This window comes from Ipomoea nil, unplaced genomic scaffold (genome assembly GCF_001879475.1).
Source record: "Ipomoea nil cultivar Tokyo-kokei standard unplaced genomic scaffold, Asagao_1.1 scaffold3100, whole genome shotgun sequence".
NCBI lineage: Eukaryota > Viridiplantae > Streptophyta > Magnoliopsida > Solanales > Convolvulaceae > Ipomoea > Ipomoea nil.
Window position 1 is genome coordinate 1,606,046 of NW_017619528.1, and position 144,179 is coordinate 1,750,224.

The following is a 144,179-nucleotide window of genomic DNA, read 5'->3' on the forward strand; positions in this document are numbered from 1 at the left end:
TTTGGACACTCTCCAAATATATCTCTGATTGTAGATGGTAGGACTTTTTGTGAAGAAAGAGATCTTTAAGATTCGGTCAATACCTTTCACGCTGATATTCTTTCCAAAACTGTCATCTCATAACCGCGTCCCAGCTTTTTACAAAACTTTCCTTTATTAGATCTTCAGAGGCTTGATCTAGCAGTGCGTCTATTGATTGTACTGATCAGACAGTCTTCTTTAAGGACAAACAAACACCAAGCTATACCCTATCTTAATTTGTCATAATAATATTGCCAATTATATGTTGGGGTTTTTCTACACAAATAAAACACTAACACTCTATATCATCTTATACTCTGTTTGCAACATAGCAATTTCTATACATTTCTATCAACAAAACATGCTCCAATTCTCTTTGATCAAATATCACATTTTAGTCATGCTTTCATAATAATTCATATTCTCAAATGATCATGCTTCTTTACTCAATACAAAAATAACATCAGATCACTTGGCCAAGCATTTCTCATACACAGTGAACTCAAAATATATATACTGCATTACAATTCATTCAATAAATTCACCATAACATACTCATTTTTTATCCAAATTCAGCGAGGTCAAAGCCAAAACGTGCGTCGAAACGATCCCGAGGTACCAAACCACAAGGGCCCGTGACACTGACCCGAAACGACACGTAGCTGACCCACAAGGGTCCAGCCACTACACAAAAACTTCTCAGATTAATACTCCGGGACCTGGGGCGGGACTCCTCATGAGCCGCCCCATGGGTCCTGTTACATTTTCGGGCCTAGGAAACAGCCCTCTCCTACGGCCATGCTCTAGGCCCAGGATGTAACACCCCAGATTTTCGAAACTTTTAAAACTTAAGAGCAATACTAAACATCACATAGTTCATCTTTTAACATCAAGAAACATCAAGATTTATCAAGAACATCACATAATTATCAAGAACATCTTATCATCATCAGGATCACGCATAAAATCATCTCACCAATTATCAAGATCATATCATCAATATCATCAACGATTCATCATGACACAAGTGTAGAGAAGAAGCCAAAGAAGATAATTATAGCAAAGAAAATAGGTTTTGTTAAGAAATGGGTTACCTCTTAGCCTTAATTAATTTCCTTGGCTATGAAGGGTCTTTCATTAAGATTCCTTCTTTCTTGATTTCTACTAAGGGAATTCTTGGAACTTCTTGTGTGGTGAGAGATTATTGTGGTGTGGGGTCTAGGTGCCACCTAGACCCCCTATTTATATACATCAGAGTCCCAATTAGGATCCAAATACTATCTATTCCTTATAGGACTAAGGAGTTGGTTATAGGGATGAGGGTCCATGGGTTATGGTGGACCCTTTCTTCGTTGATTAATGGGTTTTAATTCTCTTTTTGGGATAAGTGATTAAATAATTGGTTAGGGTTAGGGGTCGTAACACGGGGTGTTACACAGGTAACCCCGGCTCTAGCCGGCGGCCCTCATGATGGGCCGCAGCTAGGGCCGCTGGTTTGATCTGGTGCACACCGTGTGTTAACCAAGTGGGAATTTCATCTGCAAAATTAATCCAAACATGTCCAAAGCATTCTCAACAACTCAAGGAAATACTAGATCACTTCCAAACATAAACACAACAAAATCTCATAATTTCTACACATTTCTACTCAATATCAAATGGTTCACAGAGCCAAAATCAAAGTGGGAGTCCATGGGGTTATACCTTTTAAGCTTCATCTTCTTACTTGGATCTCTTCTTCCACGCAACCTAGCTAGCACCTCCTTCATCACTATTGTTTTTCTCTCTTCTCTTGGCAGACAAAAATGTTGGGTGAGGCAAAGAAAAAGATCAGCAGACAACAATGGTATAGTGAGGCTTTTATAAAGTCCAAAACCCTAGGTAGATCACCAGTGATTGGTTGAGGGCAAAGTGGTAATTTCCACAGGCTAGAAAATGAATCAGGAAAGGAATTTTGGATGTCTAGTGGTCCACCATGCTCCATGGACCAAGGGCTAGAATTGCAATTTAAAATACTTTGGGGTTGAAAAGGAATTTTCTCAAAAAGTTTTTTAGATGAACACTTGTTTAAGGCTTCTCAGAATTCTCCCAGTCTCACTCAGATTGGTTTCTCAGTTTAAAACTTGGTACGCGAGTCACCCAAAAATTTAGGATTTTGGAATAAAAATAAGTTTTGGTGTTGAATTAATTTAAAATGTAGCTTAAAATAATTTATTCAAACACCAATTTATCGCAAAAAATTTTAATGGAGTGAAAATGATTATTTTGGAATTTTCTTAAAATTGGATTTATAAAATTAAATCTTGGGTTGTTAAGGGTACTACCTCATTACCCACTGCTAGGAAACATGATTTGTTAGTTAAAATGCCTTACCAATTTACTTCCTTTGTGCCTTCTATTAGTTTATGTGCTCCTTCTTTGCCTTTACCCGGTAATCCATATGATCCGGCTACTCATAATCTGTCAAAATCGATGTTGTCTGATAATGTGTCTAGTGTGCCAAATCTGGTAGCTTTAACTGATTTCATACACTCCATGCCTTTGAATTTTGCCATTCGTAATGTTGCTCATTTTGTCAATGTGCGAAATGTACCCGTTACTTTTGCGGCTTTCAGTATACATGTGTCGATTTCTAGCCTTCCTGTTCAGTCTGGGCATGCTCCCATTCTAGTTGTTCATTCTCACGAGTCAGTCCTCGTCATACCTGTCCCGCTGGCCAAGCCTTCCCAAAAAGGGAAAGAAGAAACAATTTTTTCAGGTACAACTAAGAAGAAGAAATTTGATGCACTAGATGAAGTTGTGTTCATATCTGAAACCAAGCAACAAAAACGGGATGCGGTATCTCTTTCAGAGCGAATGACAAGGTCTCGTATTGGATATGTCCCTACGATTACTTCTTGTCTAATGGGGTCAAAACAGAAAATTTACAAACTTAAGTTGTTGACTCCAACTCTAAAAGATGACTTGGAAATTCACGCACGAAGAGAGTTAATTCTTGAGAAAACCATAAATATTGAAGAGATGGAAGCAAAATGTAACATCATTCCCTCTTGAAGGACCAACACTTGTTCCACAGCCTCACAACTGTCGGGTCATGCTCTACTTCGGTGACAACCAAGTTCTATAGAAACCTGACCACGGAAACATTCACTTTTGGATCTTCTCACTTTCATAAGATTTTTCTCCGGGATAAGGGGCATCCATTTGGGCCAAAAGAAATCAATGAATACCTGCATCTACCAATACAATCCAATTCTGTTGATTCAAATCTCAATCTTGTGGCTGCCACGCTGACTCACAACCGTAAAATTTCCTGGCCAAACACTAGATTACTGACTAAAGAGCTCACTACCGTTTATTCAGTACTCTTTCGGATTGCCTCGGCCAACTGGATTCCAGCGGTTTGTCCCCATTATGTTTCTGAGCAGGTTGGAAAATTGCTTTTCAAGATTTGCAATCGGCAGTCATTTAATCTTGGTGAAGTCAGTTTTTCCCACATTATCTCATTTGTGAAAAAGAAAGATGCCAAGATTCATCTTCCCTTCCCTTGCCTAATCTATGGGGTGTTTCACAATCAAGGTTTTAAACCTCACAAAGACGAAGCGGTTGTTAAAAATGAACATCCGTATATATTTGATGATAGGCTTACTCAAAGTTTCCATTATGATGACCGGGCCGCGCTCAATGTACTGCAAGTTCCACTGGCTCCTACACCACCGGTCTCGACTCCAGCGTCATTCTCCAAAATCGGGTTTGCCGCAGTACCTAAGGAGCCTCCCATGCTCCTAGCCCGTAGATAGATTATTGCCACTGTTCAAGCTTCTATTGCCCAGCTTCGCAGGTCCGTTACTTAGTTGCAAGCTACAATTTCTGGTTTAGAAACACTTATGGAATACCAGCATCAAGAGATTTCCCGCCTCGAGGTTTTTCATGCTCGCATTCTTGCTGCGCGCATCGGCGAGAATGATGATTATGATGCAGATTCCCTTGGTTCTTCCTGCTTGGGCACCCCGTCAGCACGATGATCCGTTCCACGTTGATGTTCACCATTCCTTTTTGTCACTTAGTTGGCAAAAAAAAGGGGGAGTTTTTTGAATGCATTTTGGAAAACTATTAGTTGTGTTTGGTAGTTTTTTTATTGACATAATGGGGAATTATGATAGGGGGAGTAGTAGTCAATACATGGTTTAATGAACTGGTGTTTTGGTGTTTGTGACTGGTGTTGATTGTGTAACACCCCAGATTTTCGAAACTTTTAAAACTTATATAATAAAGGTAAATTCTCATTAAATTCCAAACAGAGCAATACTAAACATAAGAATACGGGGTGTTATGCCACATCTGAGCTAGAGAACTCAGATGCACAGGCTAAACTATCTAATTATCCTTAAATAACATCATTACATCATTATGGCACGCAGGCCGAATATGAGACTATCTATTTAAGCCTTGGGTCCTCTAGCGCGCTCCGGAGCTAATCATCTATGCCTGAAAGCCAAATATATCTGTTCAGCGAACAATGCTGGTAACCCACTCTAACGCATTGAAATACTGTATAAGTATATATATATATATATATATATATATATATATATATATATATATATATATATATATATATATATATAAACATATATAGATATAAGAAAAGCCATTTTGAAGCAGGAAGATATATCCTAGGAAACTCTAGTTTCAAAACCTGAATAGACTCGACAGATCAGGATAAGCACATTCAACAGTTATAACCAAGCATATAAAGATACTAGCATATATCCTACGGTCACAGATTCACTTTATCTCATTTATATCATCATTCATCTCATCACACAAGCACACTTTGGTGGCGCCACAGGACCAATTGCATGCCCATATATGAGGGTCAGCGCATATAGCTCTGACACGGCCCGGCAGCACCCTGCCTCGTATCGCAACACGAAAGGGTTGATCGCAACCGACCGATGAACCGCAGCTCATCATAATGTTTGATCGCAACCAAACACTGGACCACAGCTCAAGGGTGATCATCTGACCGCAGCCAGGAATATGAACCGCAGCTCATGTAAAACGTTTGATCGCAACCAAACGGTGGACCGCGGCCCGAGAATGTAATTCTCACCGCAGCCAGCTTCTGAACTGCAGCTCAGGAACAACCAATTTGATAGCAACCAAATTGGGTTATCATGCACACATAACACACCGCTAGCACATGCAACCCACATTAACACATTGGGAAGGGGGAGAAAACGTATAACGAAACCTATGCGCGCTCATCCACATATTAGGAATAATCCTAAGGGGTTCATAATTCTTTTACCTAGGCCAACGGGATACAAATTCAACTAGCATGCGATACATAAGACTCATTTGACCTACGAATGGTACCCGAAACATCATACTAGACTTAGGCACGATAAACGGAGTCCGTTGGGACACCACGAGGGTCGAGGAAACATCAAACAGGGATGCCGAAGACCCAAGTTGGGCAAGTTCCAGCGGGTAGCCGGTGGGTGGAGGATCACCCGCCGGCTGCCCGCTGCTGGCGGCGTCACTTTCGGGCAGCGTGTAGGTGGCGGGTCCCCCTACCCCCCACTGACTCATTATCAAAATAAACGTCCCGGGATCCCTTGTGGAACCCGAAACCATGCTTAGACACTTTTAAACGCATTTGATGACACCACGTAGACAATTAACGGATCAAAAGCAAGAATCATATAGCATATATCCTATCATGACTTCTAAGCATAATCAACACCCGAACATGCGAATTCCCACCCAAATATATCAATAATATCACAATATGAGTTTCACGATTCATCCTAGGGCTCTAATCCTAATTAAATCATTACGATCACAGTTCATCTTTTAACATCAAGAAACATCAAGATTTATCAAAAACATCACATAATCATCAAGAACGTCTTATCATCATCAAGATCATCAAGATCACACATAAAATCGAAAATAGGTTTTGTTAAGACATGGGTTATCTCTTAGCCTTAATTAATTTCCTTGGCTATGAAGGGTTTTTCTTTAAGATTCCTTCTGTCTTGATTTCTCCTAAGGGAATTCTTGGAACTTCTTGTGTGGTGAGAGATTATTGTGGTGTGGGTTCTAGGTGCCTCCTAGACCCCCTATTTATATACCTAAGATTCCCAATTAGGGTCCAAATACTATGGGCTTTCTAATTCTATTCCTTATAGGACTAAGGAGTTGGTTATAGGGATGAGGGTCCAAGGGTTATGGTGGACCCTTTCTTAGTTGATTAATGGGTTTTAATTCTCTTTTTAGGGTAAGTGATTAAATAATTGGTTAGGATTAGGGGTCGTAACACGGGGTGTTACACTCTCCCCCCCCCCCCCTTACAAGAGGCTTCGTCCCCGAAGCCGGTGCATTAATCCATTCTTTCACCCCTGGACATTCCGTATTTTGGCCTCCTGGTTAGGAATGTGGCCCCACGCGTTGTCCTTGTTGGGGTAGACTGGATTTCTAGTGACGTGGTGATTTGGAAAGTTCGGGTCTACCTTGGTTTCCTGCTCCAGAACTGGACGCCCCGCGAATGCCCAGGATGGTCTCGATTGCTGCCACCCTCTGATCTATAGCGCGTGTCGTGTGGATTAAGGACGAGAACCCTTCATCCATGATTTGGTTTTGCCGGGTGAGCTGTGCGAAGATGCGCTCATTGACAGATTCCTCATTTTGTCCCCTTGGGTTTCCTCCCGCTTGTGTAGGTGCCGGTGGGTTAGGTTCGCTATCCCCTTCCTGTTCCTCATTTCCCTCTAGTCCCCCACAATCTTGCATTGCCCGTTTAAGCTTTTTGTTGGAGATGTCCAATCGGTCAACCAATTCTCTTCGCTCTTCCTCGGGTTTAAGGCAAATCTCCTCGAGGGTGATATGCTGTCCCCCTTCGGTGTAGTAGATATCATTGCGACGGAGGTTCTGGGCATTGAAAATCATGCCGCTTGCGGGCTTGACCTCTGTGTGGCTCAGGTCCACTCCGTTCTTCTCCATTATCCAACTCAGGATCATTCCGTAAGGTAGACTAAGCCGGTTGCTACTCTTGCAAAACTCCATGTGTTTCAACATAAGGGCCGGTAGGTTGAACTTGATTTTGTGTTTTAGAAGCTAAGCAAAAGTACACTCCAAACTTCCCACATCCTTGCTCTTGTTATTTGTAGGCAACACGCTATCAGTTATAATCAAGACTAAGATCTTTTGTTCTGCAGTTAGCCATTTCCTGTTTGGCCGTGTGGCCGAGGTGAAGCCTTCTCCCTCTCCAAGTAGGTACCCGAGGTAGTTCTTGTACCCCGTGTTTTGGGTACTAATCCACCCCTTCCGGTCGTAGTCTGACACACCTGTGGTGGTCAGTCTCAAGAGCTTGGCCAAGCGGCCTTCGGAAAGTATGATTTCCTTGCCTCGGACCTTAGCGGTGATTTCCAATTTATCACCTCGCTTGACAGCCACCAAGTGATGATAGAACTCTTTCACCAATTCGGGGTATGTTTCCCCTTTAATGGTGAGATACGTATCCAAGAACCCTTGGTAGTTAAGCATATCGACCAACTCCGGAGAGAATTGATCGGGTTCAAGGGCTTTACCTTCGATTACCGTGTAATCGGCGTCGTTCCACTCCGGGGTTCGGATACCAACGGGCTTTTTCGACATTGTGAGGTCCCTCTAGGTGGTGGTGATTCCTTTTTTTTTGGTGATGACTCTTTTCCGGCGAGTTTCCGGCGAAGCTCCGGCGCGACTCCGGCGAGCTTCCGGCGACACGGTCCTCTCGATGGCAAAAAGGGGCGGCGGCGTGGCTTGGCTTTGGCAATGGCTCAGTGAGGTGGCGGCCGTCCTCGGTGGAGCTGGGGTAGCAGCGGGGGGCGTCCGGGCAAGCGACGGGCGGTGGCGGCGTCACGGGCTACTTCCGAGGCGGCGACGGTGGGCGTACAGTGGGGCGTCGCCTGTGTGGCCGTCGGCGACTCGGTTGGTGGTGGTGGCTGGCGGGATGGTTTTTGTGGTGTTGGGTGGTGTTGGGTCGGTGGAGAGGCGAGAGGGAGAGGAAGAGAGAGAGAGAGAGAGAGAGGGAGTGTGGAAGAAGAAGGGTTTTTGATTTGGGGATTTTGTGGGTTTTAGGGATTTGTAGGGGTTTAAGAAGGGAGTGTTCCCTTAAGGTTTTAAGAAACACTCATAACTTAGTGGTTAAGGTTTTGGTTTTATAAGTGGAAGGTCAAGGGTTCAATTCCCATTGGTAACATTAGTCTTCTTTTGTTGTGTACTCCTTGGCTTTTTCATTCTCTCGTCTTCTAGTGGTAGAAGATTTGGTTGGTCCTTCATGTTATTGATGCGGGTTTTCGGGGGATTCTAGTCCTCTTTCTTTATGCTAAATTATTTTGATTTTGCTTCTTTATTTATAATAATTCCGAAGTAGTTAATCTAAACAAGTAATTCTACTACGAGGGTGGTTACAAGGGATTTTCCAGTTATCCTAAACATAATTCATCTCCTTGGTTTTCTTCTGGTGGGTTTGCGTGGTCCTCGTCCCCTGGAGCCATGTTTCCTTCATCGAGGTTGCTTTCATTCTCGAGTTCGGCCTGGGTGCGGCTTATGACGAACACCTTTCCAGGAGCACCGTAGTTTACTTGATGGTTCGTGCCCCAGTGTTGGCCCATGGTTGTGGGGTTGAGTGCATTGGAAGCAACCTCGATGAAGGCCTTGTGCCCTTCTCCTCCCCAGTTGAAGCATCACCAGGGGTTGTCCATGCAATCTTTGCCTCTATGGTCCTTGTTGCATTTTGGGCAAGGGAGGCTCCTTGTATTAGCTTCGTGGTTTCCCAGGGGTGGACTTTGGCCAGCCGGGTTGCTTGGCCTCGCGTTGGTGTCATTTCTTGCCCTTTTCATAGGTGGTGCCCCACCTCCCGTGTTCCTTTTACGGATCTGTTCCTTGACCCCACGTTGTAGTAGTTGGATTCGATGAAGATTGGCGGCACTGGCGTAAGCCTCGTTGAGGGTTCGGGGTCCGCTTACGACTAGTGCCTTCCGGGCTTCGAAGTTGAGACCGGATATAAATCTTTCTATGTTGGTTGCTTCTGTGGGGACTAGTTCTGGTGTGAAGAGCGCCAGCTCGAGGAACCGCTTATGGTATTCCACGACGGTAGTCATTCCCTATTTTAGATGGAGGAACTCTTCGTGCATAGATACTCTTACGTGTGCAGGGTAGAACCGTTCTCGTAGTCGTGTTTTTAGGTGTTCCCAGTTGAATCTTGGTTCCTGCCTGTAAGTGGGTCCCTCGTGGATCCACCAAAGGTCTGCCTCGTGTCCGAAGTAGAACGAGGCTATCTCTACACGACGTTCTTCTGGGAATTCTGCAAATCCCAGAATCATGTCGAAGGTCCGAATCCATTCTTCAAGGATTGCAGGATCCTCTTCTCCTGAGAAAGTGGGTGGTCGATGATTTGAAACTTGTCGGGCGGTTTCTGAGTTCATGTTTGATGGAGGTGGTGGGGGTCTGTTGTTGCGGAGAGCTACGTCGCTCAGTGTCTGGGCGACATGTGTTAGTTGGTGTAGAGTTTGAGCCAGGGGATCGTGTGTGGTGGGTTCCGGAGTCCTTGATTGTCTCCTGTTTGGTGCCATGCTGCTGGTTTACTGGGCCAATGTTTATGGTAATGTTTAGTTAGAGTGTTGTACCCTTACCTTGTTGTGATAAGCGAAGGGGAGGGTTTCTTTTAAATTAAACAAGAGTGAAGGGGGTTTATGTGATGATGGGTATACTCACAATCTCACCACGCGTCTTAAGTTTCCTAAGTCCTATGTACTTAAATACCTAGAGTTCAAGCTTAATGTCCTAAAGTCTGGTCTTAAAGGTCTTATCCTAGGGTCGAACATAGGCTCTGATACCAACTGTAACACCCCAGATTTTCGAAACTTTTAAAACTTATATCATAAAGGTAAATTCTCATTAAATCCCAAACAGAGCAATACTAAACATAAGAATACAGGGTGTTATGCCACATCTGAGCTAGAAAACTCAGATGCACAGGCTAAACTATCTAATTATCCTTAAATAACATCATTACATCATAAGTATATATATATATATATATATATATATATATATATATATATATATATATATATATATATATATATGTGTATATATATATATATACACACACACATATATATATATATATATATATATATATATATATATATATATATATATATATATATATATATATATATAGATATAAGAAAAGCCATTTTGAAGCAGGAAGATATATCCTAGAAAACTCTAGTTTCAAAACCGGAATAGACTCGACAGATCAGGATAAGCACATTCAACAGTTATAACCAAGCATATAAAGATACTAGCATATATCCTACGGTCACAGATTCACTTTATCTCATTTATATCATCATTCATCTCATCACACAAGCACACTTTGGTGGCGCCACAGGACCAATCGCATGCCCATACATGAGGTCAGCGCATATAGCTCTGACACGGCCCCGCAGCACACTGCCTCGTATCGCAACACGAAGGGGTCGATCGCAACCGACCGATGAACCGCAGCTCATCATAATGTTTGATCGCAACCAAACAGTGGACCGCTGCCTAAGAGTGATCTTCTGACCGCAGCCAGGAATATGAACCGCAGCTCATGTAAAACGTTTGATCGCAACCAAATGGTGGACCGCAGCCAAAGAGTGTAATTCTGACAGCAGCCAGCTTCTGAACCGCAGCTCAGGAATAACCAATTTGATCGCAACAAAATTAGGGTATCATGCATACAAAACACACCGCAAGCACATGCAACCCACATTAACACATTGGGAAGGGGGTTCATACTTCTTTTACCTAGGCCAACGGGATACCATTTCAACTAGCATGCGATATATAAGACTCATTTGACCTATGAATAGTACCCGAAACATCAGACTACACTTAAGCACGATAAGCGGAGTCCGTTGGGACACCACGAGGGTCGAGGAAACATCAAACGGCGAAGCCGAAGACCCAAGTTGGGCAAGTTCTAGCGGCTAGCGGGTGGGTGGAGGATCACCCGCCGGCTGCCCACCGGAGACAAACCTCCGGGCAACGGCTGCCCGGCGGGCATCGTCTGCCCGCCGGCTACCCGCTGCCGGCGGCGTCACTTTCGGGCAGCGGGTAGGTGGCGGGTCCCCCTACCCCCCACTGAATCTTTATCAAGATAAACGTCTCGGGATCCCTTGTGGAACCCGAAACCATGCTTAGACACTTTTGAACGCAATTGATGACACCACGTAGACAATTAACGGATCAAAAGCAAGAATCATATAGCATATATCCTATCATGACTTCTAAGCATAATCAACACCCTAACATGCGAATTCCCACCCAAATATATGAAGAATATCACAATATGAGTTTCACAATTCATCCTAGGGCTCTAGTCGTATTTAAATCATCAAGATCATAGTTCATCTTTTAACATCAAGAAATATCCAGATTTATCAAGAACATCACATAATTATTAAGAACCTCTTATCATCATCAAGATCATTAGGATCACGCATAAAATCATCTCACTAATTTTCAAGATCATATCATCAATATCATCAACGATTCATCACGACACAAGTGTAGAGAAGAAGCCAAAGAAGATAATTATAGCAAAGAAAATATGTTTTGTTAAGACATGGGTTGTTGAGGATATCGATGGTGATGAGAGTAGAGATCCACTACACGTTTTGGATGGTCCTACAACGCGCTAGAGCTAGGAGGTTGCAAGATTCTGTGAGTGCGCTCATACAAGCCAATTTTGAGATTGGACACTCGGATGGGTATGATGGTCGTGTGATCAATTTAATTTAATTAAATTGTCTCATATTTGTCACCAATTTTCACCCCAAATGTCTACAATGGGGCTAGGTTGCAATTAGACATTCAATGTCAATTTACAAAGTTGCTGAAAATCTGGCGCAACAATAATTTAAGGCCCGTGCGCGTCAACCCACTCATTTCCGCGTCACAAGCCTTATATGGGCTGAAAGGAGACTCTCTAAAAATTAATACAGTGGTTGAGCCGAGCTTGGTTACGGAAGGTGGTCCGAGCTGCACTCGCGAGAAGTTAGATAAAGAGTCCTGGCAGTTTAGGGCTCCTCCTTTTTAGGCTAAACATGATCATCTTTTATGTTTCCTATTCAACTTTGTATTCCCTAGTCTTTTGCTAATTGTTAGGCCTAATTTCTTGGCACAACATGTGATAGCTTAAAATAATGTAACTTTTAGGGGAAATCAGATTAAGTTGAAATTATTTTGGCAACAAGATTGCTCTCCTCCTTTTGTTCTTCAAGGTTCTTCTGACTTATCAAAGGTTTTCCCTTTGTGGGGTCTAAAACTTCCTCGTATCACCATAAACCAGGTGTGGCCGAGGCTATCTTAAAAACCAACAAAAAGAAACCCCGCAAACCCTCATAACCTTTCTAGAACACCCATTCAACCCAACATACAAGCACTGTGTGTGGAGCTCGGCTTGCTACTGCAAAACTCGAAGGCTTACAACGACAAAGCTTGCACCACGGATCACATCAAATTTGGTATCAGAGCCAAGTTCCTCTCACACTTCAAGAGGTTACAAAATTTCTTCTCAAATTTTAGTTTAAAACACAAACTGCCTGAAATTTGCAGATTTGCGCAGTCAACTTCGAAAATACGAAACAAATACTTTCTAGTGTCCTTTTTGTTTGAATTTTTTCCTACATTTCATAATCTTGTTGAAATTGAAAACTGGAAAAAATGAGTGAAAATTCGTTACCATTTGTTCCCAGAAAATTCTCAAAGTTTTGTCAAGTTTACTAAAATTCGCAGTTTTGCGCAATCAACTTTGAAAATCTGAAAAAAAAGAGTTTCCTGTGTCTTTTATATCTGAATTTTTTTCTGCATTTAGTAAACTTGTTGAACTTCAAGTCTGAAAAAAAAATTGAATGAATATTCGTTACCATCTGTTCCCAGAAAATTCTCAAAGTTTCATCCCGTTTTTAGCTTTTTCTGTCCAGATTATGCCAATTCTTGTGTAGCTTGAACTTTTGTTTATTCTTGCTGTTTCCTTGTTTTCCTATCGATTTGAAGTGATATTTGCAAAAAAAAAAAAAAAAAAAAAAAAAAAAGAGAGAACGAAATCAAAAAAAAAAAAAAGAATACAAAAAAAAGTGTTGGATTCTTGTCATTACTTGTTTCATCCTTATATTTATCATCTATCAATCAGTAATTCTTGTTTGGAAGTATTGCCTTATTTGTTTTTCCTTTTGAGCCACACTTGAACAACACATTCCAGCCTAAATTGACCATACCCTAGCTTTTCACCTTTATCCAAATTGTTATGTTTTAGTCCCATTTAGAGTACTTTTGGTTAGACTTGAGGAACCTGTCAAGAACTCGAAGGACGAAGCCTTGTTTGTCATCTTGTGTGAACTTTAGTGAGATTAATAGAGAGTCAGATACACGAGTGGTAAGAAACTGAGTGATCACCCCTTCCAAAAGAGTGCAAGTGAGGGAATGCTGAGAGGTCCTTGAATTACTCTATTTTTTTTTCTAACAAGTTTTGTGCAGGTTAAATATGTCGGGACCTAGTGAAATGGATGACCAACAAGTAAGCCCCGACGTGAGGTTCATGATGCGGGCTATGAGGGGAGAGTTTGAGAGGGTTAATAGAAGGTTTGATGGGTTGACAGAACAAATTGAGATAATTGAGGGAGAAGTGAATGGAAATCAAAATGGTGTACGAGCTCAAAATAGAGGGCAAAATGGGAGGGAGAATGATAGTGAGGGAGGTAGTGATGGGGATAATGAGGAAGAAGTTGGGAGGAATCCGGAGAGAGGGAGACATAGAGGAGGAAATAGAGCTATAGAGGGTAGTGATGATGACATGGGAAAAATTAAGATGTCTATTCCTAAATTTCAAGGAAAAAATGATCCTGAAGCTTACTTAGAGTGGGTGAATAAGGTGGAGAGAGTGTTTGAGTGTCACAGATATTCTGAACGAAAGAAATTGAAATTAGCCGTTCTTGAGTTTTCTGATTATGCTACCATTTGGTGGGAAAAAGTTGTGGCTGACAGAATGAGGAATGGAGAAGATCCTATTGCATCTTGGCAGCAACTTAAGGCTATGATGAGAAGGCGATTTGTGCCTTCATGGTATCAACGAGAGCTGTACCAACAACTTGAGGGGTTGGTACAAGGATCACGCAGTGTACCCGAGTACGTTCAAGAAATGAATAAGCTCATGACCAGACTTAATATTGATGAGAGTTCAGAGCAATCCATGGCATGTTTCCATAGAGGACTGAATTGGGAGATCAAAGACGAGGTTGACAAGCAACACTATGTGGATTACGAGGAGTTGGTCCAATTGGCCATCAAGATTGAACGAACACTTAAGAGGAGAAGAATTCGGACTCAATCAAGTTCTTCGTGGCGACACAATGATAGAAACAAACTGGATGCTAAAGTTGAATCTAGCAAGCCAAAAGAGTCCCGAGAGCAAAGAGATAAAGGTAAAGAAGAAATTACAAAGCCTAGTACTATTAAGTGTTTTAAATGTCAGGGAAGATGACATATTGCTAAGGAATGTCCAAACATGTTCAATATGACGGTCAAGAAAGGAATAATTGTGACTGATTCCGAGCATGAACAGAGTGATCCTAAAGACAATATAGAAGCAGAATCTGCTAGTGAAAAGGAGTCCAATTCAGAAAGCGATGAGGGATACGTGGGGCCGGTAGATGGAGAAGCTTTGATGGTAAGGAGATTACTTAACATTTAGGCCAACGGGGAAGAGGAGAAACGTGAGAACATCTTCCATTCTAAGTGCTTAGTTCATGGAAAGGTTTGTAACTTAATCATTGACGGAGGAAGCTGTGCGAATGTAGCAAGTGCTGAATTGGTTACCAAATTGGGGTTAGATATGCAAAAACATCCATTTCCATATTCATTGCAATGGTTGAAGAAGACAGAGGACATCAAAGTGGATCAACAAGTGCTAGTTCCAATCAAGATGGGGAAGTATGAAGATGAGATCTTATGTGATGTTGTTCCTATGCAGGCTGCACATGTGCTATTAGGGAGGCCTTGGCAGTATGATAGAAAAGTCGTGCACGATGGTTTCCACAATAGATACTCCTCTGAACACCGCGGCAGAAAAATCACTCTTACTCCAATGACACCGCAACAAATTTATGAGGTCCAAAAGAAAGCAATTGAGAAAGAAAAAGAAGAGAGGAAAAAAAGTGAGAAAAAGGAAAATTTGAGTGCAAAAGAAATGAGTGAAAAGAAAAAAGAAAAACAAAATTTCTTTTGTAAAAAAAGAGTAGTGGAAAATGCCATTAGAGTGGGAAGGCCTATATATTTAATGCTTTATAACGGGCCTAGTGCCCAAACAACTAATTTCGAGCATTTGCCCAATGCTGTTTCTTCTTTGTTGCAAGAGTATGGAGATATTTTCCCTGAAGAAATGTCTGAGGGATTACCACCCGTGAGGGGTATAGAGCACCAAATTGACTTGGTGCCAGGGGCACCATTGCCAAACAGACCAGCTTACCGGTGTAATCCGGAAGAAATTAAAGAGATTCAAAAACAGGTGGATGAGTTGTTAGCTAAAGGGCATATAAGGGAAAGCTTAAGCCCTTGTGCAGTTCCAGTTCTTCTGGTACCCAAAAAAGATGGGTCGTGGTGTATGTGCGTTGATTGTAGAGCAATCAACAAAATTACTATTAAATATCGTTTTCCTATTCCACGCCTTGATGATATGTTAGATGAACTATATGGTGCATGTTTTTTTTCCAAAATTGATTTGAAATCTGGATATCACCAAATACGAATTCAAGAAGGGGATGAATGGAAAACAGCCTTCAAGACCAAGCAAGGTCTATATGAATGGCTTGTTATGCTATTTGGCCTTACCAATGCACCTAGTACCTTCATGAGGCTCATGAACCACGTGCTTCGAGACTTCATAGGGAAAAGTGTGGTGGTCTATTTTGACGATATCCTAATTTATAGTAAGAGCCTTAAAGAGCATGTTAGGCATCTGAAAGAGGTTTTTTATGTGTTGAGAGTGCATAAACTGTATGTTAACTTGAAGAAGTGTGAATTCTGCACCTCGTCTGTACATTTCCTTGGCTATATTATCAATGCCAATGGGATTGTGGCAGATAGTGATAAAATTGAGGCTATTCGTGATTGGCCAACACCGAGGAATGTTGGTGAAGTACGTAGTTTTCACGGCCTTGCGAGCTTTTATCGCCGCTTTGTGAAAAATTTCAGTACTATTGCTGCACCACTAACTGAGGTGATTAAAAAGGATGTAGGATTTCAATGGGGCGATAAGCAGGAACGTGCCTTTAGCGTACTGAAAGAAAAGTTGTGCACAGCACCAGTACTTGCTTTACCCAACTTTGAGACCACATTTGAGATAGATTGTGATGCCTCCGGGGTGGGTATAGGGGCTGTCCTCATGCAAGGGGGAAAACCAGTTGCTTATTTTAGTGAGAAATTGAACGGGGCTAGTTTGAATTACCCTACTTATGACAATGAGCTTTTTGCCCTTGTTAGAGCTTTAGAGCATTGGGAGCACTATCTCCAACCCAAAGAATTTGTTATTCACACTGATCACGAAGCTCTTAAATACTTGCGTGGTTAAGGTAAGCTCAATAGGCGTCATGCCAAGTGGGTAGAGTACATTGAGTCTTTCTTGTATGTAATTCAATACAAGCAAGGTAAGGAAAATGTAGTGGCTGATGCGCTTCTAGGAGACATATCATGTTAACTGCCTTGCATGCACGGTTTTTGGGTTTTGAACATATCAAAGATTTGTATGGGAATGATGTTGTTTTTGGTGAAATATATTCTGCTTGTGTGAAAGGAACATTTGGGAAATACTCATTGAATGATGGATTTCTGTTTAAAGATAATAAACAGTGTATCCCTACATGTTCTTTACGAGAGCTTTTGCTTAAGGAAGCACATGGGGGTGGATTGATGGGCCATTTTGGCATTCAAAAAACACTAGAAATTCTTAAAGAACATTTTTATTGGCCTAGAATGAAGCATGATGTTCATAGAATCTGTGATAGGTGCTTAGTGTGCAAGCAGGCTAAGTCAAAGAGCATGCCTCATGGGTTGTATATGCCCTTGCCAGTAGCTACTCAACCATGGGTTGATCTCTCCATGGACTTTGTCTTGGGTTTGCCTAGAACTAATAAAGGTCATGATTCTATCTTTGTTGTGGTGGACAGGTTTTCCAAGATGGCACATTTTGTTCTGTGTCACAAGACGGATGACGCAAGTAATGTAGCAAACTTGTTCTTCAGGGAGGTGGTTCGGCTTCATGGAATGCCAAAGACTATAGTGTCAGACCGTGATGTTAAATTTTTAAGCTACTTTTGGAAAACTTTGTGGGGCAAATTGGGGACTAAACTGCTATTTTCTACCACTTGTCATCCTCAAACGGATGGTCAAATTGAGGTTGTGAACTAGACTTTGGGGGCTTTACTTAGGGCATGTGTTAAGAAAAATTTAAAATCTTGGGAGGGAAATATTCCTCATGTTGAATTTGCTTACAATAGACATATGCATAGCACTACAGGTTTTTCACCCTTTGAAGTGGTGTATGGGTTTAATCCAATTACACCTCTCGATCTAATCCCTTTTGCAGTTAAAGATTATTGCAATGTAGATGGAGCGAAAAAGGCTAAATGGGTCCAATCCATTTATGAGCAAGTTAGCCGACGGATCACTAAAAGGAATGAGCAAACTGCCACACGAGTTAATAAAGGACGAAAACAAGTTGTCTTCCAACCAGGCGATTGGGTTTGGGTGCATATGAGGAAGGGGCGTTTCCCTGCCCAAAGGAGGTCAAAGTTACTACCAAGGGGCGATTGGCCATTCCAAGTGGTGTCTCGGATCAATGACAATGCTTACAAGTTAGCTCTCCCAGGGGAGTATGGTGTTAGCAATACTTTTAATGTTGCTGATCTTTCATCCTTTAATGCTGATCCTGAAGATTTGTGGACGAATCCTCCTGAGGAGGGGGGAAATGTTGAGGACATCGATGGTGACGAGAGTAGAGATCCACTACACGTTTTGGATGGTCCTACAACGCGGGATAGAGCTAGGAGGTTGGAAGATTCTGTGAGTGCGCTCATACAAGCCAATTTTGAGGTTGGACATTCGGATGGGTATGATGGCCGTGTGATCAATTTAATTGGTGTCCAATTTAATTAAATTGTCTCATATTTCTCACCAATTGTCACCCCAAATTTCTACAATGGGGCTAGGTTGCAATTAGACATTCTTGTGAGCCTTCTTTCCCCTGAGATACCTTTCTCCTTTGTTACCGTTCCTGTTTTGAACCTTTCATCCGGACCGAAGTTTTGAAGTTTCAAGCGTTGCTTTGTAGAGAGTTGGAGGTGGTGTGCTAATGCAAGTGTTAAGTAGGTAGCCAACATCAAGTTAGCCCAAGAGCCGAAGAGAAGGACATCCAACTCGTGTTTTGGATCTAGCGGTTGAAGCTTTTGTCAGAAGTGACGGATCAAGTTCAAGTAGATGCCGAGCTCAAGTTAAGTAGTGGGAGTACCTTGTTTCCCTTGGTTGAAGAAGTCAGCAGAGAGCAGTTGAAGATGCAACCCTAGTTCCGTGATCTCGAGTGATCTAGCTTAGAGTTTTTGTGGTGTCAGTTTCTGTTGTGGCTTGTTCCTTTGCTGAGCCATCTCGTTTTGAGTAGATCGTTGGCTAGTTTTTAGCAGGAGTTAGGCTCGGTGTGAAGTTAGCTTTCCTTTCCGGTAAAGCTTTTATCTATCACCTTATCTTTCTTTCTTTTCTTACCTTTGTGAACCTTCAACCTATCTCTAAGTCTTGTCTCTCATTTTGTTAATCAACGGTTTTGGTGTTGAACTTCGTTGTGACCAAACCTGTCTATCATACTTGGTTAGTGGCGAACACCTTTATTTCTTAAAACCTCATTTGCAACCCATCTCTTAAGCTTTGTCATTCATTTTGCAAGCCGACCGTTTTCGTTGTGGAACCTTGTTGCATCCCTTGATTGTTTTGTTAGTAGGTTCGTCGGTAGTTGTTTCCTCAGTTGTGCGTTCAGTCGTTCTCTCTTGTTTGCCGTAGTTGTTAGGTTGTAGCTTGTGTAGTTGGTTTAGTTAGTTCGCCTTCATGAAGATGCAGTTTGTTGCTATGCACCAAAGGCTATACCAGATCAAAGCCAGCTCGAGTCGTAGAGGAGAAGCCGAGGAAGAGTCCGAGGAGTCGGAGAGCGAGTCCTTCTTACAGTTGTGGTTACCTTGTGCGGCTCTTTCCTTGTAGTAGATTTTCTTTAGGCATTGTCGTCGTTGTTTGGTTGCTTGTTGTTGCTTTTGAGCTTGTTTTGTTTGTAGCCTTGTGGCTTAGTTAGCTTCGTAGTAGTAGTGGTGTTTTGTGTTGGTCGTCTTGTTCTTAGTGTTTGGTAGAAATAGATGTTGGAGTTAAGCATAGAGTTTGTGATGCTCAATCTACTTCTTGCTAAATTCTTGACAATTCTTGAATTGTTATGCCTCCTTTCTTGTTTGAAATCCTTGTAGAACCTTTTGAGTTTTGACCAAAAGGATTCATTCTTGAACCCCTTGTCACAATGTTGTTCCCTATCACCGTTTGATTCTAATTCGTCGTACCCAAGCTTCGGGGACGAAGCTTCTTTGAAGGGGGAGAGGATGTGACACCCCGAAAATCCACATTCAATCCATGGATTAATTGAATAATTAATCCTATTTCATTTGAGGAATTAATTCCTAAAATCCCGATTTTTAATACTCAAGGACTAGTATTTGACTAGTCAACCTTAAAGTTGTGTTGTACCTTGAGCTTTGCGGGGAATTCCCTTGTTCCTTACACTTTCTAAGATTTAGTAAGGGTATTCTTGACTTTTCACCAAGAGTTAGTATTGTAACCTAACCTAGAAGACTTCTTCATTTCATTCCTTATATTTCCTAAAAATTAGCTCTACCTTCTCTCTAGAAAGAAGTGTAGCTTATTCTCCAAGCTAAGTTGAAACCCTTGTCAAGATTCCAAGATTTGCTTCCAGGATTCAACCTTTCACCTATTTGGGCATCTAGTAGGGCATCTAGTTGTCTTTTTCTTAAAGGTAGGATCTTTATGATCTTTTGGTTTAATCTTGAATTGGGTTTGGAAGGTAAGCCTTGTGGGGAGCTTGTTGTGGTGTAAAGTGAAGTCTTTTGGTCTACAAGAGGTAACCCATGCTCTACCAAAACCTATTTTGCTTACCTATCAGTGATTTCTTGGATTCTACTTGTTCTTTGATATGAAATGTGAGTGTTTATGCATTTGTCTTGTGAAAATGCATATCTAGAGCTTGTGTTTAGGGTTCCTTTGTGCCATTGCTTGGCATTTTCCATGATTCAAGTGATTTTGTTGTATTGGGCGAGATTTGGCATGTTTTGGACTTGAATTTGTGTTTGGAGAAGAAAATTGTAACACCCCGTGTTACGGCCCTCAATCCCGAATTAGTTATTTAATTAATTCCATTAATAATAATTAAAATGGATTTAATCTGATTATAAATCCCTTTAATTAATTAATATGGTCCACCGCGGATCGTGGACCCTTGCCTAAACTAGAGTCATAAGCCTATTAGAAATAAAGAAAATGTACCTTTACTATTCAGATTATGATTAGGATTCTCTTTAATTAATTAATATGGTCCACCATGGACCATGGACCCTTATCCCTAAAAGAAGCCCTTAATCCTATAAGGAATGGAATTAGTAAACCCATACCATTCAGACCCTAATTAGGACTCCTAAATATATATATAAGGACATAGGAGGCACCTAGAAGTCACACCACAATAATTATCAACACACAAGAATTCCCAAGGGACTCCCCACCACAAAGCCTAGGGAGATCAAAACGGATGGAATTTTTAGGGAAGAACCTTAATAGCCAAGGGATGATTAATTAAGGCTAAGAGGTAACCCATGTCTCAACAAAACCTACTTTCTTCGCTATAATCTCCTTCCATGGCCTCCCTGTAACACCCCAGATTTTCAGGATATTTAAAACTTATAAAATAAAGGTGAAATCTCATTAAATCCCAAAACATAATACAAGAGTATGGGGTGCTATGCCACACCTGAGCTAGAGAACTCAGGTGCACAGGCTAACTAACTAATATCCTCAAATAGTATCAATACTAAATCATGGCATGCAAGCCGGAAGGGAAAAACTATCTAAGCTACGTCCAAGCTTCTAGCGCGCTCCAGTGATCTACTCGTCTGTGCCTGAAAGCCAAATATATCTGTTCAGCGAGAGATGCTGGTAACCCACTCCAACGCGTTGAAATACAGTACATATAGATATATATATATATATATAGATATATGAAAAGTCATTTTGAACATGAGGATATCTCCTACGAACTCTAGCTTTTAAAACAGGGATAGACTCTACAGATAGGGCTAAGCACAGACAGCAGTTATACCGCGCATATACAGTTTACAACAGGCAAGACAGATAAGATAAGCACAATTAATAATTACGCGCTCGTCTAAACATCACTTGAAAGATACAAAGATAAACATTGGGACGACGCCCGGTCAGCGAATAATGCTGGTAACCCACCAATACCATTAAGTATCATAAATAAATAAATATAAGTCTTAAAAACCATTTTCGAAACGGAATACATATATATATAAGTCAAAACCAAGATCAACTGTCAACACAAGACTCATCACTCTCAAGGATAACACGGGAACACATCCCAAACCACAAAGGTTAACCACACACAAGGATAAAGAGTCACCCAACGACAACACATGCCAAAACAACACAAGCCTCCGTGACTACACATGTCACGAGAGAAGATCACACAACGCCGGCTTTACAAGACCTCGCAACATCACCCATCACGAGTTGGTATGTCTTCCTTATGCCCTGTTCCAACCTTATGGCTACCCCCAACCTTGTATCTTCTTTCCAACCATTACCTCCAGGACCCCTGTACTTCTTAGTCCAACCTTATTCTCCCGGGACCGTCGTCCCCCACCAACAACCACCAACGAAAACCACCAATCACGGCAACACATGCCCGAATAACACATGTTATCCCCCAAAAACGTGGACCCATCACTCAGGCCACAACTCCATAATCACGTCACGGCCACCACGAGGACCGCTGCAATACCTTGGTGACTAGTGTCCCATGCCACTAATCGTGCAATCCAGGTAGAGCCACACATGCACCACAACTCAACAAGAGTCAAACAACGGATCACAACGAAGGTATGAAACATACTCAATCAAGGAACGGGTCACAGCCCAACGACAACAACGATGGATAACACAAGTTATCATCAACCAATCGGAAGGAACAAACCACACACACGCTAGCATTTAGACAACATACTAGCATTCTTATCAACGGGGAAACTCAAGATAGTTCCGAGGAACACACAAGACACCTCTTGGTCCAACGAAACACAATGTTGAACACTTAGCACGATTCAAGACACCAAAGTCCTCATGGATACCTACCATATTGTTCTAGACATACAAAACATCAAAAAGACGCTCAAATAGTTTCACAAAAGAACAACGGGAAGCCAAAAGACCAAATACCGAGTCAAACAAATCACGGGGAACAAATCCCGAACGAACGACACCGTGTTCCCCGCGGGTGCACCCACGGGTAGTGCCCCACCCGTGGTCCCGCCCGCGGGAAGACATCCCAATAGGCCTATGTACCCGCGGGTAGGCCGGCGGGTGGTGCCCCGCCCGCGGGAACATCCCTGTTCCACAACAAATCCCTTCGGGGATTTTCTTCTCCAAACACAAATTCAAGTCCAAAACATGCCAAATCTTACCAAACACAAAAAAATGAATTGAACCATGGAAAATTCCAAGCAATGGCACAAAGGAACCCTAAACACAAGATCTAGATATGCAATATCACAAGACAATGCATAAACCCTCACATTTCATAACAAAACACATGTAGAATCCAAGAAATCACATATAGGTAAGCAAAATAGGTTTTGTAGAGCATGGGTTACCTCTTGAAGACCAAAAGACTTCACTTTACACCACAACAAGCTCTCCACAAGGCTTACTTTCCAAACCCACTTCAAGATTAAACCAAAAGATCATAAAGATCCTACCTTTAAGAAAAAGACAACTAAGATGGAACCAAAAACACAATATGAACTTAGATCTTACCCTCCTAGATGCCCAAATAGGTGAAAGGTTGAATCTTGGAAGCAAATCTTGGAATCTTGACAAGGGTCTCAACTTGGCTTGGAGAATAAGCTACACTTCTTTTCTAGAGAGAAGGTAGAACTAATTTTTAAGAACTGTAGAGAATGAAATGAAGAAGTCTTCTAGGTTAGGTTACAATACTAACTCTTGGTGAAAATACAAGAATACCCTTACTAACCCTTAGAAAGTGTAAGGAACAAGGGAACTCCCCTCAAAGCTCAAGGTACAACACAACTTTAAGGTTGACTAGTCAAATACTAGTCCTTGAGTATTAAAAATCAGGATTTTAGGAATTAATTCCTCAAATAAAAATATGATTAATTACTCAATTAATCCATGGATTGAATGTGGATTTTTGGGGTGTCACATCCTCTCCCCCTTCAAAGAAGCTTCGTCCCCGAAGCTTGAGTCCGACGAATTAAAAGCGAACGGTGAAAAGGAAACGACATTGTGACAAGAAGTTCAAGAATAACTCTTTTGGTCAAAGACTCCAAAAGAGCTCACAAGGATTCCAAAGCAAAGAATTTTTGCAAAGAAAGAAAGAAGACATTTCATATTCAAGGGTTGGCAAGAGGTCAACAAACGGATAGATTGAGCATCAAGAACTATAACTTCAACACAACCACCAACTTCTAGACAACAACCAAGAACTAAACTACTAACTCCAAACACCACTATCAAACTAGCTAAACAACAAGGCAACAAACAAAACAAGCAAGCACACAAAGCACACAAAGCACACAACAACCTATCACCAAGCTAACAACGCTAAGAAAGAAACAACAAGGAAAAAGCGAACGGGATTACCGCAACACAAACTAAAACTCCTCGCTCTCGGACTCCTCGGCCTCTTCGGACTCCTCTTCGTCTTCGTCTCTGTGGCTAGAACTGGCTTCAATCTGGTCCAGCCTCTGATGCACTGCGACGAACTGCGCATTCATAAACACAAAGCCTTCGGCGATCATGCTGTTCTGCTGACGAAGCAAGGCGACGACGTCATGTTCCCTCTTTGTGCGAGCTTCTTTCCTTCTCCGGCTTCCCTCACTGTCCGAATCACTTTCTTCAGCTTCGGCGGTCTCCGGTGCTCCTACCTCTTCTTCTTGGTCAGCTCTCTCCTCAACTTCCTCGTCATCTCCCAAACTCTGGACTGCGAGGCTCAACTTCCCAGCATGGATTCCAAGCTCAGCAGCTAACTCCGCCCTCTCATCAGGTGCTTTCCTTGCAACTTCTTCAAGCGTGATGTACTCACCATCATCCAACCGAAACAGATTACAACTCCGGAGATTGGTGGTATCCAACACCATCTTTCCCACGGCATTCGGGAGGCAACCGTCCACACTAACACCTTTCTTAACCAAGATCCAACTCAGCACCATCCCATACAGCAAGCTCTTCCGATTATGATCCCGGCAAAACACCATGTGTTGCATCATCAAAGCAGGCAGGTTGAACTTAACCATGTTCTTCAGACAGAAAGCAAAGGTGCACTCCAACTTACCCAACAAACTGCTCTTGTTGTTATTAGGCAACAAACAATCTGACACCAACATCACCAAGATCCTTTGCTCCGTAGACAACCACTTCCTTTCCGGCCTAGAGGCTTGAGTGAAACCACTCGTACGGCCCAACAGATAGCTCAAATAGTCACAGTACCCCATGGTATCCGTACTAACCCAAGAATGACCACTGTACTGAGCCACTCCGGTAGCAGACAAACTCAACAACTGAGCCAACCTCTTCTCAGACAACACAACGTTCACACCTCTCACCTTAGAGGTGATCTCCAACTTATCGCCCTCCTTTGTCACAACCATGTGACGATAAAACTCTTTCACCAAACTCGGGTAAGTCTCGGCCCTTATGGCGAGAAACCCATCCAACAAACTGTTGGTCCCGATAGGGTGGTGAAAGTCTAGAGGGGGGGGGGGGTGAATAGACTTTCAACCTTTTTTAAATTAAATTACTCTTTGGTAACTTCAACTCTAAGTCACAAGTAAATAGAGCAAGTTTGTACTGCACAGCGGAATAATAGTAAAGAGTTATGCTCAACTTAGTAAATTAAGTGTGCAGGTATAAATAAGTTAGGTACAAATGATATGTAAAGTGACAGAGATATCTTGAATATATAAAGGAGATGGTTCACTCAATATATAATGACAATATTCAAGATTGTAAATAAATATCGGTTGATAGGGTTTTTAGATCCCTATGATCTCTCATGGCTGTGACCTTCATGTCCCATGTAGATAGTAGACCACGTAGAATTTTGAGTGAGATTTCTTTTTGATTAATATCTTTTCCAAGATCATTAATCTCTCCTAAGATTTTGGCAAATCTCGTTTCCATATCGGTAATATTCTCGCCGTTTAGCATTTTGAAATCCTCGAATTTCTTTAATGCTATAGTGAGCTTATTATCCTTTTCTTGTTCGTCTCCTTCACCAATTTGAATGAGCGTTTCCCAAACTTCCTTCGCGGATTGACACTTTCGAACTTTTGGAAATATCGTGTCATCGATAGATTTAAACAAAATGTCCTTGGCAATATTGTCCAAGTTATTTCTTGTTCTATCTTCACGAGACCATTCCACTTTCGGTTTTGGAATGTATTGCGGAGTCTCACATGTTTGTTCAGATGAAGTGTTGACTTGCAAAATCTCAATAGGACCACTCGTAACCACTTCCCACATTTCATCATGTAATGCGGATAAATGTACCTGCATGCGAATTTTCCAATCGTCAAATTTTTCTTGGGAAAATAATAAATTTTGAGCAAGAGCATTATCTCTTTTCATCATCTTGATTTTTCGAGATCTGTCTAGCAGTCAAAATTGACTCAAATAGACAACTGCTCTGATACCAATTGTTGGTCCCGATAGGGTGGTGAAAGTCTAGGGGGGGGGTGAATAGACTTTCAACCTTTTTTAAATTAAATTACTCTTTGGTAACTTCAACTCTAAGTCACAAGTAAATAGAGCAAGTTTGTACTGCACAGCGGAATAATAGTAAAGAGTTATGCTCAACTTAGTAAATTAAGTGTGCAGGTTTAAGTAAGTTAGGTACAAATGATATGTAAAGTGACAGAGATATCTTAAATATATAAAGGAGATGGTTCACTCAATATATAATGACAATATTTAAGATTGTAAATAAATATCGTATCACTTCGACCGTGTGACGAATGTTACATGCAACACGTCAAACTTGCTTAGAATAAATCACTATTTAAGCTCGAGAAGTTTGAGTCACATGCATACGTGAGAACACACTAAACCCGGATGATTAAGATTAACTGTGAATAGTAAACGGGTTAGTCGGATGAGATAGATAAATGTAGCAAATAATGTAAGTGCGGTATGTAAATGAGAGAGGCAATTTATAGTGGTTCGGAAGTGGCGTAATCTTCCTAGTCCACTTTTCTCCTTTCACTTCTAGGAGAAATTCACTATTTTTCACACACAGTTACAATAGTGAACAAGTGCTACACAGGCACTTCCTCCGGATGTCTTGCACACAGCTACACCCAACTCTGAGTGTCTCGCACACAGCTACACTCAACTCCCGAGTATTTCGCACACAGCTATACTCAACGCCAACTAAGTGTCTTGCACACAGCTACACTTAGCAACTACGAGTGTTTTGCACACAGCTACACTCACTAGAGTATTTTGCACACAGCTATACTCTTTCTACAATTTACTAATACAAGGATTTGTATTTCTCTCTCCAACTAGATTTTGAGACTATTCAGACTAAGTCTCTTTGAATATTTGAGCACTAGCACTTTTGAATTTTGCACTTGTATTCTATCTCGTTTTTCTCTGTTCTTCTCACGCCCTTTGTCTTCAAGTCTTCATGGCTTTTTATACTCAATCAAATATATCCGTTGGAGTGGGATAATTTGATATTTGAATTTTGAATCTTCATAGCCTGATATTGTTGACAGTAGATCTTCAATTTTGATTTGATTTGTCAACTTGCCTGACAAAGTAATTATTTCTAGCACAACTTTGATTTTCTAGTTGTTTCTAAAAATATTACTTTAATTGTCAATTTGAATATCCAACGAATCTTTGAAATAAATTCATCAGATAGAATTTATTTCTAGGATAAGTTTTTATATTCATGCCTTCATAAATATTTTTTCCGTTCTGATCAAATGTCTTTCAGGCAATTTTGGAGTCTTGTGGCATGTGGGAGGACTTGGAGTAAATTCCTTCGAATTTATCCAATTTATGATCATCTTGCTCTTTTGCCACATTGTGCTCCTTTGACTTGAACATCGTGCTCCTTGACTTTGAACATTGTGCTTCTTTACATTGTGCTTTTCTGACAACATTGTGCTTCTTAGACAACATTGTGCTTCTTAGGTGGCATTGTGCTCCTTATCAGCATTGTGCTTCTTAGCAGAATTGGTCACATTGTGCTCCTTTGGTAAGCATCGCGCTCCTTCAGACACATTGTGCTCCTTTAGCACACATTGTGCTCTTTTGGTGAGCATCGTGCTCCTTCGGACACATTGTGCTCCTTTAGCACACATTGTGCTCTTTTGGTGAGCATCGTGCTCCTTCGGACACATTGTGCTCTTTTGAGCACACATCGAGCTCCTTCAAAAATCTGCCTTATTAAAAACATAGGTCCTTGGGGGAATCGATCTCGGGTGTGATCGTTTAGAGTAAGGACTTCTACCATTTCGCCGTTAGGCTCATCCGGTTATTCCTTGCAACGCCATTGCTTTATGCTTCTTTCATGGATGAATACTCGTAGGACCAAAATTAATTTCTCAAATTAATTTTGTTCTTCCTATGGTAGATTCCTTCTGATTTCAATATTCTGATTTATGATGCTTGTACTAAAGACATAAAAACTAAGGGGATCTAAAGATACATTTGGCTCATAAAAACTTACAAAAAATATTCCTATCAATTTTCCCCCTTTTTGATGACGCCAAAACCTATACTCAGTCATTTGGCTTGTCTTTTAAAACAATTATTTTTCAAAAGATTTTATTTCCATTGACATAGCCAAGATGAGTTTAACAAATGATTTTGACTCTAGGAAAGGTATTTTTAGCCACTATATTCCTATTTCGCATTTTTGGAATTTTAATGATAATGAATTTTTGCATTTTTCCAATTTATGCGATTTGATACACTCTAAGCTAAAAATATAACCTTTCAAGACAAATAATAAAATTAAGAAACAACTTAATGGCATCATAAACAGATAATTCAAATCATTTCAAATTGTTTCATGGGTTCTTGTACCCGTGGACCACAAAAATTGTACCAATCATACAAATCATCTAATCACTTTGTTTCTCTTTTCCTTGAGCACATTGTTAATATGGTTCTGAACATCAACGAAATTGTCACTAATGGCAAAGTTGTTGCATACCTGCCCAATTGAATAGTAGTTGAAAGCTTCAGTGATGTTGCTCCCGGGCAGTATACCTTCCTCATACCATATGATGCACTCTTCTAGACTTTTTCCATCTTGTAGTTCGGCATCATTGACTTTGATGTAGTCCCTTAGAACCATAATCATCAAGGCTCTAGCATAGCTTTGAATTCTTCTGAAATTTTCACTTGAAACCCACATGTTTTGATCACTAGGACCACTTTTCTTCTTTCGTTTTGGTAGATCATTCAAAGTCACCAACTTTGGCATTTCAACTCTACCATCTCTCCGTGTGGATTCCAAATAAAGAGCTGCACGGTTGTACCAATTTATTTGCTCAATGTTTCCTCCTGCACAAACAATATCACGAAAAGAACGGTTAGTGGTATTTGCACTGCTTGATCCTCCTGGACTGCCAGCTTCACCACCACCGAACCAATACTCCAATCCTCCTTTTCTTGGTGCATTTCTTCCAGCAGATCTGCCTCCTCCACCTCTACTACTGCTTGTGCCAACATTTCTGCTAGCCATGGCAGTCATCATCATCTCAATCATGCTCTCCAAATGACTGAATCTCTCTTCCCCCTTTTTGGCGTAATCAAGAAGTATATGAACCGATTCACGAAGAGATGAAATGGATTCGGAAATATTCTCATAAGAACCCCGAAGACAGCCCACTTTGGTGTTAACTGAGATGAGATCCGTGTGGACATCACTAATCTGCTTTTCATGTTGATGAACAACATTAAGAATACCTTGGCTTTGGTTCACGGCAATTGCTTCATTTGCCTTTCCAGAATTCTTGAGGATTTCTGAAAGTTAAATATAGAACTCATTGAGTTGCCCTTTGACATTGTTATTCAAACTTCCAACTTATCTTTCAAGTGCTTGGTGGGTATCAATCAAATGTTGTTGACTTCTCCGATTTTCATCAAAAGATGCTTCGAATTTTCCACCTTGAATATTGACAACTTGATCCACATGAGTGTAGATCCCTTGAAACATGTTCTCCATTCGGTCAACAAGGCTTAAGACAACTTTCTCCAGATTTTCAAATTTCTCATTTGTAGGTGTGCCATCAAGTACTTGCTCTTCTCGGGATGAGGGAAAACACCTTGCTCCTTCTTGAGCAAAATCGGCTTCAAGCATGTGAGATTGAGCTTGATTTTCCACTATATTTCCTTCCCTTTCTGGAGTATGTAACACGTGAGTGTCACCATGTGCACTTTCTGCATTAATAGATTGAATTTCCTCCGTATGTTGACTAGCTTGCATGGCATTTTGGTCTTGACTTATTTCAGTGAGATTTAACACACTCACATCATATAAGCCACTATCCATCAAGTGTACACCATACGTGACATTTTCTTCAACATCCCTTGTCACAAATTCGGCCATATCAACTAAGAAATTTTCTTCAGTAGGCAAATCACCTTGAACAGTGCAGTCAACAGTATCTTCGGCCAATTTGGCTTTCAATTTGTTCACAAATGCTCCATTTACCGTAGACAACAAGGTTGCATGGCAAACATCAAAATTGCCAATCCAATTTAGTGAAAACAATTCTTCTTCATGCATACTTGGTCCCTTAGTCATCAACTCATCATAAGGACCAAGTCTCCATTTTCTCCAATTTAGGACTCTACGGTATTCATTCACTAATACAACGTCTAATCCTTCAACTTGATGAATCTCCTCATTCAACATTGTTTCTAATTCGGCAATTTGGGAAAAAGGATTTAAGAGACTTTGGCTTGCATTTGGGTTAAGACATGTGGTAGGATTTTGACTTGTGGTAGGGTTAAGGCTTGAGGTAGGGTTATGGCTTGTGTTTGGATTTTGTCTTGATGTAGGGTTTTCATGGGATTGAGAGGGTAGACCAAGAATTTCTGCAACTGGTCTTTTTCTAGCTGGGATACCTCTCGGCTTCCTCTTTCTTTTGGAATTTAGATCACTAATCACTTCATGATCTTTAAACAGGATTCTATTACTCCCAAAAGGCTTCTTTGACCTCATAGTCAACCCTTTTCTTTTGATAATCTCTCTAATGAGCAAACCGAACCCTAATATACGGTTGAACTTCCCATTCCTTATTTTTTGCACCTTTCACAAATTGTGCAATTCGGCTCAAGACAAGCTTACTCCAATCACCCCTAACAACATTCATGATAGCATGTACATAACCAATTCTTACGGGTGAAATATCTTCCATGCTATTTAATTTGCACAACACACATTTGTAGAGAATTTTAACAAGCATTTCATACTCCAACTTCAACTCAGATTTTTGACCGAAAAGATTTGGTTCGAGAGAAGTATTCTCATTCCGAATTTCTGTCCAAATTTCCGTATGATCATATAAATGAACATCTAAGTCCAACAGTGGTTGTTCTGGACTAGATATGGGCAGCCCAAAGGTTGTGTGTAACTCGTGTTCATCAATGGTGATGAGAGTTCCATTCACGGTGGACTCAATGGTCCATCCAACAACCTTGGCATTCATATAAAACTCTGCTACATCTTCATCATAAAATCCAGAATATGAGTAAGAACATAACCTCATTAGATTGCTTTGTTGAAGTGCATTGATGATTCTTTGTGCAAGAGGAGAGTTCTCGGCTTCTTTGAGAAATCCTTGAGGGTCAAAACTTCCTCCGGCCTTGATTCCCACTGCTAGCTTTGCAAGGTTGAGTTGTGTGGTGTGTTCTTCATTCGGTTGTGAGCTTGTATCTCCAATGGTGGCCATAATGCGATTGATATTTTTAGGAGATTTGAGGGATTGAGAATTTTTGGAAGAAGAGGTTTGTATTTCGGCTATGGAAGATGAAAAGCTTTTGAAAATTTGAGTGTAATGGTGGCTTCTCCAACCGATTGGGTAGAAAGGAGGTGTCTTTACACAAATATCCTCACAATTAAACGTTGACTTTTAATAAGTGAGGGGTATTTTTGATATTCCAATAGCTTCCAACCTTTGACCTAACTGATAGTTAGTTTAGGTTATATATTCTCCATCCAATTTGTCTGCTGATGTGGCGCCAAAAATTTAGATACTCGGACTGATTTTACCTGAAATAAAATTCAAAGAGCACTAAATCTGTTCGAAAATAATATGTATGTATCTACACGTTTTTATGTAGATGGAAGGGAGAGAAATCTATTCTTTCTAGACTATTTATTGTGCACAACTACCATAAAAAGGTGTGCTCATTTAAGACATTCTATCATCACACCATCTTATCACTCTTAAATGGTAAGATTTGGCATATCTAGATAATTTCTACTTGTACATATGTATGTAGATATACGGTTAGAAAGATATATAAGCACTATGTGCTTTAACACCATTTAATAGATATAGGTGGACATTAAAAAGATGTGACATTTTTTGCATGAGTGACACATAGGCACGAAAATTTAAATCAGATAAAGTGTCGAAATATCAGATGAAAAATTGAGCTTATAAATAGAATAGAGTTTAGAAACTTAGCTCAATTCAATCATGCCCATTTCGTGTCTCAATTTCGAAAATCTTGATTCACACAGAGGCTTTGTGAGAATATCAGCAAATATATTCTCGGTCGGGATATATTCGATTGATAATTCCTTCTTTTCAACATGATCCCGGATAAAATGATGTCTCACATCAATGTGTTTTGTTCTTGAATGTAACACGGGATTATGTGTTATGGCAATAGCACTTGTATTGTCACACAATATATTGACATTTTCACAATTCACGCCATAATCTTTCAGCTGTTGTTTCATCCAAAGAATTTGCGCACAACAACTTCCAGCAGCTATATATTCAGCTTCGGCTGTACTTGTAGCTATGGAGTTTTGCTTTTTGCTGAACCATGAAACCAACCTTCCTCCTAAGAACTGGCACGTTCCTGAGGTACTTTTGCGATCGATTTTACATCTTGCAAAATCTGCATCTGAGAAACCAGTTAGTGTAAAGTTACCTTCTTTGGGATACCATAATCCCACATTGGACTGTTCCTTTTAAGTATCGGATGATTTTCTTGGGTAGGCAAGAAGATGACTCTCTTTTGGCTTTGACTGGAACCTGGCACATACTCCCACTGAGTAAGATATATCTGGTCGACTTGCAGTGAGGTATAGTAATGATCCAATCATTCCTCGATATTTTGTTTCGTCAACATCCTTGTCTTCATCATCTTTATCTAATCGTAAAGATGTGCTCATCGGGATCTTGATTGAGGATTTTCCATCTTGACCAAATTTCCTTATAAGATCCTTTGTGTACTTGGCCTGATTGATGAATATTCCTTCGTTGAGTTGCTTTACTTGTAGTCCAAGAAAGTAATTCAATTCTCCCATCATGCTCATCTCAAACTTATTCTGCATAAGCTTAGAAAATTTCTCACAAAGAATTTTATTAGTACTTCCCAAAGATAATATCATCAACATAAATTTGTACCAATAGAATGTGATCATTTTCTTGAATTCTAAATAAGTTTTATCAACAAGGCCTTTTTGAAACCACAGTTAATTAGGAACATTGATAGGGTGTCCATACCAAGCTCTCGGTGCTTGTTTTAACCCATATAACGCCTTCTTTAACCTGTAGACCTTATTAATATCACCTTTTACCTCAAAAACCGGGAGGTTGCTCAACGTAGACTTCCTCTTCAAGTAATCCGTTTAAAAATGCACTTTTCACGTCCATTTGATAGACAGTGAAATTCTTGCATGCGGCATAAGCTAGAAATATTCTGATGGCTTCTAGTCTTGCAACCGGGTGCAAACGTTTCATCGAAATCTATGCCTTCTTCTTGTGAATATCCTTTTGCCACTAAACGTGCTTTATTTCGAATGACGATTCCATCCTCATTAGCTTTATTCGAAAAGACCCATTTTGTTCCAATTACATTGTAATTTTCAGGTCTTGGAACTAATTCCCATACGTCATTTCTCTTAAACTGTTCAAGCTCTTGTTGCATTGCATTGATCCAATCTGGATCACTTAGTGCTTCTTCAATGCTTGTGGGCTCCACCTGAGAAAGAAAACAAGAGAATAAAGAATTTATACTTGAGGACCTTGTTTTTACTCCTTCTCCGTGGATCTCCAATTACTAGCTCTGGAGGGTGATTTTTGAGCCATCTTAAGTCAGGTTGTAGATTGCATGGGTTTTCCACGTTTCCTTGTTCAGTAGGTAAATTGGAGGTAGACACATTTTGCTCATCAGATTGATCTCCAATTTGTGTATTGACTTGAGAGTTTTGATTTTCCACGTGTGCATCTTCATTGGCTTCCATGTGTTCTTCACCATTGCAATCAATGTCCAATTGCTCTATACCCTGTACAATTTGATCTTTAAAAGATATGTCAGCATCATTAAATAATTTTTCAACTTGACAAATCTCCTGATCATTTTGTTGCTTTGGGTTTCCTTCATATGAGCTTCATCAAATGTGACATGAATTGATTCTTCTACCACCATTGATTTCTTGTTCAATACTCTGAATGCTTTACTGGTAGATGAATATCCCAAAAATATTCCTTCATCTGCACGCTCATCAAAAGTCTTTAGATATGTTTTACCATTAAGAATAAAACATTTGATACCAAAAGTATGGAAATAGTTGAGTTTAGGTTTTCTCCCTTTCCATAATTCGTACGGAGTCTTATTGTAAGACTTATGTATCAAGCTCCGATTTTGTGTGTAGCCGGTGTTGATTGCTTCAGCCAATATCTTTTAGGTAGCTCGGCTGACGTAATCATCACTCGTGCGGCTTCTTTTAGCGTTCTATTTCTTCTTTCGGCTACACCGTTTTGTTGAGGTATACGTGCAGCAGATAATTGATGTAGAATTCCTTGGGAATTGCAGTAGGCTTCAATCACTTGATTCACGAACTCAGTTCCACGATCCGTTCGGATTTTTGCAATTTTCAAGTCTTTCTCATTTTGTAGTAGCTTCAGTAGCTCTGGCAACTTTTGCTCCACTTCATTTTTCTTTTTGAGAAATATTGTCCATGTGTACCTGGAAAAGTCATCAACAACAACTAGTGTATATTTCTTACCACTTAGACTTGCTGGGTCTACTGGACCAAATAGATCCATGTGTAGTAGACTTAGCGGTCTTGTTGTAGATTCTTGAGCTTTGGATTTGAAAGATGTCTTGACTTGCTTTCCTCTTTGGCAAGCATCACATATTTGATCTTTCTTGTAGACAATGTCGGGCAGACCTTCAACTAATTTGTTTCTTGCTAGCTTGTTGATAGTTTTGAAGTTTAGATGATTCAACTTCTTGTGCCATTCCCAACTTGTTGCGTGTGAGTTGTTTGCTAGTAGACACACTGATTCTTTCGTTGTGTTCCAATCCACAACGTACATATTTTTCTTTCTTATTCCTTCGGGAACAACTTATCCTGTGGAATTATTTTTCACTTGGCACTTCTCTTTGAAGAACTTTACTAGATATCCTTTGTCACAAAATTGACTTGTACTCAACAAGTTGAATTTTAGACCTTCAACAAAGGATACATCTTCGATTTTTAAACCATTTTGAAATATTGTACCGATTCCTTTTGTTATGCCGTATCGTTCATTTCCACCGAATACGACTTTTGGTCCTTCGATATTTTTAAGATTCACAAGACTTGATTTGTTTCCAGTCATGTGTCTAGAACATCCACTATCGAAGTACCAAACTTCCTGCAAATGAATTAAACATTTTTAGGTACCCAACTTGCTTGGTCTTGGGTGTTAGTCATTTTTGGTACCAAATCCACCTTGTACTCACTGATCTAAGTTTAGGTGATTGGTATCCATTAAACACATTATAATCATATTTAATTTTTGAAAAACATTTTTTGTGGCGGTTTTTGAAAATTGACTCGACAATTTGTTCACAAATGCTCCATTTACCGTAGACAACAAGGTTGCATGGCAAACATCAAAATTGCCAATCCAATTTAGTGAAAACAATTCTTCTTCATGCATACTTGGTCCCTTAGTCATCAACTCATCATAAGGACCAAGTCTCCATTTTCTCCAATTTAGGACTCTACGGTATTCATTCACTAATACAACGTCTAATCCTTCAACTTGATGAATCTCCTCATTCAACATTGTTTCTAATTCGGCAATTTGGGAAAAAGGATTTAAGAGACTTTGGCTTGCATTTGGGTTAAGACATGTGGTAGGATTTTGACTTGTGGTAGGGTTAAGGCTTGAGGTAGGGTTATGGCTTGTGTTTGGATTTTGTCTTGATGTAGGGTTTTCATGGGATTGAGAGGGTAGACCAAGAATTTCTGCAACTGGTCTTTTTCTAGCTGGGATACCTCTCGGCTTCCTCTTTCTTTTGGAATTTAGATCACTAATCACTTCATGATCTTTAAACAGGATTCTATTACTCCCAAAAGGCTTCTTTGACCTCATAGTCAACCCTTTTCTTTTGATAATCTCTCTAATGAGCAAACCGAACCCTAATATACGGTTGAACTTCCCATTCCTTATTTTTGCACCTTTCACAAATTGTGCAATTCGGCTCAAGACAAGCTTACTCCAATCACCCCTAACAACATTCATGATAGCATGTACATAACCAATTCTTACGGGTGAAATATCTTCCATGCTATTTAATTTGCACAACACACATTTGTAGAGAATTTTAACAAGCATTTCATACTCCAACTTCAACTCAGATTTTTGACCGAAAAGATTTGGTTCGAGAGAAGTATTCTCATTCCGAATTTCTGTCCAAATTTCCGTATGATCATATAAATGAACATCTAAGTCCAACAGTGGTTGTTCTGGACTAGATATGGGCAGCCCAAAGGTTGTGTGTAACTCGTGTTCATCAATGGTGATGAGAGTTCCATTCACGGTGGACTCAATGGTCCATCCAACAACCTTGGCATTCATATAAAACTCTGCTACATCTTCATCATAAAATCCAGAATATGAGTAAGAACATAACCTCATTAGATTGCTTTGTTGAAGTGCATTGATGATTCTTTGTGCAAGAGGAGAGTTCTCGGCTTCTTTGAGAAATCCTTGAGGGTCAAAACTTCCTCCGGCCTTGATTCCCACTGCTAGCTTTGCAAGGTTGAGTTTGTGTGGTGTGTTCTTCATTCGGTTGTGAGCTTGTATCTCCAATGGTGGCCATAATGCGATTGATATTTTTAGGAGATTTGAGGGATTGAGAATTTTTGGAAGAAGAGGTTTGTATTTCGGCTATGGAAGATGAAAAGCTTTTGAAAATTTGAGTGTAATGGTGGCTTCTCCAACCGATTGGGTAGAAAGGAGGTGTCTTTACACAAATATCCTCACAATTAAACGTTGACTTTTAATAAGTGAGGGGTATTTTTGATATTCCAATAGCTTCCAACCTTTGACCTAACTGATAGTTAGTTTAGGTTATATATTCTCCATCCAATTTGTCTGCTGATGTGGCGCCAAAAATTTAGATACTCGGACTGATTTTACCTGAAATAAAATTCAAAGAGCACTAAATCTGTTCGAAAATAATATGTATGTATCTACACGTTTTTATGTAGATGGAAGGGAGAGAAATCTATTCTTTCTAGACTATTTATTGTGCACAACTACCATAAAAAGGTGTGCTCATTTAAGACATTCTATCATCACACCATCTTATCACTCTTAAATGGTAAGATTTGGCATATCTAGATAATTTCTACTTGTACATATGTATGTAGATATACGGTTAGAAAGATATATAAGCACTATGTGCTTTAACACCATTTAATAGATATAGGTGGACATTAAAAAGATGTGACATTTTTTGCATGAGTGACACATAGGCACGAAAATTTAAATCAGATAAAGTGTCGAAATATCAGATGAAAAATTGAGCTTATAAATAGAATAGAGTTTAGAAACTTAGCTCAATTCAATCATGCCCATTTCGTGTCTCAATTTCGAAAATCTTGATTCACACAGAGGCTTTGTGAGAATATCAGCAAATATATTCTCGGTCGGGATATATTCGATTGATAATTCCTTCTTTTCAACATGATCCCGGATAAAATGATGTCTCACATCAATGTGTTTTGTTCTTGAATGTAACACGGGATTATGTGTTATGGCAATAGCACTTGTATTGTCACACAATATATTGACATTTTCACAATTCACGCCATAATCTTTCAGCTGTTGTTTCATCCAAAGAATTTGCGCACAACAACTTCCAGCAGCTATATATTCAGCTTCGGCTGTACTTGTAGCTATGGAGTTTTGCTTTTTGCTGAACCATGAAACCAACCTTCCTCCTAAGAACTGGCACGTTCCTGAGGTACTTTTGCGATCGATTTTACATCTTGCAAAATCTGCATCTGAGAAACCAGTTAGTGTAAAGTTACCTTCTTTGGGATACCATAATCCCACATTGACTGTTCCTTTTAAGTATCGGATGATTTTCTTGGTAGCAAGAAGATGACTCTCTTTTGGCTTTGACTGGAACCTGGCACATACTCCCACTGAGTAAGATATATCTGGTCGACTTGCAGTGAGGTATAGTAATGATCCAATCATTCCTCGATATTTTGTTTCGTCAACATCCTTGTCTTCATCATCTTTATCTAATCGTAAAGATGTGCTCATCGGGATCTTGATTGAGGATTTTCCATCTTGACCAAATTTCCTTATAAGATCCTTTGTGTACTTGGCCTGATTGATGAATATTCCTTCGTTGAGTTGCTTTACTTGTAGTCCAAGAAAGTAATTCAATTCTCCCATCATGCTCATCTCAAACTTATTCTGCATAAGCTTAGAAAATTTCTCACAAAGAATTTTATTAGTACTTCCAAAGATAATATCATCAACATAAATTTGTACCAATAGAATGTGATCATTTTCTTGAATTCTAAATAAGGTTTTATCAACAAGGCCTTTTTTGAAACCACAGTTAATTAGGAACATTGATAGGGTGTCATACCAAGCTCTCGGTGCTTGTTTTAACCCATATAACGCCTTCTTTAACCTGTAGACCTTATTAATATCACCTTTTACCTCAAAACCGGGAGGTTGCTCAACGTAGACTTCCTCTTCAAGTAATCCGTTTAAAAATGCACTTTTCACGTCCATTTGATAGACAGTGAAATTCTTGCATGCGGCATAAGCTAGAAATATTCTGATGGCTTCTAGTCTTGCAACGGGTGCAAACGTTTCATCGAAATCTATGCCTTCTTCTTGTGAATATCCTTTTGCCACTAAACGTGCTTTATTTCGAATGACGATTCCATCCTCATTAGCTTTATTCGAAAGACCCATTTTGTTCCAATTACATTGTAATTTTCAGGTCTTGGAACTAATTCCCATACGTCATTTCTCTTAAACTGTTCAAGCTCTTGTTGCATTGCATTGATCCAATCTGGATCACTTAGTGCTTCTTCAATGCTTGTGGGCTCCACCTGAGAAAGAAAACAAGAGAATAAAGAATTTATACTTGAGGACCTTGTTTTTACTCCTTCTCGTGGATCTCCAATTACTAGCTCTGGAGGGTGATTTTTGAGCCATCTTAAGTCAGGTTGTAGATTGCATGGGTTTTCCACGTTTCCTTGTTCAGTAGGTAAATTGGAGGTAGACACATTTTGCTCATCAGATTGATCTCCAATTTGTGTATTGACTTGAGAGTTTTGATTTTCCACGTGTGCATCTTCATTGGCTTCCATGTGTTCTTCACCATTGCAATCAATGTCCAATTGCTCTATACCCTGTACAATTTGATCTTTAAAAGATATGTCAGCATCATTAAATAATTTTTCAACTTGACAAATCTCCTGATCATTTTTGTTGCTTTGGGTTTCCTTCATATGAGCTTCATCAAATGTGACATGAATTGATTCTTCTACCACCATTGATTTCTTGTTCAATACTCTGAATGCTTTACTGGTAGATGAATATCCCAAAAATATTCCTTCATCTGCACGCTCATCAAAAGTCTTTAGATATGTTTTACCATTAAGAATAAAACATTTGATACCAAAAGTATGGAAATAGTTGAGTTTAGGTTTTCTCCCTTTCCATAATTCGTACGGAGTCTTATTGTAAGACTTATGTATCAAGCTCCGATTTTGTGTGTAGCAAGCGGTGTTGATTGCTTCAGCCCAATATCTTTTAGGTAGCTCGGCTGACGTAATCATCACTCGTGCGGCTTCTTTTAGCGTTCTATTTCTTCTTTCGGCTACACCGTTTTGTTGAGGTATACGTGCAGCAGATAATTGATGTAGAATTCCTTGGGAATTGCAGTAGGCTTCAATCACTTGATTCACGAACTCAGTTCCACGATCCGTTCGGATTTTTGCAATTTTCAAGTCTTTCTCATTTTGTAGTAGCTTCAGTAGCTCTGGCAACTTTTGCTCCACTTCATTTTTCTTTTTGAGAAATATTGTCCATGTGTACCTGGAAAAGTCATCAACAACAACTAGTGTATATTTCTTACCACTTAGACTTGCTGGGTCTACTGGACCAAATAGATCCATGTGTAGTAGACTTAGCGGTCTTGTTGTAGATTCTTGAGCTTTGGATTTGAAAGATGTCTTGACTTGCTTTCCTCTTTGGCAAGCATCACATATTTGATCTTTCTTGTAGACAATGTCGGGCAGACCTTCAACTAATTTGTTTCTTGCTAGCTTGTTGATAGTTTTGAAGTTTAGATGATTCAACTTCTTGTGCCATTCCCAACTTGTTGCGTGTGAGTTGTTTGCTAGTAGACACACTGATTCTTTCGTTGTGTTCCAATCCACAACGTACATATTTTTCTTTCTTATTCCTTCGGGAACAACTTATCCTGTGGAATTATTTTTCACTTGGCACTTCTCTTTGAAGAACTTTACTAGATATCCTTTGTCACAAAATTGACTTGTACTCAACAAGTTGAATTTTAGACCTTCAACAAAGGATACATCTTCGATTTTTAAACCATTTTGAAATATTGTACCGATTCCTTTTGTTATGCCGTATCGTTCATTTCCACCGAATACGACTTTTGGTCCTTCGATATTTTTAAGATTCACAAGACTTGATTTGTTTCCAGTCATGTGTCTAGAACATCCACTATCGAAGTACCAAACTTCCTGCAAATGAATTAAACATTTTTAGGTACCCAACTTGTCTTGGGTCCTTGGGTGTTAGTCATTTTTGGTACCCAAATCCACCTTGTACTCACTGATCTAAGTTTAGGTGATTGGTATCCATTAAACACATTATAATCATATTTAATTTTTGAAAACATTTTTTGTGCCGGTTTTTGAAAATTGACTCGACTTCTTGACACGTGGGATATAGATTGTTTGGGCCTGTGAAAAGCATTAAATCTGGACTTAGTCCATGGTTTAATATTTCCAAACCAATCTTGTTTAGAGGGATAGAATCTCCCTGCCCCAGTCCTCGGATTTCCCATTTTCATATGAGGACTTTGTGCACTAAACTCATTGGTATATTTCCATTTAGGAACAAACTTTTGTCTTTTAATGTACTGTTTGGACGAAGTATTGTTTCTTTGATGCTTTAGTCCAACAGTGTTAATTTTGACATTAGTTTGGTAACCAATTCCTTGTCTCACTGTGCTTTCTTGACCTTTTACAAATTTTACTACTTGAACTTTATTACTTAAAGTAGTAGTAGAATTGGTCAATTTTTCGGAGGCTTGAGAACACGATGGATTATAACCAAGTCCGGTTTTATCACTTGAGGGTTTTTGCATATTTACCATTTTCTCCATTATTTTGGATGAATGCGTAAATGTAGCTATAACCTCTCTGAGGTTGTGTTCTCTCACTTCCCTTGATTTACACTCTTCTTGAAGACAAATAATTTTATCTTTCAAGTCTTTCACTTCAAGTAGAGCATTTTGCAATTTTTCATTTAATTGATTCTTTTCAAGAATCAGATAATTATTGCGCTCTTTGAGTTGAGAGTGAGTGTCCATTACGGTTTGACATTCTTCCATTAAGTGAAAGAGGGACTCTCTAGAAAATGAAGAATTAACAGAGTCATAAGATTTAGATGTTACCTCATTTTCTTCGTGTCCATTAGCCATAAGACACATGTCCTCGTGTGGTGTATTGTTGGAGATGCTCATGCAAAACATTGCATTGTCATCATTTGAGGTGTCACTTTCATCACTTGAAGATTCTTCTGACTCACTTATTTCAAGTGGATCACTGACGAGTGCTTTTCTTCTTTCTTTTAATCTTTTATCTTTGGGCTTGAATTCTTCCTGTTGAGGGTTAGTAACATTTGTATACTGACTTTTACTCACCTTGGGATATGGACAACTTGCTGCAAAGTGTCCCGGTTTTCTACAGTTGTAACACAAATTTGAATCTTCCTCAATAATTTCTTTCTTCGAATTCTTCGTTGTATTCCATGATTTCCCTTGTGGATTTTTCTTGTAGTTGCTTCTCTTCATGAATTTCCTGAATTTCTTGACAAAGAGAGCAAATTGATCATTAGGCAATAATTCAACATTTTGTACTGACCTTAAGGTTGATGGTTGCTCGGCTATAAGCGCGTTGTTCTTTTCTTCATGATCTTCCTCTAATCTTGATTTCATCTCAAATTCATAAGCTTTTAGATCACTAAAGAGCTTATCGGTTGATAGGGTTTTTAGATCCCTATGATCTCTCATGGCTGTGACCTTCATGTCCCATGTAGATAGTAGACCACGTAGAATTTTGAGTGAGATTTCTTTTTGATTAATATCTTTTCCAAGATCATTAATCTCTCCTAAGATTTTGGCAAATCTCGTTTCCATATCGGTAATATTCTCGCCGTTTTGCATTTTGAAATCCTCGAATTTCTTTAATGCTATAGTGAGCTTATTATCCTTTTCTTGTTCGTCTCCTTCACCAATTTGAATGAGCATTTCCCAAACTTCCTTCGCGGATTGACACTTTCGAACTTTTGGAAATATCGTGTCATCGATAGATTTAAACAAAATGTCCTTGGCAATATTGTCCAAGTTATTTCTTGTTCTATCTTCACGAGACCATTCCACTTTCGGTTTTGGAATGTATTGCGGAGTCTCACATGTTTGTTCAGATGAAGTGTTGACTTGCAAAATCTCAATAGGACCACTCGTAACCACTTCCCACATTTCATCATGTAATGCGGATAAATGTACCTGCATGCGAATTTTCCAATCGTCAAATTTTTCTAGGGAAAATAATAAATTTTGAGCAAGAGCATTATCTCTTTTCATCATCTTGATTTTTCGAGATCTGTCTAGCAGTCAAAATTGACTCAAATAGACAACTGCTCTGATACCAATTGTTGGTCCCGATAGGGTGGTGAAAGTCTAGGGGGGGGGTGAATAGACTTTCAACCTTTTTTAAATTAAATTACTCTTTGGTAACTTCAACTCTAAGTCACAAGTAAATAGAGCAAGTTTGTACTGCACAGCGGAATAATAGTAAAGAGTTATGCTCAACTTAGTAAATTAAGTGTGCAGGTATAAGTAAGTTAGGTACAAATGATATGTAAAGTGACAGAGATATCTTAAATATATAAAGGAGATGGTTCACTCAATATATAATGACAATATTTAAGATTGTAAATAAATATCGTATCACTTCGACCGTGTGACGAATGTTACATGCAACACGTCAAACTTGCTTAGAATAAATCACTATTTAAGCTCGAGAAGTTTGAGTCACATGCATACGTGAGAACACACTAAACCCGGATGATTAAGATTAACTGTGAATAGTAAACGGGTTAGTCGGATGAGATAGATAAATGTAGCAAATAATGTAAGTGCGGTATGTAAATGAGAGAGGCAATTTATAGTGGTTCGGAAGTGGCGTAATCTTCCTAGTCCACTTTTCTCCTTTCACTTCTAGGAGAAATTCACTATTTTTCACACACAGTTACAATAGTGAACAAGTGCTACACAGGCACTTCCTCCGGATGTCTTGCACACAGCTACACCCAACTCTGAGTGTCTCGCACACAGCTACACTCAACTCCCGAGTATTTCGCACACAGCTATACTCAACGCCAACTAAGTGTCTTGCACACAGCTACACTTAGCAACTACGAGTGTTTTGCACACAGCTACACTCACTAGAGTATTTTGCACACAGCTATACTCTTTCTACAATTTACTAATACAAGGATTTGTATTTCTCTCTCCAACTAGATTTTGAGACTATTCAGACTAAGTCTCTTTGAATATTTGAGCACTAGCACTTTTGAATTTTGCACTTGTATTCTATCTCGTTTTTCTCTGTTCTTCTCACGCCCTTTGTCTTCAAGTCTTCATGGCTTTTTATACTCAATCAAATATATCCGTTGGAGTGGGATAATTTGATATTTGAATTTTGAATCTTCATAGCCTGATATTGTTGACAGTAGATCTTCAATTTTGATTTGATTTGTCAACTTGCCTGACAAAGTAATTATTTCTAGCACAACTTTGATTTTCTAGTTGTTTCTAAAAATATTACTTTAATTGTCAATTTGAATATCCAACGAATCTTTGAAATAAATTCATCAAATAGAATTTATTTCTAGGATAAGTTTTTATATTCATGCCTTCATAAATATTTTTTTCGTTCTGATCAAATGTCTTTCAGGCAATTTTGGAGTCTTGTGGCATGTGGGTGGACTTGGAGTAAATTCCTTCGAATTTATCCAATTTCTGATCATCTTGCTCTTTTGCCACATTGTGCTCCTTTGACTTGAACATCGTGCTTCTTTACATTGTGCTTCTTAGCAGAATTGGTCACATTGTGCTCCTTTAGCATACATTGTGCTCTTTTGGTGAGCATCGTGCTCCTTCGGACACATTGTGCTCTTTTGAGCATTGGGGGAATCGATCTGGGGTGTGATCGTTTAGAGTAAGGACTTCTACCATTTCGCCGTTAGGCTCATCCGGTCATTCCTTGCAACGCCATTGCTTTATGCTTCTTTCACGGATGAATATTCGTAGGACCAAAATTAATTTCTCAAATTAATTTTGTTCTTCATATGGTAGATTCCTTCTGATTTCAATATTCTGATTTATGATGCTTGTACTAAGACTTAAAAACTAAGGGGATCTAAAGATACATTTGGCTCATCAAAACTTACAAAAAATATCCCTATCACAAACCTTGATACCTAAGCATATCCAACAAAGAACTAGTGAAAGATTTTGGATCAAAAGCTTTACCTTCAAGAACGAGGTAATGGGTGTCCATCCATTCCGCTTTCCTTGCCAAACTTGACCTTCTAGGCATGATTGAAGATGATCCAAAGCTTAACAAAAATGACCCATGGCTCCTCCTTTTTCTCTTCTCTCTCACGCTGCTCTCCTTCTCTCTCTCTCTCTCTCGCTGCTCTCTCTCTCTCTCTCTCTCTCTCTCGCTCGCTGCTCTCTCTCTCTCGGCGGCACGGCTCCGGCGAACAGCGACGGTGGCGAGGCGGTGGGTCAGCGACGGCGGGGCGACGGCAGGTGGTGGTGGCGGGTTGCAGATGAAGCTACGGGGAGGGGGTGGGTGCTTGGTGGTTCACGGGTAGGGAAGGAAGAAAGAAAAAGAGAGTTTGGGAATTTAGGGGTTTGGGTGAAATTGGGGAAAAGATGATTTAATTTGGGGATATGATTTTGGGTAAAGTGGGAATTTATGGTTTAGATGGAATTAAAATTGGTTAGGTTTCAAGAAAGATAATTAGTTCAAGTGGTTTAGAGGTTGGGTTGACAAAAATTAGGCTCGGGTTTAAAACTCAAAGGTTATAATTAAACATTAGGCTTGGATTTTAAGCTACACAAGGAAGGGTTCTTAGTATGAATTTTTGCTATTTTCCAATTCAAAGAATACTTGGAAAATTAAGTGCACAAGGAATTGTTGTAAGAACAACCAAGTACAAGGGTTGATTGCTAACTTCACAACGAAGCTCATATACCAACTAAAGAAATTACTTAGCAAGAAGAGTCTACACTAAGCCTCAAAAGAATTGCTATCAAAGAAAGCGTACCAAGGATTGCCAAGCAAGAGACAACTATGAAACACAAGGTAACACTCAAGATACAACGAACACGATGATTCTGGAGAAACAAACAAGGGTAGGCTAGAAGAAAGGGGTTACCTGCCACTTCATCCTCTATCAAGCCCTCCGACTCAGCCTGAGAACGCGCCATCACAAAAACTCTTCAGGGTGGCCTAGCTCCGACAGCTCCGCGACCTGAACTCCCTCCTGGTGCTCCTCCGGCTCTCGGGGGTGGCGGCAACGCTCTCTGACCGGCAAGCTGGGGACACTCCGCGACTCTGTAACCATGATCCCCGCATCGGAAGCACCTAAACCCCTGCCCATAACAATCATGGCCCGCGTGCACCTTCCCACATCTTCGACAACCAACCGACTTAGCTTGATCCTGATGCTCCACTCTGATAAGTCCTTGAGAGGAAGATGACACGGCCTTAACTTGAAAGCTCGGTCGGGGCTTCTTGAAGGTGGAAGAACCTCCGCTCTCAACTCTCTTCCTAGCTAACTCATACGATCCCTTCTGAAGCTGCTGAACACGATACAGATCCGCGGCACACAGGTACGCATCCTTAAGGGAACTGGGCCTAGTCACCGTCAACGCTTTTCGTGCCTCATAATTCAAACCGGCAACGAAACGCTCAACCTTAGCAAGCTCTGTAGGCACAAGCAACCTCGCGAAGCACGCCAGCTCTAAGAACTTCTTGTGGTATTCGACCACAGATAAGGATCCTTGCTACAGATGAAGGAACTCATGAAACATGGCGGCTCGCACATGCGCTGGGTAGAACCTTTCACGCATTCTGTCCTTGAGCACGGTCCAATCAAACACAGGCTCTTCAAGGAAGGTCGAACCTTCGTGGACCCACCGCAGATCAGCTTCTTGGCAGAAGTAGAACGTTGCCAGTTCTACTCTCCTTACTTCGGGGCAACCCACAACGATGAAGATCTTATCAAACACCCGTAGCCACTCTTCTAGGACTACAGGGTCTTCCTCGCCAGCGAAGGTTGGCGGCCAATGCCCCGACACCAAATGACCTACATCGCGATGCCCAGCAGGGGGAGGAGGCGGCACAACTTGATTGTTGTTCAGCAAGGCTTCACTAAGCTTCTGCATCGTCTGCGTCAGCTAATGGAGATTCTGAGTGAGCTGCTCGTTGGTCGGGGTCTCCGGGGTGCGAGCGCGGGGACGAGGAGGCATCGCAAACTTCTACAACAACAACGAGATTACCGAAAAGAGCAAACAAGCAAGACAGAAAGCAACACATATCTCACCGCGCAACCTAGAGTCCTAAGCCTAACACTTAGCTTCTTAAGGTCGCTTAGAGGTCTCAAAACACACTTAACCACTTAGAGAGTCTAGACTTAACTCTTCCTACGCTCAAACATAGACTCTGATACCAACTGTAACACCCCCCCCCCCCCAAACAAGACCTATATGAAAGCCTTAACACATGCAGATTAAACAACAAAACTAGCACAACGCAAGATAAAACGAATCTGGATAAAAGAAATCCAATGGGGTGTCACGCCACGTCTACCAAACATGGTAAACGCTACGGCAAACAATCTGCAAGTGTATACATCTATCCCAAAACATCAGTCTAACTACATTGGCGCACAGGCCACAAAAGTAAGGATAAAGGTGCAAAGCTACCAGACTCTAGACATCGCGCTCATTTAAACATCACCTGAAAGATACAAAGATAAACATTGGGACGACGCCCGGTCAGCGAATAATGCTGGTAACTCACCAATACCGTTAAGTATCATAAATAGATAGATATAAGTCATAAAAACCATTTTCGAAACGGAATACATATATATATAATTCAAAACCAAGATCAACTGTCAACACAAGACTCATCACTCTCAAGGATAACACGGGAACACATCCCAAACCACAAAGGTTAACCACACGCAAGGATAAAGAGTCACCCAATGGCAACACATGCCAAAACAACACAAGCCTCCGTGACTACACACGTCACGAGAGAAGATCACACAATGCCGGCTTTACAAGCCCTCACAACATCACCCATCACGAGTTCGTATGCCTTCCTTATGCCCTGTTCCAACCTTATGGCTACCCCCAACCTTGTATCTTCTTTCCAACCATTACCTCCAGGACCCCTGTACTTCTTAGTCCAACATTATTCCCCCGGGACCGTTGTCCCCCACCAACAACCACCAACGAAAACCACCAATCACGGCAACACATGCCCAGATAACACATGTTATCCCTAAAAAACGTGGACCCATCACTCAGGCCACAACTCCATAATCACGTCACGGCCACCACGAGGACCGCTGCAATACCTTGGTGACTAGTGTCCCATACCACTAATCGTGCAATCCAGGTAGAGCCACACACGCACCACAACTCAACAAGAGTTAAACAACGGATCACAATGAAGGTTTGAAACATACTCAATCAAGGAACGGGTCACAGCCCAACGACAACAACGATGGATAACACAAGTTATCATCAACCGATCGGAAGGTACAAACCACACACACGCTAGCATTTAGACAACATACTAGCATGCTTATCAACGGGGAAACTCAAGAGAGTTCCGAGGAACACACAAGACACCTCTTGGTCCAACGAAACACAGTGTTGAACACTTAGCACGATTCAAGACACCAAAGTCCTACATGGATACCTACCATATAGTTCTAGTCATACGAAACATCAAGAAGACGCTCAAATAGTTCCACAAAAGAACAACGAGAAGCCAAAAGACCAAATACCGAGTCAAACAAATCACGGGAAACAAATCCCGAACGAACACCACCGTGTTCCCCGCGGGTGGACCCACGGGTAATGCCCCACACGTGGTCCCGCCCGCGGGAACACATCCCCACAGGCCTATGTACCCGCGGGTAGGCCGGCGGGTGGTGCCCCGCCCGCCGTTCCGCCCGCGGGAACATCCCTGTTCCACAACAAATCCCTTCGGGGATGTTCTTCTCCAAACATAAATTCAAGTCCAAAACATGCCAAATCTCACCAAACACAACAAAATGACTTGAACCATGGAAAATGCCAAGCAATGGCACAAAGGAACCCTAAACACAAGCTCTAGATATGCAATATCACAAGACAATGCATAAACCCCCACATTTCATAGCAAAACATATGTAGAATCCAAGAAATCACATATATGTAAGCAAAATAGGTTTTGTAGAGCATGGGTTACTTCTTGAAGACCAAAAGACTTCAATTTACACCACAACAAGCTCTCCACAAGGCTTACTTTCCAAACCCACTTCAAGATTAAACCAAAAGATCACAAAGATCCTACCTTTAAGAAAAGGACAACTAAGATGGAACCGAAAACACAAGATGAACTTAGATCTTACCCTCCTAGATGCCCAAATAGGTGAAAGGTTGAATCTTGGAAGCAAATCTTGGAATCTTGACAAGGGTCTCAACTTGGCTTTGAGAATAAGCTACACTTCTTTTCTAGAGAGAAGGTAGAACTAATTTCTAAGAATTATAGAGAATGAAATGAAGAAGTCTTCTAGGTTAGGTTACAATACTAACTCTTGGTGAAAAGACAAGAATACCCTTACTAACCCTTAGAAAGTGTAAGGAACAAGGGAACTTCCCTCAAAGCTCAAGGTACAACACAACTTTAAGGTTGACTAGTAAAATACTAGTCCTTGAGTATTAAAAATCAGGATTTTAGGAATTAATTCCTCAAATAAAAATAGGATTAATTACTCAATTAATCCATGGATTGAATGTGGATTTTTGGGGTGTCACATCGACCACCCACCACGTACCCACTGCCACATTCCAGTGGGGACTTGACAGGCGGTCGACAGCCCACCTCGTGCCCACTGGTACGGTACGTTTTCTTGACTTCTCATTTTATTGATCCCTTGTGCATTTGTGTGTCTTCCTTGGTACTTCTTATGTGTTTAACATATAAATAAAAATCTAATGCTTGAACATGAAAATCGAATTATCTTCCTAATTGACTTGTTTCTATGTTACATAGAAATTCTAGGGACTAATTCCATTTCTAGGAATCTGAACCCTCAGATACATTGCGTATTAAGTTTCGACCCGAAATACAATCTGAGTAAGACCAGTAGAAACCTAAAACAAGTGGTCATCTAGAAATTATCCTTGGAAAAATATATTGCATCCCCAAACCATCTTAAAACTATCCCTCTAGACCTTGGTCCATGTTGCATAATAGACCACAAGCTCCCCATACCCTATTTAGGACCCTTTACCACTAAGATAAGGACCCCCCTAAACAAACATTTATACATAAATAGATACATCACTACTATTCTAGATATATCCCCCTAAAACTCCTATCATATATATACATCTAAAATATATAGTAAATCCCATGTACATTCATATGCTACACTCACACCAAATTATTATTATTACTATTATTATTATTATTATTATTATTATTATTATTATTATTATTATTATTATTATTATTTTCATTTTTATTACACCCCAATCCTATGTCACCTTGCCTAATCTTAAAAATGGTTGCGTCATGTATGGTACGTCCCTATAAGCTTAAATCTATATATATGTGTGTGTATAAACTTGTGAGCCTATAGAACATTCTCCCCTATTCATACGTATTCATATAAATTGTTACATTATATACAATAAATCCCTAGCCCCCAAACCATACACATATACCCTAGCTACAATAATCTTACACACACCTATAAGCTTGCCCTTAGCATATCCTAACCCTGAAATATCATCCCGTACAAATTACATCACTATTATATATATACATATATATACACACATCCTGGGATAGCCATAATTCTACTTTTCCCCCTCACATGACCTCCCTGTTACCACTCCTACCTTACCTAAATAATTAAAAACTTTAACCTCATCATCAGGTCATCAATTGACTTAGGAATTAGCAACCAAGGGTCTTCAAACTCTAAAGTTGTTTAGGTATCCCGGGCTTCTAGAGGTAAGATTTATGCCTACCTAAAATCTAATTACCACCAAGATAAAACTAATTTTCCTAAGTGCTTGTGTGATTAAATTCTCAAGATAGAACCTCTAGTACTTGTGAACCTAGGCTACCTTACTCGTAATTACTAAAATATTTGCATGCAAATTGCATGGTCCAAACTATAGGTCGGAATTTATATTTTTCATGTTCATTACATGACAAAACACATAGGTCACCTGTTTACGTTAAAATACACACTTACCCGCATTCAAGTATATATACAAAGCATGTTAGACAAAAATTGTATGTTATAAGACATCCCACTATACGTATATGCAATATTATTAGTTACAAACAATCTGCATATAAGTGCCAATACTTGTTATGTGATCACCCACCGTAATCCATGGTATACAAAATAAAGATCCTAATTCTATTGTCTCCCCAGAATTTATTTACCCCATAAAAGGCAAGAACCTTCCTCCTAAATACTTATAATCTTTTACTCAGAACCTAATTTCTGCTATTTGCTTAATTGTTATATGATTTATGACCTTCCTAAATTTATATGACAAAAAGTTTGGTTATGCCACGATACTAAGTACGTGAATTTAATTGTTAGTCATGCACTAGAATAACATGTGGAATAATACATATGTGTGTTTTATGATTCCATAGGACTAGTTATTATTTAAAGACTTGAAATAAATCCACATACCTTCACACTCTATACCTATAGACTTAAGGAAATCACATATTTAGCATAATTACAATTGAACACACATAGGCATGCCAACTTGCATGTTTTGCATATAACAGAAACAGTTAACTATCATACATGTTAGGCTTGTTATTTCGTAACTGTGAATACTTGGTATAATCTGCTAAGAACAAAGATTAGACATAGATCCTACATAAACGGCACCTAGGCTCACAACATTCTACACAACATGATTAAACATCTGCATCCATTCGTAAATGAGGTTCGCCCGTGTTGATACATGTGCATATACACTTTATAATGATTATGTGGCTATCCGAATCTGCACCCGCGTGGCATTTGCCTCTCATTTAGGTACATAAACAACTATATGATCGGTACAACTCATGTTGAATCATTATAAAATAATTAAATGAGGAACATGCCACATGTAAGAGTTCTATGTTATATATCAGTCACCCGTAGGACTTACATATTGTGTGTTGCATATTCGTAACCTTGTCATTTGGTGCTTTTTGCTAGCACAATAGTTAGGCTCAAACCCAGTAAGTTTATGTGTGTATGTGTATATATTTCCCATATAATACTTTCCTTATGAACTACTATACTAATTCGGGCTCTTTACCCCAAAATGGTTTCTAAGCTTCGGGGACGAAGCTTCTTGTAGGGGGGGGGGGGGGGGGGAGTGTGTAACAGCCCGTGTTACGGCCCTTAATCCTGAATTATTTATTTAATTAATTCCATTAATAATAATTAAAAAGGATTTAATTTGATTATAAATCCCTTTAATTAATTAATGTGGTCCACCGCGGATCGTGGACCCTTGCCTAAACTAGAGTCATAAGCTTATTAGAAATAAAGAAAGTGTACCTTTACTATTCAGATTATGATTAGGATTCTCTTTAATTAATTAATATGGTCCACCATGGACCATGGACCCTTATCCCTAAAAGAAGCCCTTAATTCTATAAGGAATAGAATTAGTAAACCCATACCATTCAGACCCTAATTAGGACTCCTAAATATATATATAAGGACATAGGAGGCACCTAGAAGTCACACCACAATAATTATCACCACACAAGATTTCCCAAGGGACTCCCCACCACCAAGCCTAGGGAGATCAAAAAGGATGGAAATCTTAGGGAAGTACCTTAATAGCCAAGGGATGATTAATTAAGGCTAAGTGGTAACCCATGTCTCAACAAAACCTACTTTCTTCGCTATAATCTCCTTCCTTGGCCTCCCTCTATATTCTTGTGTCTTGATGAATTCTTCCATGATAATTATATTATGTTCTTGATGATTGATAAGATGATTTATATGCTTTCTTGATAATCTTGATGATTTTGATGTTAAAAAGAAGTTCTTGACGAATCCTGATATCTCTTGATGATAAAATATGTTCTTGATGATTTGGGTGGGATTAGAGCCCTAGGTTGGATTGGGAATTTGTACTGTGATGTTCTGGATTTATATTTGGGTGGGAATTTGCATGTTCGGGTAGTTTTTATGTTTAGAAGTCGTATTAGGTTAAGTCCTACATGATTCTTGCTTTCGATCCGTTCATTGCTTGCGTGATGTCGTTATTTGCGTTTAAAAGTGTTTAAGCATGGCTTCGGGTTCCACGAAGGTTCCCGGGACGAGTATATGAGTAAAGATTCAGTGGGGGGTAGGTGGGGGTGGGGGAACCCACCACTTACCCGCTGCCCAAAGGGGCACAGCCCGGCAGCGGGCAACCGACTGCCCGCCGGCAACCCGCTGCCCGGAACAGTGCCCTCCGGCGGGCAGCCGGCGGGTGACCCCCACCCACCGGCTACCCGCTGGTCCGTACCCCACCCCGGGTCCCCGGCTTCCCCGTCTGATGTTTCCCATTCCCCGTGTTGTCCCAACGGACTCCACTTGTCGTGCTTGAATCTAGTTTGATGCTTCGGGTTCCACTCGTAGGCTAGATGAGTCTTAGGGATTGCATGCTAGTTGAATTGGTAACCCGTTGACCTAGGTGGAAGTTGTATGAACCCTTAGGACTATTCGTAGTATGTGAATGATCACACGTAGGTTTATTTATATAACTTTCCCCTCCCTATATGTAACACCCCGTGTTACGGCCTTCAATCCCGGATTAATTATTTAATTAATCCCGTTAAGAATAATTAAATATGATTTAATTATGTTAGGTTTACCTTTAATTAATTAGTAAGGTCCACCATGAACCATGGACCCTTGCCCGAATAAGAATCTTAAGCCTGTTAGGAACAATGGAAGTAGGCCTTTTACTATTCAGATTATGATTAGGATCCTCTTTAATTAATATGGTCCACTATGGAACATGGACCCTTATCCCTAAAACAAGCCCTAGCCCTATAAGGAATAGAATTAGTAAACCCATACCATTCAGGCCCTAACTAGGAGTCTTAAATATATAAATAGGGAACTTAGGAGGCACCTAGAATCCCCACCACAACAATCTCTCACCACCCAAAGAGTTCCAAGAATCCCCTTAGGAGAAATCAAGAAATCAAGAAAGCTTAAAGAAAAATCCTTCATAGCCAAGGAATTAATTAAGGCTAAGAGGTAACCCATGTCTCAACAAAACCTATTTTCATAGCTATGATTCCCCCTTAGGGTTTCCCCCATATTATTGTGATTGGCGAGATATGATGATAATTATTGATGTTTGATGTGATGATCCCATGAGGGATCTTGATAATCTTGATATTGGGAGATTCTTGATAATTATGGAGTTCTTGATGATTATATGGAGTTCTTGATGATTATGTGTTGTTCTTTATAATTGTGTGATGCTCTTGATGGTTATGTGTTATTCTTACCGAATCTTGCAATTAGAAGACGAATCGTATCCTTGTTGATATAAAAGTGATTAGAACCCTAGGTTGTATCGTACGTTATAATTCTTGGATTGTGGGGTGAGGAAATCGCATGTTTGGGTGTTGATTATGTCTAGAAAAGCATGATAGGTTATGTGTCGTTCGTTCCTCGTATTTGATCCGTTAATTGTCTACGTGTTGTCGTTAATTGCGTTGTAGGGTGTCTAAGCATGGTTTCGGGTTCCACAACGGTTCCCGGGGCGTATTGTGTGATAAGAGTCAGTGGGGGGTGGGTGGGGGGTAGGGGACCCGCCACCTACCCACGGCCGAGAACACCTTCCTGGCAGCGGGCAGCCGGCGGGCGGGCAGCTGCCCGCCGGCGACCCGCTGCCCGGAACAGTAAAGTCCGGCGGGCAGCCGGCGGGTGGCCCCCCACCCACCGGCTCCCCGCTGGAAATTATCCCACCTTGGGGCCCCGGCTTCCCCGTTTGATGTTCCCCCGTTCCCCGTGGTGTCCCAACGGACTCCGTTTATCGTGCCTATGTCTAGTTTGATGTTTCGGGTACCGTTCGTAGGTTTATGAGTCTATTATATTGCATGCTAGTTGAATTGGTATCCCGTTGACCTAGGTGGTAGAAGCATGAATCCCTTAGGACTATTCGTAGTATGTGATGGATCACGCATAAGTTTTGTTATACGTTTTCTCCCCCTTCCTAATGTGTAATGTGGGTTGCATGTGCTTGCTATGTGTTATGTGTGTGTGTTACCCCAATTCGGTTGCGATCGGATTAGTTATCCTGAGCTGCGGTTCAGAAGCTGGCTGCGGTCAGATTGATACTCTTGGGCTGCGGTCCACCGTTTGGTTGCGATCATTAACCCTGTTATAAGCATTAACCCTCATGTTTGGAGCATGCGATTGGTCCCGTGGCGCCATCAATGATTATGTGATATGAATGACGATTGGATGATGATGTGTTTGGAATCGAAAAATGATTGGTGACCTGAAATATGTATTCCTTATGATACTATCTCTACATAACTGTTTATTATTGATTGATGTGCTTGTCCCTACTTGCTGAGTCTATTCCTGCTTTTAAAGCTAGTGTCTCTTAAGTATATATCTTCCTGCTTCGAAATGATTTTTCATATATCTATATATATCTATCTATAATGTATTTCAACGCGTTGGAGTGGGTTACTAGCATCTCTCGCTGAACATATATATTTGCCTTTCAGGCACGGACGAGTAGACACTGGAGCGCGCTAGAGATTGGAAGCGTAGGATAAATAGTTCACTTTCGGCCTGTGTTCCATGCTTATGTATTGACATTATTAAGGATTTTATACAGTTAGCCTGTGCACCTGAGTTCTCTAGCTCAGGTGTGGCATAGCACCCCACACTCTTATATTATATTTTTTGGAATTAATGAGAAATTACCCTTATTATATCAGTCTTAAAAGTTGAAAATTTTTGGGGTGTTACAAAAATCCCCGAAGGGATTTGTTGTGACACCCCGAAATCCAACTTTGACTTTGGGGTTGACTAGTCAATTATTAGTCCCCAAGTATTGAATTTTCAGGATTTTAGGAATTAATTCACCAATTGAAATAGGATTAATTTCTCAATTAATCCATTGATTGAATTTGGATTTCGGGGTGTCACATTAAGTCTAGTTTGATGTTTCGGGTACCATTCGTAGGATAACGGAGTCTTATGTATTGCATGCTAGTTGAATCGGTACCCCTTTGGCCTAGGTGAAAGGAGTATGAATCCCTTAGGATTATTCCTAGTATGTGGATGACCACCCATAGGTTTCATTATACGTTTTCTCCCCCTTCCCATTGTGTTAATGTGGGTTGCATGCGCTTGCTATGTGTTATGTGTGCATGATTCCCCAATATTGGCTGCGGTCAAATTGGTTATACATGAGCTGCGGTTCATAAGCTGGCTGCGGTCAGAAATACACTTTTGGGCTGCGGACCACCATTTGGCTCGCAAACGTTTTACATGAGCTGCAGTTCATAACCCGGCTGCAGTTAGAGATACACTTTTGGGCTGCGGTCCACCGTTTGGCTCGCAAACGGTTTGATGAGTTGCGGTTCATCAGTTGGTTGCGGGGCCGTGTTAGCGCTATATGCGCTGACCCTCATGTATGGGCATGCGATTGGTCCTGTGGCGCCACCAAAGTGTGCTTATGTGATAAGATTATGATTGAATGATGATACGAATGATGTGAAATATGCTTGTGACCTTAGGATATGTGCTAGTGTCTTTATGTGCTTGATTATAACTGTCGAATGTGCTGGTCACTACGTGTTGAGTCTATTCCTGGTTTTAAAACTAATATATCTTCCTGTTTCAAAATGGTTTTCCTATATCTATGTATATATATATATATATATATATATATATATATATATATATATATATATACCTATATTGTTTTTTAACGCGTTGGAGTTGGTAACCAGCATTATTCACTGAACAGATATATTTGGCTTTCAGGAACTGATGAGTAGATCCGGAGCGCGCTAGAGGACCAATGCTTAGATAGTTAGATTCCCTTCGGCCTGCGTGCCATGATGATGTATTGACATTGCTTTGAGGATATTTAGTTAGTATTGCCTGTGCATCTGAGTTCTCCAGCTCAGATGTGGCATAGCACCCAAACTTTTGTGTTTAGTAATGCTCTATTTTCGATATTAATAATAGAACTACCTTTATTATATAAGTCTTAAAAGTTTCAAAAAATCTAGGGTGTTACACATCTACTAGCACCGCACCTCTCGTCGAGTCACAATGAAAGTATTCCATTGCTACGGATCATCTTAGGAGGACAATTTAAAAACCTGCTTGGTATGTTGGTGATGATGAAACCAACTTCGTTGCTTATGCTCTTTCAGTCGCATAGGAGGTTGATAGTGATCCATCCTGCTATTCTGAAGCTCTTCATATTGCTAAGTTCCAGTTGTTAATTTCACAATGGATTTGATCCAAGGTGAAGATTGTTAGATGTGACTCCAAATCCATGAGATGATTTCTCTACTGTTGAGTTTCTCCATTATGCACGTAGCATACCACTGCCGCAATATCTCCCCACGTAGCACCACTTCATGCTTTTGTTTATAGTATAAATATCATGCTTTACTTTGTAATCAAATCACCTCTTACATCAATTCAATTTATTTGAATTCATTTTTTATCCATTCTTTTCTTTCTTTCACGTAGAAATATATACATATATTTTGTTAGTATTCTCTTTTAGAGATTAATATATATATATTTATTTATATTTTCCCATTCTTATTAATTATTTTGTCACTTTATATATTTTTCTTCATTTTTATATTTTCTCTATTATTTAACTTCTATAATTCTCAATTTTCAATTCGATTCTTCACTTCCGCATTATTCGGCTATATTCCTAACAGTTATTCATTTATGATATTTATTGAACATGAGTTTTGTGTGTGTGTTTTTCTCCACACTCTTTAATTTCCATTCAGTCTTCTTCTTGATAAACATTTGTGAATCAGTAGCATATACAGGCCCGGCCCTGGGCAAGGGCAGGCTGGGCCCATGCCCAGGGCCCCATGCTTGGAAGGACCCCCTATCCTATACTATTACTCTAATATATACTATTAGAAATGTTATATAATTATTTAGTATACATTCATAATAATGGTTTTTGAGTTGGCTGAGTTGGTAAGGTTTAGCATTTTAATACGTATGGTTGAGGGATCAAATCCCCATGGGTAATTTTACATAAAAATTTCGCCTTCTACTATTTAGTATATGAATTAAAGAATCTTACTATATAAAGATTTGAGTTGGTTGAGTTGGTAAGACTTGTAGTTTTTATGCCCGTGGTCAAGGGATCAAATCCCTTAAATATCATTTTACATAACTTTTTCCTACAATTTATTTATTTCTATTTCTAATTTGTATTTTTCTAAATTTAATTTGTAACTTTGTGATTTTGTTACCTTTTTATAATTATAGTGAGATTTATAATATAGATTGATTTGTAATACATATCAAATTTTGAATCTATTTCTATTCGAGTAATTTACTACTTATATTTAGAATATTTGTTGTTTTGTGAACTTTATAATGAGTTATTTATATGTAATATATTTTGTGATTTAGTTATGAAAAATATTTTAAAAGATAATTTAATTTTTGTATGAATTATGTAATCAATGTAGGATAGAAGTTTTATTGTGCGTCATCGTATTCAAATTAATGTAGAAAAACTTGAAAGTGATCTCAATAAAAAATAGTATTTATAAATATGATATCAATATATAAGATGTGTGATTTATTGCATGTATTTTATTGGAACTATTTTATCCAATTAATTATGTTTTATATTTTATTATGAATATCTTTTATCCCGTTTGAGTGTTTTGATTTATTGTTTCCAATAATTAAGATTTTATGCTTTGATTTCATTTGTAAGTTTTTTTTATATAAATTTTTATTAATAATTACTTTATTATTTATTATAATAAAATGTGATTGTTTATAAGCTCATTTGGTTTCAAATTACTTATTCATTTTTATAAACTATATTATTTATTTATGAAAATACTGATGCAGTGATTGATTATTGTGGATTTAGGAATGCATCTATAATTGTTTTCATGTGTATGTAAAATTGTTAAAAACTTGTGAATCTTATTTAAGTTATTTGACATTAGTATTGCTTCCTTATTTAATTTATTAAATTTTAATTATAAAAGTGTATATTAATTTCGTATTGGGCACATTTTTGTTGTTATACCCCGGGCCAAAAAAATGATAGGATCGGACCTGAGCATATAAAGAAAGTGTTATTCTTCTGCCTGGCAAGGGCAGTACAGCCAGACAAAAATCCTGTGGATCCAAAAGCTCTCACAATTTCCAGGTATTTTGGTCGTTTTGATTTATCTGTCAGCATATCTTCTTATTCTTCTTCTTCTTTTGGTTTGTACTTTCAATCTGGTTTCCAAACCATTTGAATGCTTTGAGTTTGTAAACGACTGAAGGTAATCTCTTCCATGCGACGAACATTGTTAGTTTCCTACTCCAAATGTGTGTGTGAGCGACGGAGCGAGCAAGTACTTGATAAATACTAGAGTATTTATTTGTTACAAGATAACTCCTTTAGAATATAATTTTCTTTGCTGCTTTTTTCTCAATTCTTTTTTGAGATTTAAGGTGCTTAGAGAGGCTTATCAGGTCCTGAGTGATCCTGAGAAGCGTGAAGCATAGGACAGAAATGGGAAATATGGAGTGCAGGAGTAAGTGCAAATATTAAATTGCAAACAGTTTCATTACTTGCTTTTGAACATTTTCTAAAAATCCAGAGTTTTTTTTTTTTATGGCTTATAACACCTTCATCTATTGGCACGCAATACAAATTGAGAGGCAAATCAGTGGTTGCAATAAGCAGATCCAGTATCCCATAGATGGGGTGGAACTTGAATGGAGTAAATTAAGACCTTGCATCACTTGCATGCATGGATTCTGGGTGATAAAGGAATTGAATTAAACAAAATTTACTTGTACCACAATAGAACATATTTACATTCTTGTTCACTGAACCCATTTTAAGTGCTATCGTCACTAATATCTTGTATTTCAACTTTTCAAGCAGAAAAGAATTGGTTTTCACTTATTTCATTTCATTATTCTTAGGAAAGCTATGCTAGACCCTGCAGCAGTTTCTGGAATGCTATTTAGAAGTGATCAAGTGATTTCTTCGAAGACTATGTGGGGCAACTTTTATAGGCTTCTTTGTCAGTTGTTGAAGCTGAACAGGCCTCTACTGATCCTGAAACCCGAAATGAGAAAGTTGCAGAAAAGATGAAGGTATGCTTGTTAAGACTTTATCTCATGAAAGGCCAGTCAATCTTACTCTGAACAATTTATTTAGAACATTTTGACTCTTGTATACAGGCATTGTAGAAGGAAAGGGAAGACAAACTTGTGAAGATTCTAATAGATCGTCTTCACCGATTTGTTGATGCCCATATACAAGAGTTTGTGGATTGGGCGACATCAGAAGCAAGTCGTCTATCTCTAGCTGGTAAGATAAGGCTTCTATGCTTTTAACCAGTATTGATTTTTGCATGCTAAAAGCTAAACAACCACAATAACCAGTAAGATAAGGCTTCTTCTTCTTCTTTTGTGGAAAAGAGTTCTGTGTAACATTCAGTACTTGTCATTTTCCTTCCACTTTCCCTGAAGAAATAAGAAGAAATTATAGACAATTTGCATTTTTCTGTTTTCAGCTTTTGGTGAGGCTATGCTGCATACCATTGCGAAGGATAATTAAGCGCTACATGAAGGTGCCATTTTTTGCGGAGTGGGTTCGAGATATAGGACACCGTGTTAAGTCACAAGTTATGGCTGCTTCAGGTGACAATAATAGAACTTGGATATAATGAAATTGCCTTAAACCTTCTTTAGTTCACCATATGTTAATTTGTGTAGACAACTGCTATTACTAGACCAACCTTTCAGTAACATCATCACTTTCAGTATTCAAAACGGAGCTTATTTGATGCATTTAAGAAACATGTGTGTGGTTTTTGATTTGTAAAGTTTATTTCATTTGTACTTCTTTCTATTTTTTATCATTTTATGTCTATTCTTTGTGTAGAGCCTTCAAGACTGCCCATGCCTTCAACCGGTACTCCCTATTTTACTCCATCAAGTCTGACATTAATATTATTATTTTTATCTTTCTTCTTCATCTCTTCCCCCACCACTCGTTTCTCTCTCACTGGCATTTTTTTCTATTTCTTCTCCCTCTCGTTTATTTATTTCCTTCACCTGCGTTTATGCATCTCTTCATTACTCCGCTAATAACTTATGTAACCATAACTTTTAGTTTGCTCATAATAGGAAGGAACTTCTTTCACTGGCTGATTTAGTGACTCCAAATCGGAAGGACGCTTCTGCTTTGCTTGGTGGTGTGCACTTGGAAACATTCGAAGACAATCACTGTGTTGAAAGAGGCATCTGCTTGCAGGAATGTACTTGTGACCGTGAATGCATAAGTGCTAGGTCAGATTGTCAGAATGAAATTTGAACCGTTTTCTGTTAAGTCAAGTAGTTAACTGTCAATATGCTGAAACAAATGCTTTGCCTGCTGCTGGTTTTCAATTTGTAGTTTACTCTAAGGCGATTAGCCATCCAGGACCAGCTCCTTATAGTTGATATAGCTTTGCCTAAGCACTTTTGAAGTTATACCGCTGCCTTCTTCTGGCCACCATATTATTATTTCAAATAATGAACGATTTGATCCCTCAATTATTAGCGAACTGTCAATGTAGTCCCTCAATCGCTTATTAATCGATTTGTTCCCCGAAAACAATTATTTTTAGTCGATTTAGTCTCTCAAGCCGTCTTCCGTCAACGGCCGGAGGGACTAAATCGACTAAAAATAATTGTTTTCGGCGACCAAATCGACGTCTGGAGGGACTAAATCAATTAAAAATAATTATTTTCGGGGACCAAATCGATAAATAAGCAATTGAGGGACTACATTGACAGTTCGATAATAATTGAGAGACCAAATCGTTGATTAACTCAAAAAAATAAAAAACTATCCCCAAAAAAAGTATACAGCTGCCTTCTTTCGGCCACCCTGTTGTTATTAACAAAAAAAAAAAAAAAAAAAAGAATATTTCTCCGCTTGTTTGGCGTCGTTCCGGAAGAAGGTATATCGCTGCCACCTTATTAAGAAAAAAATATTTGTCCGCAAAGAATTTATACCGCTGCCTTCTTCCGGTCTACCGCACAGCTTATCTACTGAAAATGTTTCTTCATCTCTCTGCCACTGCTCCACATACTTCTGGTCCACGGTAGCTAAGAACAAAACAAATCAAATCTCACCTTCTATCCGCTCCGCTTTTCTCCAATTCATCAAAGGCGATATGCGTAGCAATGAGTGTTTTACACGGAGTAGTATGGAAGGGCTTGTTGGATATTTAGTGGTAAACACTCAAGTTTTGCTGGGGAAAATGAATATGTTTATTCCATTCTATCTCTGCTAATTTATACACAATTAATATAGAAAATAACTCAACAAACAACTCTAAAATATCTCAACAACTTAGAATTAAAACAAGATAATAAAAGACTAATTCAAAATAAAACTAATGTGCAGTAAATATAGCATTTTCTATCACTCCTCCTTGCTATTTTTGCTGCAAACTCCAATCTTCTCTCTTAACACTTCATATCTTGATCTTGGCAATCCCTTTGTCAGAATATCAGCTAGTTCAACACCAGTACTGTAGTGAACCAAGTTAACTTCATTTGCTCTTTGAACTTCTCTAACAAAATAAAGCTTAACTTTGAAGTGTTTAGTCTTGCCATGAAAGACTGGATTTCTTGAAATTGCTATAGCTGTCTGGTTGTCCACAAAAAATTATTGTTGCTTCCTCTTGGGTCATCTTTAGATCAGACATAAACTTCCTTAATCAAAGAGATTGATTAACAGTTAAAGCTGCTGCAACATACTCAGCTTCAGCTGTTGATTGTACCACGACATCCTGCTTTGTTGAACTCCAACTAAAACAACCGGATCCAAAACTAAAAAAATATCCGGATGTACTTCTCATATCGTCTGATGAACCTGCCCAATCACTGTCAGAATAACCATGAAGAAACAACTTCTTTGTTTTTTCAAACTTCAAACCATAGTCTAGAGTTCCCTTTATATACCTAAGAATCCTCTTTGCTGCTGTATAATGCAATTCACTAGCACAATGCATAAATCTTGATAATAAACTTACAGGAAACATTATATCAGGCGTTATTGCTGTCAAGAACATAAGGCATCCAATAATACTCCTATATGCGGTCTCATCAACTTCCTCAGCACCATCATCTTTGCTAAATTTTTCATTTTGAGAAAGAGGAGTATTTACTGACTTGCAGCTTTCCATGTGGAATTTCTTCAACACCTCCCTAGCATATTTTTGCTGTCCAATATAAATTCCATTTTGAGTTTGTTGAACCTCCACCACGCCTAGGAAAAAAATTCATTTCTCCTAGATCTGTCATTTCAAAAGCTTGCATCATTTGAGTCTTAAATTCATTGATTAGCTTCACATTGTTTCCCGTCACAAACAAGTCATCAACATATAGTGAAATTACAATCAGATCATCATCAACAACTTTAATATACAGGGTTGATTCATCACTCTTGCTCTTGTTGAACCCCATGTTCGATAATTCTTCATCAATTATGCTATACCAGGCCCTTGGAGCCTGTTTTAGGCCATACAAGGCTTTCTTAAGCAAGTAAACCTTACCTGAATCTGTTGCAAAACCTTCAGGTTGCTCAACAAAAATTTCTTCCTCTAGATAGCCGTTTAGGAAGGCTGACTTTACATCAAGTTGATAAATCTGCCATTGTTTTTGTGCTGCAAAAGCTAAGAGAAACCATATAGTATCTAACCTTGCCACAAGTGCAAACGTTTCTGAATAGTCAACACCATATAGTTGAGCATAACCCTTCACAACCAGCCTTGCTTTATGCTTGTTAACAGAGCCATCAGCATTGAGTTTGGTTCGGTAAACCCACTTCACACCAATGGTCCTCTTATGTTCAGGCAGATCTACAAGTTGCCAGGTTTTGTTTTTCTCAATCCCATCCTCATCTCCTCCTCCATTGCAGCAATCCATTTTGGGTCTTTAGCAGCTTCATCATACCCTGCAGGTTCAAGTACTGCTACATTGCACCTTTCATAAATTTCAGCAAGTGACCTTGTACCTCTTACAGGAATATCATCAATTCTTTCATCTTCAAGAAGCTTTTCTGATTCTTCTTTAATATTTTTAGGTTCATTTTTATCCCAATTCCATCTGGCATTTTCATCAAACTTCACGTCTCTGCATACTTTCAACTTACCTATTAGAGGCTGAAAAATTCTATAACCCTTTGTGACATTACTATAACCAACAAAAACTCCATATTCTGCCTTTGGATCTAGCGTCTCTCGTTTTACATCTGGAATACGAGTGAAACATAGACAACCAAATATTTTAAAATTAAGAACAAAAGGCTTAAAACCATACCATGCTTCAAAAGGTGTTTTTCCTTTCAAAACTTTAGTTGGTAACCTATTTAGCAAAAATACAATTGTATCAACCGCCTCTGCCCAAAACTTTTTTGGTATTCCTTTCTGTAACACCCCGTGTTACGACCCCTAAAACCAATTAATCATTTAACCAATTATCCAAAGAAAGAATTAAATTACAATAATTAATTAGGGAAAAGGCCCACCATGGTCAGTGGGCCATCACCCCTAAAACCCAACCCCTAGCCCTAAAAGGAATAGAATTAGCAAGCCTATAATATTAGTTCCTAATTAGGACTCCTAAATATATAAATAGGGGACTTAAGAGGCACCTAGAACCCCCCACCACAATAATCCCTCACCACACAAGAAATTCCAAGAATTCCCCTAGGAGAAATCAAGAAAGAAGAAAGCTTCAAGAAAGACCCTTCATAGCCAAGGAATTAATTAAGGCTAAAAGGTAACCCATGTCTCAACAAAATCTATTTTCATAGCTATGATTTCCCTCTTAGGATTTCCCCCATATTCTTGTGTGTTGATGATTCGTTATAATGATCCTGATAATTGGTGTTATGATTCCATGGGTAATCTTGATGATAAGAGGTTCTTGATGATTACATGGTGTTCTTGATGTTCTTGATAATTATATGATGTTCTTGATGTTTATATGATATTCCTACCGAATCTTGATATTAGAAGATGAATTGTGTTCTTGTTGATTTAAAATAATTAAAACCCTAGGTTATATCGTGGAATTCGTATGGTATTATTCTTGGTAGATTGGGTGGGAATTTGTATGCTTGGGTGTTGATTATGTTTAGAAAAGCATGATAGGTTATGTGCCGTATGTTTCTTGATTTTGATCCGTTAATTGTCTACGTGTGTTATCAATTGCGTTTGAAAGTGTCTAAGCATGGTTCCGGGTTCCACGGTGGTTCCCGGGGCGTTTATTTGTGAAGAAGAGCCAGTGGGGGGTAGGTGGGGGTAGGGGACCCGCCACCTACCCGCGGTTAAAAGTGGCATCGCCGGCAGCGGGCAGCCGGCGGGCGGGCTGCTGCCCGCCGGGCACCCGCTGCCCGGAATAGTTGCCGCCGGCGGGCAGCCGGCGGGTGAACCCTCACCCACCGGCTACCAGCTGGTTTGTACCCCACCTTGAGATTTTGGCTTCCCCGTTTGATGTTCTCCCGACCCCCGTGGTGTCCAACGGACTCCGTCTATCGTGCCTATGTCTAGTTTGATATTTCGGGTACCGTTCGAAGGTTGTATGAGTCTTATGTATTGCATGCTAGTTGAATTGGTATCCCGTTGACCTAGGTGAAAGAAGTATGAACCCCTTAGGATTATTCTTAGTATGTGAAGGATCACGTATAGGTTTTGTTAATGTGGGTTGCATGTGCTTGCTATGTGTTATGTGTGCATGATACCCCAATTTGGTTGCGATCAAATTGGTTATACGGGCAGTCGGATGGGTTGAGAACCATACCGACGGTTAACCAGGCCGGTTGCGATCGGTCAGGTATATAAACATTATATAGGGCTGCGGTCCACCGTTTGGTTGCGATCAAATGGATTATACGGGCAGTCGGATGGGTTGAAAACCATACTGACTGTTAACCAGGCCGGTTGCGATCGGTCAGGTATATAAATATTATATAGAGCTGCGGTCCACCGTTCTACATGAGCTGCGGTTCATTTTCCTGGCTGCAGTCAGATGACATACTCTTGGGTTGCGGTCCACTGTTTGGTTGCGATCAAACTATGATGAGCTGTGGTTCATCGGTCGGTTGCGATCGACCCCTCCGTATTGTGAGACGGGGCAGGGTGCTGCAGGGCCATGTCAGAGCTATATGCGCTGACCCTCATGTATGGGCATGCGATTGGTCCTGTGGCGCCAACAAAGTATGCTTATGTGATGAGATATGGATGAGTTGTGATTCTGAGTATCTTGGGGATGTGACTACGGGATTTACGTTGGGGATTGTTTATGTTGGGTTATGATTATTGATTATGCTCAGCCTTATCTACCTTGCCTGTTGCGAACTATATATGCTTGCTATAACTGCCGTTTGTGCTTAGCTCTATGTGTCGAGTCTATCCCTGTTTTAAAAGCTAGAGTTCGTAGGATATATCTTCATGTTCAAAATGGTTTTCGTATATCTATATATATCTCTATATGTATTGTATTTCAACGCGTTGGAGTGGGTTACCAGCATCTCTCGCTGAACAGATATATTTGGCTTTCAGGCACAGAAGAATAGACACTGGAGCGCGCTAGAATCGTGGAGCATAGAAGTAGATAGTTTCCCTTTCGGCCTGCGTGCCACGGTTATGCATTACTTTGTTGTGGATATTAGTTAGTTAGCCTGTGCACCTTAGTTCTCTAGCTCAAGTGTGGCATAGCACCCCGTACTCTTTATATTATGTTTGGGATTTAATGAGATCTTACCTTCTTTATATAAGTTTCAAAAGTTTCGAAAACCTGGGGTGTTAAGTTGGTATCAGAGCCTAAGTTTAACCCTAGGATAAGACTCTTGAGACCAGACCTTAGGGCATTAAGCTTAAACTCTAGGTACTTAGGAACATAGGGTTCAGGAATCGTAGGACGCGCGGTGAGATTGTGAAACCGACACATAGCCCCTCATTTAATCCCTCTCTGACTTAAAGAAACTCCCCCTTCCCCTATTACATCAAGGTAAGAATACAAAGTAACATCGACTTATGAACACCAGGATGGCACCAAAAAGGAGACAAACAGGAACACCGAAACTCCCCACTCAGGAATTCTTGACTCAGAATCTACAACGCCTGGCCCAAATTTCCCAGGCACTGAGTACTACCATTCCCCAACCTTTACCAACAAACGAGAACTTGGAAATCCACCACCAAGTCTCGGCGCATCAACCACCCACCTTCTCAGGGAACGAAGACCCCACGATCCTCGAGGAATGGATCGGAACTTTTGACAAGATATTCCGGGCAACCGAATGCCCAGAAAACCACCAAGTCAGAATAGCCTCCTTTTACCTCAGACACGAGGCCGACACCTGGTGGGCTCACGAGAGACCCACATACGAACAAGGCCCCGAATTCAACTGGGAAACCCTAAAAACACGGCTGCGAGAACAATTCTATCCCGACAATCTAAAAGCCACCATATACGAAGAGTTTTTCCACCTAAAACAAGGGGCAGCCCCGATCACGGAATACTACCAGCAATTCCGCAGACTGGCTCGCCTCACCCCCGAGCTAGTACCCACCGAGATGATCAAGGTCAAGAAGTTCATAACAGGCCTTGATCCCGAACACCAGAAAGTCCTGGCCACACAAGAACCAAGGACTCTCGGGGAAGCCTATGCCAAGGCATTCCAACTACAACAAGTAACAAACCAACCTCGGGAGACACACCTGGGTACAAAAGGAAACCTGAGGGGAATCGCACAAATCCCACCCGAGGACCTAAAAGCTCCAGGACCGTCTCACCCCCCAAGGTCACGACACCGATTGCTCAAGGAAGAATCCTCACCCTAAGCAAAGCTAGGATCGGAGACAGCAACATAGTCTCCGGAACCTTCCTAGTACACGCCACCCCCGCCACCATACTATTTGATTCAGGGGCTACCAACTCGTTTATAGCAACCGAGTTCGCCACTCAACTCTGCCTTAACGCCAGCACAAAAGTCCAACTCCAGGTCAAGGTGGCCTCTGGTGAAATCATGAAATGCGACCACATGTATGAGAACGTAATGATCACCATCCAGGGAGTGGACTTTCCTAGCAACTTGATACAGTTCGGACTGGATGGGGTACAAGTGATCTTGGGCATGGACTGGCTAGGGAAATTCCAAGCACAAATCCTGTGTGGAGAACAAAAAGTGGTCCTACGGGGACCGAACGGAAAAAGGGTGTCATACCGCGGGACCCACCAGGATCCAGGGATCAAACTTGTGAACATGATGAAAATGAAGAAGTACCTAAACCATGGAAGTGAGGCCTTCCTATGCTCGGTCAAGAACCTCAACACCAAACCACCCGAACCGCAATCCATTCCGGTGGTAAACGAATTCACCGACGTCTTTCCAGACGAAATCCCCGGGGCACCCCCAGCCAGGGAAGTCGAGTTCACAATAGACCTCGCACCTGGCGCTGCCCCGATCTCTAAACCACCCTACAGGCTAGCACCAAAAGAAATGAAGGAACTGAAAACACAACTCCAGGAATTGCTAGATAAAGGTTACATCCGCCCCAGCACCTCTCCATGGGGAACACCGGTATTATTTGTTAAAAAGAAAGACGGGAGCATGCGCCTATGCATCGACTATAGGGAACTTAACCAAGTCACAATAAAGAACAGGTAACCCCTTCCCGGATAGATGACTTGTTCGACCAACTTAAAGGGGCAGGGGTGTTCTCGAAAATTGACCTAAGATCCGTATATCACCAAATACAAGTGGCCAAACCAGACATTCAGAAAACGAACTTCCGAACGCGTTACGGCCACTATGAATTTACAATAATGCCCTTCGGACTCACCAATGCACCCGCCATATTCATGGACCTCATGAACCGGGTTTTCCCACCCCACCTGGATGACTTCGTCATTATATTCATTGACGACATCCTAGTCTACTCCCGAAACAGGGAAGAACACGAAAGGCACCTCCGCATAACCTTGCAAACTCTAAGAGAACACCAACTATACGCTAAGTTCTCCAAATGCGAATTCTGGAAAGACAGCTTGGCCTTCCTAGGCCACGTGATAACCAAAGAAGGAATTAAGGTAGACCCCGCCAAGGTCCGTGCCGTTAAGGAATGGACCACACCAAGTTCGCTGTCAGAGGTCCGCAGCTTCCTAGGCCTTGCTGGTTACTACAGGAGGTTTGTACCCGACTTTACTAAAATAGCTCAACCTCTCATCAAACTCATAAAAAAGGAGACCCCCTTCCGATGGGACGACAACTGCATCGCGGCCTTTCAGGAATTGAAAGATAAACTAACCACGGCACCCGTACTAGCTATCCCTACCGGGGGGGAGGGATTTGAGGTCTTCAGTGACGCATCCAAAAAGGGGTTGGGTTGCGTGTTAATGCAAAAGGGCAAAGTAATAGCATACGCATCCAGACAACTCAAAACCCACGAAGAAAATTACCCCACCCATGACCTCGAGTTAGCCGCTATCGTATTCGCGCTAAAAATTTGGAGGCACTACCTATACGGAGTGCAATGCAAGATCTACACAGACCATAAGAGCCTAAAGTACATCTTCACCCAGAAAGACCTAAACATGAGACAACGAAGGTGGCTAGAACTCATAAAGGACTACGACCTAGACATTCAGTACCACGAGGGAAAAGCTAACATTGTGGCAGACGCCCTGAGCAGGAAGGCTAACAACTCCCTCAACGCCACCTGGGTCCTACCCGACCAGCTGTACAAAGACTTCCAGAAGCTGAACTTGGAAATAATAAAGGAAAATCAAACCCACCCCGAGATTCACCTATTCAACACACAAATCATACCCACACTCTTCGAAGAAATCAAAATAGGACAGCAGCAGGATCCGGGACTAGATAAAATACGCCTCGACCTAACCCAAGGGAAAGAAGGACCCTTCAAAATACACGAAGATGACAGTCTCCGCTACCAAGGTAGGTGGTGCGTACCCACGACGCATCCCCACTTAAAACAACAAATCTTGGAGGAAGGTCAAAACGCCCCGTACTCAGTGCACCCCGGGGGTGACAAACTATACCAAGAGGTGAAAAGGTCATTTTGGTGGCCCAACATGAAAAAGGAAGTCGCAGATTTCGTGGCCAAATGCCTGAGCTGCCAAAGGGTGAAGGCCGAACGATGCAAACCCAAGGGACTCATACAACCCCTTGAGATACCACAAGGAAAGTGGGATTCCATATCCATGGACTTCGTCGGAGGATTACCCCCAACAAAAACCGGCAAGGATAAAATTTGGGTTATAGTGGACCGACTAACCAAAACGGCGCGATTCATTGCCATGAAGGAGACATGGATGATGACACAACTAGCCCAAGCCTACCTAGCCTTAGTGGTGAAATACCACGGAATTCCCCGAAGCATTGTGTCCGATAGAGACTCCAGATTCCTCTCACAATTCTGGAAGTCACTACAATCGGCCTTAAGGACACAACTAAAACTAAGCACGGCATTCCATCCCACCACTGACGGCCAAATCGAGAGAACCATTCAGACTCTCGAAGACATGCTGAGGGCCTGTGTGTTAGACTTCCAAGGGACATGGGAAGATGATAGGAATATTTTTGTAAGTTTTGATGAGCCAAATGTACTTTAGATCCCCTTAGTTTTTAGGTCTTTTAGTACAGGCATCATAAATCAGAGTATCGAGTCAAAAGGAATCTACCATAGGAAGAACAAAATTAATTTGAGAAATTAATTTTGGTCCTACGAGTATTCATCCGAGAAAGAAGCATAAAGGAATGGCGTTGCAAAGAATGATTGGATGAGCCTAACGGCGAAATGGTAGAAGTCCTTAATAGCCAAGGAGAAATCAAGAAGAGGAGATCTTAGAGAAAGAACCTTAATAGCCAAGGAATCTAATTAAGGCTAAGAGGTAACCCATGTCTCAACAAAACCTATTTTCCTTGCTATAATCTTCTTGTTTGGCTCCTTCTCTATGCTTGTGTCTTGATAAATCTTTTATGATAATTATGATATGATCTTCATGTTGATGAGATGATCTTATGTGTTGATCTTGATAATCTTGATGATTATAAGAGGATCTTGATAATTATGTGTTGTTCTTGATAAATCTTGATGTTCTTGGTTTTAAAGATAAAACTATGATTTTGATGATTCGAATATGATTAGAGCCCTAGGTAAAATTGGGAATTTCGTATTGTGATATTCTTGATATATTTGGGTGGGATTTCGCATGTTCGGGTGTTAATTATGTTTAGAAGTCATGGTAGGACGTGTTCAATATGATTCTTGATTTTGATTCACTAGTTGACTACGTGGTGTCGTCGTTTATGTTTGAAAGTATCTAAACATGGTTTCAGGTTCCACAAAAGATCCCGGGGCCCAAATATTTAAAAAGGAGTCAGTGGGGGTAGGGGAACCCGCCACCTACCTGCTGCCCATTTTTTGGCGTCGCCGGTAGCGGGCAGATGACTGCCCGCCGGGCACCCGCTACCCGGTTTCTCGCCGTCGGCGGGCAGCCGGTGGGTGGTCCTCCACCCGCCGGCCACCCGCTGGATTTCCACACCTCGGGATGTTGGCTTCAACGTTTGATGTTTCCCCAACCCTCGTGGTGTCCCAACGGACTTTGTTTATCGTGCCTAAGTCTAGTTTGATATTTCGAGTACCGTTCGTAGGATAAAAAGAATCTTGTGTATTGCATGCTAGTTGAATTGGTATCCCGTTGACCTAGCTGAAAGAAGTATGAAGCCCTTAGATTATTCCTAGTAAGTGGATGACCACGCATAGGTTTCATTATACGTTTTCTCCCCTTTCCCAATATGTTTATGTGGGTTGCATGAGCTTGCTATGTGTTATGTGTGCATGATACCCCAATATTGGCTGCGGTCAAATTGGTTATACATGAGTTGCGGTTCATAAGCTGGCTGCGGTCAGAACTACACTTTTGGGCTGTGGTCCAACGTTTGGCTCGCAAACGTTTTACATGATCTGCGGTTCATTTTCCTAGCTGCGGTCAGTGATTCACTTTTGGGCTGCGGTCCACCGTTTGGCTCGCAAACGGTTTGATGAGCAGCGGTTCATCGGTTGGCTGAGGTCAACCCCTTCATGCTGCGGTATGAGGCAGGTTGCTGCGGGGCCGTGTTAGCGCTATATGTGCTGACCCTCATGTATGGGTATGCGATTGGTCCTGTGGCGCCACCAAAGTGTCCCTACTTGTCGAGTCTATTCCTGGTTTTTAAAGCTAGTGTCTCCTAAGTATATATCTTCCTGCTTCAAAATGGTTTTCCTATATCTATATATAAATATATACACCTATATTGTATTTTAACGCGTTGGAGTGGGTTACCAGCATCATTCGGTGAACAGATATATTTGGCTTTCATGCACAGATGATTAGCTACCGGAGCGCGCTAGAGGACCAAAGGCTTAGATAGTTAGATTTCCTTTCTTCCTGCGTGCCTTGATGATGTAATGCCGTTGTTTAAAGGTTAATTAATTAGTATAGCCTGTGCATCTGAGTTCTCCAGCTCAGATGTGGCATAACAACAAGACCCCTATGCTTAGAATGCTCTGTTTGGGATTAATTAATAGAATTGCTTTCTTTTTATAAGATTAAAATGTTTTAAAAATTTCGGGGTGTTACAGATGGTATCTGAGCCTAAGTTTGACCCTAGGATAAGACTTTTAAGACCAGACTTTAGGACATTAGGCTTGAACTCTAGGTATTTAGGAACATAGGATTCAGGAATCTTTGGACGCGCGGTGAGATTGTGAGCCTACTCATCATCACATAACTCTCCCTCACTAATTTAAAGAATCCCCCCCCCCCAATTCGCTTATCACATCAAGGTAAGGGTGCAACACTCTAACACTTCATTACAATAAACATTGGCCCTGTAGACCGACGACATGACACCGAATAGAAGACAATCAAGGACCCCGGAACCCACCACACAGGATCCCCTGGCTCAGACTCTACAACAACTAACTCAGGTCGCCCAAACACTAAGCAATGTAGCACTCCGCAACAACAACCGACCACCACCATAGCCAAACAGAAACTCAGCAATCACCCGACAAGTCTCAAACCATCGTCCACCCATATTCTTGGGAGAAGAGGACCCCGCAATCCTCGAAGAATGGATTCGGACCTTCGACAAAATCCTTGGATTGGTAGAGTGTCCAGAAGAACGTCATGTAGAGATAGCCTCGTTCTACTTCGGACACGAGGCCGACCTTTGGTGGATCCACGAAGGACCCACTTACAGACAGGAACCAGGGTTCAACTGGGAGAACCTAAAAATACGACTGCGAGAACGATTCTACCCTGCACACGTAAGGGCATCCATATACGAAGAATTCCTCCACCTAAAACAAGGAATGACCACCGTCATGGAGTACCACAAATGGTTCCTCGAACTGGCTCGTTTCGCACCCGAGCTGGTCCCTACAGAGATGACCAAGATAGAAAAATTCGTGTCAGGCCTGAACTTCGAAGCCCGGAAGGCGTTAATCGTGAGCGGACCCCGGACCCTCAACGAGGTTTACTCCAGTGCTGCCAACCTCTATCGAATCCAACTACTACAACGCGGGGTCCAGGAACCGATTCATAAGAGAAAAAAGGAGGTGGAGCGCCACCTGTGAAAAGAACAAGAAACGACACTAACACAAGGCCAAGAAACCCAGCTGGCCAAGGGCCGCCTCTAAGAAACAACGAATCTAATACGAGGCCCTTCCTTTGCCAGAGATGCAACAAAGATCATAGAGGCAAGGACTGCATGGGAAACCCCTGGCGATGTTTCAACTACGGGGAAGAAGGACACAGGTCCTTCCAATGCACTCAACCCCCGAACTCGCGCCTACAGTCATGGGCCAACGCGGGGGCTCGAACAACCAAGGAAATTACGGTGCTCCCGGAAAGGTGTTTGTCATGAGCCGCACTCAGGCCGAACTTGAAAGCGAGGGCAACTTCGACGAAGGAAATGTGGCCCCAGGAAACGAGGACCCCGCAAATCAGTCAGAAGAAAACGACGAAGACGAATTCTGTTTAGGATGATCAGTGAACCCCCTCGTAGTAAAGTCACTTGTTTAGTTTAGTTACTTCAGAATTATTATAAATAAAAGACAAGAGTCAAAATAAATTAACATAAAAAGAAGGACTACACAACCCCGAGAACCCATGAATCGCCAAAGTCAACATCCATTAAAAGCAAAAGTCCAACAAGGAAGACCGGTGAAACCTCTTACCACTAGAAGACAAAGGAAAGATAAGAAAAGATCCAAGGGGTGCACAACAAAAGAAACCAATGCTACCAATGAGGAATGAACCCTAAACCTCCCACTTACAAGATCAAGTCCTTAACCACTAAACTATGAGTATTTCTTGAAACCTCAAGGGAGCACTCCCTTCTTAAACCCCTCTAAATCCCTAAAACCCACAAAATCCCCAAATCAAAAACCCTTCTTCTTCCTCCTCACACACACTCCCCCTCTCTCTCTCTCATCCTCTCTCCCCCTCTCCACGCCGCCGTCAACCACACAAAACAACACCGCAGCCCACCCCACCAAGCGAAGCACCACCAATAGTCGTCGTCCACCGCCCGGTCAGCACCACCGCCCCGTGCCCTGCCGTCGCCGCCCCGAACATCGCCCGGCCTGTAACACCCCTTAATTCCATGCTAATTTAAGCCTTAAACATGCAGATAACTAATCAAAACATCAAACACAGCGGAAGACTGAAAAAGGATTATATAAACTTGAAATGAAAGGGTGCTATGCCACGCTCACCCAGAGGCGAACGCACAGGCCAACATCTGCATGATTCATAATCTAAAATCCATACATAACCAAAGTACTAAAGTCTATCCTTGGCACACATGCCATAACAACTCAAACATGGGTACTACACTAGCAGGTTCTAGACCGCGCTCACGTCTACATATCACCTGAAAGAAACACATAAAAGATGGGACGACGCCCGGTCAGCAAATGATGCTGGTAACCCACCAATACATGTGAAATATCATACATAGATAGGATATACGTATGTAAAATCATTTTCGAAACGGAATATACAAATATATGTTCAAAACCCAGAACAGAAGTCAACACAAGACTCCAAGCACTCCCAACAAGATAAGGGAACACATCCCAAGACCACATGAGATACAACGACTCACAAGAACGGCTCAAGGTATAATCTACCATCACACAGTAGATTAACACTCGACGTGCATAACAAAAGAGAATAAGGACATAACCAATGGCAACACATGCCTTTGTGACTACACACGTCACAAGAAGAGAAACTCACAACAACGGCTACCCAAGCATTCGTGACATCACCCATCATGAATTGATATGCCTTCCTTATGCCCGGTTCCAACCTTATGGCTACCCCCAACCTTATATCTAGTTCCAACCATTACCCCAGGACCCCCGTACTTTTGAGTCCAACCTTTTCCCTCCTGGGACCGTCGTCCCCCACCAACAAGACCACCAATTCATAGTACACAAGGTACCGATCACACACACGGCGACACACGCCTCCCAAGAAATACGTGAACCCGACACAGGTCACAAACTCCATAATCACGTCTTGCCCACCACGAGGACCACTGCTGTACCTTGGTGACTAATGTCCCATACCATTAACCGTGCAATCAATGTACAGCCACACACACCACACCACAATAGGAATCAATCAACGGATCACAACGAGGATATGAAACCATACTCAATCAAGGAATGGATCACAATCCAACAACAACGATGAATAACACAAGTTATCATCAACAATAGGAAGGTACAAACAACACACACGCTAGCATTTAGACACCGAACTAGCGTGCTTATCAAACGGGTAAACCAAACATAGTTCCGAAGAACACACAAGACTCATCAAGGTTCAACGAAACAGAATGATGAACACTTAGCACGATTCAAGACACCAAAACCTACATGGATTCCTACCATATAGTTCTAGACATACGAAACATCAAGAAGACACTCAAATAGTTCCACGAAAGAACAATTGGAAGTCAAAAGACCAAATACCGAGTCAAAAGAAACACGGGGAACAAATCCCCCAACAACTTCATCATGTTCCCCGCGTGTGGACCCACGGGTAGACCCCCACCCGTGGATTCGCCCGTGGGTACACACCCACAAGCTACATTTACCCGGCAGGTGGGGCGGCGGGTAAGCCACTGCCTGCCGTTCCGCCCGCGGGTACACTCCTGTACACCAAAATAATCCCTTTGGGGATTTTCAACACCAAGCTCAAATTCAAGTCCAAAACATGCCAAATCTCCCCCAATACAACAAAATGACTTGAATCAAAGGAATAGCCAAGCAATGGCACACATGAACCCTAAACACAAGCTCTAGATATGCATTTTCACAAGAAAATGCATAAACACTCACATTTCCTAGCAAAATCACTTGTAGAATCAAAGAATTATCAAATAGGTAAGATAAATAGATTTTGTAGAGCATGTGTAACACCCCGTGTTACGGCCTTCAATCCCGGATTAATTATTTAATTAATCCCGTTAATAATAATTAAATATGATTTAATTCGGTTAGGTTTCCTTTAATTAATTAATAAGGTCCACCATGAACCGTGGACCCTTGCCTAAATTAGAGTCCTAAGCCTATTAAGGAATAAAGAAAGTAAACCCTTTACTATTCAGATTCTAATTAGGAATCCTAGACCTAGTTATCTGTTAGGAATAAAGGAAGTAGGCCTTTTACTATTCAGACAACGATTAGGATTCCCTTTAATTAATTAATATGGTCCACTATGGACCATGGACCCTTATCCCTAAGCCCTTAGTCCTATAAGGAATAGAATTAGAAAACCCATACCATTCAGACCCTAATTAGGAGTCTTAAATATATAAATAGGGATATAGGAGGCACCTAGATCTTTCACCACCATAATCTCTCACCACATAAGAAGTTCCAAGAATCCCCTTAGGAGAAATCAAGAAAGAAGAAGGCTTAAAGAAAGACCCTTCATAGCCAAGGAATTAATTAAGGCAAAGAGGTAACCCATGTCTCAACAAAACCTATTTTCATAGCTACGATTTCCCCCGTAGGATTTCCCCCATATTATTGTGTATTGATGATTTGTGATATTATTATTGATTATTGATGGGATAATTCCATGGGTGATCTTGATGATGAAAGGTTCTTGATAATTATGGTGTTCTTGATGATTATATGACGTTCTTGATGATTATTTGATGTTCTTGATGATTGTAGGATGTTCTTGATGTTTATATGATATTCTTACCGAATCTTGATATTAGAAGATGAATTGTGTCCTTGTTGATTTAAAAAAAAAAAAGATTAGAACCCTAGGTTATATCGTATGGAATTATTCTTGGTATATTGGGTGGGAATTCGCATGATTGGGTGTTGATTATGTTTAGAAAAGCATGATAGGTTATGTTCCATATGTTTCTCGATCTTTGATCCGTTAATTGTCTACATGTGTTATCAATTGCGTTTGAAAGTGTCTAAGCATGGTTTCGGGTTCCACAAAGGTTCCCGGGATGTTTTTGGTGAAAAAGAGTCAGTGGGGGGTAGGTGGGGGTAGGGGACCCGCCACCTACCCGCGGCCTTCTTGTGCAACGCCGGCAGCGGCCGGCGGGCGGGAAGCTGCCCGCCGGGCACCCGCTACCCGGTTTTGCTACCGCCGGCGGGCAGCCGGCGGGTGATCCATCACCCACCGGCTACCCGCTGGTTTGGACCCTAATTTGGGATTTTGGCTTCCCCGTTTGATGTTCCCCCGACCCCCGTGGTGTCCCAACGGATTCTGTCTATCGTGCCTATGTCTAGTTTGATTTTCGGGTACCGTTCGTAGGTCGTTTGAGTCTTATATATTGCATGCTAGTTGAATTGGTATCCCGTTGACCTAGGTGAAAGAAGTATGAACCCCTTAGGAATATTCTTAGTATGTGAAGGATCACGCATAGGTTTTGTTACACGTTTTCTCCCCCTTCACGCATAGGTCCCGAATTCGTACACAGGTCTTGAATGCTACTTCCACTTAGTCCATTGTTGCTTCTAGTTCGAGACTTTCTTCCCGACCGAGGTCTCACACTACCAGCTGGTTTCGGGCTTGCTGAAGTCTTCTTCTTAGACCTGCACTCAAAGGACTGGGGACCCTTTTTGCCACAGGCAAAGCACTCAACTGGTTTCCCAAGATAGTCCACGCCGGGGTGATCACTTCCACACTTCTTGCAAACAGAGCGCCTTCCCTTAGCTTGATCTTCCGGATTGGCTGGGGAGCCTTATCTCGCTTAGAACCATCTCTTTGAAAACTTCTTGTTGATTCGGCACCGGTAGCCATCAAACTCTTACCCACAGGTGCAACTGTATAACCCCGTGTTACGGCCTTTAATCCCGAATTAATTATTTAATTAATGCCGTTAATAATAATTAAAAAGGATTTAATTTGGTTAGGATTCCCTTTAATTAATTAATATGGTCCACAATGAACCATGGACCCTTATCCCTAAACCAAGCCCTTAGTCCTATAAGGAATAGAATTAGTAAACCCATACCATTCAGACCTAATTAGGACTCCTAGATATATATATATAAGGACATAGGAGGCACCTAGAAGTCACACCACAATAGATATCACCACACAAGAATTCCCAAGGGACTCCCCACCACCAAGCCTAGGGAGATCAAACGGATGGAAATCTTAGGGAAGAACCTTAATAGCCAAGGGAGGATTAATTAAGGCTATGAGGTAACCCATGTCTCAACAAAACCTATTTTCTTCGCTATAATCTCCTTCTTTGGCCTCCCTCTATATTCTTGTGTCTTGATAAATTCTTTTATGTTAATTGTGATATGTTCTTGAAGATTTATAAGATGATTTATGTGCATTCTAGATAATCTTGATGATCTTGATGTTGAAAAGAAGTTCTTGATATTGATATGATAATTCTTGACGAATCTTGATATTTGTTGATGTTAAAGATAAAATATAATCTTGATCACTTGGGTGGGATTAGAGCCCTAGATTGGATTGGGAATTTTGTGTTGGGATGTTCTTGATATATATTTGGGTGGGAATTCGCATGTTCGGGTGTTGTTTATATTTAGAAGTTGTAATAGGATGAGTCCTACGTGATTCTTGCTTTTAATCCGTTAATTGCCTACGTGGTGTCGTTATTCGCGTTTAAAAGTGTCTAAGCATGGTTTCGGGTTCCACAAAGGTTCCCGAGACGAATATATGAGAAAAGAGTCCGTGGGGGGGTAAGGGAACCCGCCACCTACCCGCTGCCCGAAAGACACCGCCCGGCAGCGGGCGGCCACCGGGTAGCCGCCTGCCCGCTGGCAACCCGCTGCCCGGAACAGTGTCCTCCGGCGGGCAGCCGGCGGGTGGCCCTCTACCCACCGGCTACCCGCTGGTCCGTACCCCACCCCGGGTGTTTGGCTTCCCCGTTTGATGTTCCCCGCTCCCCCATGGTGTCCCAACGTAACCCGTTTTTCGTTCTTGAGTCTAGTTTGATATTTCGGGTACCATTCGTAGGTTAAATGAGTCTTAGGAATTGCATGCTAGTTGAATTGGTAACCTGTTGACCTAGGTGGAAGTTGTATGAACCCCTTAGGACTATTCTTAGCATGTGAATGATCACACGTAAGTTTATTTATATGTCTTTCCCTCCCAATATGCTACTACGTGCTCCTATGTGTTATGTGTTGCATGATCCCCCATTTGGGTTAAAGACCAATTGGGTGTTCCCGGACTAAGGTTCGAAAGTCGGCTGAAGGCCGAATGGATTGTTCCCGGACTAAGGTTCGGAAGTCGGCTAATGGCCGAATGGATTGTGTAACACCCCCCCTAAAACAGGCTAATTAAAAACCTTAAAACATGCAGATAACACAACTAAACAAAAAACACAGCGGAAGACTAAAAGATAACTGGATAAATAAAAATCCAAGTCATGGGGTGTTATGCCACGTCCACCAACAAAGATGAACACAATGGCAGAATCTGCATTGTTTACAACTATCCAAAAGATCTCAACAGTCTACAACTAGGTAGGCACACAGGCCAAAACCAACGGGAGAGCTATGCTAACAGGCACTAAACTGCGCACTCCCCTAGATATCACCTGAAAGAACACAATAAAACATGGGACGACGCCCGATCAGCTAATAATGCTGATAACCCACCAATACATGTGAAATAACATACATAAGTAAGATATAAGTTGTAAAGCCATTTTCAAAACGGAATACATAAGCATATAAGTCAAAACCAATAGTAAAAGCCAATGTAAGACTCAACACTCTCAACAAGGATATGGGAACACATTCCAAAACCACAAAGGATAACCACAACACAAAAGATAACGACAAGACCAATGGCAATACATGCCCTTGTGACTACACACGTCACAAGAAAGAGAACTCATAACCACGGCTACACAAGCCCTCGTGACATCACCCATCACGAGTTGATATGCCCGGTTCCAACCTTATGGCTACCCCCAACCTTGTATCTTCTTTCCAACCATTACCTCCAGGACCCCTGTACTTCTTAGTCCAACCTTTTCCCTCCTGGGACTGTCGTCCCCCATAAACAAACCACCAACAAGACCACAAATTTCATAGTACACGAGGGTACCGTACACACACACGATAACACATGCCACCCAAGAATCACGTGAACACATCACTCAGGCCACAACGTCATATTCACGTCACAGCCACCACGAGGACCGCTACAATACCTTGGTGACTAGTGTCCCATACAACTAATCGTGCAATCCAAGTAAAGCCACACACGCATCACACCACAACAGGAATCAATCAATGGATCACAACAAAGATATGAAACCATAATCAATCAAGGAATGGATCACAGTCCAACAACAACAACGATTAATAACACAAGTTATCATCAACCAATCGGAAGGTACAAACAACACACATGCTAGCATTTAAACACCGAACTAGCATGCTCATCAAACGGGTAAACCAAAGATAGTAACGAAGAACACAAAAGACACATCACGGTTCAACGAAACACAATGTTGAACAACGAAACCCAAAAACCTACATGGAATCCTACCATATAGTTCTAGACATACGAAACATCAAGAAGACACTCAAATAGTTCCACAAAAGAACATCGGGAAGTCAAAAGACCAAATACCGAGTCAAAAGAATCATGGGGAACAAATCCCATCATAACACCGAAGTGTTCCCCGCGGGTGGACCCACGGGTAGGCTCCCCCCGTGGTTCCGCCCGCGGTTGGGCGGTGGGTTGGAGCTCTACCCGTCGTTCGGCCCTGCGGGTACATATACCTGTACAAAAATAATCCTTTCGGGGATTTTCAACTCCAAGCTCAAATTCATGTCCAAAACATGCCAAATCTCACCAAACACAACAAAATGACTTGAATCAAAGGAAATTCCAAGCAATGTCACACAAGAACCCTAAACACAAGCTCTAGATATGCATTTTCACAAGATCATGCATCAACACTCACATTTCATAGCAAAACACATGTAGAATCCAAGAAATCAGATATAGGTAAGAAAAATAGGTTTTGTAGAGCATGGGTTACCTCTTGTAGACTAAAGACTTCACTTTACACCTCAACAAGCTCCTTACAGGGCTCACTTTCCAAACCCACTTCAAGAACAAACCAAAAGATCATAAAGATCCTAGCTTTAAGAAAAGACACCTTAGATAAAACCAAAAACACAAGATGAACTTAGATCTTACCCTCCTAGATGCCCAAATATATGAAATGTTGAATCTTGGAAGCAACTCTTGAAGTCTTGGCAAGGTCTCAACTTGGCTTGGAAGAAAAGCTACTCACCTTTTTAGAGAGAAGGTAGAGCTTAATGTTTAGAAAGTGTAAGGGATAGAATGAAGATGTCTACTAGGTTAGGTTACAATACTAACACTAGGTGAAAGGTCAAGAATGCCCTTACTAACATTAGGAAATGTAAGGAACAAGGGAACTCCCTTCAAAGCTCAAGGTACAACTTTGACTTTGGAATTGACTAGTCAAATACTAGTCCTCAAGTATTGAATTTCAGGATTTTAGGAATTAATTCCTCAATTGAAATAGGATTAATTACTAAATTAACCCATTAATTGAATTTGAATTTTGGGGTGTCACAGATTGTTCTCGGACTAAGGTTTAGAAGTGGCTGAAGGCCAAATGGATTGTTCCTGAGCTGAGGTTCAGAAGTTGGGTAAAGGCCGAATTGATTCACTTCTTGGGCTGCGGTCCACATGGGCCTGGACCCACCGACCTGGACGCACCAGGCGGTGTGTAGGGCCAATAAGCCGAGGAAGGCTGTAGTCCACCGACCTGAGTGATCAGGCAGTGTGTTGGGCTACGGCTGGATGCGATCCACCGAGTGATGGGACAACGGTGTGTAGGGCCGTAGTCTCCGAGGATATTCGCCCACCAACTGAGTCCCTCAGTGGTGTGTGGGGCTTGATCCGCTATGGTCCACCGACTGTACGCTTCAACGGTGTGTAGGGTCGTAAGTCCCCCCTTGTAAAGGGGATCGCGGTCAACCGACTGTGCGCGTCAGCGGTGTGTAGGATTGTGGTCCGACGTTGAGTTCGTCAGCGGTTCTCAAAGGGTTGGTTGCAATCAACTCCCCTCATACCGCGGTACTGAGGTAGGGTGCTAAGGGGCCGTGTTAATGCTATATGCATTAACCCTCATGTTCGGGGCATGCGATTGGTCCCGTGGCGCCATCAATGATTATGTGATATGAATGATGCTTGTATGATGATGTGATTAAAGTGAAAAGTGATCTGTGACCTTAGATGCGTATTCCTTATGATGTTATCTCTTCTTAACTGTTTATCATTGATTAATGTCCTTGTCCCTATTTGCTGAGTCTATTCCTGGTTTTAAAGCTAGAGTCTCCTAAGTATATATCTTCCTGCTTCAAAATGATTTTCCTATATCTATATATATATACCTATATTGTATTTCAACATGTTGGAGTGGGTTACCAGCATCACTCGCTGAACAGATATATTTGGCTTTCAGGCATAGACGATTAGCTTCGGGAGTGCGCTAGAAGAGCTTGGATTAGATAGATAGTTTTCCCCTTCGGCCTGCGTGCCATGACATTGTATCGATGATATTTAGTTAGTGTAGCCTATGCATCTAAGTTCTCCAGCTCAGGTATGGCATAGCACCCCGCACCCTTATGATTCGTAATGCTCTGTTTGGGATTTTATGAGAATTTACCTTTATAATATAAGTTTTAAAAGTTTAAAAATTTCGGGGTGTTACAGCAACAATTCCTTCAAGCTTCCTCTTACGGTTCTCCCGTATTCCTTTCTGAACTTGCTGAAGTCGATAGGGGTCGGTTGTGCAAAGGTAGGCCTCCTTGACATGAGCAGGATAGAATCGAAGCTTAACCTTCAGGTACTCCAAACTGAACTTTGGAGCTTGTCTACAAGCTGGCATTTCAAGCATCCACCACGAGTCCGCTTTTTGCCAAAGGTAGAACGTAGCCAACCCTACCTTCTGATTCTCCGGGCATGCCACAACTTCGAAGATCTTGTCAAACATCCAGATCCACTCGTCCAGCACTGCGGGATCTTCTTCACCAGCGAAGATCGGGGGACGGAGATTTGAAACTTGGCGCACTACATCGCGGTTCTCATTCTGAAGAGGGTGGTTGATGTTGAGGAGGGCATCACTCAATGTCTAGGTGATCTGCGTCAGCTGATGAAGGCTTTGAGCTAACTGTCCGTTGGTGGCTGCTTCTGAAAACCTTGCACAACGTCTTGATGGTGCCAACCTTGACTTCTACAGCAACAACACGATAACAGGAGGAAACTTAAGACCCGCATCCTTACCTGGTGCTTTAACTAAAGAGAACCAAAGCTAAAAGGAAAACAAAGCACAGAAAACACAACAGAAAACGACACAAAAACTCACAACCTCACCGCGCATCCAAAAGTCCTAAGCTTAAACACTTAGATTCTTATGGTCACCTTAAGGTCTCAAACTACACTTAGCTACTTAGAAGTCTAGACTTTATCAACCTAGGCCCAAACCTAGGCTCTGATACCAACTATAACACCCCCTAATTCCCATGCTAATTTAAGCCTTAAACATGCAGATAACTAATCAAAACATCAAACACAACGGAAGACTGAAAAAGGATTATATAAACTTGAAATGAAAGGGTGCTATGCCACGCTCACCTAGAGGTGAACGCACAGGCCAACATCTGCATGATTCATAATCTAAATTCCATACATAACCAAAGTACTAAAGTCTATCCTTGGCCGACAGGCCCTAACAACTCAAACATGGTTACTACACTGGCAGGTTCTAGACTGCGCTCACGTTTACACATCACCTAAAAGAAACACATAAAAGATAGGATGACGCCCGGTCAGCGAATGATGCCGGTAACCCACCAATACATGTGAAATATCATACATAGATAGGATATACGTATGTAAAATCATTTTCGAAACGGAATATACATATATATGTTCAAAACCCAGAACAGAAGTCAACACAAGACTCCAAGCACTCACAACAAGATAAGGGAACACATCCCAAGACCACACGAGATACAACGACTCACAAGAACGGATCAAGGTATAATCTACCATCACACAGTAGATTAACACCCGACATGCATAACACAAGACAATAAGGACGTAACCAATGGCAACACATGCTTAGGCAAAACATGCCTTTGTGACTACACACGTCACAAGAAGAGAAACTCACAACAACGGCTACCCAAGCCTTCGTGACATCACCCATCATGAATTGATATGCCTTTCTTATGCCCGGTTCCAACCTTATGGCTACCCCCAACCTTATATCTAGTTCCAACCATTACCTCCAGGACCCCTGTACTTCTGAGTCCAACCTTTTCCCTCCTAGGACCGTCGTCCCCCACCAACAAACCACCAACAAGACCACCAATTCATAGTACACACGATACCGATCACACACGCGACGACAAACGCCTCCCAAGAAATACGTGAACCCGACGCGCTGGTCACAAACTCCATAATCACGTCATGGCCACCCCGAGGACCACTGCCGTACCTTGGTAACTAATGTCCCATACCATTAACCGTGCAATCCAGGTACAGCCACACACACCACACCACAACAGGAATCAATCAACGGATCACAACGAAGATATGAAGCCATACTCAATCAAGGAATGGATCACAATCCAACAACAACGATGAATAACACAAGTTATCATCAACAATAGGAAGGTACAAACAACACACACGCTAGCATTTAAACACCGAACTAGCATGCTTATCAAACGAGTAAACCAAACAAAGTTCCGAAGAACACACAAGACTCATCACAGTTCAACGGAACACAATGTTGAAGACTTAGCACGATTCAAGACTATTAGGAATAATTGTAATATAGTTTTGATGAGCCAAATTGTATTTTTAGAATTCCCCACATTTTATTTTGAGTCTAGTGTACCAACTTCAAAATAGGCTTGAACCAAATATTCTACACAGTTCAAAGGAAAAAGAAGTCCTCTCAGAATATTGGTACTTAAGATATGTTTGCAGAATTTATGTCCAAAGGTTTTAGTAGGTCAATGGACAAGGCATAGTTTTACTTGGTAGAGAAGTTGTGTTTGAATCCCTGTGGTAACTGTTTTGCTTGGAGCTGAAGGTTGAAGACTTGAAGTGCGAGAACTACACGCTACTTCTGGTAATCTTGGTTGATAAGAATTTCAGATCACTACACAGCCAAGAAGTTGTAATGGAGTATTGGTGAAAGGTGAGGATGATATTGCGAATAGGTATTGGTTCAACTCTCACCTTAAGCAATTTTTAGTGTATGCATGCTGCTTTATGCTTATCACGTGGAAGTGAAGATGGGCTACAATAAATTCATGTCAGAAGCATTTATTAGGGGAGAGTTACGGATCATTTTACATAATTAAATTGAACTACAGTCTCAATTTAATTAAAGAAGAGCAACGGTCTTATTATGATTAAATTGAACTATAGTCTCAATTTAATTAAAGAAGAGCCACGGTCTTATTATGAGCTACGGTACATAATTAATTCATGGAGATGAGCTACGGTCTAAATTTATTAAAATGAAGGAGCCACGGTTAACAGTGAAGGAGAACCAAGGATCAAAACTCATCAGAGACATTTAAAGAGTGAAGGAGAACCAGGGATCAAAACTCATCAGAGACATTTGAAGATAAGAGCCACGCTCTAAATTTAATAAAGGAATGAGCTACGCTCTAAATTTATTAAAAGGAAGGAGCCACAGTTGAGAGTGAAGGAGAACCAGGGATCAAAACTCACCAGAGACATTTGAAGAAAGGATCCACGCTCTCTATTTATCAAAGGGATGAGCTACGGTCATATTTTAAGAAAGAGAAAAATTAAAAGAATCAGCTAAAATCTTGGGAGAGATTAATGATCTTGGAAAAGACATTAATCAAAAAGAAATTTCGCTCAAAATCCTACGTGGTCTACCATCAAGTTGGGATATGAAAGTCACTGCCATGAGAGATCATAGGGATCTAAAAACTCTTTCAACCGAGAAACTCTTTAGTGATCTCAAAGCCTACGAATTTGAGATGAAGTCAAGGACGGAGGATGAACGAGAAGAACGAACCAACGCATTAGTTGCAGAACAACCGTCCACATCAAGGTTAGTAAAAAATAGTGAATTATTATCTAACGAAAACTTTGCCTTATTTGTTAGGAAATTCAAGAAATTTATGAGGAAGAACAACTCCAAGAATATTCCTCATGCAAGCACGTCGAGAAGGCAAAGAAGAGACAACCTTGAGGGCAATGCATACTTGTGCTACAACTGTAGAAAGCCAGGACACTTTTCGGCTGAATGTCCTTACCCCAAGGTAAGCAAATATCAAACTGACAATGTACAGGAAGAAGTCAAATCCAAGGAAAGAAGATTCAAGAAGGATAAGATAAAAGCCTTAATTAGTGATCCTTTGGAGACAAATGAGTCAGAACTATCCTCAAGTGATGAGAGTGATAGCTCAAAAGAAGACACGGCACTATTTGGCATGAGCATAGCAAGTGAATCGAATTATCAAGACATGTGCTTAATGACACACGAAATAGAAGATGATGAGGTAACTTCTAAATCTTTTGACTCTGTAAGTTCATCATTTTCTGGAGAGTCTATCTTTCATTTAATGAAGGATTGTCAAACCATGATGGACACTCACTCAGAAATCAAAGAGCGCAATAATCTTTTGATTCTTGAAAAAGATCAATTAAATAAAAAATTGCAAAATGTTATATTTGAAATAAGAGACTTGAAAGCCGAAAATATTCGACTTCAAGAAGAGTGTAAATCTAGAGAAGTGAGAGAACACAACCTAAGGGAAGTTATAGCAACATTTACTCATTCATCCAAAATAATGGATAAAATGGTAAATATGCAAAAACTCTTTGGAGATAAAACCGGACTTGGTTATGATCCATCATGTTCTCAAGCCTCCGAAAAATTGACCAATTCTACTACTGCTTTAACTAATAAAGTCCAAGTAGTAAAATTTGTAAAAGGTCAAGATAGCATAATGAGACAAGGAATTGGTCACCAAACTAATGCCAAAAGTGTTACTGCAAGGCCGAAGCCTCAAAGACAAATTAATTCACCAATGCAGTCAAATTATAGGCAAAAGTTTTGGAAATATGCCAACGAGTCAAGTGCACAAAGTCCTCATAGGAGAATTGGAAGATCTCCGAGAATTAGGGCAGGGAGATTATATCCCTCTAAGCAAGATTGGTTTGAAGAAATTAAACCATGGACTAAGTCTAGGTTTAATGCCTTCCATAGGCTCAAACAATCTTCTTCCCAAGTGCCAAAGAATCGAGTCAATTTTCAAAACCCGGCACCAAAAATGTTTTCAAAAATTAGCTATGATTATAAAGTCTTTAATGGTTACAAATCACCTAATCTTGGTTCAATAAGAACTAGGTGGATTTGGGTACCAAAAATTACTAACGCCCAAGGACCCAAAGAGATGTGGGTACCAAAATCAAATTAATCTTTGATTGCAGGAGAATTGGGATGCATAGTAAATGCTCAAGACACGTAGCCAGTCAAATGCACCCAATTGGTAACTCTATGATATATATATTCGTTATTTTTAATAAAATTCTTAAATGCTATGTGCAATAATTGAAGGAAATTATGCTTCTAATTGTGCTTAATTGAATTATATTATTTGCATGAGTATATGTTGACATATGTTCCTTACCTTGAATATATATTTGATGTCACATATCTTGTACTAGAAATTATGCTTCAAGATTTTTTTAATCAAAATAGATATACTTATTCTTAAATGATCTATTTCCATATCATGTGTATCTATTGGAGATTATTCTTAATGCTTGATCATTGTCCTATATAGTATTATGCTCTATATGCTTTATTGCGTATTTTTCTTGAGCATAATTTGAATGATATAGATATACTTGTTCTTAAATGATCTATTCTATACATCATTGTATATCTATTTGGCTCTACTTTTTAATCTTGCAAACTTTACTTATCAATCCTTGAGTATAAGAATTGTGGTTATGCTTTGACTTTGAAAATTCTTTTAAACCACACAATATTATGAAGTGCACAAAAATTCTTGAGGATATGCTATGAATGTGTGCTCATATGCTATTTGATTTAGCTTAAACATATCTTATCAATATGGTGTTTAATTGAAGTTTAAACTTTATCAAATGATGCTTGAGCTTATTCTTTCGGAAAATATGCTGTAAATTGTTTTCACATACCTTACCTTGATGATAAACCTATCTTATGGAATGCTTTAATATGGTTTATATCTTGTTGATGGTATATGAGATTATCTTGAATAAATTAATGTGTTTATTGGTGCTCCATGCTCTTTTGATTGAAGTTGAACAAATATCTTACATTGTGCTTAATTAGTTGTTCAAATTCTATCTATTAGAACAAGAGCCTATTCTTTAGATCCGATGCTTAAATGTACTCGCATACTTGATTGTTTGAATATGAACATATCCTATCAATTGTGGTTCAAAGTGGTTTGTATTTATTTACTCAATCGTTGTATGAGTTCTTATTATGGAAAATTATATCTCTAATGCCTTATTGACTAGATATGATTTATCTTCTAAAAATGTGCTTAATTGTTTCATATTCTATCAATTTGGTGTTTGAGATTGATATTTTATGCAATTGCTTAAGCTTACTCTCTTACTATCAAACAAGATGTGCTTAAATGTGATTTATATCTCATCGAAAAGTAGTTGAGCTTATGGTTATAAAAAGTGTGCACTGCTTGAGCTAAATTGATATATTCTTATTGATTGAATTTGAGAAGTTCGTACATTATTAAATGGTAATTGATTCACATTTCCTATAAAGCTAACCCTTGAGGACCCAAGATAAAATGGGTACCTATATCCAAAAAACATAAGTTGTTTTGTAGGAATATTCTCAATGCTTATGATGACATATAGCTTGCTTGGAATCAACAAGTGGTATCATTGCAATCATCCGAAAGAAGCAAGGATTCATTGTTAGGAATAATGCTTGTTTTGATGAAACCATCTCTCGAATGGCTGGATTGGAAGCTATAAGAATCTTTCAAGAAGTGAGCCAAATAGTAATGAATTTCTCAAAAAAAAAAAAAAAAAAAACAAAAAAAACAAAAAAACAAAAAACAAAAAAAAAAACAAAAAAAAAAAACAAAAAAAAGAGCTTGAGAAGTTGTCCAACTCAGGGGGAACGACAAGTACAACTCCGTACTATTTTGAATTTATGCAACTATTCAGGGGGAATCTCAAACCCCGGCAAATGATGTTGTATCTACTACTCAAGTCGATGAGATTGGCGTTGATGTTGGTGACGTAGTTGGATTTAGAGATGATGTTAGAGAAGAAGTTGAAACTCATGATAGAGTTCCTGTTGGCGATTATATTGGAGCAAATGTTGGAGCTTATGATATAGATGATGATGTAGTCTATGATTAGGAAGATGTTGTCAATCCTATGGGCGAAAGCATGAAGCATGAATGGTAACTTGAACCAGTTGACATTGCAAGGAGGTTATAAACAATATCAAGTCAATTCACAATGCTCAGGAGAAGGATTCAAAGGACATCCACACCCTTTTTTATGATGCCAAAAAGGGGGAAGAAAATGGAAGAAAATGATAGTCATTTTGGAAGAAGTTGGTTAGAAGTTATTTGAGGAGAAGATCTACTAAGGAGAAAAGAGGTAAATTCTTGGTATGTATGTTCTATTTCTTTATACTGGACGTATAAGAAAGGGGGAAGAAGTTGGGTAGTCATTTAGTTCATTCGTTGGTTAGAAGTTATTTCATTTTTTGGTATCAAGAATTAAGAATTGTTTTTTACTTAGTTTGTATAAACGCATGATTGAGAAATACCTCAAAATGAATTAAAATAAAATCTCAAAAGTGCGTATAAGTTTTTTTTTTTGTCTAAAAACAATTCATCTAGGTCAAAATCATGTTAAACTCATCACTTGGCTAGTCAAAATAAAATATAATTTCTAAAAATTCATTTTTCAAAAGACTAAGCCAAATGACTGAGTATAGGTTTTGGCATCATCAAAAAGGGGGGAATTGTTAGGAATAATTGTAATATAGTTTTGATGAGCCAAATTGTATTTTTAGAATTCCCCACATTTTATTTTGAGTCTAGTGTACCAACTTCAAAATAGGCTTGAACCAAATATTCTACACAGTTCAAAGGAAAAAGAAGTCCTCTCAGAATATTGGTACTTAAGATATGTTTGCAGAATTTATGTCCAAAGGTTTTAGTAGGTCAATGGACAAGGCATTGTTTTACTTGGTAGAGAAGTTGTGTTTGAATCCCTGTGGTAACTGTTTTGCTTGGAGCTGAAGGTTGAAGACTTGAAGTGCGAGAACTACACGCTACTTCTGGTAATCTTGGTTGATAAGAATTTCAGATCACTACACAGCCAAGAAGTTGTAATGGAGTATTGGTGAAAGGTGAGGATGATATTGCAAATAGGTATGGGTTCAACTCTCACCTTAAGCAATTTTTGGTGTATGCATGCTGCTTTATGCTTATCACGTGGAAGTGAAGATGGGCTACAATAAATTCATGTCAGAAGCATTTATTAGGGGAGAGTTACGGATCATTTTACATAATTAAATTGAACTACAGTCTCAATTTAATTAAAGAAGAGCCACGGTCTTATTATGATTAAATTGAACTACAGTCTCAATTTAATTAAAGAAGAGCCACGGTCTTATTATGATTAAATTGAACTACAGTCTCAATTTAATTAAAGAAGAGCCACGGTCTTATTATGAGCTACGGTACATAATTAATTCATGGAGATGAGCTACGGTCTAAATTTATTAAAAAGAAGGAGCCTCGGTTAACAGTGAAGGAGAACCAGGGATCAAAACTCATCAGAGACATTTGAAGAGTGAAGGAGAACCAGGGATCAAAACTCATCAGAGACATTTGAAGATAAGAGCCACGCTCTAAATTTAATAAAGGAATGAGCTACGCTCTAAATTTATTAAAAGGAAGGAGCCACAGTTGAGAGTGAAGGAGAACCAGGGATCAAAACTCACCAGAGACATTTGAAGAAAGGATCCACGCTCTCTATTTATCAAAGGGATGAGCTACGGTCATATTTTAAGAAAGAGAAAAATTAAAAGAATCAGCCAAGGATTTAATTCATGAGCTAAGGATTATTGAAGCAAGCTAAGGTCTTAATTAAATTAAAAGCTCAAGTCATGCTATCAGCCAGGGAAGATCAAGAAAGATCTCTGACAAGTTTTAATCACAAAGTATGGAGACCCATTACAAAGTATGGGGATTACTTGCAAAGATCAGAGAAATCACACAAAGTCAAAAATCATCCTGACATCTGAAAATATTTTTTCAACATTTCTAAGCGGCAAAATCCTAGTACAAGATTTCAAAATTTGAAATTGCCTATCTCCAACGGGCAACTTCAAAAATTCTCAACTATAAATATGGGCAAGGATTGAAGACTTGAAGCAGAGGAAATACACACGATCAGAGAGCAAGATTTGTCAAATATCTAGTGTATTCATTTGAGCTTTTCACGTAGAAATCTTCAAGTCTAGAAGAGAAATTTGTTTTCTCTATAAAACAATTTTCTATAGTGTGTAGAAAGAGGGTTGAGTGTAGCTGTGTGCAAAGCACTACCCTGTTGAGTGTAGCTGTGTACGAAACACTCGGAGTTGCTAAGTGTAGCTGTGTGCAAGACACTTAGTTGGCGTAGGAGTACAGCTGTGTGCAAAGTACTCGGGGTTGAGTGTAGCTGTGTGCAAAACACTCGGGGAAGTGCTTGTGTAGCACTTGATTCACTATTTGTATCTGGGTGAACGAGATAGTGAATTTCCTCCTTGGAGTAAAAGGAGAAGAGTGGACTAGGAGGATTACGCCACCTCCGAACCACTATAAATTTCCTCGTGCATTTTACTTACTGCTCTCTTATATTAAGTGCTTATATATTATTGTGAACTAACCCATTTTAACTTATACTATTTATTATCTACTTCATACGTATGCATGCAAAATAATTCATATTTTTGTTTTGTATATTCAACATAATACTATTCACTATTTGCATTTCTCATTTCATACGTGGACATGCATGCAAGTTTAATACCCACATATTTCACCTCTTGACATTGCATATTTAATTGTGTACTTATTCCTTTCGAATAAAGCATTGCTTATATTTATCTGGGTTTAATATTTTCCACGTCCGCATGCGAGCTAAATTTTGCATACATATTATTTGAGCTATTTCAAGCATATCTAACGAATTGCATGTGATATATCTCTCTGTTTTTACGTAACACTTTACTGTTGAATTATTCCGCTGTGTACACAAGTTGAATATCTTGTTATTTACTTGTTACTTGGAGTTGAAATTATCAAAGTGTTATTAATTGTGAAAAAGTTTAGAAAGTCTATTCACCCCCCCCCCCCCCCCCTCTAGACTTTCTACCACCCTATCGGGACCAACAAAGACACCAAAACCTACATGGATTCCTACCATATAGTTCTAGACATATGAAACATCAAGAAGACGCTCAAATAGTTCCAAGAAAGAACAACGGGAAGTCAAAAGACCAAATACCGAGTCAAATGATTCACGGGGAACAAATCCACCAATAACCTCATCATGTTCCCCGCGGGTGGACCCACGGATAGACCCCCACCCGTGGTTCCCCCCGCGGGTACACACCGACAAGCTACATGTACCCCGTAGGTGGGGCGGTGGGTAGGCCACTGCCCGCCGTTCCGCCCGCGGGTACACTCTTGTACACCAAAACAATCCCTTCGGGGATTTTCAACACCAAGCTCAAATTCAAGTCCAAAACATGCCAAATCTCACCCAATACAACAAAATGACTTGAATCAAAGGAATAGCCAAGCAATGGCACACATGAACCCCAAACACAAGCTCTAGATATGCATTTTCACAAGACAATGCATAAACACTCAAAATTCATAGCAAAATCACTTGTGGAATCCAAGAATCATCAAATAGGTAAGTAAAATTGATTTTGTAGAGCATGAGTTACCACATGTAGACAAAAACCTTCACTGAACACTTCACCAAGCTCCTAATAAGGCTCACCTCCCAAACCAACTTCAAGAACACACCAAAAGATCGTAAAGATTCTATTTTTAATAAAAGACACCTTAGAAAACACTAAAAACGCAAGATGAACATAGATCTTACCCTCCTAGATGCTCAAATGTATGAAAGGTAGAATCTTGGATACAACCTTTGATGATTTGACAAAGCTCCAACTTGGCTTGGAAGAAAAGCTATCTAACTTTTAGAGAGAATGTAGAGCTCAAGTTTGGAAAGTGTAAGGAGAAAGAATGAGGAGTGTCTACTATGTTAGCTTGCATTACTAACACAATGTGAAATGTCAAGAATACCCTTACCAAAATGAAGAGGTGTAAGGGAACAAGGGAACTACTCACAAAGCTTAAGGTACAACCTTGACTTTGGGTTGACTAGTCAATTACTAGTCCCTGACTATTGAATTTTCAGGAATTTAAGGAATTAAATTACCAATTAGTTTAGGATTGATTAGTTAATTAATCCCTTAATTGAATTTGGTTTACGGGGTATCACACGGCCCCACCCCGCTGCCACACAACACCCGCCGCATGCCCGGCCTCACCCCACTACTAGCGCCACCTGCTTCGCCCAGGCCAACGCATCCCGCCATCGCCTCCAAGGCACGGGGTATAAGGATTACCTCGGGTACCTACTAGGGAAGGAAGAAGGCTTCACCTCGGCCACCCGACCAAACAGGAAATGGCTAACCGCTAAGCAAAAGATACTAGTCATGATTGTAACTGATAGCTTGTTGCCTACAAACAACAAGAGCAAAGATGTGGGAAGTCTAGAGTGCACCTTTGCCTACATCCTATGTAACACCCCCACAAAACAAGCTATAATAAAAGCCTTAACGCATGCAGATACCATAACAAAACACTAGCACAGCGGAAGATAAAAGGGTAACTAGATAACATAAAATCCAAAAACTGGGGTGTTATGCCACGCTTATCAACACGATAAACGCTACTGCCAAATCTGCATGGTATACAACTATCCAAAAACTCATAGTCTAAAGCTAAACCGGCTCACAGGCCGTAAGACAAACGAAAGGAGCTACACTATCGGGCACTAGACATCGCGCTCGTCTAGACATCACCTGAAAGATCACAAAGATAAACATGGGACGATGCCCGGTCAGCGAATAATGCTGGTAACCCACCAATACATGTGAAATAACATAAATAGGTAAGATATAAGTTGTAAAGCCATTTTCGAAACAGAATACATATATATAAGTCAAAAACCAAGAGTCGAAGCCAACATAAGACACAACACTCTCAACAAACGACACGGAAACACATCCCCAAAACCACAATAACAACACGACTCACAAAAGAGTCAAGGCAGGATCTATCATCACTCAATAGATCAAAACTCGACAAGCACAACGCCAAAGGATAAGACTCACACAACCGGAAACACATGCCAAAGCAACACATGCCTTTGTGACTACACACGTCACAAGAGGAGAACTCACTATAGTAGCTACAATAGCCCTCGTGACATCACCCATCACGAGTTGATATGCCTGCCGTATGCCCGGTTCCAACTTTATGGCTACCCCCAACCTTGTTTCTTCTTTCCAACCATAACCTCCAGGACCCCTGTACTTCTTAGTCCAACCTTTTCCCTCCTGGGACCGTCGTCCCCCACCAACGACCACCAACGAGACCACCAATTTCATAGTACACAAGGTACCGTACACACACACGGCAACACACGCCTCGGTGACACACACCTCTCCAAAATACGTGAACCTCACACACAGGTCATAACTCCATAATCACGTCACGGCCACCACGAGTACCGCTGTAATACCTTGGTGACTAGTGTCTCTTACCACTAATCGTGAAATCCAGGTAAAGCCACACACACCACACCTCAACAGAAAGCAATCAATGGATCACAACGAAGGTATGAAACACTCATTCAAGGAATGGGTCACAACCCAAGAACAACAACGATGAATAACACAAGTTATCATCAACCAATCGGAAGGTACAAACAACACACATGGTAGCATTTAGACACCAAACTAGCAAGCTTATCAAACGGATAAACCAAAGGTAGTTCCGAAGAACACACAAGACACATCACGGTTCAATGAATCACAATGATGAACACTTAGCACGATTCAAGACATCAAAGACCTACAGGGATACCTACCACATAGTTCTAGGCCCTTACCCGTGGTTCCGGCCGCGGGTACACTACCCACGAGGCCAATGTACCTACTGTTGGGCGACGAGTAGGGCTCTTCCCGTCGTTCCGCCCACGGGTACATCCCTGTGTCCAAAAATATTCCCTTCGGGGATTTTCAACTCCAAGCTCAAATTCAAGTCCAAAACATGCCAAATCTCTCCCAATACAACAAAATGACTTGAATCAAAGGAAATGCCAAGCAATGGCACACAAGAGCCCTAAACACAAGCTCTAGATATGCATTTTGACAAGACAAATGCACAAACACTCACATTTCATAGCAAAACACAAGTAGAATCCAAGAAATCACATATACGTAAGCAAAATAGGTTTTGTAGAGCATGGGTTACCTCTTGTAGACTAAAAGACTTCGCTTTACATCTCAACAAGCTCTCCACAAGGCTCACTTTCCAAACCCACTTCAAGAACAAACCAAGATATCATAAAGATCCTACTTTTAAGAAAAAGACATATAAGATGGAACCAAAAACACAAGATGGACTTAGATCTTACCCTCCTAGATGCCCAAATAGGTGAAAGGTTGAATCTCGGGAGCAAATCTTGAAGCCTTGACAAGGTCTCAACTTAGCTTGAAGGAAAAGCTACTCACCTTTCTAGAGAGAAGGTAGAGCTAATGTTTTAGAAAGTGTAAGGGGTGAAATAAAGATGTCTTCTAGGTTAGGTTACAATACTAACACTTGGTGAAAGGTCAAGAATACCCTTACTAACTTTAGAAAGTGTAAGGAACAAGGGAACTCCCTTCAAATCTCAAGGTACAACTTGACTTTGGAGTTGACTACTCAAATACTAGTCCCCAACTATTAAATTTCAGGATTTTAGAAATTAATTCTTCAATTGATATAGGATTAATTACTCAATTAATCCATGAATTGAATTTGGATTTTTGGGGTGTCACATCCTAAAACACAAAATCAAGTTCAACCTACCGACCCTTATGCTGAAACACATGGAATTTTGCAAGGCTAGCAACCGGCTTAGTCTACCTTACACGATGATCCTAAGTTGGATCATGGAGAAAAGGGAGTGGACCTAAGCCACACGGAGATCAAACCCCTAAGCGGGATGGTTTTCAATACCCAGAACCTCCGCCGCAACAACATCTACGACATCGGAGAGGGACAATACATCACCCTCGAGGAGGTTTGTCTAAAACCCGAAGAAGAACTCAGAGAATTGGTGGATCAACTAGACATCTCCAACAAGAAGCTAAGACGGGCAATGCAAGAGTGTGGAGGACAAGGGGAATAGGAGGAACAAGAGGAGGATAGCGAACCTAACCCACCAGCACCCGCACGAGGAAGGGAAAATCCGGAAGGACAAGATAGTGAGTCTATCAACGAGCGCATCCTCGCGCAGCTCACCTGGAAAAACCAAATCATGGATGAAGGGTTCTCATCCCTAATCCACGCGACGCACACATTAGATCAAAGGGTGGCAACAATCAAGGCCATATTAGGCACACACGGCTCGTCTAGCTCGGGAGCAGGAAACCAAGGTAGACCCACAACCCTTCCAAACACCACCTCACCAAAATTACCACTATACCCCAGCAACAACGACACGTGGAGCCACATTTCCTAACCAGGAGGCCAAAATACGTGACGTCCTGGGGTGAAAGAATGGATCCACGCACCGGCTTCGGGGACAAAGCCTCTTGTGAGGGGGGTAGGGTGTAACACCCCGTGTTACGGCCTCTAACCCAAACTAAGAAGGGTTCACCATAGACCATGGACCCTTATCCCTAAACCAACCCCTTAGTCCTATAAGAAATAGAATTAGCAAACCCATATCATTCAGACCCAAAGTATGACTCTTAGATATATAAATAGGGACATAGGAGGCACCTAGAATTCACACCACAATAGATATCACCACACAAGAATTCCCAAGAATTCCCTTATCACCAACGTAGGAGAAATCAAGAAGAGGAGATCTTAGAGAAAGAACCTCAATAGCCAAGGAATATAATTAAGGCTAAGAGGTAACCCATGTCTCAACAAAACCTATTTTCCTTGATATAATCTTCTTCTTTAGCTCCTTCTCTATGCTTGTGTCTTGATAAATCTTTTATGATAATTATGATATGATCTTCATGTTGATGAGATGATCTTATGTGTTGATCTTGATAATCTTGATGATTATAAGAGGATCTTGATAATTATGTGTTGTTCTTGATAAATCTTGATGTTCTTGGTTTTAAAGATAAAACTATGATTTTGATGATTCGAATATGATTAGAGCCCTAGGTAAAATTGGGAATTTCGTATTGTGATATTTTTGATATATTTGGGTGGGATTTCGCATGTTCGGGTGTTAATAATGTTTAGAAGTCATGGTAGGACGTGTTCAATATGATTCTTGGTTTTGATCCACTATTTGACTACGTGGTGTCGTCGTTTATGTTTGAAAGTGTCTAAACATGGTTTCGGGTTCCACAAAAGATCCCGGGGCCCAAATATTGAAAAAGGAGTCAGTGGGGGGTAGGGGAACCCGCTACCTACCCGTTGCCCATTTTTTGGCGTCGCCGCCAGCGGGCAGACCACTGCCCGCTGGGCACCCGCTGGTTTTCCCCACCTCGGGATGTTGGCTTCCCCGTTTGATGTTTCCCCGACCCTCGTGGTGTACCAATGGACTCCGTTTATCGTGCCTGAGTCTAGTTTGATATTTCGGGTACCGTTCATAGGATAAAAAGAATCTTGTGTATTGCATGCTAGTTGAATTGCTACCCCGTTAACCTAGGTGAAAGAAGTATGAACCCCTTAGGATTATTTCTAGTATGTTGATGACCACGCATAGGTTTCACTATATGTTTTCTCTCCTTTCCCAATATGTTTATTTGGGTTGCATCTGCTTGCTATGTGTTCTGTGTGCATGATACCCCAACATTGGCTGCAGTCAAATTGGTTATACATGAGCTGCGGTTCATAAGATGGCTACGGTCAGAACTACACTTTTGGGCTGCGGTCCAACGTTTGGCTCGCAAACGTTTTACACGAGCTACGGTTCATTTTCCTGGCTGCGGTCAGTGATTAACTTTTGGGCTGCGGTCCACCGTTTGGCTTGCAAACGGTTTGATGAGCTGCGGTTCATCGGTTGGCTGCGGTCAACCCCTTCATGCTGCGGTATGAGGCAGGGTGCTGCGAGGCCGTGTTAGCGCTATATGCGCTGACCCTCATGTATAGGCATGTGATTGGTCCTGTGGCGCCACCAAAGTGTGCTTATGTGATAAGATAATGATTGAATGACGATATGGATAATGTGAAATAAACTTGTGACCTTAGGATATATGCTAGTGACTTTACACGCTTGATTATAACTGTTGAATGTGCTTGTCCCTACTTGTCGAGTCTATTCCTGGTTTTTAAAGCTGGTGTCTCCTAAGTATATATCTTCCTACTTTAAAATGGTTTTCCTATATCTATATATAAATATATATACTTATATTGTATTTTAACGCGTTGGAGTGGGTTACCAGCATCATTCACTGAATATATATATTTGGCTTTTAGGCACAGATGATTAGCTACTGGAGCGCGCTAGAGGACCAAAGGCTTAGATAGTTAGATTTCCTTTCGGCCTGCGTGCCTTTATGATGTAATGACGTTGTTTAAAGGTTAATTAGTTAGTATAGCCTGTGCATCTGAGTTCTCCAGCTCAGATGTGGCATAACACCCCAGACCCCTATGCTTATTATGCTCTGTTTGGAATTAATTAATAGAATTGCTTTCCTATTATAAGATTCAAAAGTTTTTAAAATTTCGGGGTGTTACAGCTTCGATAGCGAACTCAAAATTATTTTATATTTGTGTTTTTTTTAAATAACACGAATTTGTTGGCTTATGTAAATCAAATGATTTTTCTTTTATTTTAGTTTTTCCTTTTTTTTTAATTTAATTTTGTTATTTCATATTTTATATGTTATGCAATAGTGTAATATTTTATGTAATAATGACTTTTATAGATGATGTAAAATAATCACAAGGGCTTTAGTGTCTTTAATTTGAGCAATCATATCCTCTTTCCAACAATCATCACGTCTGGCTTGATTATATGTTCTTGGTTCTTTGATAGAAGTGACTGCCATTGAAAACTTCATGTGTGGCATGGGGAGATGGTTGTAGGAGATAACTTTTGATAGCTTGTGGGGAGAGGTACCCTGTGATGTGGCTGCATCACAGTAATAGTCTAAGAGCCTGCTTGGGACATGACTGTTTCTGTTAGAACGTCGAGGCTGGATATCAATAGGTGTCGGAACTCTACGTTGTATATCATATGAGGAATCTGGATAGTAGTCCATGGCTGATCATTATCTTCCTGTTCATTCCCATGTGGAACACTATCATCTCCCTGTTCATTATTAAGATGAGTTTAGCCATACTGATTAGTACCACTCCCAGAACAAGGCTGAGTATTGAGCTGATCATAATTGTCATGCCAATCAAGATCTTTGGTAGTAGGAATATTTTGGAGAGAGGTTTCAGAGGAGGACTGGTTGTGGCTGGGGATGTGACACCCCATAAAATTATCATTTAAACGGAATTAATTATCTAATTAATTCAATTATCATTTAAACGGAATTAATTATCTAATTAATTATAAATTTTCCTTATAAATTCTTTATTAATTCTCATATATTATATAGTTGAAGGACCTAAATTGACTAAGTTCCTTAGCCAATGGAAGAGACATTGTGCTTTATGTTTTGTACTTAGCCTTTAAATTCTTCCTAGCCTTTAAATTGATCAAAAGCGGACCCACCTTACAAACTTTTCAGAATTTTTACCTAGAAAACCTACCCCAACCAAGAGAATCCCCAATCATTTCAACTTTTCCATCTCTCTCTACATTTCACTCTACCTTCTCTCTAAACTTTAGCTTCTTCTCAAAGCTAAACTAAAACCCACCCCCAATCTTGGAAGGAATCCACCAAGATTCAACTTTTCCTCCTCTACCACCTAAGGAAGGGTAAGTCCTAAGCTTGTCTAGTGTTTTCACTTAGTCTTTCCTTATCTTTTTCTAAGTTTTATTGTCTTGTTTGGGTTTTTGGTTGTGTTTGATAAGATCTTGAATAAGAAGACCTCCAAGAGGAAGAATAGGAGTTGGAGAGAGTGTTCTTAGGCTTAAGAGGTAACTCATGTTCTACAAAACCTATTTTATACTTTTCATTGATGATTTCTTGATGATCTATTGATGTTCTTGATGTTCTAGAGAGGATTTATGCATATTCTTGTGTTTATGCATGTTTAGAGCTTGTATCTAGGGTTCACAAATGAGATTCTTTGAGCTATTTCACGTGTCCAAGTTCCTTTGTTGTTATATGTGAGATTTTGGGTGTTTGGACTTAAACTTGGACTCCATTGCATTTTCCCCCGAAGGGGAATTATTTCTTGTTCGGGTGTACCACCGGGTACACGGGCGGGTAGTGTGCCTCCCGCCGGTCTACCCGCTGGTACCAGCGTGGTGTGGCAGCGGGAAGGGCCACGGGTGGTTGCCCACCCGTGGTTCCACCCGCTGGTACTGGCGGTGGGGGGGGGGGGTTACCGGTGGGTGGTTGACCCCCCACCGTTCCGTCCACTGGTGCATGGTATTTTGGCCTCCGTTTTGTTGAAGTGATGTGCAATTGTGTGTCTCCTTTGATGTTTCGTACGTCTAGAACGATGTCCTAAGTAACCACGATAGGATTTATGAGTCTTGAATCATGTTTAAGGTACCACTTTGTGATTCGTTGGATTAATGTGAAGTCTTTGATGTTCGTTTGAACCATTATGTTTATCTTATTGATTCGCATGCTAGTTACGATGTTGTTGGTACTAGTATGAGTTTGTTCATTCGTTCTCAATGAAGATTGGTAACTTGTGTTCACCAATCATGGTAATCTTTGGATTGAAGTCTATCGTTATTGTGCCACTGCATTGAATGTTCCTTTCATATCTCTCCTTGAAGTCTTTCGATTAAATATCTTGTTAAAGCCCGTACAAATGTTGTATTCTTGTGATTGTTCTTGATTGGGCTACTGTTTAGCCTTAATTATCTACGTCAAGGACTGTGTGAAAAGTTCAAATTGATTGGCGGTAATGAGCTTTGCTCAAATGATTGGTGGTATACTATCACGTGATAAGTACTATATTATTAACGACATTGCGTATGTCTATGAGATCGGCGGTATTGATTGGCGGTATGATATGCGGGTAGCTAAGTCTCCACGGTGGAACAAGGTCGGGATAGGCGTACAGGGTGGCACTTGGAGGTACAGGTTGGAACTGAAATAAGGATGGAGCGGTGTTACAAGGTTCGAACCGGGTATAAGGTTGGAACTTGTCATTGATTGCGATCCTTGACTTTTCATTTGCTTATGAGCATGTATTGATGTTATCATTTGATTGATATTGATTATCGTATGCAACACCCCGTAATCAAAATTCAATTAAGGGATTAATTAAGTAATTAATCCTAATCCAATTGATAATTTAATTCCTTAAATTCAATAGTCGGGGACTAGTAATCGACTAGTCAACCCAAAAGTCAAGTGTTGTACCTAAAGCTTTGTGAGTGGTTCCCTTGTTCCCTTACACCTCTTCATTTTAGTAAGGGCAATAAAGACATTTCATCCTATGTTAGAATTGCAAGCTAACCTAGAGGACACTCCTCATTCTTTACCCTTACACTTCCTAAACTTGAGCTCCTCCTTCTCTCTAAAAGTTAGATAGCTTTTCTTCCAAGCCAAGTTAAAGCTTTACCAAATCGTCAAAGTTTGTCTTCAAGATTCCACCTTTCCTACCTTTGAGCATCTAGGAGGGTAAGATCTATGTTCATCTTGTGTTTTTGGTGTTTTCTAAGGTGTCTTTCCTTAATGTTAGAATCTTTATGATCTTTTGGTGTGTTCTTGAAATGGGTGTGGAAGGTGAACCCTATTAGGAGCTTGGTGAAGTGTTAAGTGAAGGTTTTTGTCTACAAGAGGTAACCCATGCTCTACAAAATCTATTTTGCTTACCTATATGATGATTTCTTGGATTCTACCTGTGATTTTGCTATGAAATGTAAGTGTTGATGCATTGTCTTGTGAAAATGCATATCTAGAGCTTATTATTAGGGTTCATGTGTGCCATTGCTTGGCTATTCCTTTGATTGAAGTCATTTTGTTGTATTTGGTGAGATTTGGCAGGTCTTGGACTTGAATTTGAGCTTCGAGTTGAAAATCCCGGAAGGGATTATTTTGGTACAGGGTAGTGTACCCGCGGGCGGAACGGCGGGCAGAGCTCCACCCGCGGGGTATATGGTGTGGTTTGGCGGGGATTTGTTCCCCGTTATTCTTTTGACTCGGTATTTGGTCTTTTGACTTCCCGATGTTCTTTTGTGGAACTATTTGAGCGTCTTCTTGATGTTTCGTAAGTCTAGAACTATGTGGTAGGAATCCATGTAAGTTTTGGTGTCTTGAATCGTGCTAAGTGTTCAACATTGTGATTCGTTGAACTATGATGAGTCTTGTGTGTTCTTCGGAACTATGTTTGGTTTACCTGTTTGATAAGCATGCTAGTTTGGTGTTTAAATGTTAGCGTGTGTGTTGTTTGTCCTTTCATATTTGTTGATGATGACTCGTGTTAATCATCGTTGTTGTGAACTGTGATCCATTCCTTGATTGAGTATGGTTTCATATCTTCTTTGTGATCCGTTGATTGATTCCTGTTGTGGTGTGGTGTGTGTGGCTGTACCTGGATTGCACGATTAATGGTATGTGACATTAGCCACCAAGGTGCGGCTGTGGTCCTCGTGGTGGCCATGACGCGATTATGGAGTTTGTGACCTGAGTGATGGGTTCACGTATTTCTTGGGTGGCATGTGTTGCCGTGTGTGTGATCGGTACCTTGTGTACTATGAATCGGTGGTCTTGTTGGTGGTTGTTGGTGGGGGACGACGGTCCCGGGAGGGAAAAGGTTAGACTCAGAAGTACAGGGGTCCTGGAGGTAATGTTTGGAACTAGATATAAGGTTGGGGGTAGCCATAAGGTTTGAACCGGGCATAAGGAAGACATCTCAATTCGTGATGGGTGATGTCACGAAGGCTTGTGTAGCCGTTGTTGTGTACTTCTCTATTTTGTAACATTTGTTGTCACAAAGGTAATGTGTTGCCAATGGTTGTGTTCTTATTCTCTTGTGTTATGCATGTCTGGTGTTAATCTACTGTGTGATGGTAGATTATGCCTTGATCCGTTCTTATGAGTTATTATTTCTTGTTGTTTGGATGTGTTCCCTTATCTTTATTGTGAGTGCAAAGAGTCTTGTGTTTGACTTCTATCTTGGGTTTGAAATTGATATATACTATATCCCGTTTCGCAAATGATTTTGTATACATAATAACTATCTACATATGATATTTCACATGTATTGGTGGGTTACCAGCATCATTCGCTGACCGGGCGTCGTCCCATATATCTATGTGTTTCTTTCAGGTGCTGAGTGGACGAGAGCTCGGTCTAGAGACAGTTAGTGTAGATCCCTTTCCCTTGTGAAAGTTTGGGCCTGCGTGCCTTTGATTAGACTCTACACTTATGTTGTTGACTTTATTTTGGATAATGGATTTTGTGCAGATGTTTACGCCTGTTCGTTCACTGTTGAGTGAGCGTGGCATAGCACTCTACGTTTTCCATATATTCCATATCTAGTCTTCCGCTGTGTGTGTTTTTATGGTTAGAATTATCTTCATGTTTAAGTTTAAATTGGTATGGAAATCGGGGGTGTTATAGTTGGTATCAGAGTCTAGGTTTGAGCCTAGGATGATAGAGTCTAGTATTTTAATTGGCTAAGTGAGGTTTGAGACCTTAAGGTGACCGTAAGAATCTAAGTGTTTAGGCTTAGGATTTCTTAGGATATGCAGTGAGCTGACTGTTGTTTTTAGTTGTTTGCTTGTTTGTTGTCTTGTTGGTAATCATGTTGTTGTTGTAGAAGCTTGCGATGCGTCCTCGTCCTCACGTGCATACGCCGGAGACCCCGACGAATGAGTAGCTTGCCCAGAACATCCAGCAGTTGACGCAGACGATGCAGACCCTCAGTGATGCCTTTTTGCAGAACAACCATCCCGTGCCACCTCATCAGCCAGCTGGACATAGGGACATGGGGCGTCTCGTGTCGGGTCACAGGCCACCGACCTTTGCGGGTGAGGAATATCCGGTTATCTTGGAAGAGTGGATGAAGACGTTTGACAAGATCTTCTTGGTTGTCGACTGTCCGGAAGAGCGAAGAGTAGAGCTTGCAACGTTCTACTTCTGTCTTGAGACCGATTTATGGTGGATGCATGAGGGCCCCACTTGCCTTGAGGAACCTGAGTTTGGTTCGACCGCTCTCAAGGATCGGATGCACGAGAGGTTTTATCCAGCGCATGTTAGGGCTACAATGTATGAGGAATTCCTCCATCTCCAGCAATGATCTATATCGGTGGTTGAGTACCACAAGAGGTTTCTAGAGCTTGCGCGTTTCGCCCGGATGCTTGTGCCTACGGAGCTTGCCAAGGTTGAGAAGTTTGTAGATGGCTTGAACTACGAGGCACGGATGGCCCTAACCGTGAGTAAGCCGAGTTCTTTGAAGGAAGCATACCTGAGTGCCGCGGATTTGTACCGTGTTCAGCAGCTGCAGCGAGGATCTTATGAGCTTGCATGGAAAAGAACCGAGAGTGGAGGCTCTTCCAGCTTCAAGAAGCCACGACCGAGTTTCCAAGCTAAGAATGCACCATCTCTGTAACACCCCTTCAAAACAAGCTATAATAAAAGCCTTAACGCATGCAGATACCATAACAAAACACTAGCACAGCGGAAGATAAATGGATAACTGGATAACATAAAATCCGAAACAGGGGTGTTATGCCACGCTTATCAACACGATAAACACTACGGCCAAATCTGCATGGTATACAACTATCCAAAAACTCATAGTCTAAAGCTAAACCTGCTCACAGGCCGTAGACAAACGAAAGGAGCTACACTATCGGGCACTAGACATCGCGCTCGTTTAGACATCACCTGAAAGATCACAAAGATAAACATGGGACGACGCCCAGTCAGCGAATAATGCTGGTAACCCACCAATACATGTGAAATAACATAAATAGGTAAGGTATAAGTTGTAAAGCCATTTTCAAAACGGAATACATATATATATATATATATATATATACAAGTGTAAAACCAAGAGTAAAAGACAACATAAGACTCAACACTCTCCACAAACAAAATGGGAATACATCCCAAGACCACAAGAACAACACGACTCACAAAAGAGTCAAGGCATGATCCATCATCACTCAATAGATTAAAACCCGACAAGCACAACGCCAAAGGATAAGACTCACACAACCGGCAACACATGCCAAGGCAACACATGCCTCCGTAACTACACACGTCACAAGAGAAGAACACACAACACCGGCTACAATAGCCCTCGCGACATCACTCATCACGAGTTGGTATGCATGCCTTATGCCCTGTTCCAACCTTATGGCTACCCCCAACCTTATTTCTTCTTTCAAACCATTACCTCCAAGACCCCTGTACTTCTAAGTCCAACCTTTTTCCTCCGGGACCGTCGTCTCCCACCAACGACCACCAACGAGACCACCAATTTCATAGTACACGAGGTACCGTACACACACACGGCAACACATGCCTTCCCAAGAAATACGTGGACCCATCACTCAGGCCACAACTCCATAATCACGTCACGGCCACCACGAGGACCGCTGCAATACCTTGGTGACTAGTGTCCCATATCACTAATTGTGCAATCCAGGTAAAGCCACACACACCACACCTCAATAGGAATCAATTAACGGATTACAACGAAGGTATTAAACATACTAAATCAAGGAATGGATCACAGCCCAACAACAACAACGATGAATAACACAATTTATCATCAACCAATCGGAAGTTACAAACAACACACATGCTAGCACTTAGACACCAAACTAGCATGCTTATCAACGGGGAAATCAAAGATAGTTCCGAGGAACACACAAGACACATCACGGTTCAACGAAACACAATGTTGAACACTTAGCACGATTCAAGACACCAAAGCCTACATGGAATCCTACCATATAGTTCTAGACATACAAAACATCAAGAAGACACTCAAATAGTTCCACAAAAGAAAATCGGGAAGTCAAAAGACCAAATACCGAGTCAAAAGAATCACGGGGAACAAATCCCATCTGAACACCACTGTGCTCCCCGCGGGTGGACTCACGGGTAGGCCCCTATCCGTGGTTCCGCCCGCGGGTACACTACCCACGAGGCCATGTACCTGCGGGTGGGCGGCGGGTAGGGCTTTGCCCGTCGTTCCGCCCGCGGGTACATCCCTGTGTCCAAAAATAATTCCTTCGGGGATTTTTAACTCCAAGCTCAAATTCAAGTCCAAAACATGCCAAATCTCACCCAATACAACAAAATGACTTGAATCAAAGGAAATGCCAAGCAATGGCACACAAGAACCCTAAACACAAGCTCTAGATATGCATTTTCACAAGACAAATGCATAAACACTCACATTTCATTGCAAAACACAAGTAGAATCCAAGAAATCACATAAAGGTAAGCAAAATAGGTTTTGTAGAGCATGGGTTACCTCTTGTAGACTAAAAGACTTCACTTTACCCCTCAACAAGCTCTCCACAAGGCTCACTTTCCAAACCCACTTCAAGAACAAACCAAAAGATCATAAAGATCCTACTTTTAACAAAAAGACACCTAAGATGGTACCAAAAACACAAGATGGACTTAGATCTTACCCTCCTAGATGCCCAAATAGGTGAAAGGTTGAATCTTGGAAGCAAATCTTGAAGTCTTTTCAAGGTCTCAACTTAGCTTGAAGGAAAAGCAACTCGCCTTTCTAGAGAGAAGGTAGAGCTAATATTTTAGAAAGTGTAAGGGGTGAAATGAAGATGTCTTCTAGGTTAGGTTACAATACTAACACTTGGTGAAAGGTCAAGAATACCCTTACTAACTTTAGAAAGTGTAAGGAACAAGGGAACTCCCTTCAAAGCTCAAGGTACAACTTGACTTTGGAGTTAACTAGTCAAATACTAGTCCACAACTATTAAATTTCAGGATTTTAGAAATTAATTCCACAATTGAAATAGGATTAATTACTCAATTAATCCATGAATTGAATTTGGATTTTTGGGGTGTCACAATCTCCAACCCAAGGACTCAACCGAGTAGAGCATGGAAATCAAGCCAAGATGTTTCCTTGCCGTAGATGTGGGAAGGTGCATGTTGGTCAGGATTGCCATGGCCAAGCGTTTCGGTGTTTTCATTGCGGAGATAGGGGTCACAAGGTCGCCGAGTACCCTCAACACGCCAACCAAAAGGCGTTGCCACCACCCCTAGGAGCCGGAGGAGCAGCAGGAGGTAGTTCGAGCTGTGGAGCAGCTGGGTGTAGGCCGTCAGGAAGGGTGTTCGTGATGGGACGATCGAAGGCAGATACCGAGGGCTTGGTGGAGGACGAGCTAGCAGGTAACCTTTTTCCTAGCCTACCCCTTGTCTTTTAGAACGCATCTTGTTTCTGGTTGTCTTCGTGTGTTGTCTTGGTTCCTTCGTTGCCTATTTGAATTTTCCCTTGGTGAATGATTCTTTTGGTTGTAGCTGTAAGCCTTCTTTGATGAAGAATTTCCTTTGTTTCATGTGTGAGCCTTTGTATGGAGTTAGTTGTTTATCCGTAAATAAGTCATGCTTGGGTTAATTCCATAATCTTTGCACATGAATATTTTGCAACCTTTTCTCCTTGTAAGCCACCTAAAATCCTTCCTTACAAGCCTAAAAGACCAAATAGATTTTAATTTGTGAACCTTGAGTTTCAAACTCGAGTGTATTACTTATCAACCCAACCTTTTAACCACTTGAGCTAATTATGTTTCTTAAAACCTACCCAATTTTAATTCTATCTAAACCATAAATTCTCACTTTACCCAAATTCCCAAATTAAATCATCTTTTTCCAAATTTCTTCCCCAAATCCATAAACCCCCAAATTCTTCTCTCCGTCTTTCCTCTACCCGTGTGCAGTCGAGACACCCCCTCCCCACCCCCCGTCGACCTGTCGTCGCTGATCAGCCACCACCAACGCTGCCTACCAGAGCTTTGCCGTCGACTGCTATACTGTCACGAAGCCGAGCAGCGCGAGAGGGAGAGCAGCGAAGAGAGAGAGAGAGAAAGAGAGAAAAGGAGAAAAGAAGAGGAAAGCTTTGGGTCCCTTTTGTTGAGCTTTGGGACATCATCAATCATGCCTAGGAGGTCAAGTTTGGCAAGAAAAGCGGAATGGGTAGATACCCATTATCTCATTCTTGAAGGTAAATCTTTTGATCCGAAATTCTTTTCTAGTTTCTTGTTGGATATGCTTAGATTTCAAGGTTTGCTTGATGGGCTTCTCGCCATAAGGGCCGAGACATACCCAAGTTTGGTCAAGGAATTCTATCGTCACATGGTTGTGACAAAGGATGGTGGTAAGCTTGAAATCACCTCTAAGGTGAGGGGTGTGAAAGTGGTTTTGTCTGAAAAGAGGCTAGCTCAGTTGTTGAGTTTATCTGCTTCGGGAGTAGATCAGTACAGTGGTAACTCGTGGATTAGTATGGATACCATGGGGTACCCGGACAATTTGAGTTATTTGTTGGGTCGCACGAGTGGTTTCACACAAGCCTCGAGGCCGGAGAAGAAGTGGTTATCCGCCGAACAAAGGATTTTGGTTATGCTTGTGACAGATTGCTTGTTGCCCAATAACAACAAAAGTTGGTTATTGGGAAAGTAGGAGTGCACCTTTGCTTTTTGCCTTAAAAACATGGTAAAGTTCAACCTGCCGGCTTTGATGTTGCAACATATGGTCTTCTGCCGTGATCACAATCGAAAGAGCCTACCGTATGGTATGGTGTTGAGTTGGATTCTTGTCAAGAAGGGTGTGAGCGTTGATGATTGTATCCCGAAGCCCGTTTGAAAAATGGTGTTGGATGCCATCATTTTGCGAAGTTGCAACTTGTTTCAGTTGGACGATGGTGATTATATCACTCTTGAAGAGGTTGCAAGGAAGGCTCCCGAGGAAAGAACAGATTTGGCAGTTGAGCTCCAAATCCCTGTTGGTAAGTTGAACCTTGTTGTACAGAGCTTGGGAGGTGATGTAGAAGACAAGGGTGAATCAAACCAAAAGAGGAAGTGGAAGCGCTAGAAGCTGCCGAAGTCGAGGAAAGCGATCCGGAAAGCGAGGAAAACCGAAGGAGGAGAGAAGCCTGAACCAAGAGGGAGCACGATTCTGTGATGCACGAGGAGCGTGTGGTCACCTTGCTACGTCAACAGAATCAAATGATCGATGAAGGCTTCGCCTTCATGAAGACGCAGTTTGTTGCCGTTCACCAGAGGCTAGATCAGATTAAGGCCAGCTCAAGCCGAAGAGGAGGAGACGAAGAAGAACCCTAGGAGAACACCGACGAGTCGGAGAGCGGGTCTTTCTAGCTTAGTGTTGTGGTAACCTCGTTCGCCCTTTTTCCTTAGCTTGTGTTATCTTTTAGTTGTTTTACCGTTGCTAGTTGTTGTGGGCTGCTTCGTGTGTTTGTTTTGCTTGGTTGGTTGGTTGGTTTGTTGGTTTAGTGGTTTGTGTTAGAAGTTAGAAGTTTAGACCTTGGTGGTTGGGTAGAAGTTGTTGGTTGTGTTCGGTTTAAAGTTTGATATGCTCATTATCTCCATTAATTATTTCTTTCCAACTCTTGAATGTCATGACTTCTTGCTCATGTTTGATACCTTTTTGAATCCTTTGAGTTTTGACCAAATAAGGATGTTCTTGACACTCTTGTCACATTGTTGTTCCATTTAATCGTTTGATCTAATTCGTCGTACCCAAGCTTCGGGGACGAAAATTCTTTGAAGGGGGAGAGAATGTGACCCCCGGTAATCCAAATTCAATTAAGGGAATAATTAAGTAATTAATCCTAATCCAATTGATAATTTAATTCCTTAAATTCAATAGTCGGGGACTAGTAATCGACTAGTCAACCCAAAAGTCAAGTGTTGTACCTAAAGCTTTGTGAGTGGTTCCCTTGTTCCCTTACACCTATTCATTTTAGTAAGGGCAATAAAGACATTTCATCCTATTTTAGAATTGCAAGCTAACCTAGAGGACACTCCTCATTCTTTCCCCTTACACTTCCTAAACTTGAGCTCCTCCTTCTCTCTAAAAGTTAGATAGCTTTTCTTCCAAGCCAAGTTGAAGCTTTACCAAATCCTTAAAGTTTGTCTTCAAGATTCCACATTTCCTACCTTTGAGCATCTAGGAGGGTAAGATCTATGTTCATCTTGAGTTTTTAGTGTTTTCTAAGGTGTCTTTCCTTAAAGGTAGAATCTTTATGATCTTTTGGTGTGTTCTTGAAGTGGGTGTGGAAGGTGAACCCTGTTAGGTGCTTGGTGAAGTGTTAAGTGAAGGTTTTTGTCTACAAGAGGTAACCCATGCTCTACAAAATCTATTTTTCTTACCTATATGATGATTTCTTGGATTCTACATGTGATTTTGCTATTAATGTGAGTGTTGATGCATTGTCTTGTGAAAAGGCATATCTAGAGCTTGTTATTAGGGTTCATGTGTGCCATTTCTTAGTTACTCCTTTGATTCAAGTCATTTTGTTGTATTTGGTGAGATTTGGCATGTCTTGGACTTGAATTTGAGCTTGGAGTTGAAAATCCCCGAAGGGATTATTTTGGTACCGAGTAGTGTACCCGCGGGCAGAGCTCCACCCGCCGCCCCACCCGCGGGGTACATGGCCGGTGGGTGATGGTACCCGCGGGTGGAACCACGGGTGGAGGTCCACCCGTGGCCCCACCCGCGGGGTACATGGTGTGGTTTGGTAGGGATTTGTTCCCCGTGATTCTTTTGACTCGGTATTTGGTCTTTTGACTTCCCGATGTTCTTTTGTGGAACTATTTGAGCGTCTTCTTGATGTTTCGTATGTCTATAACTATATGGTAGGAATCCATGTAGGTTTTGGTGTCTTGAATCATGCTAAGTGTTCAACATTGTGATTCGATGAACTATGATGAGTCTTGTGTGTTCTTCGGAACTATGTTTGGTTTACCCGTTTGATAAGCATGCTAGTTCAGTGTTTAAATGCTAGCGTGTGTGTTGTTTGTCCTTTCCTATTTGTTGATGATGACTCGTGTTAATCATCGTTGTTGTGGACTGTGATCCATTCCTTGATTGAGTATGGTTTCATATCTTCGTTGTGATCCGTTGATTGATTCATGTTGTGGTGTGGTGTGTGTGGTTGTACCTGGATTGCATGATTAATGGTATGGGAAATTAGTCACCAAGGTACGGCAGTGGTCCTCGTGGTGGCCATGACGCGATTATGGAGTTTGTGACTTGAGTGATGGGTTCACGTATTTCTTGGGTGGCATGTGTTGCCGTGTGTGTGATCGGTACCTTGTGTACTATGAATCGGTGGTCTTGTTGGTGGTTGTTGGTGGGGGACGACGGTCCCAGGAGGGAAAAGGTTGGACTCAGAAGTACAGGGGTCCTGGAGGTAATGGTTGGAACTAGATATAAGGTTGGGGTAGCCATAAGGTTGGAACCGGGCATAAGGAAGGAATCTCAATTCGTGCTGGGTGATGTCACGAAGGCTTGTGTAGCCGTTGTTATGTATTTCTCTATTTTGTGACATGTGTTGTCACAAAGGCAATGTGTTTGCCAATGGTTGTGTCCTTATTCTCTTGTGTTATGCATGTCGGGTGTTAATCTACTGTGTGATGGTAGATTATGCCTTGAGCCGTTCTTATGAGTTGTTATTGCTCATTGGAGTCTTGGGATGTGTTCCCTTATCTTTATTGTGAGTGCAAGAGTCTTGTGTGACTTCTACTCTTGGGTTTGAACTTATATATACTATATCCCGTTTCGTAACTGATTTCGTATATATAAACTATCTACATATGCTATTTCCCATGTATTGGTGGGTTACCAGCATCATTCGCTGACCGGGCGTCATCCCTTATTTTATGTGTTTCTTTCAGGTGCTGAGTAGACGAGAGCGCGGTCTAGAGACTATTAGATTAGACCCTTGAACTTTGTTATGTTTTGGCCAGTGCGCCGATGTTAGACTTTAGTTCTTATGTCCTTGACTTTATTTTGGATAATGGATTTTGTGCAGATGTTTACGCATGTGCGTTCACTGTTGAGTGAGCGTGGCATAGCACTCTACGTTTTCCATATATTCTATATCTAGTCTTCCGCTGTGTATGCTTTTATGGTTAGAATTATCTGCATGTTTAAGTTTAAATTGGTATGGAAATCGGGGGTGTTACATCGTATCATGTTGATTATCCTGCTGTCCTTATCATTGTATTGATCTCTTGATTATCGTAAGATGGTCAGTTGATTGAGAGTGTTCTATGATGAGTTATATGTGGTCTCAACTCCTTGTTTTAAAGCTAGTGTTGCTAAGATTATATCTATGTATTCCAAGTCACAAAATGATTTCTTATATCTATATTATATATACTCAACGAGTAGTAGTGGGTTACTTAGCCTTACTCGCTAACAGGTGCTACCCCTTATGTTTTACAGATATAGAGTAGTTTTCTCTTGAGTGCGCTAAAAGAAGATGTTGTCTAGCGTAGCCCTCCCTTTTGCTCTTAGCCTAGACTTTGTGGCATGTGTGCCTTTAACGTTACACTTGTGAACTTTATGTTGGTTTTGGAATTTATTACTTTGGTTTTAGCTTGTGCATCTAACAATTGGTTGGATGTGGCATAGCAAATATAGATATATTCAAAACCAGTTGAGACAAAGGAATATGGTATATAATTTCAAAACCAAGAGAGGGAAACATCAAGGGATAACATCACGCTCTCAACGAAAGACCGATCATCAACCACAATACACAAGACAATAAGGACAACAAGCAACATTCTCAACAAAAGACACAACCTACCATCTCAATGGTAGAGTTCTCGATAGACATGCTCATAAGCAATAAACACAACAAATCACATAATTAAAGGTTTCACGTTCCAACCTTTTACCATAGTACCACCCTTATCGCTACCCCCGGCCTTATCTCAGTTCCAACATGTACCTCCGAGTGCCACCCTCTACTTATGAGTCCAACCTTATCCCTCCTGGGACCGTCGTCCCCTGCCAAACAATACCGCCGAAATCTCAGTACACGAGGGTACCATTAAATATCATAGTTACATACCGCCGAACTCATGAGCAAAGCTCAAGTCACATCACCACCAGTCTCAGTTATAATCACACATAGTCATCACCAAGAGGATTGAGGCTCATCAATAGCCCAATCAAGCATCAACAATAGGTACAACAAATGTACAAGATCACATCATAGACATCAATCAAGAGGTTTCAATGATAGACATGAAACAATACTCAACAACTACAATGGACTTCAATCCAATATCAACATGATTGGCAACAGAAGTTGCCAATCCTTGAAGGAATGGACAAACAACACATACTCGCATCAACGACATCATAACTAGCATGCACATCAAACGGGTAAACCAAAATGGTTCCAACGAACCTCAAAGACACACATAAATCCAACGACTCACAAAGTTGGACCATAAGCGTGATTCAAGACACCAAATCCTAACATGGATACTTAGGACTTCGTTCTAGACATACAAAACATCAAGAAGACACCCAAAATCTCAACAATCCAACAAAAGGAGGTCAAAACATCACATACCTAAAGATGGAACCACGGGAAAACAACACCCGACACGCCATAAATATTGTACCCCGCTGGTGGAACCGCGGGTGGGTACCCGCCCGCGGTTGTACCCACAGGGTATAAACCTGCCACCCGCGGGTGGGGCGGCGGGTCGACATCCGCCCGCCGTTCCGCCCGCGGGGAACACCCGAGCACAAATTATTTCCCTTCGGGGAAATTCATCTCCAATGTCAAGTTCAAGTCCAAAACACCCCAAATCTCACATTCAACAAGGAAATGACTTGAACCCAAGAATAGATCAAAGAATAGCACAAGAAACCTAGATACAAGCTCTAAACATGCATTATCACAAGATCATGCACCAAATCTCACATTTACACCAAGAATCATCAATAGAAGTCAAGAATCATCAATAGCAAGTAGAAAATAGGTTTTGAATAGCATGGGTTACCGTTGAAGACCAAAACCTTCTTTCTTCTAACCCACCTAGGCCCTACTTGGAACATCTTCTTCCTCACAACCTTCTTACACAAGCCAAACCACAAGAAAACACCAAAATTAGATAAAGACACCTTAAAGCTAACCAAAAACACTAAATAACTTTAGATCTTACCATTTCCTAAGCTTGGAAAATAGAAAGGTGGGATCTGGAGATGAATGTTTGTAAGATTGGATGAGGTCTTTCTTAGCTTGGGGAAGAAGCCAAGTTTCTTAGAGAGAAGGGAGAGAAAAGTTGTCTTGCTAAAGTGAGGAAATGAACTTTAAATTTGATAGGGCAAGGTTTCAAGACCAAGTAAGGGGAAAAGACCATCGTACCCTTACTTTCCCTAGAAAGGCTTAGGATGTGACACCCCAAAAATCCAAATTCAATTCATGATTAATTGAGTAATTAATCCTATTTCAATTGAGGAATTAATTTCTAAAATCCTGAAATTTAATAGTTGGGGACTAGTATTTGACTAGTCAACTCCAAAGTCAAGTTGTACCTTGAGCTTTGAAGGGAGTTCCCTTGTTCCTTACACTATCTAAAGTTAGTAAGGGTATTCTTGACCTTTCACCAAGTGTTAGTATTGTAACCTAACCTAGAAGACATCTTCATTTTACCCCTTACACTTTCTAAAACATTAGCTCTACCTTCTCTCTAGAAAGGTGAGTAGCTTTTCATTCAAGCAAAGTTGAGACCTTGTCAAGACTTCAAGATTTGCTCCCAAGATTCAAACTTTCACTTATTTGGGCATCTAGGAGGGTAAGATCTAAGTCTATCTTGTGTTTTTGGTTCCATCTTAGATGTCTTTTTCTTAAAAGTAGGATCTTTATGATCTCTTTGTTTGTTCTTGAAGTGGGTTTGGAAAGTAAGCCTTGTGGGGAGCTTGTTGAAGTATAAAGTTAAGTCTTTTAGTCTACAAGAGGTAACCCATGCTCTACAAAACCTATTTTGCTTACCTATATGTGATTTCTTGGATTCTACTTGTGTTTTGCTATGAAATGTGAGTGTTTATGCATTTGTTTTGTGAAAATGCATATCTAGAGCTTGTGTTGTTTTTGTGTGCCATTGCTTGGCATTTTCTTTGATTCAAGTCATTTTGTTGTATTGGGTGAGATTTGGCATGTTTTGGACTTGAATTTGAGCTTGGAGTTGAAAATCCCCGAAGGGATTATTTTTGGACACATGGATGTACCCGCGGGCAGAGCCCTACCCGCCGCCCACCCGCAGGTACATGGCCTCGTGGGTAGTGTACCCGCGGGCGAAACCACGGGTAGGGGCCTACCCGTGGGTCCACCCGGGGGGAACACTTCGGTGTTATGATGGGATTTGTTCCCCGTGATTCTTTTGACTCGGTATTTAGTATTTGGACTTCCCGTTGTTCTTTTGTGGAACTATTTGACTGTCTTCTTGATGTTTCGTATGTCTAGAACTATGTGGTAGGTATCCATGTAGGACTTTGGTGTCTTGAATCATGCTAAGTGTTCAACATTGTGTTTCGTTGAACCGTGATGTGTCTTGTGTGTTCCTCGGAACTACCTTTGGCTTATCTGTTTACTAAGCATGCTAGTTTAGTGTCTAAATGCTGACGTGTGTGTTGTTCGTACCTTCCGATTGGTTGATGATAACTTGTGTTATCGTTGCTATTGTTGGGTTGTGACCCATTCCTTGATTGAGTATGTTTCATACCTTCATTGCAATCCGTTGATTGATTCCTGTTGAGGTGTGATGCGTATGTGGCTTTACCTGGATTGCACGATTAGTGGTATGGGACACTAGTCACCAAGGTATTGCAGCTGTCCTCGTGGTGGGCGTGACGTGATTATGGAGTTATGACCTGTGTGTCAGGTTCACGTATTTCTTGGGAAAGCGTGTGTCGCGGAGGCATGTGTCACCGTGTGTCTGTACGGTACCTTGTGTACTATGAAATTGGTGGTCTCGTTGGTGGTCGTTGGTGGGGGACGACGGTCCCAGGAGGGAAAAGGTTGGACTAAGAAGTATAGGGGTCCTGGAGGTAATGGTTGGAAAGAAGAAACAAGGTTGGGGGTAGCCATAAGGTTGGAACAGGGCATAAGCCAGGCATACCAACTCGTGATGGGTGATGTCGCAAGGGCTATTGTAGTCGGTGTTGTGTGTTCTTCTCTCGTGACGTGTGTAGTCACAGAGGCATGTGTTGCTTTGGCATGTGTTGCCTGTTGTGTGAGTCTTATCCTTTGGCGTTGTGCTTGTCGGGTTTTGATTAATTAAGTGATGATAGATCATGCCTTGACTCTTTTGTGAGTCGTGTTGTTCTTGTGGTCTTGGGATGTGTTCCTGTGTTGTTTGTTGAGAATGTTGAGTCTTATGTTGGCTATTGATCTTGGTTTTTGACTTATATATATGTATTCCGTTTCGAAAATGGCTTTACAACTTATATCTTACCTATTTATGTTATTTCACATGTATTGGTGGGTTACCAGCATTATTCGCTGACCGGGCGTCATCCCATGTTTATCTTTGTGATCTTTTAGGTGATGTCTAGACGAGCGCGATGTCTAGTGCCCGATAGTGTAGCTCCTTTCGTTTGTCTTACGTCCTGTGAGCCGGTTTAGCTTTAGACTATGAGTTTTTGGATAGTTGTATACCATGCAGATTTTTCCGTAGTGTTTATCGTGTTGATAAGCGTGGCATAACACCCCAGTTTTTGGATTTTAGGTTATCTAGTTGCCCTTTTATCTTCCGTTGTGCTAGTGTTTTCTTATGGTATCTGCATGCGTTAAGGCTTTTATTATAGCTTGTTTTGTGGGGTGTTACAGTTGGTATCAAAGCCTAGGTTTCAGCCTAAGAAGAGTTGAGTCTAGACTTCTAAGTGGCTAAGTGTGGTTTGAGACCTCTAAGGGACCTTAAGAAGCTAAGTGTTAGGCTTAGGACTCTAGGATGCGCGGTGAGCTGTGTGTTGCCATCTGTTCTTTGCTTGTTTGCTATCTTTGGTAACCGTGTTGTTGTTGTTGAAGTTGCGATGCCTCCTTGTCTCCGAGCCCGCACCCCGGAGACCCTGACCAACAAGTAGCTCGCTCAGAACCTTCACCAGCTGACTCAGACCATGCAGACGCTCAGTGAAGCTTTGTTGAAAAACAATCACGCTGTGCCGCCTCCTCCTCCTGCTGGGCACCATGATATAGGTCGCTTGGTGTCGGGACATCGGCCGACAACCTTCGCTGGCGTGGAAGACCCGGTAGTCTTGGAAGAGTGGCTACGGGTGTTTGACAAGATCTTCACCGTTGTGGGTTGCCCCGAAGAGAGAAGAGTAGAACTGGCAATGTTCTACTTTTGCCAAGAAGCGGATTTGTGGTGGGTCCATGAAGGTCCGGCTCTTCTTGAAGAACCCAAGTTCGGTTGGATCGCGCTCAAGGACAGAATGCGCGAGAAGTTCTACCCAGCACATGTCCGCGCCACCATGTATGAAGAGCTCCTCCACCTGCAGCAAGGATCCATATCTGTGGTTGAATACCACAAGCGGTTCCTGGAGTTGGCACGTTTTGCGAGGACGCTTGTGCCTTCAGAGCTCGCTAAAGTCGAGAAATTCGTGGCCAGTCTGAACTATGAGGCGCGAAAAGCTTTGACTGTGAGTAGGCCAACTCTCTTAAGGACGCTTACGTGTGTGCCGCCGATCTGTATCGCGTGCAGCAGCTTCAAAGAGGATCGTTCGAGCAAGCTAGGAAGAGGACCGAGGGCGGAGGTTCTTCTACCTTTAAGAAGCCAAGACGGAGTTTCCAGGCCAAGACCGTGTCATCTTCTACTCAAGGACCTATCAGAGTGGAGCATCGGGACCAAGCTAAGTTGTTTCCGTGCCAAAGATGTGGGAAGGTGCACGCGGGCCAAGTTGGTCCTGGTCAGGCATTTAAGTGTTTTCGATGTAGAGATCGAGGTCACAAGGTCGCGGAGTGTCCTCAGCTAGCTGGTCAAAGAGCGTTGCCGCCACCCCCGGGAGCCGGAGGAGCATCGGGAGTTAGCTCGGGTCGCGGAGCAGTTAGAGCTAGGCTACCTGGGAGGGTCTTTGTGATGGCGCGTTCACAGGCTGAGTCGGAGGGCTTGATGGAGGATGAGTTGGCTGGTAACCCCTTTCCTCTAGCCTATCCTTGTTTTTCCGTGATCATCGTGTTCATTGTTGTCTTGAGTGCTATCCTGTGTTTCGTAGTTGTCTTTTGCTTGGCAATCCTTGGCATGTTTTTCCTTGATAGCAATTCTTTTGGGGCTTAGTGTAAACTCTTCTTGCTAAGTGATTTCTTTAGTTTGGCATATAAGCTTCGTTGTGAAGTTAGCAATCCATCCTTGTAATGTTTGGTGACTTGGACCAATTCTACAATCCCTACCCTTGGTTGTTCTTAAAACAATTCGTTTGTGAACTTCCCAAATTCTTCAAGTATTCTTTGAATTTCGAGATAGCCAATTTATGCCAAAATTCCTTCTTGTGTATCTTAAAAACCAAACCTAATGTTTAAATTGTAAGCTTTTAGTTTTGAACCTGAGCCTATTCTTTGTCAACCCAACCTCTAAACCACTTAAGCCAATTATCATTCTTAAAACTTATCCAATTTTAATTCCATCTAAACCTTAAATTCCCACTTTACCCAAAATCCCCAAATTAAATCATCTTTCTTCCCAATTTCTCCCAAATCCCTAAAATCCCAAATTCTCTTTCCTTCTTCTCTTCTCTACCTGTGAGATCATCTAACCCCACCCCCAACCCGTAGGTTCACCGCCACCACCACCAGCCCGTCGCCCCACCGTCGCCGAGCCGCCGCCGACCTGCTGTCGCCGAGAGAAGCCGCGAGAGAGAGAGAGAGGGGCAGGGAGTGTAAGGAGGAAGAAGAGGAGGTTGTGGGCTTTGTTGTTGAGCTTTGGGTCATCTCTTGCCATGCCTAGAAGATCAAGTTTGGCTAGGAAAGCGGAATGGGTGGATGCCCACTACCTTGTTCTTGAAGGTAATGCTTTTGACCGGGAATCTTTTCCTAGTGCCTTGTTGGATATGCTTAGATTCCAAGGTTTGTTGGATGGGTTTCTCGCCATAAGGGCCGAGACTTACCCGAGTCTGGTTAAAGAGTTTTATCGTCACATGGTTGTGACAAGGGAGGGTGATAAGCTTGAGATCACTTCTAAAGTGAGAGGTGTAAAGTTGGTGCTTTCTGAGAAGAGGCTGGCTCAGCTTTTTAGTTTGTCTGCTACCGGAATGGCTCAGTACAGTGGTCATTCTTGGATTAGTACGGATACCATGGGGTACCGTGACTACTTGAGCTATTTGTTGGGCCGTACGAGTGGTTTCACTCAAGCCTCTAGACCGGAGAAGAAGTGGTTGTCTGCAGAGCAAAGGATTTTGGTAATGTTGGTATCGGATTATTTGTTGCCTAATAACCACAAAAGCAGTTTGTTGGGAAAGTTGGAGTGCACCTTTGCCTTTTGTCTCAAGAATATGGTTAAGTTCAACTTGCCAGCTTTGATGTTACAACACATGGTGTTTTGTCGAGATCACAATCGGAAGAGTTTGCCGTACAGGATGGTGTTGAGTTGGATCTTGGTTAGGAAGGGTGTCAGTGTGGATGGTTGTCTCCCGAAGGCTGTGGGAAAGATGGTGTTGGATGCCTCCAACCCGCGGAGTTGTAATCTGTTTCAGATGGATGATGGTGAGTACATCACGCTAGAGGAAGTGGCAAGAAAAGCACCCAAAGAAAGGGCCGAGTTGGCAGCTGAGCTTGGCATTCATGTCGGGAACTTGAGCCTCGCCATTCAGAGTTTGGGAGGTGATGAGGAAGCCGAGGATGAAGCCGATCGTGAGGATGTGGTGGGAGCACCGGAAGCTACCGAAGCTGAAGAAAGTGATTCAGATAGTGAAGAGAACCGACGAAGAAGGGAAGCTCGCACAAAGAGAGAGTATGATGCCATGGCACATGAGGAGCGCGTTATCGCCTTGCTTCGCCAGCAGAACCGCTTGATCGAGGAGGGTTTCGCCTATATGAAGACGCAGTTCGTTGCCATGTATCAGAGGCTAGACCAGGTTGAGGCCAGTTCGAGCCGCAGAGACGAAGATGAGGAGGAGTCTGAGGAGGCCGAGGAGTCTGAAGAGGCCGAAGAGTCGGAGAGTGAGGAGTTCTAGCTAGTGTTGTGGTAATCCTGTTTGCCTTTTCCTTGTTGTTTCCCTTTTAGCCGTTGTTAGCTGGGTGGTAGTTTGTTGCTTGCCTTGTGTGTTTGTTTGCTTTGCTTGTTGCCTTGTTGTTAGCTAGCTTAGTAGTTGGTGTTTGGAGGTAGTTGTCTAGTTCTTGGTTGTTGTCTAGAAGTCGGTGTTGGTGTTTAATCTAGAGTTCGTGATACTCAATTCAACCCTTTGTAAACTCTTGCCAATTCTTGATTTGATATAAGCCTTCTTTCTTGTTTGGAATTCTTGTGAAACCTTTTGTGTTTTGACCAAAAAGGAGCTTATTATTGAACCTCTTGTCACAATGTTATTCCTATCACCGTTTGTTTCTAATTCGTCGTACCCAAGCTTTAGGGACGAAGCTTCTTTGAAGGGGGAGAGGATGTGACACCCCAAAAATCCAAATTCAATTCATGGATTAATTGAATAATTAATCCTATTTCAATTGAGAAATTAATTTCTAAAATCCTGAAATTTAATAGTTGGGGACTAGTATTTGACTAGTCAACTCCAAAGTCAAGTTGTAACTTGAGCTTTGAAGGGAGTTCCCTTGTTCCTTACACTATCTAAAGTTAGTAAGGGTATTCTTGAACTTTCACCAAGTGTTAGTATTGTAACCTAACCTAGAAGACATCTTCATTTCACCCCTTACACTTTCTAAAACATTAGCTCTACCTTCTCTCTAGAAAGGTGAGTAGCTTTTCCTTCAAGCTAAGTTGAGACCTTGTCAAGACTTCAAGATTTGCTCCCAAGATTCAACCTTTCACCTATTTGGGCATCTAGGAGGGTAAGATCTAAGTCCATCTTATGTTTTTGGTTCCATCTTAGATGTCTTTTTCTTAAAAGTAGGATCTTTATGATCTCTTGGTTTGTTCTTGAAGTGGGTTTGGAAAGTAAGCCTTGTGGGGAGCTTGTTGAAGTATAAAGTGAAGTCTTTTAGTCTACAAGAGGTAATCCATGCTCTACAAAACCTATTTTGCTTACCTATATGTGATTTCTGGGATTCTACTTGTGTTTTGCTATGAAATGTGAGTGTTTATGCATTTGTCTTGTGAAAATGCATATCTAGAGCTTGTGTTTAGGGTTCTTGTGTGCCATTGCTTGGAATTTTCTTTGATTCAAGTCATTTTGTTGTATTGGGTTAGATTTGGCATGTTTTGGACTTGAATTTGAACTTGGAGTTGAAAATCCCCGAAGGGAATATTTTTGGACACAGTGATGTACCCGCGGGCAGAACGACGGGCAGAACCCTACCCGCCGTCCACCCGCAGGTACATGGCCTCGTGGGTAGTGTACCCGCGGGCGGAACCACGTGTAGGGGCCTACCGGTGGGTCCACCCGCGGGGAACACTTCGGTGTTATGATGGGATTTGTTCCCCGTGATTCTTTTGACTTGGTATTTGGTATTTGGACTTCCCGTTGTTCTTTTGTGGAACTATTTGAGTGTCTTCTTGATGTTTCGTATGTCTAGAACTATGTGGTAGTTATCCATGTAGGACTTTGGTGTCTTGAATCGTGCTAAGTGTTCAACATTATGTTTCATTAAACCGTGATGTGTCTTGTGTGTTCCTCGGAACTACCTTTGGTTTATCCGTTTGATATGCATGCTAGTTTGGTGTTTAAATGCTGGCGTGTGTGTTGTTCGTACCTTCTGATTGGTTGATGATAACTTGTGTAGTTCATCATTGCTGTTGTTCGGTTATGACCCATTCCTTGATTGAGTATGTTTCATACCTTCATTGCAATCCGTTGACTGATTCGTGTTGAGGTGTGATGCGTGTGTGGCTTTACATGGATTGCACGATTAGTGGTATGGGACACTAGTCACCAAGGTATTGCAGCGGTCCTCGTGGTGGCCGTGACGTGATTATGGAGTTATGACCTGTGTGTCAGGTTCACGTATTTCTTGGGAAAGCGTGTGTCGCGGAGGCATGTGTCACCGTGTGTCTGTACGGTACCTTGTGTACTATGAAATTGGTGGTCTCGTTGGTGGTCGTTGGTGGGGGACGACGGTCCCAGGAGGGAAAAGGTTGGACTAAGAAGTATAGGGGTCCTGGAGGTAATGGTTGGAAAGAAGAAACAAGGTTGGGGGTAGCCATAAGGTTGGAACAGGGCATAAGCCAGGCATACCAACTCGTGATGGGTGATGTCGCAAGGGCTATTGTAGTCGGTGTTGTGTGTTCTTCTCTCGTGACGTGTGTAGTCACAGAGGCATGTGTTGCTTTGGCATGTGTTGCCTGTTGTGTGAGTCTTATCCTTTGGCGTTGTGCTTGTCGGGTTTTGATTAATTAAGTGATGATAGATCATGCCTTGACTCTTTTGTGAGTCGTGTTGTTCTTGTGGTCTTGGGATGTGTTCCTGTGTTGTTTGTTGAGAATGTTGAGTCTTATGTTGGCTATTGATCTTGGTTTTTGACTTATATATATGTATTCCGTTTCGAAAATGGCTTTACAACTTATATCTTACCTATTTATGTTATTTCACATGTATTGGTGGGTTACCAGCATTATTCGCTGACCGGGCGTCATCCCATGTTTATCTTTGTGATCTTTTAGGTGATGTCTAGACGAGCGCGATGTCTAGTGCCCGATAGTGTAGCTCCTTTCGTTTGTCTTACGGCCTGTGAGCCGGTTTAGCTTTAGACTATGAGTTTTTGGATAGTTGTATACCATGCAGATTTGGCCGTAGCGTTTATCGTGTTGATAAGCGTGGCATAACACCCCAGTTTTTGGATTTTATGTTATCTAGTTACCATTTTATCTTTTGCTGTGGTAGTGTTTTGTTGTGGTATCTGCATGCGTTAAGGCTTTTATTATAGCTTGTTTTGTGGGTGTGTTACATAGGAAGACCCCAAAGAATTAGGTACAACCATCAAAGCTAAAGGTACCCCTTTTTGACTTAAATCAATTGACCAAGGAGTTGCTCAATTTAGGTCCTCCGACTACCAACTTAGGAAATTGATTAGGAAATTAACAAGGGTAACTTAGGATTAGTTACTCAATTAATCCTATTTAAAGGATAGGATTTTCGGGGTGTCACAAAAATATAACCTTGATATTATCATTGAAGCAGGATTGTTGGGGGCCAACCCGGTTAGTGTTCCTATTGACCAAAACCACAAACTCGGCCTAGCTAGTGACCAAATTTTCTCGAATCTTGCAGCATATCAGCGTCTTGTCGGACATGCATTCCAGTTTCAAAATGAGTTTCTTATATCTACCTATATTGTACTTAACACGTTGGAGTGGGTTACAAGCATTATTCGCTGACGGCTGTTACACCAAATGTTTTCCAGGGGCAATTGAGTTGCTTCGGGGCACGCTAGTTGGATTTGTGGACTTAGTTTGGATAATTCTAGCCTTGATAAGATGGCCTGCGTGCTTTGATTGGTACTTAGATATCAACTGTGGTTCATGCTTTGTTAGATAGTTTAGTCTGTGCATCTGAGTTCTCTAGCTTAGATGTGGCATAGCACCCCGACTATTATGTTTAGCTTATACTCTGTTTGGGAAATAATAATATATCAGCCTTTATTTTATAGGTTTTATATATCTTAAAATTTAGGGGTGTTACTCTTGAGCATAATGATATACACACTAATGATCCCCAAGTCCAACTAATTTTAACAAGGATTATAATTCCCCACCGTAGTTGGACATGTTAAATATGTACATGTAACAGACACAATTTCCACGAATCGTGAACGGACCTATCCGGGATCGGCGAATATCAGCCGGCCTAATAGTCATCTTGTAACACCCCAGATTTTCAAGAAATTTAAAACCTATAAAATAAAGGTATTATCTCATTAAATCCCAAAACATAATACAAGTGTACGGGGTGCTATGCCACACCTGAGCTGGAGAACCCAGGTGCACAGGCTAACTAACTAATGTCCTCAATAATGTAAATGCACAATATGGCACGCAGGCCGAAAGGGGACTAACTACTTCTACGTTCCGAGTACTAGCGCTCTCCAGTGACTTATTCTTCTGTGCCTGAAAGCCAAATATATCTGTTCAGCGAGAGATGCTGGTAACCCACTCCAACGCGTTGAAATACAATACATATAGAGATATATATATATAGATATACGAAAACCATTTTGAGCATGAAGATATATCCTACGAACTCTAGCTTTAAAACCGGGAACGACTCGACAGATAAGGCTAGACACAAGCAACAGTTATAACGAGCATATGCAGTTCACAACAGATAAGGCAAAGCATAAACAATGATCATAACCCAACATGAACAATCCCCAATATAAATCCCATAGTCACATCCCCCAAGACACTCGTAATCACAACTCGTCCATGTCACAACACATAACACACTTTGTTGGCGCCACAGGACCTATCGCATGCCCATACATGAGGGTCAGTGCATATAGCTCTGACACGGCCCCGCAGCACCCTGCCCCGTATCGCAACACGGAGGGGTCGATCGCAACCGACCGATGAACCGCAGCTCATAAGAATGTGTAATCTGACTGTAGCCATGAATTCCCATCTGACTACAGCCAGCCTCCGAACCGCAGCTCGGGAAAATGTCATCTGATTGCAGCCAGGAATTCCCATCTGACTACAACCAGCTTCTGGACCGCAGCCCAGGATACCGTCATCCGACTGCAGCCAGGAATTCCCATCTGACTGTAGCCGGCTTCTGAACCGCAGCTCAGGAATAACCAATCCGATCGCAACCGAATTGGGGCAACACGCACACATAACACATACCAAGCACATACAACCCACATTACACGTTGGGAAGGGGAATAAACGTATAAATAAACCTATGCGTGAACCATCACCAACTAGGATTAGTCCTAAGGGGTTCATACTTCTTCCACCTAGGTCAACGGGATACCAATTCAACTAGCATGCAATGTAATCGACTCATAAACTTACGAACGGTACCCGAAATACCAAACTAGACATAGGCACGACAAACGGGGTCCGTTGGGACACCACGGGGATCGGGGAAACATCAAATGGGGAAGTCGGGGTCCCGAGGGAGGGAAGATTCCAGCGGGTAGCCGGTGGGTGGGATTCCACCCGCCGGCTGCCCGCCGGTCATCACTGTTCCGGGCAGCGGGTGCCCGACGGGCAGCTGCCCGCCCGCCGGCTGCCCGCTGCCGGAACTGCCCGAGAATGCCACGGGTAGGTGGCGGGTCCCCTACCCCCCACTGACTCTTTTCATCACTTTTCGCCCCGGGAACCGTTGTGGAACCCGAAACCATGCTTAGACACTTTACAACGCGATTAACGACAACACGTAGGCAATTAACGGATCAAATACGAGAAACGAACGGCACCTAACCTATCATGCATAATCAACACCCAAACATGCGATTTCCCCACCCGATAATCCAAGAATAATATCATACGATAAAACCTAGGGTTCTAATCACTTTTATATCAACAAGAATACAATTCGTCTTCTAATTGCAAGATTCGGTAGGAACAACACATAATCATCAAGGATACCAATTAATCATCAAAAACATCATAATTATCAAGAACAACACATAATCATCAAAATCCCAATTAATCATCAAGAACATCATAATTATCAAGAAACTCTCAATATCAAGATTATCAAGATTCCTCATGGAATCATTAAATCAACATCAATAGTAATCATAGTGATTCGCCATTTACAATCATATGGGGGAAACCCTAAGGGGAAATTATAGCTACGAAAATAGGTTTTGTTGAGACATGGGTTACCTCTTAGCCTTAACAATTCCTTGGCTATGAAGGATCTTTCTTTCAGCTTTCTTGCTTTCTTGATTTCTTCTAAGGGAATTCTTGGAGCTCTCCTGGGGTAGTGGGGCGTCTAGGCGTGTCGGGGGGGTTCTAGGTGTCTCCTAAGTCCCTTATTTATATATTTAGGAGTCCTAATTAGGAATTACTACTATAGGCTTGCTAATTCTATTTCTTTCGGAACTAAGGATTGGGTTTAGGGGTTGGGCATATATATATATGAGGGCCCATGGACTATGGTGGGCCTTTTTCCCTAATTAATCATTATGATTTATTCTTTCTCTTGGGCTATTGATTAATTAATTAAATGGTTTTAGGGGCCGTAACACGGGGTGTTACACATCTCGCCCACAGAACCGGTACTCGTGGCTCTTAAACTTTCTTTCTTTATTTCTTTCTTTCTATCTGTGGAATCAGGTATCGTACTTTCATTGTGCACACCTCCTAATTAGGATTCCAAGCCCAGTGGGTAGTATCAAACCTAGTAACTCGGGAACATCAACCAAGTTACTTCTAAAATACTCTTTCGATATTCTGTGACCATTTCTTTTCTCTGTTTTATCGGTGACTTTACCGATCTTTTCTCTATTCATCTGAAAGGACATAGTTGTGACAACCCAAAATTTTATATTTTAAATTTTGTTTTAAGAAATTTCAACACCGGGACTTATTTTATTTCTAAAATCATAAATTTTCCAGTACATTGCGTACCAAGTTTTTGACCCAAAAGTCAATTTTAGTGAAACCGGGAGAAATATGAGAAACCTAAACTAAGTGGTTATCTAGAAAGTATTTTTGGAAAAATGTATTTTGACCCCCAAACTATTTAAATCTATCATTCTAGACCTTGGTCCATATTGCTTGGTGAACCACAAGACTCCACCCTTTGTCTGATACTTTTAGAACACCAACCAAATTACTATTTTACCCTAATCCAATCATAAGAGAATATCCTAGGGTTTTGCACCCTATAAAACCTACATTATTCACGTCTCATTCCCTGATCTCATTCCCTTGCCTCTCCCAACCTTTGTCTGCTAGAAAGAAGAAGCATACACAGTAAGTTCATCCTTCACCATTCATCTTCTCCCTTTGCTTCTAGTTTTGTTTCTTTGGCCTCCATTCTCTGAGATTCTTAGGCCCAGTTTGTGTTGTTGTTTGGGATGTTTAGGAGGTGAAGGAAGTGGTGGAAGTTGAGTGGAGAGGAGGCTAAGATCCACACAAGAAGGAGAACAAGAAGAGGCATAACCCATGGACTCCCAATAAGCTTTATTTTGACTCAGTGAAGTCTAGATTGAAGTATCAATGCTTACAAATGCTAGATTATTGACATTGTTGAGCTATTAGTGATCTATTATTGATCTATGATTGTGTTGTTGAGGTTTTGGGAGTGTTGGATTGCTCAAAAAGTTGTTGCAGATGAAGAAGAACCTCTCTGGTGCACACTGTCTCCTCAAGCCCCGCCACAAGCTCCGCCAGGCCAAACCAGTGTAGTGGCCGTCTATGGCTCAGCTACATGCCGTTCGGACCTGGGCTCGTGGGCCCTTGAGGCTAGGACACTCGGACTCATTATGACGCACTAGTAAAATTTGATTTCGTTGAATTTGTAGTTGAAATGCTTAATTTACAATAGAATTTGTGTTGAGTTTTGTTGTTGAAGTTTACTGTGATTGTTTTACAGTGAAGAAGAATTTTGAAATGTTTGAGCTTAGCTATTTGAATGAGAAGTACGATCATTATTTAATTGTTGGATTGAAAAGCATGATAATTATTTGTTAAGTTTTGCTTGATTAGCATGTCTAAATATCCATTGTGAGTTATTGGGAAGCATTGTCAAGAATGTGAGAATTTGATATATTTAAAGCATGATTTCTAATTCACAGTGAATGAGTTTATGAAGGATAAGTTGAGTTTAAGAGCATGTACAATACTTGCTAAGTGTTTGTTAAGGAGTTTTACCGAGAATTGAGTTATGAGCATGAGTTAATTCATTGATTGCCTGATCTATAGTCAAAGAGAATTTGAGAAATTATTTATAATAAAAAGCATGTTTAGAATATCATGAATTAAAGTGCATAAGTGGCTTTAAGTAAGCCTATGATTCATTTCAAAAACCTATATCTGTTTTCGAAAATCATTATCTAGCTGCATTGAGAAGATTACATGATATTTGATTTCAAATTTATGAGGAAAAGAAGTTGCGAAGAATAACGTGCATGAGTTTGCATAACTAAATTTGTTGCATAAGAAAAGAAATTGCATGAGAAAGAAGCGGCATAAGATATATATGTTATCTATCTATTGTGAGGAAAATAGTGTTTTGGAGGACTGTTAGGACTATGTTCTTTCGGAAGAAAACAGAAGCAAGAAAGTTTGCGAAAAGAAATGGACATTGCGAGCGGCCGATAGATAATTAGAAGTAACGAGGTCGATATTCCCGAGTTACTAGTGTAACACCCCCGATTTTCCATACCAATTTAAACCTTAGACATGCAGATAATTCTAACCATAAAAGCATGCACAACGGAAGACTTAAGCATGAAATAGATGGAAAACGTAGAGGGTTATGCCACGCTCACATAACGGTGAACGCACAGGCGTAAACATCTGCAACATAATCAATCAATCCCAAAAGCAAAGTCAACAACATAAGTCTAGAGCCTAATCAAAGGCACGCAGGCCTAAATCATCACAAGAAATAGGGATCTACACTAACTGTCTCTAGACTGCGCTCTCGTCTACTAAGCACCTGAAAGAAACACATAGATATATGGTGTAAAACCCCTAAATTTTGAAAATTTTAAAACTTATATAGTAAAGGTGAATTCTCATTAAATCCAAAACCAAACATAAGAGTGCGGGGTGCTATGCCACATCTGAGCTGGAGAACTCAGATGCACAGTCTAAACTAACTAAATATCCTCAAAGCAATGTCAATACATAATCATGGCACGCATGCCGAAAGGGAAACTAACTAATCTACGCTTCGGATCTCTAGCGCGCTCCGGGGTCTACACATCTGTGCCTGAAAGCCAAATATATCTGTTCAGCGAATGATGCTGGTAACCCACTCCAACGCGTTAAAATACAATATAGGTAGATATATATATATATATATATACATATATATATATATATATATATATATATATAGATAGATATATGAAAACCATTTTGAAGCAAGAAGATATATACTTAGGATACTCTAGCTTTAAAACCAGGAATAGTCTCGACAAGTAGGGATAAGCACATTAAACACTGATAAACAGTTATATAGAGACAATATCATTAAGAACATGTATCTAAGGTCACAGTTCACTTTCAAATCATTCACACCATCATTCAAGTCACACAAGCACACTTTGGTGGCGCCACGGGACCAATCGCATGCCCCGAACATGAAGGTTAGTACATATAGTACTTAACACGGCCCCGCAGCACCCTACCTCATACCACAGCATGAAGGGGTTGATCGCAACCAACCGTATAGACCGTCAATGATTTCAATGGCGGATCACAGCCCTACACACTGCTGACGCGCTCAGTCGGTGGACTGTGATCCTCTTTTGGGGACTGCGACCCTAAACACCGCTTGATGAACTCAGTCGGTGGGTCGTAGTAGATCAAACCCTACACACCGCCTGAGGGACTCATTCGGTGGGCGATGATCTTCAGAGACTACGACCCTACACACCGCTGGCCCATACACAAGGTGGATCGCAACCGACCATAGCCCTACACACCGCCTGATCACTCATTCGGTGGGCTTGTGGCCCTACACACCGCCTGGCGCGTCCAGTTGGTGGACCATAGCACACGAGGCCCATGTGGACCGCAGCCCAAGAAGTGAATCACTGACCGCAGCTCATAAGTAACCAATTTGACCGCAGCCAACTTCTAAACCGCAGCTCAGGAACACCCAATTTGATTGCAACCAAATTGGGGTTTCATGCATCACATAACACATAGTAGCACGTATTAGCACATTAGGAAGGGGGAGACGTATAAATAAACTTACGTGTGATCATTCACATACTAAGAATTGTCCTAAGGGGTTCATGCATCTTCAACCTAGGCCAACGGGTTACCGATTAGACTAGCATGCAATTCCTAAGACTCTCCTATCCTACGAATGGCACTCGAAACATCAAACTAGACTCATGCACGACAAACGGGGTCCGTTGGGACACCACGGGGATTGGGGAACATCAAGCGGGGAAGCCAAAGTCCCGGAGTGGGTGACGACCAGCGGGTAGCCGGTGGGTGGAGGGCCACCCGCCGGCTGCCCGCCAGCGACAGAGTTCCGGGAAGCGAGTGCCCGGCGGGCAGGCGGCGACACTTTGGGCAGTGGGTAGGCGGCAGGTCCCCCTACCCCCCACTGACTCTTTATCAAAATAAACGTCCCGGGATCCTCCGAGGAACGCAAAACCATGCTTAGACATTTTTAAACGCAAATAACGACACCACGTAGGCAATTAATGGATCAAAAATAAGAATCACATAGAACACATCCTAACATGACTTCTAAACATAATCAACGCCCAAACATGTGAATCCCCACCCAAATATGCCAAGAAAATCCCAATACGAAATTCATGATTCAACCTAGGGCTCTAATCATATTTAAATCACCAATCATGCTTTATCTTTAAAAATCAAGAAACATCAAGATTTATCAAGGATCATCACATAAACATCAAGAACCTCTTATCATCATCAAGATCATCAAGATCACACATAAAATTATCCCATCAATCGTCAAGATTATATCACAATTATCATATCAAGACACGAGCATATAGAGGGAGCCAAAGAAGAAGATTATAGCAAAGAAAATAGGTTTTGTTGAGACATGGGTTACCTCTTAGCCTTAATTAATCCTCCCTTGGCTATTAAGGTTCTTCTCTAAGATTTCCATCCGCTTAATCTCCCTAGGCTCGGTGGTGGGGAATCTCCCGGGAATATTTTCGTGTAATATAACTATGGGGGGTAAGGTTTCTAATTGCTTTCTAATCCCCTATTTATAGAATCAGGAATCCTAATCATAATCTGAATAATAAAGGCCTACTTTCTTTATTCCTAATAGATATATAGGCCTAGGATTTCCAATTAGAATCTGACTGGTAAAAGGTTTACCCTCTTTGTTTCTAATGGGCTTAAAACTCTAGTTTAGGAAAGGGTCCACAATCCATGGTGGACCACATTAATTAATTAAAGGGAATCCTAATCAAATTAAATCCTTTTTAATTATTATTAACGGAATTAATTAAATAATTAATTCGGGATTGAAGGCCGTAACGCAGGGTGTTACACTCTCCCGCCCTTACAAGAAGCTTCGTCCCCGAAACATAGAAATCATTTTGGGGTAAAGAGCCCGAATTAGAATAGTAGCACATAAGGAAAATATTATATCGGAAATATATACATATGCACATATAAATTTACAGGGTTTAAGCCTAACTATTGTGCTAGCAAAATGCACCAAACAATAAGGTTATGCAACTCACATTATGTACATTTTATGGATGCATGATAACATAACATAGAAGTCTTACAGACGGCATGTTCATTGTTTGATTGATTTATGATGATTTAACACATAGGATCACAAGTTGCACCGAACATATAATTATTTATGTACCTAAATAAGAGGCAAATACCACGCGGGTGCAGGTTCGGATAGCCGCATAACTATTATAAAGCACATATGCACATATACCAACACAGGTGAATCCTCATTTACAAATGGATGCAAATGTTTAATATGTACTGTAGTATGTCGTGAGCCAAAATGCCATATATGTAGGATCTATGCCTAATCATTGTGCTTAGCAGATTATACCAAATACTCATAGTTACAAAATAACAAGTCTAACACGTATGGTAATTAATTATTATGTTATATGCGGAACCCGTAAGTTGGCATGCCTGTATGCGTACAGTCGTAATTATGCTAAATATGCAATTTCTTAAGTCTATAGGCATAGAGTATGAAGGCATGTGAACCTATTTTGAGTCTTAAATAATAACTAGTCCTATGGAATCATAAAGCACATATATGTATTATTCAACATGTTAAACTAGTGCATGATTAACAATTAAATTCACGTACTCAATATCGTGGTATAACCAAACATTTGTCACATAAATTCATGAACGTCATAAATCATATAACGATTATTCAAATCGCGAAAATCCGATTTTGAGGAAAAGATTGTAAGTAATTAGGAGGAAAGTTCTGGTTTCTTATGGGGTAAATAAATTCTGGGGATCTTTATTTTGCATATCATGGATAATGGTGGGTGATCACATAACAAGTATTGGCACTTATATGCAGCTTGCTTGTAATTAATACTATTGTATATATGCATAGTGGGATGCCTTATAACATATAGTTTTGTCTAACATGCTTTGTATATATACATGAATGCGTGTAAGTGTGCGTTTTGACATAAACATGCAAGCTATGTGCATTACATATGAAAATATAAATTTCCACGTATAATTGGAGCATGTAATTCGCACACAAATATTCTTTAATAATTACGAGTAAAGTAGCATTAGTTTTCAAATGCTAAACGGGTTAATATTGAGAAATCTTGACAGAATTTGATCGTACAAGTACTTAGGAAAATTAGTTTTATCTCGGTAGTAAATAGATTTTAGGTAGGCATAACTCTTACCTCTAGAAGCCCCGAAGACCTAAACAACTTAGAATTGAAGACCCTTGATTGCTAATTCCTAAATTGATTGATGACCTGATGGTGAGGCTAAATTTTTAATTATTTAGGGAAGGTAGGAGTGGTAACAGGGGGGTCATGCGAGGGGGAAAAGTAGAATTATGGCTATCTCAGGATGTGTGTATGTATATATATAAGAGTGATGTAATTTGTACGGAATGATATTTCAGGGTTAGGATATGCTAAGTGAAAACTCATAGATGCATATAAGATTATTATAGCTAGGGTACATATGTATGGTTTGGGGCTAGTGATATTATTCTATATAATATGACTGCAACAATTTATATAAATACGTATGAATAAGGGAGGATGTTCTACAGGCTCACAAGTTTATATATATATATATATATATATATATATATATATATATATATATATATATATATATATATATATAGACGTACCGTATGTGACGCAATCATGGAAGATTTAGGATTAGGCAAGGTGATTAGGGTTAGGGTGTAATAATAATGAAAATAATAATAATAATAATAATAATAATAATAATAATAATAATAATAATAATTTGCGTGTAAGTGTAGCATACAAATGTAATTGGGATTTACTACATACTTTAGGAACGTGTATATATATATATATATATATATATATATATATATATATATATATATATATATATATATATATATATAATAGAAGTTTGGGGGAATATATTTAGAGTAGTAGTGATATACCTATTTATGTATACGGGTTTGTTTTAGGGGGTCCTTATCTTAGAGATCAAGGGTTCTAAACAAGGCATTGGAAGCTTGTGGCCTATTATGCAACATGGACCAAGGTCTAGAGGGATAGTTTTAAGATAGTTTTGGGGACGCAATATATTTTCCAAGGATAATTTCTAGATGACCACTTGGTTTAGGTTCCTCGGATTTCTCCCGGTCTCACTAGGATTGTCTTTCGGGTCAAATCTTAATGTGCAAGGTGCCCTAGGATTTAGATTTCTAGAAATTGAATTAGTCCCTATAATTTCTATGTAATTTACAAACAAATCAATTAGAAAGATAATTCGACTTTTATGTTCAAGCATTGGATTGTTATTTACATGTTAAACACATAAGAAGTATCAAGGGAGACACACAAATGCACAATGGATCAATAAAATGAGAAGTCAAGAAAACATACCATACAAGTGGGCGCGAGGTGGGCGGTCGACCGCCTGTCAAGTCCCCACGGGAACGTGGCAGTGGGCACGTGGTGGGTAGTCGACCTCCTGCCAAGGCCCCACTGGAATGTGACGGTAAAGAAGGAATCACTTCCGGAAAGTCCCGAGAATGCACATATTTAAGTCCAAACAATTCTATACTCATATGAACAATAAAAGGGGCTTAAATGCATGGAGAATCTTAAGAATTCACATTATTATGATACTAATAGGGAACAAGGGAGACATTCAACGAGATATCATAAGGATCACACACCCCATTCTCCCCCTTCTTAATTAAAGCTATGTTCCCACAATTTTCCTTCATGCAAACTTATGTAAGTTCTTATCGTGCTATTAGTAAGTTAATAATCAAAGTAATTGGTCAATTATGAGTAGGAAGATTGAGCTATATGCCGAATAAAATTACCAATTACAAGTTCCAAAATACTTTATCAAATAACAGATATCCAAATAACACACGTTTGATCAAATAGTTAAGCAACAATGTGCAATTCCTTATTCGGTTTATAAACAAATCAATTAGGAACATAATCCAACTTTCATGTTCAAGCAAACAAACAAGCATGGTATTTAAACAAAATTGACAATTTATCAAGTTTTAGTATGTCAAAGTAAATTGTTAGTAATCAAAGAGTGATATGCAACAAGGCAGGTAATAGTATGCAAGGATGTCACAACTTTTAGGGCAAGCATAAGGAATGGAGAACAAGTATGTGGGAAAAAGCGATACATTCACAATCTCACCGCGCGTCCTAAGATTCTTATATCCTAAGTTCCTAAACACCTGCAGTTTAAGCTTAACATTCTAAAGTTCAAGCCTAATGTCTTAAAATCTTATCCTAAAGGCATTGTCTTAGGGTCGAACTTAGGCTCTGATACCAACTGAAACACCCCAAAATTTTGAAACTTTTAAAACTTATATTGTAAAGGTGAATTCTCATTAAATACAAAACCAAACATAGGAGTGCAGGGTGCTATGCCACATCTGAGCTAGAGAACTCAGATGCACAGGCTAAACTAACTAACATAATCATGGCACGCAGGCAGAAAGGGAAACTAACTAATCTACGCTTCGGATCTCTAGCGCGCTCCGGGGTCTACTCATCTGTGCCTGAAAGCCAAATATATCTGTTCAGCGAATGATGCTGGTAACTCACTCCAACGCGTTAAAATACAATATAGGTAGATATATATACATAGATATATGAAAACCATTTTGAAGCAAGAAGATATATACTTAGGAGACTCTTGCTTTAAAGCTAGGAATATACTCGACAAGTAGGGATAAGCACATTAAACAATGATAAACAATTATATAGAGACAATATCATCAAGAACATGTATCTAAGGTCACAGTTAACTTTCAAATCATTCACATCATCATTCAATCATCATTCAAGTCACACAAGCACACTTTGTTGGCGCCACAAGACCAATCGCATGCCCCGAACATGAAGGTTAGTACATATAGTACTTAACACAGCCCCGCAACACCCTACCTCATACCGCAGCATGAAGGGGTTGATCGCAACCAACCGTATAGACCGTCAACGATTTCAACGGCGTATCACAGCCCTACACACCGCTGACGCGCTCAGTCGGTGGACTGTGATCCTCTTTTGGGGACTGCGACCCTACACACCGCTTGACGAACTCAGTCGGTGGGTCGTAGTAGATCAAGCCCTACACACCGCCTAAGGGACTCATTCGGTGTGCGATGATCTTCGGAGACTACGACCCTAGACACCGCTAGCCCATACACTCGGTGGATCGCAACCGACCATAGCCCTACAAACCGCATGATCACTCATTCGGTGGGATGGCCTTCCTCAGGCTAGTGGCCCTACACACCGCCTGACGCGTCCAGTCGGTGGACCATAGCACACAAGGCCCATGTGGACCGCAGCCCATGAAGTGAATCACTGACCGCAGCTAGGAAAATGAACCGCAGCTCGTAAGTAACCAATTTGACCGCAGCCAACTTCTGAACCGCAGCTCAGGAACACCCAATTTGATCGCAACCAAATTGGGGTATCATGCATCACATAACACATAGTAGCTCGTATTGGCACATTGGGAAGGGGGAGACGTATAAATAAACTTACGTGTGATCATTCACATACTAAGAATAGTCCTAAGGGGTTCATGCATCTTCCACCTAGGCCAACGGGTTACCGATTCAAGTAGCATGCGATTCCAAAGACTCTTCTTTCCTACGAATGGCACCCGAAACATCAAACTAGACTCATGCACGACAAACGGGGTCCGTTGGGACACCACGGGGATTGGGGAACATCAAACGGGAAAGCCAAAGTCCTGGAGTGGGTTACGACCAGCGGGTAGCCGGTGGGTAGAGGGCCACCCGCCGGCGACAGAGTTCCGGGCAGCGGGTGCCCGGCGGGCAGTCGGTTGCCCGCTGCCGGCGGCGACACTTTGGGCAGCGGGTAGGTGGCGGGTCCCCCAACCCCCACCTACCCCCCACTGACTCTTTATCAAAATAAACGCCCCGGGATCCTCTGAGGAACCTGAAACCATACTTAGACATTTTTATACGCAAATAACGACACCACGTAGGTAATTAATGCATCAAAAACAAGAATCACATAGAACACATCCTAACATGACTTCTAAACATAATCAACGCCCGAACATGTGAATCCCCACCCAAATATGCCAAGAAAATCCCAATACGAAATTCATGATTCAACATAGGGCTCTAATCATATTTAAATCAACAATCATGCTTTATCTTTAAAAATCAAGAAACATCAAGATTTATCAAGGATCATCACATAAACATCAAGAACCTCTTATCATCATCAAGATCATCAAGATCACACATAAAATCATCCCATCAATCATCAAGATTATATCACAATTATCATATCAAGACACGAGCATATATATAGAGGGAGCCAAAGAGGAAGATTATAGCAAAGAAAATAGGTTTTGTTGAGACATGAGTTACCTCTTAGCCTTAATTAATCCTCCCTTGGCTATTAAGGTTCTTCTCTAAGATTTCCATCCGCTTGATCTCCCTAGGCTCGGTGGTGGGGAATCTCCCGGGAATATTTTCATGTAATATAACTATGGGTGGTAAGGTTTCTAATTGCTTTCTAATCCCCTATTTATAGAATCAGGAATCCTAATCATAATCTGAATAATAAAGGCCTACTTTCTTTATTCCTAATAGATATATAGGCCTAGGATTCCCAATTAGAATCTGACTGGTAAAAGGGTTACCCTCTTTGTTTCTAATGGGCTTAAAACTCTAGTTTAGGAAAGGGTCCACAATCCATGGTGGACCACATTAATTAATTAAAGGGAATCCTTTTTTATTATTATTAACGGAATTAATTAAATTATTAATTCGGGATTGAAGGTCGTAACACAGGGTGTTACATATTGGACGACGCCCAGTCAGCGAATGATGCTGGTAACCCACCAATACACGTGAAATATCATATGTAGATAGTTTATATATACAAAATCATTTGCGAAACGGAATATAGTATATATCAATTTCAAAGCTAAGATAAAAGTCAAACACAAGACTCTTTGCACTCACAATAACGATAAGGGAACACATCCCAAGACATCCAGAAGTACAACGACACACAAGAACGGCTCAAGGAGTCATCTACCATCACACAGTAGATTATTACCCGATATGCATAACACAAGAGAATAAGGACACAACCATTGGCAACACATGCCTTTGTGACAACGGCTACACAACCCTTCGTGACATCACCCATCACAAATTGAGATGCCTTCCTTATGCCCGGTTCCAACCTTATGGCTACCCCCAACCTTATAGCTAGTTCAAACCTGTACCTCCAGGACCCCTGTACACCAAGTCCAACCTTATTCCCCCGAGGACCGTCGACCCCACTCCGACAATCTCCAACAATACCTCTGATTTCATAGTACACGAGGGTACCAATCACACATGGCAACACATGCCTTGGTAACACATGTTAGCTTTTAACAAATACATGAACCTTACGCAAAGGTCACAAACTCCATAATCGCGTCATGGCCACCTAGAGGACCACTACTGTACCTTGGTGACTAATGTCCCATACCACTATTCGTGCAATCCAGGTACAGCCACACACACCACACCACAATAGGAATCAATCAATGGATCACAACGAAGATATGAAACCATACTCAACAAGGAAAGGATCACAATCCGACTCCAACGACGATTAACACAAGTCATCATCCACAATAGGAAAGGACAAACAACGCACACGCTAGCATTTAAAGACCGAACAAGCATGCTTATCAAACGGGTAAACCAAGCATAGTTCCGAAGAACACACAAGACTCATCATGGTTCAACGAATCACAAAGTTGAACACTTAGCATGATTCAAGACACCAAAACCTGCATGGAACCCTACCATATAGTTCTAGACATACGAAACATTAAGAAGACACTCAAATAGTTCCACAAAAGAACATCGGGAAGTCAAAAGACCAAATACCGAGTCAAAAGAATCACGGGGAACAAACCCCCGAACAACACCATAATACGTACCCGCGGGTGGGGCCACTAGTGGACCCCCACCCGTGGTTTCGCCCGCGGGAACCTACTCCCACCAGCCATGTACCCCGCGGGTGGGGCGGTGGGTGGAGCTCTACCCGTCGTTCCGCCCGCGGGTAGACAACACTGTACAAAATAATCCCTTCGGGGATTTTCAACACCAAGCTCAAATTCAAGTCCAAAACATGCCAAATCTCACCAAATACAACAAAATGACTTGAAACAAAGGAATAGCCAAGCAATGGCATACATGAACCCTAATAACAAGCTCTAGATATGCATTTTCACAAGAAAATGCATCAACTCTCACATTTCATAGCAAAATCACATGTAGAATCCAATAAATCATCATATAGGTAAGCAAAATAGATTTTGTAGAGCATGGGTTACCTCTTGAAGACTCAAATTTCACTTTAACCACTTCACAAGGCTCCTAATAAGGTCCCCTCTCCACACCCACTTCAAGATCATACCTAAAGATCATAAAGATTTCTTCTTTAAGAAAAGGCACCTTAGAAAATACTAAAAACACAAAAAGAACATAGATCTTACCCTCCTAGATGCTCAATAGAAGGAAAGGTGAAATCTTGGGGACAACCTTTGAAGATTTTGTAAAGCTTCAACTTGGCTTGGAAGAAAAGCTATCTAACTTTTAGAGAAAAGGAGGAGCTCAAGTTTAGAAAGTGTAAGTGAAAGAATGAAGGGTGTCCTTTAGGTTAGCTTGCAATACTAACGTGAGGTGAAATGTCTTTATTACCCTTACTAAAATAAAGAAGTGTAAGGGGAGCAAGGGTACTATCCTCAAAGCTTTAGGTATAACACTTGGCTTTCGGTTGACTAGTCAATTACTAGTCCCCGACTATTGAATTTTCAGGAATTTAAGGAATTAAATTACCAATTGGATTAGGATTAATTACTTAATCAATCCCTTAATTGAATTTGGAATTATGGGGTGTCACAACTAGGTTGGATACTACCCGCTGGGCTTGGAATCCTGGTTAGGGGGTTTGCACACTAAAAGTATGATACCTAATTTCACAGACAGCGAAAGAAAGAAAGAAAGAAAGAAAGAAAGAAAGATTAAGAACCAAGAGAGTTGTTCTGTGGGCGAGTTGAGTAATAAGCCGGCTAGATTGCCGAGCTTGTATAGTTCCATTCACGAATCGTGAAGGTCCTACATCCCCCACTTGTAAGAGGTTCCGTTGATACGGATGTGGCGGATGCACGAGATTGCACCGTACGCTACGACTTCCCTACGGAGGAGTGCCTGCCTCGCACAAGAAGAGAAACGTGAAATATGAGGAAGATTGAGAAAGAAGATAAAAGCGAGTCAATGTGACTCAATAGAAAGTAAGAAAGAAAGAAAGAAGAGAAAAGCGAGTCAATGCGACTCAACAGAAAGTAAGAAAGAAAGAAAGTTAAAGAACAGAAAGCGAGTCAATATGACTCAACAGAAACCTCCATAGAAAATGCAATTCTTTTTACTTATATATGTGTGTGTGTGTGTATATATATATATATATATATATATATATATATATATATATATATATATATATATATATATATATATATATATATATATAAAGCATCATGACTATCTTGTTGCATGGTTTACATGTTTTACATGTTGAGAATTAAAGAATGATGAGATGTATAGCACTTTGTTGTTGATCATGACTTAGCATGAGTTGCTTTTGGCACGTTATGAGAAGTGAAGCTTTATTGTTGTTTAAGAGTTGGCATGAAAGCATGAGCTTATTTGTTAAGTAGCAGTTAATTCTTTATCTACCAGGGTGACTGTGAGTAGCATGTTTTGCATGAAAGTATGAGAAGAAGCATGACTTCATATTTTCATTAATTGATTATCTTGATAGCATGAGATTGCTCGTTAAAGTTTAAGTATATCTTTATCTATCAGTTGAGCATGAGTAATGTATTTCACCATGATAAGTTATATATGTGAAAGCATGAGATTGTTGATGAATTAAATGTTTGAGGAAGCATGCCTATTTAATGATTAAGTTGCAATCATCTAGAACTTGTTGATGAGCATGTTTGAGTATTATTTAAAGTGATTAAGATTATTTGATCTAAGTGTACGTAGCAAATGTTTTCCAAAATTAAATTCTACAGTACTTTACAGGGTTGAGTGGCATTATACTTAGCTTCGTGCTAACGGGTTGTTTTTCTACTTGTTTGTTTGTTAACCCCTTTCAGGTGGGCCCAGTTCTTGAGAGCGATCAAGTTAGACTAGCTTAGCTTAGAGTGCTAGTTGTAGTCTAAACTATTTTCAGTTATGTTTGTTGAGACTTGGTTGTAGATCTGTTTAGATGTTTTGATGGTGTCAGACACCAGGATTTTGTTCTCCAAGTTTGTTTAAAGTTAGTTAAGCTTGACCTTGTTTAGATATTTTCCTTGCTTGTGCAATCACCGTGCGTTGTGATTGCGGCAGTGACATACACCTCTTGTAGTTTGACTGTTAAGCTTTTGATGCGATCTTATCACTGTTTAGTATCCTTTTTTATGTTAAGTTTTGTTAATAATGTTTAAGAAAAGTTCGGTGTTACAATACTCCTAACGGAAACCTCCAAAACATAGATTTTCCTCACTTTCAATAAATAGCATATATATCTCATGCAACTTCTCTTTCTCATGATAGAAATCTAAACAACATGCTGTTAGAATATACACACAATTTGAACACATGTGATGATATAACCTCATAGCGGAAGCATAATGATCAAACAAAACTCCAGCCATAGTTGATACTTTGTTGCATTGCATTGTTGCTTCAAGAACTCCAATGATGAAAGATTTGTTGTCTACCATTAATCTCCTAGATGAACTAGATGGTGTCGTTGTAAGGCTGCAACAGGAGCAATGGGAGGACCATGCTTAAATAGCCTACATGCCATCATTATAGGCTAAGTAACGAAAACAGTTACTTCCGTTTCAAACCACAATATAATGGCCATAAATGGTCTATTAAACTTGAACCACTTAATAGTGTCATCATTATAATGAAAATGTTACATTCTCCCACTTGGTGCAAGTATTAACTGAAAAAAACAAATAACATGAACCATAGAGATAGTTCCTCTTAATCAGAGTAGTATCTACTTATGATTACAATGTAACTTCTTCTCTAGGTACCTTATGTGGTATAAAACTTAATGAATAAACCTTATGTTCATTCTTGATTATAATTAGTTACCAAAAACTAATTATTGCCGCAATGGCTAAATTTTGCCTAATAAACTTACACCACTTGATTTGTACAACATTAATGGAAAATGTTACAATTTTCCATTTGGTGCAACTATTGGCACAACCTTCATTGAAGATCAAAAGCATGAATCATAGTTGTATGTCCTCTAAATTAAAGTGTGAGTAATACCATCTATGCATCACATGCATTTTGATTCCCAACTTAGGTCCTTTATGAATAAACTGTATGTTTATTCGTGGTCCATCCTTAGGGATGTTTCTCAAATAAATATGCGCATAACCATAGGAGAAACCATCCAAATTACATAGAAGTGACAACATAAATGTACGTACAATATAGTCACATAATAAGTTCCAAGAACCCTGTATGATCCTTAAAATTCTTATAAGCATGCCTTAAGTAGGGATCTGAAACTATTAGAAAAATGTTAATATATCGCATGACTAAATCATTATCTTTAATACTATGTTGACAGCCAAGTTTTCAGAGTTGAAACGTCCGTCACTCCTACTCTCATTAATCTTTAGCCAAAGACAGTAATTGAGTAGTCCATATTCTAACGGCTTAAATAACAAATCTATGAGTCTAAGCCCACAAAATGGAACGTTAAACATACACCTTATAAATAATCTCCAAAATAAAAGGAAAGCCCAACTTTCATGCCAGAGAGCAATAACGAGGATTAATGTAACTTTATGAAACAACAACAAAATATTGTTTGAACATAACCAAAAATCCTCAAGATTCATCTATACGAATCAACATCATGAATCTTTGCTTGCTTTTATGTCTCTCAACATTGAATTTTGAGCCTTTAAAATCTGAATGGCCCAGGATCAATTTGATGAGACAAAAGACTCCAATAAATGCTAAAGAATCCAACTCGTGATAATTCACCATAGACTTAATGTCATTGTTATAATAAAAACTATTAATGTTGTTACAACTTTTTCAGAAATATGTTGCACAACTTGTAGTTCAACAATTTGAACTATTGATTTTATAATAACAAGGCAAGGTGTCTTCTCCTTGAAGTGGAGCAATCTTGAAGTGAGACATCTTTAATGATCTTTCCAAATGATCACTCCCACTGATCAAACTATTACTTCCACTAATAAAGTTATTCTTGTGCATAAATGATATACACACTAATGATCCTCAAGTCCAACTAATTTAACAAGGATTATAATTCCCCACCATAGTTGGACATGTTAAATATGTACATGTAACAGACACAATTTCCAACTACTCAAATAAATTAAATTGCTTTAGTTGAAATTTGGCTAGATATGTACAATTCCAATATAAGGATCCAAAAGTATATCATGTCCAAATTCAAAAGCTCTATTGTGGTTGGGCTGAAAAACCAAGTAAGCCACTTATAATAACAATTTCAAGTTACTAAAGTTTTGGAGGTTAACAAAATACATGTGTTGCCAATGCAACCCATGTGACATAGAATTATAATT

The 144,179-nt window shown here is 40.7% G+C and overlaps 2 protein-coding genes and 1 pseudogene across 2 annotated transcripts; 2 read left to right on the forward strand and 1 right to left on the reverse strand.

Moving 5' to 3' along the window:
• Positions 1 to 13,609: 13,609 nt before the first annotated feature.
• On the forward strand, positions 13,610 to 60,492 carry LOC109166488 (annotated as a pseudogene).
• A 2,155-nt stretch (positions 60,493 to 62,647) lies between these two features.
• LOC109166489 (uncharacterized mitochondrial protein AtMg00810-like) lies at positions 62,648 to 63,395 on the reverse strand. Its single transcript, XM_019315439.1, has 2 exons — positions 63,282 to 63,395; positions 62,648 to 63,151 (listed from the first exon to the last, which is right to left on the reverse strand). Exons 1-2 carry the CDS (start codon positions 63,393 to 63,395, stop codon positions 62,648 to 62,650), a joined length of 618 nt encoding a protein of 205 aa, XP_019170984.1.
• A 55,740-nt stretch (positions 63,396 to 119,135) lies between these two features.
• LOC109166490 (protein Cep78 homolog) lies at positions 119,136 to 121,191 on the forward strand. The gene is made up of 2 exons (XM_019315440.1): positions 119,136 to 119,154; positions 120,740 to 121,191. The coding sequence occupies exons 1-2, from the start codon at positions 119,136 to 119,138 to the stop codon at positions 121,189 to 121,191; spliced, it is 471 nt and encodes a 156-aa protein (XP_019170985.1).
• The last annotated feature ends 22,988 nt before the right edge of the window (positions 121,192 to 144,179 follow it).

What these genes read in the sequence shown, in the direction of transcription:
- LOC109166489 (XM_019315439.1), bottom strand. Translation starts at nt 63,395, where the DNA reads ATGGGGTTCAACAAGAGCAAGAGTGATGAATCAACCCTGTATATTAAA. An exon ending in TGTTTGTGACGGGAAACAAT is followed by an intron (nt 63,152 to 63,281) that starts GTGAAGCTAATC and finishes TATATTGGACAG; the next exon opens with CAAAAATATGCTAGGGAGGT.